This window comes from Chiloscyllium plagiosum, unplaced genomic scaffold (assembly GCF_037043375.1).
Source record: "Chiloscyllium plagiosum isolate Xiang-an unplaced genomic scaffold, Cpla_swu_hap1 HiC_scaffold_8, whole genome shotgun sequence".
Taxonomy (NCBI): Eukaryota; Metazoa; Chordata; class Chondrichthyes; order Orectolobiformes; family Hemiscylliidae; genus Chiloscyllium; species Chiloscyllium plagiosum.
The window spans coordinates 94,305,654-94,449,832 of NW_028270146.1; the positions used below are offsets into that span (position 1 = coordinate 94,305,654).

General features: G+C 41.8%; 1 protein-coding gene across 4 annotated transcripts; it reads left to right on the forward strand.

The window, feature by feature from the left end:
- Positions 1-7,431: 7,431 nt before the first annotated feature.
- On the forward strand, positions 7,432-116,761 carry mgaa (MAX dimerization protein MGA a). Of its 4 annotated transcripts, none has more exons than XM_043698206.2 (25): positions 7,432-8,191; positions 16,124-17,324; positions 25,866-27,018; positions 36,685-36,751; positions 38,223-38,330; positions 38,834-38,989; positions 40,368-40,487; positions 41,397-41,941; positions 44,267-44,585; positions 45,781-46,016; positions 49,201-49,332; positions 51,163-51,250; positions 61,771-62,405; positions 62,654-62,909; positions 63,729-64,304; positions 67,762-68,064; positions 71,084-72,333; positions 76,738-76,853; positions 79,744-79,807; positions 80,121-80,306; positions 85,383-85,494; positions 85,808-86,104; positions 98,225-98,407; positions 109,316-109,522; positions 114,492-116,761. In XM_043698206.2, the coding sequence occupies exons 2-25, from the start codon at positions 16,198-16,200 to the stop codon at positions 115,799-115,801; spliced, it is 9,546 nt and encodes a 3,181-aa protein (XP_043554141.2). In that variant the 5' UTR covers positions 7,432-8,191; positions 16,124-16,197; the 3' UTR covers positions 115,802-116,761. The 4 variants fall into 4 exon arrangements, with proteins under 4 accessions (XP_043554141.2, XP_043554143.2, XP_043554144.2 ...); XM_043698208.2 differs by having other exon boundaries at positions 45,784-46,016; XM_043698207.2 differs by lacking the exon at positions 7,432-8,191 and adding an exon at positions 11,000-11,801.
- Positions 116,762-144,179: the final 27,418 nt, after the last annotated feature.

A 144,179-nucleotide genomic window follows, 5' to 3' on the forward strand; every position in this document is an offset into this window, starting at 1 on the left:
TGAGATTCTCCAACAATTTTTGTTTTTGGTTGTTATTTATATGGCTCATCAGTTATTTGTCTGGTCAATGATGATCGCATCAGGATGTCAATAATGGTGCTGTCATTGAATGCCAAAGGAAGGTGATTAGAGTCTTTTGTTAGAGATGGTCATTCTCCAGAATTTGCATACTGTAAATGTTACTTGCTCCTTGCTGCAAGTAGACATGGATTGTCTCAGTATCTGAGGAGTTGCAAATGGAACTATACGGCAACCGATCAGAATACATATGGATTATGCACAGATGGCAGCAGTTGGAATAGCAGCGCTGAGTCCAAGGTCCTGGCCTGGGACTCTTCTGCTTGCTTTCTTTCATTTCTTTCTTTTTCCTTTTGCTCTTTTCGTTTGCTTTCCATTTTTGTTCTCTTTGGAGGCCTTCTTGGCATCTTTGGCACGGCGAAAGTGGGCCCAGCCTCCTGATAATAGCAGAGCGGTGGCAGGAGTCGAATCCTTAGGGAGAGGGAGCCCTCGGAGGGCTCACGACAGCAGTGATTATGGGCGCAGCAACAAGAGATGGTGCCAGAGCATGGCGACTGTACTCAAGGCGGATGGCGATGGCAAGGCGGCCTCTGCAGTTGGTGGAAAAAGCAGCACCTGCGGTCTGCATCAGTCAGCTGTGGCAATGCAGTCGGGCCCGAATCGGTACTCCTGCAAGATTGACTGGAGTGGTGGTTGCTTCGGCGGTACAGCAGGTCCGGTGTGCCTGGTGGCACGGCAGTGGTGGCCCCAAAGCAGGTCTCCTGAAATAGGGAAAGCATGTGAAAGAGAAGGAGATTGAGCCTTTGTAGGAAGTGTGATCCCAGCATTGCTCAGCATTTCAGAAAGACTGCAATGGTTAAACTTTTATCTTTATTTCTTAATTTTTCCACTTAATTCTAGGAAGATCTATAATATTTAACTTTTAACTTTATTTCTTCAATTTTTTACACGGTACTAAGAATGACTTGCAATGTTTAACTTTTAACTTTGTTCTTTGTTTATTTTTACCTCATTCTTAAGATTTTGTACCCAGGTAGTTGTACCTAAGATGTGCCATGTGTGGTGACAATGTACACTTTTCACTGTACTCCTGTACTTTTGTACTTGAGTACACATGACAATAAACTCTAAATCTAAAATAATCTAAAATCTGCGCATGGAACAAACATTCTCACTACTGAACCTATGAGAGAAGGAATGTCATTGATGGAGTAGTTGAAGCTGCCCTGATTCCAGCAGTGATATCCTAGGAAGGGGTAGACTGGCCTCTAAAATCCACAACCATCTTTCTTTGGACAAAAGAAAATGGATGGAGGCACAATTGTGAGATGAATGTGATTCGCCAGCAATGGTAGAAGAAGCAAACAGCAAAATAGCTGTGATAAGTTTAAAAATAGAGACACACGTTTCTGTAATGCAATAGCTGATTCCAAGTGAAAGAGATCTATTAAGCTGTGAGTAATAGCAACTTTAAAAAAAAAATTATCCTCAGGATATGAGCATCATTGGTAAACCAACATTTATTATCCAATCACTTGGGTTGCCCTTGAGAAAGTGGTTGTGAGGCTTCTTCTTGATAATCTGTAGGTCTCGTGGTGAATGTACACACACAGTTCTGTTGGGCAGGAGGCTCCAAGTCAGATCTCCAGGAGTCATCTGATTGGTGGCATATGTTGCTTCAACTTTTGCCTCCCAAAAAGACATCCCTTCCCCGTTTTCCAGGATATGCTTAACTACATGGGTGCACCCTTCTGATTCACAACACACAGGTTACTCCTGGATTCTAACTCCATTCGAGCCATCATGCACGAACACTTAAGGTTTGCATTGCCACTGAATGAGCTGTTTCCCTCAACATCATCTGGCATAAACTTAGTGTCAAGCAATTGTCCTCTGAAGCTGATTCCAGCTGTCAGTTCAACAATATAGGTGTGGCTACCTGTGTCCAAGCGATAGATGATTCTGCAGGGATCATGGTCCCAGACATTCTTTATCCTATTCTGACCCTGATTTTCCAATTCCGAAGGAATATGCTTGCACTGATTGGAAATTCAATCCTGTCAGCTTTGCAATTGTTCAATGTTTTTCTGCTAAGTCCTCTTGGATACCAACCTAAATGTCTGGCTTAGCCATCCACCAGCAATCCCTATCAGAAGGTGTGGTGAGCCCAAGGAAATGGCCCACAAGAAGGACTGGGCCTCATCCAAAGAAAGGATCGTATGGAGAATAGCCTGTGGGTGAGTGTGGAGTCTTATAAGCATAAAACAGTTCCAGAGGATTTTCGGGCTGCTTTCATTTACTAGCAGGAGGCAAGGTATAGTTGAATAATTTACATTGTTCTTTACCCACTGGATGAAAGGTGGTGATGTGACTCTTGGCTATGGCAAAGACCTTGCAAAGCTCCTGTAGAATTTTGCTGTTCACGTTATGCCCCAGTCACTGTGAATCTTACATCAAACATTGAAACAGACATATCAACCACATACTCTGGCTATATTACAGGCCTACTGGTCATGTGTGAACTTGTTGGAGTTTTCTTTGAGTATGAGAACACGTGCAGTCCTATCAACTGGGACGAAGGACCACAAACTCTATTGAAACACTTTTAGAGATTTCTTGAGACCAGGGATGGCATGCTAGGCAAATTTGCTTCCCTGTTTTGACAAAAGTACAACTCTCACAATTGCGATGGTAGTTATCAATAGCCATCTCGAATCAATAATGCTTCTCACTGATCAAGGCAGTCATCTTTTCAGTTACCTGGTGTCCTGCTTGATCACAAACTTGACAATTCAGATGAGTTGCTTCACCTCCCCTCCCCATAACAATGTCCCAGCTGACAGAGGACTCCATCCTCCTTGATTCTCTTCCAGCATCTCACACTGTTGTCAAGTTTTGATGCATCCATTAGCTCGAGCTTGGTTGGTGGATGTAGGGCCTTCTAGGAATGGCAGTCTGCTGGTGTCTGTGTTTATCAGCTGAAGCTGCCTGAGGTCTTCATTTGAGATAGATAGCAAAGGTGAGACAACACCTGGTTCTACCTGTCTGGACCTAGTTTGGATCTAACTTATAGGTGCATTGAAGTGTCCAGCATTCTGTACCTTAGTCGAAGTATCCAGCATTCTCCTTCACCATCAGCAGCTGTTGCCAGAGGTTCCATCACACTTGAAGTAACTTATAGAATAGAATAGAATTTAATCATATGCTCTGAGTTTTTAAGAACATATGAAATAACAACAATGCCACCATTGAATGCTCCACCATTCAATAATATTTACATTAGCTCCATGTTCCTGTCCTAATCTACTGTCCTTAGACTCTCTTCATGTTGACTGTTAGTTTCAGTCTTGAACATATTCAATAACTGAGCATGAGCATCCAGAGCCTCTGTGGTAGAGAACTCCAAAGATTCACAACCATGAGTAAAGAAAGCATTCTCTTCAAACCCCTAAATAGTCAATCCCTCATCCAGAGCTTTTAATTCTTGATTCTTCAGCTGAGGGAAAGAGCTTTGTGTCAATTGAGAGACCCTCAAGGTACTCTGCAATGAGAAAACCTCTCCCGCTCCTAAACTTCCAAGAATCAAGGCACAGTCTACTGCTACTACTCCTCACAGGACAACTCTTTCATCACAGGATGATGCTAAAATATTGCTGAGAGGCACTTTTGACATGAATCCTTGACCTCATCGCCCTTGTCAAGGAGGAGGAAGAGAGCATGCTGAAGGATCTCAGAAATGCAATAATTGTGACCATTTTAAAGAAAGGAGACCGGTCCAACTGTGGAGATTACAAAGGGATCTCTCTACTGTTTGCCATAAGAAAGGTAATTGTACAAATCCTCCTCAACTGCCTCCTCCCAGTGGCTGAAAAGGTTTTTCCCGAGTCTCAATGCAGCTTCCACTGATCAGAAGGCACAATGGAAATTGATTTTCTGTACGTGACAAATATAATAGTGCAGTGAACAACACCATACTCTGTACCGGTCTTCATTGATCTCACAAAGGCCTTCAGCTATGTCAATGGTGAGGGATTGTGGGATATCCTCCTCAAATGCAGCCACCTGCAGAAATTTGTCAGTGTTCTCCGTCTGTTTCAGATTGACATGCAAGCTATAATCCTCATACATGGATCTACCACAGATTTAATACAGGGTCAAGCAGGGCAGCATCATCACACCAATGCTGTTCCCCACCTTCCTTGCCGCAACACTTCACCCTATCTCTATGAAGCTCCCAGTCAGAGTGGGGCTAACCTACAGGATGCATGAGAAATTGTTCAACCTTCAACACCTGCATGCCAGAACCAAGACACTCCAATCTCTGTCATTGAGTTATAGTATGCAGATCACACTTATGTGTGTGTACATTAGAAGCCGGTCTACAAACCATCATTGACACATTCACCAAGGCATTTGAGAGACCAGACCTCAGAGTAAACATTCAGAAAACAAAGGTTCTCTACCAGCCCACTCTCGCCACATAATAGAGCCTCTAAACATCAAAACTCATGGTGAGCCTACAGACAATGTGGATTATTTCCAATATCTCAGAGCCTCTCCTTGATGTGAGCAGATATTGACCATAAAATCTAACATTAGCTCTAATGCACCAGTGCAGCTTTTGGATGCTTGAAGAACAGAGTGTTCAAAATTTGAGACCTCAAACCCAGCACCAAGTTCGTGGTCAACAGAGCAGCTATAGACCCCACCCTCATGTATGCAGCAAAAACATAGACCATGTTCAGCCTGACATTATGACCAGTTCTGCCTTTGTAAAATCCTGCAAATCCATTGGCAGGATAGTGAACCAAAGTGAGTATCCTCTCCCTGCAGTCCTCACTTTCTCCTAAACTTATTAGTCAACTAACTGTGTTTATAACTATTTATCAGAACCAATCTAGCACTTATGTCTCTAGGAATTCTTGGCATTTTAGCAAGTAAAGGAGTTTAAGAGGGCAAGACTATAGCAGGTGAAGGTGTAGCCAAAGATGAAGACCCTGGGGTGGGGGAGTCCACAGCTACAGGACATAAGTTTAGGGTGAGAGGGAAAAGATTTAAAAGGGACCTAAGGGGCAACTTTTTCACACAGAGGGTGGTGGAGGCTGGGACAATTACAACATTTAAAAGGCATTTGGATGGGTACGTGAATAGGAAGGGTTTAGAGGGATATGGGCCAAGTGTTGGCAATGGAACTAGATTAATTTAGGATATGTGGTCTGCATGGACAAGTTGGACTGAAGGGTTGGTTTCCGTGCTGTATATCTCAATGTCTCTATGACTCAGACCTATATCCCCAGTATCAAGACACTGCTGCAACAGGCAAGCCACATTATCTGCATATTATCTGCATGTCCAGACACAAGACTCATTAAATAAGCACCATACTCCAAGCTCCACAATGGCAAGTGATTACTAGGATGGCAGAGAAAATGATATAAGAACACCCTGAAAGACTCTCTGAACAAATACAACATGCTCACCAATGTGTGGAATCACTTACCCTACAACAGTCAAACTGGAGAAGGAACATTACTTTTGAGTGTCACTCAGTGAAGCGAGGGGAGGGCAATTGCAAACAGCAGAGAGCCAGCAGAATGCTAGATGCTCCCCATCCACCTATTCCTCAAACAGTACCTGCCCCATTCGTCTGCAGCTCCAGGATTGGATTATTCAGCCATTGTAGAATCCACCTCAGAGTGGAAGCAACTCATCCTCAACCCTATGGGACTGCAAAAGAACTACTACTATGCCTCACATAACAACCCTGTTATCACATCATGGTAGTAGTGTAAGGCACTATATTGGTCCTGAGATACGAAAACCAAAATGGTACATGGTACTGCAGGTATGGTCATACCAAAGCCTATAAGGTTGCATCTAAGCTTTCTTACTCGTACATGCCAACCTCTTTTCAATAAAACTAAACGTTACAAACATTTGCTTTCCTAATATAGTCTTCATTTAGAATATAAGTTTCAAAAGTATAACTTACTCAATGATGTTTGTGTACGTTTTGAGATCTATAATTACCAACGGATTCCTTAAAATCAATTATATCACCATGGGTGAAGATTGAGTATTTCATCGCCATAACTAAAAACGATTACTTTTGTGCTAATTATTGAATGGAATATAGACCCGATAGGCCTCTTTCGTTCATTTTCACTATAACTGTCAAGTGCTAAAAAGACATGGCTCCTCAGAATGCAAACGTAAGTTTGTGCCGTGGAAATATCTTCACGAAAGGATAAATAACTTCAGGTGAACAAAATCACTTCGTTTATTTACACACGGGTATCTCAGAAGGAAACATTCACAGTACAGTTACATGACGCCTTTGACGGCCCCCGACACGTCCCAAAGTGCCGCGCAGAATAGGGATCTCAAAGGAATGAGCTGAAAATGTGTTGCTGGAAAAGCGCAGCAGGTTAGGCAGCATCCAAGGAGCAGGAGAATCGACGTTTCGGGCATAAGCCCTTCTTTATCTCAAAGGAATGGTCAACTTTATTATTTCAGAGCATAAGAAAATAGTTTGGCAGACGAACATATCCAACTAAATGCATGAAGATGACTTGAGTGTAACTACTGGGTGGAGTATGCCTTTGCTGCGTGGTGAACAAGCAGCATGAAGCACTGCGATAAGATTGTGACAACGCTGCAACGAATGTCCCAGCGCAAGTGATGGCGGAGGCATTGCGTGCTTCCCGCTCTGGAGCAAAACCCTCGACCCTCCCCTGGTCTATCTGATGGGCAGCTCTTCACGGAGGGAAGGTCAAACAGCTTGCTTCCTCCATGACTGTTGTGCCCCGTAACCTTGCAGCGCTAATCTGTTGCAGGAAGGTCTCACGACCTTCAGGACTGTTACACATCCACACCTTCCCCACCTCCCGCGGGGAAGTACACATGCGCACAAGACCACCGTCGCTGGACACCCCCTCCATCTTCGAAGCTCCGAGGTCGATAGAACCCCTTCCGCGCACGCGCCTCATGGGCCGTGACGGTCTCGGATCCCCGTCCCGGACCGCACATGCGTGCCGGCGTGGGTGCTTCGGGGCGTCGTGGGGAAGGGGAAAGAGCGGCGCAGGCGCAGGCCGGCAGTTGCCCCACCTGCCCGGCCCACCGCGCACGCGCAGTGCTGCCGGGAGCGTCAGTGCGCACGCATGTTTCGAGCCGTTAGGTCACACGCAGGGCTAAGTGTTGGAGCGGAAGAAACAGAGTCACTCGGGTCGTGCCAAAGGGACAAAACCGATTGAAAAGCGGGGAGAAATGAGTTGGAGGAGGGGTAGGGGAGACAGATGAGAAAATATAACACAGATTGAGGGAGGTGGTTGCGATTCCCCCCCCCCCCCGGCGCTCCTCCAACCAAACCCACACACTTGGGTTTCGCTCTCGGTGCGGTGTCGTGTGAGAAGGAGGGGCGGTGGGGGCGCGAGCTGACGGTGGGCGTGCCCAGGTTGCTTGTTTTTCACGCGCTCAGCTCCTCCCACCCGACTCCTCCACCTTCCCGAGGTGCAACGGTCGACGGGCGGGTGGCCGCAACGAGAGGAAAAACAAGGGAGGCCCGGAGCACGTGACAGCGGGCCAGAAGCTGGTGGTGGTGGTGGCGGAGGCGGCAGCAGGACGAAGGCCAGGAGTGGGGGCGCTTTGGGGTGAGGGGAGCAGGACAGAGCCAGGGAGACGAGTAAGGCAAGCGTGTGATTAGAAAAAAGGGGGGCGGAGGAGGGGTGCATGTGAGTGGCTTGGGGTGCTGAAAAAGGAGGAAGCTGGACGTCAGGGAGGAGCTGCAGAAATTAGCACCTCAGTGTCGGCTGCGCGTCTGGAAAAAGGCAGGCCCAGCATGCGGGAAATCCTGCCCCCCTCCTCCCATGAGCAGAGTTTTGTTTTGTTGGGCAATTGAGCGGGCAGGGTGATTAGGCGGCATCGAAGGGCTGTCTTATCCCAGCCTTCAGCACCCACTCTGAAAGCACAGGCTGCAGCAGTCAGGTTTTCGGGTGTAAACATCGAAGCTCGGCGAACACAGCGGAGGCAGTGAAGTGCCATCGGCGGGAGAGAATTTCCTTTTCCGTAGTTGTCCCGCCCGGTACTTCCAGGATCTTTACCCGGGGGCCACGTTGCCGGAGCTAGGCACGCAGGACGCAGAGCTGAGCACCGGCATCTGTTTCACACGAGATGGGTAAGAAGGTCTGTCTTTTAAACCGTAGCAACGCCCTACTTTGCACCCCCCCCCCTCCCCGGAAGGTTTAAGAACGTGTTCAGCCTTCCTGTGTCAACATCGCCCGGGAGGAGGGGACCGGACTGCTTGTTTTTCCACTGATTATTTCACCTGGAGAGAAGCGTCGGACAATAAAACCCAATTTTTGTTGTTGTTGATACCTCCTGTACGCTTATGCTTGTTCGGGCATGGCGGGAGTTTACATTTCCTGCCTATTTGTTTTGTTTTGTTTTTTGTTAAAGCAGCACGGTTTATACCTGTAAATCGAGAGGCCCACGGGGAGAGCCTATGCATCGCGGGGTTGAAATGCTTTGGGGACGAGCTGGGTTTAAAAGTGTGAAGCTCTCAATCTGAGTTGAGGCTGTTCCCTGGGAATAATGGGAACAGCAACATCTTTCAGTCTCGACACGTGTGGAAAGGAACCACCCAGACCTGGCCTCGGACTCTCAATACCCAAGGGTTAGCCTAGTTGGGAGAAACATTTACTCCCCTCACCCCAAATTCCCAACGTTTATAGTCCCAATCAGGTTGCTGTTGGCGGCGGATTTGGTTTGTTTGTTTACGTTGGGGGCGGATTTCTGTTGCGATTGACGAAACTCCGCTTCCCCGCATACAGGGAAGGGGGTTGAGGACAACATTCCCGAATTATCATGAGTCAGTGTTGTACTCCTTTCAGGAAAAGGGATGGGGCTCCCCCAATAGCCACGAGGAGGTCCGGCCACTGACCCAAGGTTGGGGGCAGGACCTAGACTCTAATGCCCATCGTTGTGGAAGAGGTGTCACACGGACTGTTGGTCCCCAGAACTGGCTTCTGGTCCACATGGGTTTGGGGTGTTCGATGTTTTGGTATTTGATCCCTATGGTTTGAGGTATAGAATGTCCTGGCTGTATTGGGATATAAGATGTTCTGGTTTATGAACCATTGGTTTTGAGATAGGATGTTCTGACCTCTTAATGCCCAAGGTTTGGGATGGTATATGTTCTGGTCTCTGATCCAGTGGGAGTTGTAATGTAGGATTTTCTGCTTTTGAAATAGTTGATACATTGGTTTTAATTTTTCAAAACTGAAAAGATTCAGGGAAGGTTCCTTTAGATTGGAAAATAGCTAATGTAACTCCTTTTGTGAAAAAGGGAGGGAGGCAGAAAGGAAGCTACAGGCCAGTTAGCTTACCAACTGTCATAACCCAAATGTCAGAAACTATTATTAATGACGTTATAACGGGCCCTTAAAGTTCCGGGCAATCAAGCGGGGCCAACATGATCTTGTCAAAGGGAAATTATACTTAACTAATTTATTGAAGTTTTTTAATGAAGTAACTTGTGCTATAGATAAAGGGGACCAGTGGATGTACAGTATTTGAATTTCCAGAATGCATTTGATATGTTGCCACATCAGAGGTTATGATGGAAAATGAAAGTTTTGGTGTAATAGGTAACATATTTGGCAAGGATAGAAGATTGGCTTGCTAACAGTAAGCAGAGTGAAATTTTTTTTTCTCAAGTGGTGTGCTGCAGAGTTTGGTGTTAGGGCATCAACTACTTACACTTTATTTGATTTGGATGAAAGATTCAAAAGTTTGTTGATGGCACAGTTATGTAAGAAAATGAGTTGTAAGGAGGATATAAGGAGCCTACAAAGGGATACATATAGATTAAGGGGGTTAGTTAACTGAATACTGGTGGGTGATACATGGTTTAATTCCTTCAGTTGTTCAGGTTACCATGGTTTCTCCTTCCCAACCTCTCCCCTCATCTAAGGCTTGGTGACGCTCAGGTTAAACCATCATTGATTGTCTGTGTAGTTACAGAGCAACCCTATGGCCTGGTAGGACTGTGGTGACTTTGTTTTAGTTTAAGCGATTGGGCAAAGATCCGGCAAATGGAGTATTATGTGGGAATGTGTGAAATTGTCAGTTTAGCAGAAAGAATAAAAAAGGAAGCATATTATCAAAATGCTGAGAGGTTTCAGAGCTCTGAGATGCAGAGAGATCTGGGTGTCGTAGTGTATAAATCACAAGCAGGTTAGTATGCAGGAGTAACAAGTAATCAGGAAAGCTTGTTATGGTTTGTTGTAAAGGGAATTTAAATAAGAGTAAGGTTATGCTTTAGTTAAACATGATGAGCATTATGTAGCATTGGTGAGAGATTGCACCTGGACTACTGCATTCAATACTTGTACTTATGGAAGGATGTTCATGAATTGGAAGCAGTTCTGAGAAGGTAAACTCGACTACCACTTGAAATTAGTGGATTGCCTTATGAGGTAAGGCTAGACAGAGCAGACCTTTATACTGTTGAATTTAAAAGAATCAGAGGTAACTCAATTGAAACATATAACATCCTGAGGGGACTTCACCAGGTGGATGTTGAAAGCATGTTTCCTCTTTTGGGAGAATCTACATCTAGGGGGTCATAGTTTAAAACTAAGGGGCACTCATTGAAAATAGAGTTGAGGAAACATTTTTTTTCTGAGGGTTTAAAGTCTTTGGAATTCCCTTCCTCAAAAGTGAATGCAGAATCTTTAAATATTTTTAAGGCTGAAATAGATTCTTGATTATCAAGGTGTGGGAAAGATTGTTGGGGATATGCAGGAATGTAGAGTTAATGTTAGAATTAGATCAATCATGATTGTTGAATGGAGGGGCAAGCTCAAAGGGCTGAGTGGCCTACTCTTATTGCTTGTTGGTATATTCATGATTCACAGGATTTTGCCGTTCTGGCCTCTGATTCTCCCCCCATCCCACGCCACTCTCGCATGTTTTGAGCATGTCAGATGATCTGGTATCTGATCCCCGGGTTTTGGGGTGTGGAATGTTCTGGTCTTTGATCCACGGGATTTGGGGGTGTGAGATGTTCAGGTCTTTGATCCCCAGGGTTTCGTAATGTGGGATGCGCTGGTCTTTAATCCCCAGGATTTCGGGTTGTGGGATGTTCCCTGAACTCCAGGGTTTTAGGTGTGGAATGTTCTGGCCTCTGATCCCGGGATTTTGAGTTGTTGAATGTTCTGGTCTCTGATTCCGCCCTGTTGCTTCACTTTCTGAGCGACAGACAATGCCACTAAGTCCGGGGCTGCTCGGTTTCCTCCCCCCTACCCGCTGTCCTCGGAAGGGATCCGTGGAGTACGTTCGGGCTATCAAAGGTCCAAAGATCGGAGGCGTATCGAAAACTCCGATTTGGGGGCCGAGATGAATGGAGAAGGCGCCAAATCAGATCGGGGAGCTCGATTGAAGCGGTCTGAGGCGGCAACAACTCCCCTTCACGTGGTAGGGAGGAAACGGGGATATCTGGGTTGGTGATTTGTATGTGTCCCGGCAAAGTACCCGCCGTCGACCCAGTCAGTCTTTTCGGTAACCGCCTGGTTCAGCCCGATATTGGGCCCTTCAGGATCCGACCGAAACCTGCCTGTGCCAGACAGGATAAATCGAGCGCAACATGATGTCTGCCGATTTCAGACCCTGCTGAAGCAGCCTACTCGTTAAGGATAATGTCCCCTCCATGCGTTTCCTGTGGTCCGCATAGGGTAATCAGACTCTGAATCAGGACTCATTGGTTTTGCACCGTCAATAATCAGGTACATTTAAATTGTATTTACACCGATTGGACGCAAGCAGGATTAAATATATTACAGAGACTGAATTGTACATTGGTTAATTTTGAGATTTGGAGACACAGGATTGGGCTAAGCTGTGAGCTTCTATATAACAGTAGATTTTTAAAAAAAGTAAGCATTTGAAGGAACCACAGCATCAAAATCAAGAACAACCTGCCAGTGGAGGAACAACATTTGAGACCTGATCTTTTAAAGTTTATCAATTTACTTTGTAACTTTTATTACGTTGCCCCAATATTTTGAGATAAAACAAATACTTTATGACTTGCTTGTAGCAGATAAGTAAACTTTGGTTGTAGGGTTTTTTAAAATATAATATCACAAAATTCAAACTTCCTTGTGTTTAAAACAATGCTTAATAGTTTAGAAAGTGAACAAGAATCTGATTAATTTTATTATCATACATGTTTTATGTTCTGTTACTAAGCATCCTTGCAATACTCACTGTGCATAAATATTAAAATTGAATGTAAATTCATAGCTTAAATGGAGACTAACCTTTTTAACAACAACTTAGTATTTGTGCAGCAGCACCTTTTAATGTTTAAATGTTCTGAGGTGCTGCATTGGATGTTTATCAGACAAAAAGAAACAAATCAATCCATAGAAGGAGAGAAAATCATGGGTGTTTAAATTCTTAAAATAGAACAAAACAATGACGAATGCTGGTGATATAAAATACGCAAAAACAGAAATTATTGGAGAAACTCAGCAAGTCTGGCAGCATCTGGAGAATAAAAAAAGTCTGAAGGAGAGTCACTGGACCTGAAACATTAACTGATTTCTCTCAATAGATGCTGTCAGACCTGTTGAGGTTTTCTGGCAATTTCTGCTTTTGTTTCTGATGGTTCACTGGTCTCCCTACAGTGTGAAAACAGGCCCTTCAGCTCAACTAGTCCACACCGACCCTCCGAAGAGGAACCCACCCAGACCCATTTCCTTGTGACTAGTTGACCTAACGCTATGGGGCAATTTAGCATGGCCAATTCACCTGACCTGCACATCTTTGGACTGTGGGAGGAAACTGGAGTACCTGGAGGAAACCCACGCAGACACGAGGAGAATGTGCAAACTCCACACAGACAGTCACCCGAGGCTGGAATCGAACCTGGTGCTGTGAGGGCAGCAGTGCTAACCACTGTGCCGCCCATTTATTTGGAAGAAACTATATATGCTGTCATTGTATGATTTAAGTTTACAATAAATAACCAGCAAGATACTGCAAGAATTTATTTTATCTTTAATTTGTATATTATTGAAAACATTTAGGAATGAGTTGCACATTGGGGGTGGAATTAGATGTTTTTTAAGTAGAATAACAGGTGCCTCGGAGAAATTTGCTAGAATCTGAGAGGTTTGAATAGTTTCTGAACATATTTGGATGATTATGAATGAAAAACAGATGTCTAATTGAGATAGTTATACAAAATATAGATTATGGGGTTAGGTGTGACATTCAAACAATTTATAATTTTACTGCAAAGTTGATGATCTTGGGCCACTTAAATTTTACTGTATTTGTAGCTGTTTTGCAATGATCGTTATTGTGCATTTTATTGGTGTGTGTACTGTTAACATGCCAAGGCTACAATTTGTAACTTTCTGGTACCTGTGTTGTGTATATTTGAGTTAATATTTCAGATGAAACGTTTGGAAAGTGGGTAGAGAATTGCGTAACTTTTGTGATACTTATAAAGTTTGACTGATGTGGTTGAAATTCTTCATATACCTGTATTGATTTGTTTTCAGCAAGTTTTATCACTTTGAAACATTGAATCAGGTGATATTCATTGAGTATCAAACATAATCTCTGTGTAGCTATGTTTTAATGGTCATTGAGGTTAGGCTTTGGTACATGCCATTAGGCCAGTGTGCACATTTGAGAGTCTTTGTTTTGTTATCAGCCTGAGTTCAGGTGCTGCAAGTGCTGCACCACTAATTGCTAGCAACCTGAAATGTGAATGGAGAATCTAATTTGGCTCCGGGTTAGAAAGTAATAAACACAATTTTGACTAATATCTTTTCAGGTACTGGCGAATAGTGTACGCTCTTAAAGTAAGCCATATTGAGAGTTGACTTACCGAGAGAAATAAATTACACCATTTTGATGGACTTGGCAATCACTTTGTTCTGGAGTAACTTACCGGTGCAGCAGCACCTGTAGAAAGAAACTGAGTTAATTTTTTGAGTAAATTATGACTACTTTGGAACAGAAGAGAAAATGGAAAAGTGATATGGTTTATACTGTAGAAAAAGATGGAGAGGCACAAGCAGAATAGAAGTGAAAATTGGAGGATGAGCAAGATTGGCGAGCATAAATGTCACAAAAGGAGTGATAGTGGGTGCGGCAATAAAACAGGTCAGAGGTTAATGAAGTTTTTGCACTGTCTAGAGAATCCAGAAGGCTATAAACTGCCTAAGTTGAAAATGGTACTGTGACTCAGCTTTTATTGGGCTCTACTGCATTCGACCTAGGTCAGAAATTACAACACAAAAGCAAGATGGTGACTGAAAATGGAAGGTGACCAGAGGTTGGGGTCATGCTTGAAAATTGAATGGGTGTTTTGTGAAGCAGTCATCTAATCAATGTTTGGTCTCCACAATGTAGAGGAAACCATATTGTGAGCAATGAATACAGTGTCTTCACCTGGAAGGACTCTTTGAGGCTTTGGACAGTGAAGAGGGAGGAAGTAAAAGAGCATGTAGTACACCTCCTGCGATTGTATGGAAAGGTTGTGACAGGGGGATGAAGTGTTGGGATGAAGAGAAGAGAACCATGTTGTCATGAAGAGAATGGTCCTTTCAGATTGTTGACAGGAGGGAGGAAGTTGCTTTTAATGGTGACTTCATATTAATCATGGTGGAAATGACAGAAGATGATCCCTTAGATATGGAGACTGAATGAAAATTGAGATCAAGTCGAGAAGGGGTGAGGGCAAACATGCTGTAAACAGTTCAGGCACAGTGGAAGGCCTTATCATTCTCAGTAGGGGGAATCCTTTGTTCAGGAAAAAAAACATATGATAGAAGCACAAATGTGGAATGTAGTATAATTGCAGCAGATGCAATAGTGCGCGGAGTGGAGTTCTTTCGGGAAGCCAGGTGTGCAGAGGTGTAGCAAGGTAGCTGTGGATGTCAATGGGTTTGAAATGAATACAAGTGAACAGTTTATGCTTGGCACCAAGGAAGGGAAGAGTCTAAGATGAACTAAGTGAAGGCAATAGAAGAGTGGAAATTAGAAGCAGAATTGATTTTTTTTTTTACCAGTTCCGGCTAAGAGCAGGAAGTGGCACCAATTCAGTCTTTGACTTACTGGAGAAGAGAGTTGTGGAAGGGGACCCAAGTAGGATTGTGACAAAGAATGTTCTACAAACACCACAAAAAAGTGGGCTTATTTCAGGGGGCTCACCAATGTATCCAAGGCCATGCTTTTATTTGGAGAAAGTGAGATAAATTAAAGGAGACATTGTTTATGAGAACAGGCTCAGCTAGGCAGAGTGGTGGATCTGCACAGATCAGGTCTCCATACCAGGAAGAATCAGAGCCCTCAAACCACTCTACATTCCTATCAAACTAGGGATAGGAATGTAGAGTGATTGGATTTTCACTGAAGAGGAGATGGTTAGGACCAGAAAACTATTGGAAACATGATGTAGGGTATCAGAAGAATCTCAAATATATGTGGGAAGAAACTGGACAAGGAAAAACAGTCTAGTTCAGAAGAAGTAAATCCAGTGGGGCAGGAGCAGGAAGAAATGATAAGTCTGCCAAGAATTCCTAGTTTCTGAAATCTTTCCAAGTTATTCCCTAGTACAGGCCTTTCAGACTTGCTGATGTTCAACATTTGCTTGTTAACTTCTATCTGACTTTTCAGTGCAATGGGCTTGTATCTGTTTATTTCTGTTTTGCCACACATTGCTTGTCATGGTTCAAAGAGCACACTGGGGAATTTTAAATATTGTGCATCTGACAGCCTGCTTTATGGATCCGATAGACAACAGGAACCCTAATTGGGGATGATCCAGATCAGAAAAATGGATTCAACCAAAGAACGTGCAGGGAACATACAACGACATAACTTTTCACATCTTTCTTGGAAACTTTCTTGATCTTAGTATCAAGATTCACTGTATGGCAACTGATGCATGTTAACTTGAACTGAAAGTTTGAGTTCTTTGGAAACATGGGATTCTGAACGGCCGCCAATGGAAACGGAGAAGTTAGGAATGATTCCTGATGGAATTTTATTTGACACTATAAATATTTTTGTTTGTATCTTACAGGGTAGTAGATGGGCCTCTCTTGACGACAGGTTTGGATATCTGTTTTTCTCTCTCTCTCTCTTGTTCTATCTCGGATGAGCTTTGAACTCCAAAACAATATGGAGAAACAGCAATTAGTACATACAAAACAGGAGACCAACACCACCTCAAACTCAGGCACTCCTGCTGCATACTTTGTCATTCTCAAGCAGGCACCTGGCAGTGGCGGCACTGAGCGTAGTATGTTGGTGGCTAAACAAGAACTTGGGGGTGTCCTAGAGAAAAGAAACAAATTGGGACCAGGGAATGTTCAACACCCATTCGAGTGCCGCTCTGGAAATGTCTGTGTCACGTTGGAGAACCAGGAGATGTGGAGTCAGTTTTACAAACGTGGCACAGAGATGATCTTAACAAAGCATGGCCGGCGCATGTTTCCAAATTGTAAATTCTGCATCTCGGGGCTTGATTCTTCACGGAAGTACATCCTAGTGATGGATATTGCTCCTGTTGACAACCATCGCTACAAGTGGAATGGGCGCTGGTGGGAAGTAAATGGCAAAGCGGAACCACATGTGCTTGGCAGAGTGTACATTCATCCAAATTCACCTTCCAGTGGGAGCTACTGGATGAGGCAGCCCATCTCCTTTTACAAATTGAAACTTACCAACAATACTCTAGACCAGGAAGGTCATATAATCCTACATTCCATGCATCGGTACCTGCCACGCTTGCATGTTATCCCTACTGACAAACCCACTGATGTAATTCCTCTCAATGGCCCAAATGTACTCACCTTCACTTTCCCACAGACCGAGTTTGTGGCCGTGACTGCCTATCAGAACTTAAAGATCACACAACTGAAGATTGACTTCAATCCATTTGCAAAGGGCTTTCGGGATGATGGGCTGAACAGTAGGCCCATGCGGGAATTGAGATACCGAAGCAATGAGTCAACAGATGGCGGTTGCAGTGATGATTCTGCTTCTTCCCGAAGTGCAGTATTGGACTCCAGTAAACACATCAAAATTAAAAGTGAGGAGCAATCTGAAATGCATTCCAGGCACATGAAAATGCAAGGTGACATTTGTGCATCTCCAGCTACAAGTTTTGATGAAGAATTGTATAACACTGATGAAGAGGAAGGGTGCCTCGAAGCCGAGATACCAGAAACCAGTGAAATTGATTCAAGAATGGGCATGAGGCAGAAGAGATCAACTGAAAGGTAAGCAAAGGCTTTGAAAGAACAACAAATCAGATTTTTATTTTAACATTAACTTGTTCAAAGCTGTCTATCTCATGACAGCACCATGTCCCCTATCATTTGATACAGGCACCAAAAAAACTGACTTTTTTTAAAGGAAATTCTTATTGTCCTGATGTTTAAGTAGCTGCTTAATGTCTGTAATATTCAGATAATTTGCTTTTTCTTTGCTTCAGCGTAATTTGTACTTATCAACATGAAAAAACTCCCTTAGTCTATCTCTCTGCCAAACAAGTCCATGAGAATAACAAATAGGTTAAAGGTGCATTAACACTGTCCCAAACCAAACACAAAGTACTAAAAACAAAACCAAGAACTTTGAATGCTGGAAATCAGAAACACGAACCGAAATTGCCGGAGAAACTCAACAGGTCTGGCAGCATCTATGGAGAGTCCAGTGACCCTTCTACAGAAACTATTTCTGTTTTTATTTCTAACCTCAAAGTACCTCCATTATAATAGTGTGACAGTTCCAGTTTCAGTCTGGGTTTTGTGGCTTTATAAATCATTATTCTAAATTATTTTAATCTGCGTATATTCCTGTTCTGAACTAGATTTTGGAGTTCTCAACTTGTTTTGCTAGGCCCATTACAAGGCAGAAGATATGGTTCTCCATGACATCACGAGATTTCAGCATGAGAAAGGATAGTGTGTCAGTCCATTGGGCTATTAAGTCGTCTTACACCCATTATATTTCTCGGCACTATCGTGAAGGTTAGCTGGCAATGTTTAACAAAAGGATAAACCATTTAATAGAGTGCAAGACCAATATGTGGCAGATTTGAAAAAGGCAGTATTGCTTGGTGTGTGAGATGTTAGTCACTGTAATTGATAGCAGATGTAGCCCATTTCAAAGTTAGTGTGTTTGTTTTCGGGACGGTTATCTGTTAAACTGTAACCATCTATATTAACTTTAGTTTCACTGTATTTGGTGTATTGTGCTGAGCAGTTGTTAGTCTGAGGTGGTCTTACCACTGTTGAATTTGTTGCTTATTAGTAGCTAGAAATAGCACAAGGCATCACTGTCTTGAAAGAAATTGAATAAAGTCGAACAGAGTGGCTCATAAGCAGTGTGGTTTGTCTGTCAACTCCTGTATATTTTGTTATAACCTGTGGCCCTGCCTCATCAGGATGTTTAGTTGAATACTGTTATCCCAATTCATGAAGGGTGCCTAGAAAGTTTTGTCTTAAACCTTTTGACAAGCAACACCAGTGGAATTTGAATCCTGTGTTAAGCAAGCTTATCTTAGATATGTTTGACCGAGTAATTTTCCTTCAACCTAGATTGCCTTCACTTGAGACAGTGGCACTTAATTTCAGTTTTCAAGACTAGTGAATTCTAGGCCTTTGAAATTGGCTCATCATCTCTTGATTGGCAGGTGAATAAGATCACATGTCATGTCTGAAGTTTTGCCTGACAGTTTTTCAACTTTTCATAGGGTGTACTGCATCTACATTTGGATACAACAGCGGTAGAATAAAAACTATTTCAGAAAGGAAATAATTGTTTATTGCAATAAACAATTTTTATGTATTCTAACTAAAGAGACTAGCAAACAGTACAATAGAATGTAAAACTAAATATATTACCTGCCATTGATATTTGGTGACCACTTTACATATGTAGTACTCTTTGTAGGTTCACATTATTCTATTCTGGAAAGTTAGTTGTTGAAGGATAGTACTGGAGCCAACCTTTACACAGTCTTGCATTTATTTACAAAGTGAAACATTACAAGCGTGAACCTTCTAACAGCACTAATCCATAATTTCAGTATAAGTATTTGAAACAAAATAACTAATTGTGAAACTCCAGTTAATGTCCTCTACCTTCGTGTAATTAAATGCATGCGATTTTAAAGATTTGTAGCTCAGGTTGAGGTTCAGGTTCTAAGTTTGCTCGCTGAACTGGCAGGTTTGTTTTCAGATGTTTCGTCATCATGCTAGTTAACATTCTCAGTTTGGTGAAGCGCTAGTGTTCTGTCCTGCTTTCTATTTGTGTGCCTTTGGTCTCTTAAGGTGGGTGATATCATTTCCGGTTCTTTTTTTCTCAGGTTGGTAAATGAGGTCCAAATTGATTTGTTTTTATCAATGGAGTTCCAGTTTGAAAGCTAGGCCTCTAGGAGTTCCCGTGCGTGTCTCTGTTTAGCTGTCCTAGGATTGATGTGTTGTCTCTGTCGAAGTGGTGTCCTTCTTCATCTGTACGTAAGGATACTGTCAGAGTGGGTGATGTCTTTTGATGGCCAGTTGGTGTTCATGTAGCCTGTGAACGCCAACTAGCCACCAAATGACATGACCCACTATCATTAGTATTGTTACAAAGAAGGACAACGCATCCATCCTAGGACAGGCTAAACAGAAGCACGCACTGGAATTCCTAGAAGCCTAGCTTTCAAACTGGAACTCCATCAATAAACACACCGATTTGGATCCCATTTACCAACCTCTGAGAAAAAGAACCAGAAATTATATCACCCATCTTAAGAGACACAAATAGAAAGTGGGACACAACACCAGCACATCACTGGAGGCTTACTGATGGTGTCACCTAGCATGGTGGTGAAATGTCTGAAAACAAACCTGCCAGCTCAGTAAGCAAACTTAAAACCAGAATTAAACACATTTATACACTTTTAAGAAATGTGTGGCAGATTCTCAACATTACTGTGGGAATACTTGAAATAATTTGTATACTTTTGCTGAGCACTTTGTTTTCAAATGAATAGGATAATGCAATACGTGCTTGGTAACTCTGGTGCTCCAAGTTAATTCTTGCAGGCCAGGGAATCAATTTGTTCAATGTTCTGTTGCTATTTCAGTACATCACAGTATTAACTTGATTTGTCTATGGTCCTTCAAGTCTTCTGGAAACAATCTAGTTTTGCTCAAGAAAGTTGTACCACTGGTGATTTCAGCTTTTCTTCAAAATACTTCATGTCCCTTTTTATTTAGCTTACCTTCTGCCTTCACAATGCATACTCCTCATGGTCATCTCTTGATTGTGTAATCTCTGGAGATTCTGCCTCATCCAAGAACTCTGTCGTCATTGAAACCATATCTAATCACTACGTGATTTCTCATAGTGTTCATATTGTCTTACCTTACTTAAATATATCTAAAATCATGTTCCTCCCTGAAATAAAATATGGCTGTTGTGTTGGCACTGTTCAAAAGTCAAAATTCTTCTCTTCAGAAATTTAACCCAATTCGATATCTATCTGCCACTTCAAGAACTCCCATGCTTCAGCTTTGAGTGTTTTTTTCCCTCTGAATGGGAGATGGGAGACTGAATTATTACAGTTCTTTTTTATGTGCCCTTAAATCAAAAGTCTGTCGATTGGAACAGTCCTCTCTTTATTCACTTAAGGATCTAATTTACTGAATCAAGACTGTGCATCAGATCTTGCAGGCAGTGGTAAAGGCATGGCAGTCAATACTGTCCTTAAAGAATACTGTTTACAAAGGTTTCAAGGGATCAAGAGTGTTGTTGATTTGCCCATATTCCAATTTGAATTTCAATTTGACGTTAAAATAAGGGAATAATAGTTTCTGGGAATAGTGCAGTATCATCAAGTAAGTTGAGCAGCCAATCAAATTGAAAAATTCATAAAGCAAATGAGAAACTATGTATCAATTGGATTTCTTAATTTTACAGAGAAGAAAATAAGATTGGACATTAAGATGTGAAAAATCAAACTTTAAAAATTTATGAAAACTCCTGTTCAAATAGTGGTGTTCTATTTTTAAACTTTTAATTTGGGAAGGATAGAAAAGGTATTCATAAATTATGACTGGAGTATGTGTTTAAAGATGTAGCTCCATCCCATTCACCAATGATTAGTATTTTCAATGGTTTCTTCAAGAATGGTGTGAAAGGTCCTTGTCAAATCAGTGAATCTGTCTTGATTGTATTTGCAAAGACTACTCACAGGATGCAATGGCTTGGCAGAATCCATGTGCATGTGTAGACGCTGGAGGTTGTCTATTTTAGATAGTTTATTGCAGTTATGAACAAACACTGGGCCTATCACTTGCTTTCTTTGTCCTCCACTTTTTTGTGCTACTTAGGGTAATTCAGGAAAGGTTTTTTAGGTATTTCTTGACCCCTCTCTGAACTTCTGATTGTTTACTGTTTTAATTTTCTGACTTGCTCTCAAACTAACTTCTCTGACTTCAAACGTGTGTAATACAGGTATTTCTTCTATAACGCGATGGTTGTGTTCTGTGCAACCCCACATTATTGACAAATTGGGCTTTAGAAACTGTGCATAAAGTGTTGGTGATGCAATCGAGTTACAGCCAACACATGTTTTAAAAGTTAACACTTTAGAAACTGTATCCCCAATTCGTCAATCATGTTACAACAAATTTGCGTTAATGAAATGTGCGTTATAGCAAAATGACCAGTATTCCAATGAAGTTCAGCATAAGCTTGTGGAACAGCATTTCAGTTAGGCAGTTTATAGCCTTCTAGGCTTAACATTTTCAGACTTTAAAATCTCTCCATTTTCTTTCAATTTTCATTAGAGATTTAAATTTTACTCATTTTTCACTTTTATTTTGGTTTCAGATCGTTGTTATTCTGTATTGATATCTCCTTTCAGTGCACGTTTTGTCTCTTTACTTGTCTCACCTTCACCACTTCTGATGAAGTACCACCAGCTCTTGTAAGTTCCTCACCTGTGTCCCCTAATCTATCCAGCGTTTTCTGTCTTTATTTCAGATTTTCAGCATCCACAGTAATATGCTTTTGTCTAGCTTTCTGTTCTTACTGGCCTCCTTATGACTACGTTTCTCTGATTCCCACAGTCCTTCATCCTCCATTCACCCCACCCAACCCCCATTTGTACTTCAGCCATCAAAGGATCAGGACTATATTTTCAACTTCCACCCCTCCTCTTGCTTATCTCTCACCTTGGTACTACCTAATTGTTCTTTTGAACCTTATTCCACAATCTGTAGCTTTAGAGTAATTTTTCTGAGTTCCAAAGAGCTATGAGTTTGTTTTTTGTGCTGACACAACACTACTTCAGATTGCTCTTCACTTGCCTCACCATTAACAGATTGTCTCTAAGTTGTAAGAACATAAGCTGTGAGGGTGACAATGGTTACAGGGATTAGACAGGGTAGATCAGTGAGCAACAAGATAGCAGATGAAATATAATATGTAGATATGCAAAAGTATTCCTTTTGGTAGTAAGCATGTAAAAGCAGAATATTTTTGTTTAAAAAGTCTGAAACTTGGGAAAAGTTGATATTCACAAGGATGAACTTGTACAAGGTACACAGAAGGTTACCATGTAGATAATACAAGCAGCTGGGAAACATATGGCATAACATTGTTTGTTGTAATGAGGTTTCAGTGCAGAATTAAGATTTTGCTACAATAGTGTCAAACTTTGAGGCCCACACCTAGAGATTTGTGCATGGTTTTAGACTCCAGATGTATTTGCGTCAGAGGCAGTCCAGCAAAAGTTTGCCATATTGGAATCACATGCTGGAGATCACAGCGGGTCAGACAGCATCCGTGGGGAGAGAGAAAGCTAACCTTTCGTAAGAGCGCTCGAAATGTTAGCTTGCTGTCTCTCCAATAATGCTGTCTGACCCACTGTGATCTCCAGCATTTGTTTTCAGTACAGATTCCAGCATCTGCTGTAATTTGCTCATAAAATTGTTTTCCTTATTGGTTCTGGGATGAAAAAAATTGTCCTAAATTGAGAAGCTGAGTATTGGGTATATGTTTAGTGGAGTTTAAAATAATTTAAGTTGATTTCATTGAAACATAGAACAGTCTGAAGAGTCATGACACTAAGGGTATACTCGAAAAGGTTTCTCCCCAGGTAGGGGAGTCTAGATTGTGAGAATACGATCTTAGGATAAGAGGATGATCAGTTAGGATTCTGATGAGAAATTTCTTTGCTTAAACTTGCAATCTTCCACCACTGGGACTATCATTCCACTTTAATTTTAACCCATTGCTTTATTAATTGACCAGGATTTAAGTGTTTCAACATCAAACTCACTCACTTTCTCAGTCCCTGAACGGGAGTTGTGTGCTCTAGAATTCAAACTAATTGGCATATCAAAGGCAAAGAGACCATAAGATGTAGGAGTAGATGTAGGCCATTCAGAACATAGAACTGTACAACACAATACAGACTCTTCGGCCCTCGATGTTGTGCCAACCTTTTATCCTAACCTACAAACCTACATGCCCTTCATTTTACTATCATCCTTGTGACTATCCAAGAGTCGCTTAAATGTCATTAATGTATCTGACTCTACTACCATGGTTGGCAGTGCATTCCATACACCCAACACTGTGTAAAGAACCAACCTTTGACATTTCCTCTAAACCTTCCTCAAATCACCTTTAAAATTATCAATTCGTGATAGCCACTTCTGATCTGGGAAAAATTCTCTGGCTATCCACCCTGTCTATGCTTCACATCATCTTGTACACCCCTATTGAGTCATCTCTTATCTTTCTTTGCTGCAATGAGAAAATCCCTAGCGCTCTCAACCTTTCTTCATAAGGCATGCCCTCCAGTCCAGACAGCGTCCTGGTAAATCTCCTGTGCAGCCTCTCTTAAAGCTTCCATGTCCTTCCTATAATGAGGTGACCAGAATTGAACACAATATTCCAAGTGTGCTCTAACCAGGGCTCTGCAGCATAACTTCATGGATGTTAAACTCAAATCCCCCCCCCCCCCTAATGAAAGCCCACACACCATATGCTACTTTAACAGCCACTTGAAGCTGCTGTGACATTTTTTGAGATCATGGCTGATCTGATAATCCTCAACTCCACTTTTCTGGTTTTTTTTCCCTTGCTCTTTGATTTCCTTCATGATTAACAATCTATCACAGCTTTGAATGTACATAATTATCCAGTGTCCAGAGCCCTCTGTTGTTAAAAATTCCATAGATTCGCCACCCTCCGAAAAACATCCTCCTTGTCTTTGTCTTAAATGGGCCATCTCTTAATCTAGGACCTTCTGGTCCTAGACTCCCCCACAAGTGGGGAGTAACTTTTCTGCATCTACCCTCTCAAGTCCCTTGAGAGTCTTTTATGATTAAAGTATCTTCTCATTCATCTAAACTTCACTGAGTGCAGGCCCAATCTACTCAACCTTTCTTCATAAGACAGTCCCTCCATACGCAAGATCAACCAAATGAATCTAATGTAGTATATCTTTCATTTGATAAGTGGACCAAAAATAAACGGTATTCCAACTGTGGTCTGACTAGTGCCTTGTGTAGTTTTAGCAGGACCACCATATTTTTATATTCCCTTCTTTTTGAAATAAAAGCCAACAATTTCATTTACCTTACTTGCTGAACATGTGTGCTAACTCCCCTCCCCAGAAAGCCTTTGTAGGCTGCATTCTCCCCCATCCCACCTTATTATGTAATGGCATTACAAATATGCCGTACTGCATAGGACCTTTGTACCAGGAAGCGCCAGTGAAGAGAATGGGAGCCTGGTTCATTTTGGGAACAGGCTTGGTACATTGCACTAGAATGCTAACTGGAGATGGAACATAAGCCTGGCTGAAGACTTATTTTTGTGGCAGTGCAGGCTAAACTGCGAAGCTGAAAGAACCAAATGAAGAATTGAAAAGCTAACAGGTTTGTAGAAAATAGTGGGAGATGGGTTGAAGTAAAGAACAATTCTGGGTAGGATGACGGAGAATATGACGATGAGGAATGTCTGGGGCAGGGATGCGTAAGGAAAGATTGAAAAGCAAGAAGTGTTCGAGGGAAAGGTCAATCTTGTGCAGAAGACAAGTAGGGCAAGGCCAGGCAAGTAAAACTGAACAAGATCTAATATGACTGCAGCTTCTGAGAGGCTAAATAGGAGAAATTGAGGATGAGGGAAATGACAGTAACAATTCTTAAAGAGAGGTAACAATCAGCGTCCACATATTGCTTGTGAAAATAGTGTGAAAAGGAAGGTAGTGAATAGACTAAGTTGGAGACACCACTGGGTTACTTTAGCTCCATGGCCATTTAGTGACCAAATCTTGAAAATATATTGTGACATGCAATTCTCTGCAGATAATTCCAATAATAATCATTGTACCTTTTAAGTAACAAGCTGCACTTGCCAGGTATCTACTCTTACTTGTGTTTTGAAAATTTGCTCTATCTAGTTTCTCAGGGAAGGAGAAGACAATTGGAAATCGCTTGTAAATAAGGTGAGTTAGGCTTTAATGAGATGCTAATGTGTGGAAACAAGGTAGTTGCCGTTCAGTGGTGAAATTCTGAAATTGCCATTTAGAGTTGAGGGGAAAACTGGAAAATTGTTTCTCTATTGTTGAGAATCTGATTTTTTTTTTCATTCTTACTGTATTTTCCCACCTCTCCCATCATTATTCATATCACTCCAGAATAATTCCACTCTTACTATCATGTTATACATTGATATGTGTCAGAATTTTGAGGATATTCTATATTTGATATGAATTTAACTTGCTTTATATTTTCTTTATTCTCCAGCATCTTAAAACAGCTCCCTAATGTGTATTCTACTCATTCATTCGGTATTGCACCATCTGAAGATCAGGAAGAATCTTTCAATATCATTATCAAAGAAGAGCCACCAGAAGATGAGTACTACCATGCAGCAAACAGAGAGAATCTTGATAGTGCTGGGCTGAAATGTAAGAAAGAGGAGGAGAATTATTTAGATTCTTCCAACCAGAGCACTCCAGCTTCAGGGCAACCGCTTGATGGGGCTAAATGTGATTTAGTGAATAAAACTGTCGATAAAAATGGTGCCAGTGAAGTGGATGCAAATACTGGGGCTGTGAAACGGCCATTGAATAGCTCTGAAGGGGTAGCTAAAGCCAAGATGCTGCGAATGGAAAGTGGCAAAATGCCCGTTGTTTGCTTGGAGCCATGCACCATTACAAAGAGTACTATAAAAATATCTGACCTGCCACAAAAATTGCTATCTCCTCGTCGGAGAATCAGGGTACCTTTGACTCCTCGTGCTCTCCTCCCTCTAAGTTCAGCAGCAAAACCTTCTCATTCATCCAGTTCGGCTGAAAAATCTAAGCCAGAAAGTGTGGACTCATTGCCAGAGGGCATCAAATACAAAGGGAATGACTCTGATTCTGTGTCTGGAAGGACTAAAAAGAAAAGGAGTACTTCTGCAATGTCACATCGCTCAGTTGCATCTCATACAACACCATCCCAAAAGGCTTCTAGTGAAAATTCCGAATTTTGCAACATCAAACACAATGAAAAGACTACAAATTGTGAGATTTGGAGCCCTGCAGGTAATGTGGATAATTGTATTGAGGATTCACCTATTTGTTCAAAGTCATCACGTTTATCGACTAAGGCCTTCAGTTCAGGTATCTGGAGACCTCCAGACGGCACAGCTGAGAGTATTAAAGAAATGCCTGTACTACACTCCAGCTCCAAGTCTCAGTGTGTATCAAAACAACAACATCTCTCAGTCAGAGCTAATAGACGGAGTCGATCAAAAAGGTTGCAACAGTCTGCAAAAGGTGACCATCCTGACTCTGCAGCAGCTGTTTCCCTGGATTCCTCTGAACCCTTGGAACAGGAAGAAGTGTTCTGTGATGTCAGTCCAGACCTGGATGACGTAGAGGGGGTTACCTTCGTGTCATACGCATCTCAGGTAAGGGTGTTATCTGTAAATTAGGCATGTATTTCATTAAATAACTTATTCTCGTGGTTAAAATGTTTCATTCCTAGGTATATTGACAAAACAGCTAATAAGTGGACCTTTCAGTATATTTTATGAATACTTAAATGTTCACAGTTTACAGTTATTCAAAACTGGTCTCCCTCCTATTGGAAGTATGTTGTGGAACTTGAAAGGGTTCAGAAACGATTTACAAGGATGTGCCAGGGTTGGAGCATTTGAGTTATAAGGAGAGGCTGAATAGGCTGGAACCGTTTTCCCTGGAGCATTGGAGGCTCAGAGATGACCTTATAGGCATTTATGAAACCATGAGGGGCATGGACAGGTGAATAGACAAGGTCTTTTCCCTTAGGTGGGGAATGCAGAACAAGAGGGCATAGGATTAGAATGAAGGGGGATAAATTTTCAAAGGGACCTAAGTGGCCATTTTTTCTCTCACAGGGTAATGTGTGTATGGAATGAGCTGCCAGAGGAAGTGGTGAAGACTGGTACAATTACAACATTTAAAAAGCATCTGAATGAGTATATGAATAGGAGGGGTTGAGAGGGAAATGAGCCAATTGCTGGCAAATGGGACTAGCTTCGGTTAGGATATCTGGTCAGCATGGAGGAGTTGGACTGAAGGGTCAGTTTCCATGCTGTACAACTCTGACTCTGACTATAATGATTACCTTTGGAACACTATAGTTTGGGGCTTTTTAGTCATTGTTATCAGAAAGGCTGATCATTAAATGTGTACTGAGAGGGTATGGTGTTTATTCAAATTAACTACACCTAATTAAGGGTGAAATTGATCAATCCAGCAGTGTGACAGATTCATATCAAACTAGAAAACTATTTATACAAAGTTTGCAAAGAAAACTAGGGCGGGCAGTGCATGTTGTGACTGTACAGGAGATTGATTAGGTCACTTTTCGAACACTGTTCAATTCTGATCTCCCTGTTCTCGGAACGATTTGAAAAACCTGAAAGGGTTCAGAAAAGATTTACAAGGATGTTGCCAGGGTTGGAGGGTTTGAGCTGCACGGAAAACCTGAAATGGCTGGGGCTATTTTCCCTGGAGTGTCGGAGGCTGAGGGATAACTTTTTCTGGAGGTTTATAAAATCATGAGGAGCATGGGTAGGATGAGAGACAAAGTCTTTTATCCCCAGGATAGGGGAGTCCAAAACTAAAGGGCATAGGTTTAAGGTGAGAGGGGAAAGATTTCAGAAATCTGAGGGGCACCATTTTCACAGAGGGTAATGCATGTATGGAATGAGCTGCCAGAGGAGGTGGTGGAGGCTGGTACATTTTAGAGTCATAGAGGTGTACAGCACAGAAACAGACCCTTCAGTCCAACTCGTCAATGCCGACCAGAAATCCGAACCTAATCTAGTCTCATTTGCCAGCACTTGGCCCATATCCCTCTCAATCCTTCCGATTCATATATTCATTTACATGTCCAATAAATGCTGTTATTGAATCATCCTCCGCTACTTCCTCTGCCAGCTCATTTCATACACGCACCACCCTCTGTGTGAAAAAGTTGCCCCTTGGGTCCCTTTTATGTCTTTCCCCTCTCACCTTGTCTATTTATCCTATCCATGCCCTTCATGATTTTATAAACCTCTATAAAGTCACTCCTCAGCCTCTGACGCTCCAGGGAAAACAGCCCCAGCCTATTCAGCCTCTCCAGAGAAAGTGAGGACTGCATATGCTGGAGATCAGAGCTGAAAATGTGTTGCTGGAAAAGTGCAGCAGGTCAGGCAGCATCCAAGGAACAGGAGAATCGACGTTTCGGGCATAAGCCTATGCCCGAAACGTCGATTCTCCTGCACCTTGAATGCTGCCTGACCTGCTGTGCTTTTCCAGCAACACATTTTCAGCTCTGATCTCCAGCATCTGCAGTCTTCACTTTCTCCTGGACCATTAAGCTGCCAGTCCTGTCAATTCCTGAGCCACGTTTCTGTAATTGCTATGATATCCCATTCACTTGTTCCTAACAATGCCCTGAGTTCATCTGGCTTCTCTGTTGCAGTAATTTAACAGTCTTACCTTTGTTCTCTACTTTGCCCTGCCCTGACTGTTTGACTTACTCCCTTTCCCAACTGTACCAGTCTCCGATTGATCATTTTCCTCAGAATTTCCCTGGATCCCACCTTACTAGTTTAAATCCTCCCGAGCGGCTCTAGCAAATCTCCCTGCTAATTCAGGTGCAATCCATCCTTCTTGTACAGGTCATTTCTACCCCAGAAGAGATTTCAATAATCCAAAAGTGTGAACCCTTCTCTCCTGCACCAGTCCTCAGCCACTGCATTCATCTGTTCTATCCTCCTGTTCCTACCCTCACTAGCATGTAGCACTGGGTGTAATCTAGATATTACTACCCTCAAGGGCCTCCATTTTAAATTCCTGCCTAACTTTCTGTATTCTCCCTTTTTCCTTCCTATGTTGTTGGTTCCAATGTGTATAATGACTTGTTTCTGGTTCCTATCCCTTTGAGAACATTCTGCACCCTCTCTCAGACATCCTTGATCCTGGCACCACGGAGGCAACACACCATTCTGATTTCTTGTTGCTGGCTGCAGAAACGTGTGTCTGTGCCTCTGACTAGACAGTCTCCTATTACAATCGATTCTCTTGGAACCTGACTTATCCCTCATTGCATTAGAGCCTGTCACGGTACCAGAAGCTTGGCTGTTCATCCTACATTCCCCTGAGAGTCCATCACCCCCTACCTTTTCCAAAACAGCATACTTGTTTGAAATGGGGGTAGTCACAGAAGACTCCTGCACTGCCTGCTTACCCCTCCTACCTTGCCTGGCGTTAACCCATCTACCTGACTGTATGTACGGCTTTTCTCCCTCCCTATAACTGCCATCAATCACACCCCCTTAGCTCTTGTAAATTCCTCATTGCCTCTAACTGTCGCTCCAACCAATCCATGCGATCCGATAGAAGTGGCAAATTACACTGCAGGCATAATCAACAGTAACATGGAAACACTCCCTAAACTCCCACATCCGACAGGAAGAGCATATCACTCTACCAAACGTCATCTTTTGCTCCTTCACAATCTACAGACCCAGAAAATATCACTGTCCTTTTGACCTAAAAGTGCTCCAGGCTCAGTTAGTACTTATGGTTTATATTTTTTTAAAAATTAATCAGTAAGAGGGGATTTTGTAAAACATATAATCAAGAAAGAACCCACTCTGTTCACTACTGCAGACTTGCAGCGAGGTTACATGTTAAAACTATACACTTATCTGCTCCTGTGCTGTGAGTTGCCCCACACAGGTTCCTCCAAGGTCAGCTGTGAATTTTGCTGTTTATTAATTTTTCCTAGATGCACTCTGATCTCCAGAGATACATGTACTCAAACAGCAAAGGCAGTAACTGTGCAAATTCACTGCTGTGTCCGTTAGCAGTGTCTGTTTCTTTCTCTCCCTCCTGACCATGAGCTTGATACCTTTGTCTGTCTTTTCTCGTTTTAAAAGTGCTGTTGTTTTGACCTTTTTCCCCAAAGTTCCAGAAGAACGCAACAGCATATAAAACAGTAATTACTGCTCCTGGAATTTGAGGAAATCACCTCCAACACCTAAAATACCTCAAAGGAGCAGCTCTTCCAGCCACAATTTTTCCCATCCTCCATCTTTGATTACCCAAAATCCTCCATCTCCTTACAACTTTGTTTCTCAATTTCCTGCTGACTATTAGGGTGTCTATAATACAATCCCAGTAATGTGATCATCCCATTCTTATTTCTCAGTACCATCCAAATAACTTCCCTGGATGTATTTCCAAGTATATCCCCCCCCCCCACCCAACCCCAATTATAGCAATAGTGCAAACCCTTATCAACATCTCCGTCGCTGTCATCTCAGCCAGCCTCACAACTATCGGCTCCCACTGTCATCTAGTCCAGCCTCTCAACTCTCCCTTTCATACAAAATCATCTGGATGGGTACATGAATAGGAAGGTTTTAACGGGGTGTGGATCAAATACTGGCAAATGGGGCTAGATTAATGTTGGGGATATCTGGTTGACATGAATGAGTTGAACCAAAGGTCTGTTTCTGCACTGTACATCTCTTATATTGATTTGGTATGAGTCCATATTTCACTTGGATCAATTTAACACCTTGTAATCCACAATATGGTTGTTCCGTTTTATTGTTTCTAACAGATTACTACACACAAACCTATCTTAAATTGAGCTGAATGCATTTGAAGATAAGTTTTTAGATAAATATCAATGAGATAGCTCACTAATATTCCAAATTCTTCTTAAGCTCTAGATTTCAACTGTTTCCTTCCGTTCTCATACTATTATTTTTGGGTTCCTTTTGGTGCTGTTATGTTTAACTTTCTCATGTTCCAATCTGAACATGAAGTTAGGCCGCTGAGGCCTGATCATCTCAGTAAGATTGTGGCTGATCTGATTGCTCCACAGTCCTTTCCACAGATATTTGTCAAGACATCTTAATCTAATTATCTCTCGTTTCTTATCCCTTTCAAATTTGAGGGTGACCGAAGAAAACTTCATCTTTAGAGTCATAGAGATGTACAGCATGGAAACAGACCCTTTGGTCTAACCTGTCCATGCCGACCAGATATCCCAACCCAATCTAGTCCTACCTGCCAGCACCCGGCCATATCCCTCCAAACCCTTCCTATTCATATACCCATCCAAATGCCTTTTAAATGTTGCAATTGTACCAGCCTCCACCACATCCTCTGGCAGCTCATTCCATACACGTACCACCCTCTGCGTGAAAAAGTTGCCCCTTAGGTCTCTCTTATATCTTTCCCCTCTCACCCGAAACCTATGCCCTCTAGTTCTGGACTCCCTGTCCCCAGGGAAATGACTTTGCCTATTTATCCTATCCATGCTCCTCTATAAGGTCACCCCTCAGCCTCTGACGCTCCAGGCAAAACAGCCTGTTCAGCTTCTCCCTGTAGCTCAGATCCTGCAACCCTGGCAACATCCTTGTAAATCTTTTCTGAACCCCTTCAAGTTTCACAACATCTCTCCGATAGGAAGAAGACCAGAATTGCACACAATATTCCAACAGTGGCCTAACCCATGTCCTGTACAGCCGTAACATGACCTCCCAACTCCTGTATTCAATACTCTGACCAATAAAGGAAAGTATACCAAGTGCCTTCTTCACTATCCTATCTACCTGCGACTCCACTTTCAAGGAGCTATGAACCTGCACTCCAAGGTCCCTTTGTTCAGGACCTTGCCATTAAGTGTATAAGTCATGCTAAGATTTGCTTTCCCAAAATGCAGCACCTCGCATTTATCTGAATTAAACTCCATCTGCCACTTCTCAGCCCATTGGCCCATCTGGTCAAGATCCTGTTGTAATCTGAGGTAACCCTCTTTGCTGACCACGACACCTCCAATTTTGGTGTCATCTGCAAACTTACTAACTGTACCTCTAATGCTCGCATACAAATCATTTATGTAAATGACAAAAAGTAGAGGGCCCAGCATCGATTCTTGTGGCACTCCACTGGTCACAGGCCTCCAGTCTGAAAAACAACCCTCCACCACCACCCTCTGTCTTCTACCTTTTGAGCCAGTTCTGTATCCAAATGGCTAGTTCTCCCTGTATTCCATGAGATCTAACATTGCTAATCAATCTCTCATGGGGAACCTTGTCGAACGCCTTACTGAAGTCCTTATAGATCACATCTACTGCTCTGCCCTCATCAATCTTCTTTGTTACTTCATCAAAAAACTCAATCAAGTTTGAGAGACATGATTGCTCACGCACAAAGCTATGTTGACTATCCCTAATCAGTCCTTGCCTTTCCAAATACATGTACATCCTGTCACTCAGGATTCCCTCCAACAACTTGCCCACCACTGAGGTCAGGCTCACTGGTCTATAGTTCCCTGGCTTGTCCTTACCACCCTTCTTAAACAGTGGCACCATGTTTGCCAACCTCCAGTCTTCCGGCATCTCACCTGTGACTATCAATGATACAAATATCTCAGCAAGAGGCCCAGCAATCACTTCTCTCGCTTCCCACAGAATTCTGGGGTACACCTGATCAGGTCCTGGGGATTTATTCACCTTTAACCATTTCAAGACATCTAGCACTTCCTCCTCTGTAATCTGGACATTTTGCAAGATGTCGCCAACTATTTCCCTACAGTCTATATACGGATTAGATCATAATCATTAGCCATTATTATTGCCAGTCCAGCAGTCGCAACCTTTCAGTCTTTAACATGAGTTCTTAATACAGTTGGCAGTGTTTTAAAAATTCCTCCTGAGGATAGTGTCTCTAAGAGCTTAATATGTAGTTCTTTATAAAACTTTTATTCATCTAACCCTTTCAAATTCAATATAGGATTGATCAGGCTGGTTCCGTAAACTCCAGAATCTTTGCCTAGATGTCTCTGCTAATTTCTCTGAAGTAAATTTAATTGTCTTCACTGAGAAACCACTTCTGACAGTGAAGCATGTTTTTTTGTGCTATATGGTCAAATTATTCACATAAGCATTGCCCAGTCTTTTCCTACATTATCTACTTCAATACCTGCCGTCTTCTGTTCAACTGTTCTATTTTAACGTAATATTCACGCAACTTTGCTTTGTCTTTCTCTTGCACTTTTAATTCTAGTATTCTCAATTGATTAGTTTACATCAGATTAGATTACTTACAGTGTGAAAACAGGCCCTTCAGCCCAACAAGTCCACACCGACCCTCCAAAGAGCAACCCACCCAGACCCATTCCCCTACGTTTACTTCTTCACCTAACACTGCGGGCATTTAGCAAGGCCAGTTCACCTAACCTGCACATCTTTGGACTGTGGGAGGAAATCCACGCAGACACTGGGAGAATGTGCAGGCTCCACACAGTTGCCTGAGGCAGGAATTGAACCCAGGTCTCTGGCGCTGTGAGGCAGCAGTGCTTGCCACCGTGCCACCCCTGTTCTCTTCTTTCCATCTCCCGTTCCTTATTTTTTCCTGCCATCTATAGTTTCTTCTTTCCTCCTTTGGGCTTTCTGCGATAGCCTAGTGGTATTATCTCTGGATTGTTAACACAGCAAAGCCAGGTAATATTCTGGGGAGACGGGTTCGATTCCCACCACACCACGACAATGATAGTATGTGAATGCAATAAATGCCTAGAATTAAAAAGACGTTGTCTGAAAAACCCATCTGTTTGTGGGCGGCATGGTGGCACAGTGGTTAGCCCTGTTGCCTCACTGCGCCAGAGACCCGGGTTCAATTCCCGCCTGAGGCGACTGACTGTGTGGAGTTTGCACATTCTCCCTGTGTCTGCGGGGTTTCCTCCGGGTGCTCCGGTTTCCTCCCACAATCCAAAAAAAAATGTCCAGGTTAGGCGAATTGGCCATGCTAAATTGCCCGTAGTGTTAGGTGAAGAGGTAAATGTAGGGGAATGGGTCTGGGTGGGTTATGCTTCGGCGGGTCGGTGTGGACTTGTTGTGCCGAAGGGCCTGTTTCCACACTGTAAGTAATCTAATCTCATGCTCAAACTGCTTCAGCTGTAACTGAATGCCACTTGTTTCTGACAACTTACTAACCGAAGTACTTCACCTCTTTTGTTTTTCCTCTAAAACCAAGTAACATACTAGTACCTCAATTATCTCTACATTTTAGCTCTGTCAAGCAGGGCTACCTCTAGTTTGTCCGCCAGTCAACCAAGCTTGGTTTTGAAATTTCCTTTAAGACTGCCAGCAAAAATCCTTTGCTTTTTCCAGTGTCATACCTTCAATATTATATAGATCCTGGTGCTTTCTTTCATCTGTATTACTGAGCAATACTACACCCAAATCTTCATTGCTTCTGCTTCCAATCCAATCTCAGGTGCTTCCACTGGTTGGTAAAAAGACACAAGAGGCAGGTTTCCTTACAAAAAAGTCTCTGACTCGTCAGTTAAAAATCACACCTTATAGCAACTATTGCAGGAAAGATACTTCATTTTTCAGGTTTACAGTGAATTTTGATTGCAGAGAACAGAGACTGCTCCTGAGCTGGGAAAGGACTGAACATTGTTCACTCTCTCTCCTTCTCTGTATCGTGTTCACAACTCCAAGCTGTTCAGTTACTTGAGAACCAATCCCGCTCTGACTGCCAATTGTCTGCAACTCCATTTTAATTACTATGTTGTTCAAACATTTGTTTCTGATACTTGTCATGGATGTCAGGTTACTTGCTTTCAAAACTGCTGCCGCTTTATAAAACGCTAATTTTTAAAACTCATCCTCCAGTTTTTAAAAACACAAAATAAAAAGATATGTTCCTTGCAAAAGATAGCAACCATACCTTTACTTCCTTTTTCCGGTCATTTATATAAATTTTGAAAAGTTAAGGGTCCAGCACTGATCATTGTGGCATACCCTCCCATTACATTTTTCCACCTGTCCAAAACCCATTTCTGCCTGTTATATTTCCTGCTAGCTAACCAATTTTCTATTTTGGTGTGAGACCTCTGCGACAGTGACAGAAAGCTGTCTGGAAGTGTAAACAATGCACCCAGCATCTTAGTGTGTATGCTGTTCACGTTCTCCTATATGTCATCTCTAATCCTGACCCGAAAGAGGTACTTACCTGAGTCCTGTTCAGCAAAACCCATTGATGTGCTCGTCGCAACAATTACTTGGCTGCTAACTGAACCCTTGGTTAGCCAGGAGTGGATGAGATGGGGAGTACTGCTAGCGGCTTTTGGCCCCACAGTTTAATCCGGTAAACGAGTGCTAACTTTCCATGGTGCCTACTTCCACCTCGGTCAGTGCAGGCAGTCCATGCATTGTGACCCCCTTACCCAAGAAAGTAGTGTGCATCAGTTTGTAGGCTAGTCAGTTTTATTGATAATGTTTGAGGGATAAATGTTGATCACATCACCAAAGAGAAATGGCTTGCTGTTACTCGGATGCTCAGTCAAGATTAGAGTGGTGCTGGAAAAGCACAGCAGGTCAGGCAGCATCTGAAGAGCAGGAAAATCGACGTTAAGGGGGGAGCCCTTCATCAGCAACTATTTCTTCACATTTTGTTTAGTATTGCAGAGGTTCCTTCTGACTTCTGAGATGAAAAGATCCTATAGGAGAATAGGAAATGTTTTGTGGCCAGTGTTTACAATTCAAGCAACATAACATTTTCAAAAAATCTTAACTAATCATTATAATTTATTTTTGTTGGAATTTGCTACGTATAAATTGGCTGTTGTGTTTCTGACATTGCAGCAATGATTATACTTAAGTACTTCAGTTGTAAAGCACTTTTGGACTTTGTGAGTTTGTGAAAGAGTGTATAAATGCTTTTTAAAACAAAAGAATTTTGTCTTTCCCTTTTTCACTTTGTTTCTCAAAACCTGGACCATTATAATGCCAATTTGTATAGAAGGTAGGTTGAATAGCTGTGGGAACTGAGTGATGATTTAGTAGGAGGAAATAAGGGAACTTGACTGTGGGGCATTGGCTTCAGACATTGGCATTCAGAGCTCAAACAAACTATTGGATTAGGATTATGTAAGGAGTGGTTCACTTCTGTTCATTTTGCATAAAATCCACATTTTTGAATTTCTTGACTTTTTAAACAAGACTAAAATAGTTATGTTTGTGTTTACTTCTGAATTGTTTGTTATTCTCTCATTTAAATATTTTTTTCAGGATGCCTTGCAGTCCCACCTGGTTGAGCAGGTACCAGAGAACTCGAGTGATCTCATCCATCAGACAGGTATGAACCATAAAAATTCTCCATTTTGTTGTGTGCAGAGCAATGATGCTGGTAGCCAGATTAACCTGAGTTAATTAACCTGGAGTTCAATAAGTTTCTCTGTATGCTATTTATTCAAGTTTTATTTTACTAGAACCTTGCTGTTGCTTCTGATGAGAGCTACGTTACAGTTCTAAATTCAGTAATAGAAATGAGCAAAATCGACAAGAAAGTTTCCAACTAACTGAATGCATGTTCTAGAAGAAAACAAACTAAAATTACTGGAGAAACTGAGCTGGTCTGGCGGCACTGTGTATAGCATGCAAAGTCAATGTTTCAGGTGTCAAGTCCCTTCATCAGAACGAGTAGCAGCTAATAAAAGATGGTATGTAAGCTAAACACAGGGCCTAGGTGCAAAGGAGTACATGACAGTGAAGATGGAGCCCAGAGAAAGGAACAGGCAAACAAAGAGTTGGGTACTGGTATGCCAGGGATGAAGAAAAGCTGACAATGGAGACCATAAGTGGGTGAGAATGGGTTGGCTAACACTGACTGACTGACAATGAAAGTAATGATGGTAGACAAGAAGAAAGATTAGAATAGAAATTGAATTGGAGAGAGGAGCAGAACTTCAAGGTAGGCATACCTGGAAGAGATGTGACAGTGAGTTAAACACTAAAATAAAGGCAAGAGCTGTAGATGCTGGAAATCTGAAACAAAAACAGAAATTGCTGGAGAAACATTGACTCTGCTTTATTTGAATTTATCCATCAATTTCTGCTTTTGTTTCAATGTTCTAGGAGACAGCACACAATTTGTGATATTGCGAAAGCTGTTTTTTTCACTACAATTAATAAAGGCTTTCAGTGCCCTATACATGGCAATAGTATATGGTATAATTCTTTCCTCAAAGATAGATAAATGGGAGCAAAATGACAACATGGGATAGGAATGGCCATTTAGTTCAGTAGCCAGATTTGTTCTTATGATCGCATAATCATAGTTTTTACCCCGTCATGAATATTCTGTGAAAATGCATTGTGAACTTCTGTTGAACTACGTGTTGCAATGGTAAATGAAACCGGTCTGTAAAATACATGTCTAACTTTTGGATTCTGCGTGAAACATCAGACTAATTTGGCTTCTTTATAAAACACTTTCATGGTTGAATTCACACAGCATTTAATTATGTAACTATATTTGTCTCTATAATCTTTACAAACCAATTGTTCAAATAGCTCTCTTTGTAAGCATGGTATCTAGTAGGATGTTGATATTCCAGTTTAGTCAAATTTTGCATATTAACTTGGAGTATGGGGAGATGCCTTCATATGTGAAGTTTTGTTGAGTACTCTGTTTGGCAGTGTGTGGGTTGATTGACTTTAATGGGGAAGTCAAATTTGAGATTTAAGTCCAATCTATTTTGATTCCTTTTCCTGTTTGTACTCGCTATGCTTTTTTGAAAATGTGATGTTACTTTTCATTCTTGCAGTTCCCCAAGAAAGTGCTGAGGAGAAAATTGAAAGACTGGAAGAGAAGCTAATTGAAGACTTAACTCATTTTGACTCCAGAGTCATTATGCACCCATCACTTAAAACAGGTGACTGAGATTGATATAACAAAGCATGAAAGCCAATCTGCTTATCAGAGATTGTAAAGTAGATGTTTAGAAGTGATTTGAGATGTATCTAGTCGGCTTGATTTCCAGTATGATTTGATCAATTTCATAGAACATAGAAGAATACAGCGCAGTACAGGCCCTTCGGCCCTCGATGTTGCGCCAATCCAAGCCCACCTAACCTACACTAGCCCACTATCCTCCATATGCCTATCCAATGCCTGCTTAAATACCCATAATGAGGGAGAGTCCACCACTGCTACTGGCAGGGCATTCCATGAACTCACGACTCGCTGAGTAAAGAACCTACCCCTAACATCTGTCCTATACCTAACCCCCTTAATTTAAAGCTATGCCCCCTTGTAATAGCTGAAATCATGTGATCATTTATATGTTGCACCTTTTAAATTCTATGAAAAACAAACTGTTTTGGTTTGTTTTGTAAGGCTTTAGGTCTGATTTAAATGAATGTGTTCTTCCTATAGGTGGTGTTAAACCAAGTTCCCTGATGTCAAAAGTCAGCCTAAACTTGAAGCATTTGGGAATTGTATTACTTCCTCCACCAGCAGGATTTGTTAAACCTGGATGCAGAGATGCCTTAGAATGCTCACCCTCCACACAAACTGACCAGAGACCTCCAGGTGAGCAAGCAGCCAATTTAGTGAAGCATGACCGGTCCTGTACTAAATAAAAATGTTTGATACCATTCATTGATTGGGCCCACATTCTGTTCTTCCCTCATCCGTATCAGTATTGACTTTTAGTCATTGGGATTGGACTGAACTGTTTCTGTCAGTGTCTATGAAGATTTGAATTAATTTTTTCTAAAGATTTTAATTTAAAATTCAGAGACAAGACTGAATTCAAACTCAGTTTAAATATTGAAGCACTGATTAGTCGACCAGACCATTTTTAAAAATTGATGTTAGAACTTCGAATGTAATTAACCACTTAATATTTGTTCAAGCTTAATAATTAAGTGGATTTCAGTTTTGTGACAAAGCAAATAATGGTATTTGTGAGATATGAATAAAATTAGTAATATGTCTCCATTTAAATCAAATGGCTTTATTTTTCAATGAAAGCTCTGCAACTAAATTGGAAAGGAGCTATGCTAGTATTGACTTTTCCTGATAACTGAAATCGTTCTGCTCACAACACATCTTGACTCTTATTACATGTTGAGGATGTATCAAACTGAGACCATAAAATTTGGAGGGCTGTACTTAAAGGGTGAAGCTCATGTTGGGTATTTGAGTCACACTGTTAGATGTTTAAGGCCTGCTTACCTGTTCTGTATAGATATATAAATCTAACCACAACTATGCTTAATATTTTTCATAATAGAAATCTTAAACACTATAATTCCCTATTTTTGTTCTGGTTAAGTTTCTTCTTTTTCCAAAAACAATTTATCATTGGCCTCCATCCCTACCTGTCAGTTTGGGCATGCCATTCCAGAGTGCAGTGTGTGATGTTATAAAAGCTGTGTTTTCTAACATGTAATAAAGCCTGTCAGTACCCTACATGTGGCAACAATGTAAGATGTGACTCGTTTTTCAAAGATGCAAAAATTGGAACAGAAGGACAACATGAGATAAGAACGGCTATTTAATATAACAAGTTGTGGGATAGCTGTTCACCCTCAGTCCATTCGAGCAGTTTGGTGTTTGAGAGTTGATTCAGCCTTAGATTAACCTTTTGTATCTTCACCCTGTTCAGAACTTTTTTTTAAAAGAAAAGGCACAACGGTATACATTATTCTTCCCTTTTCCACTTTTGTAAGCAGAATGTATTTTTCTGGAAGATACTGTTTTTTTCAGACTAACTGTAAATCAGGATTCTTAAAGTAACCAGAAATGTGATCAGAAATGAGGCTTGATTAACCTTTACTTCTCTTTACTTTCAATTTAAATTTGTACAGTAACAATAGCCACTAATTTTAGATGAGAATTTTTGTTTTGTGCAGTTACTGACGTCTCCTTTTAACATGTGTTTTTCTTAATAAACATTCAACAGAAGAAGAAATTCCATTTATTTCCAGAACAGGAAAAACAAATGATTTTACAAAACTGAAGGGTTGGAAACAAAAACTTGCACAGCAGACTGGGGCATCTGTTTCCAAACAGACTGAAGCAAGTAAGTTCTTCAAATTGGTGCGCTCTTGTGACTGAAAACGTTCATGGGGCTAATTTTCAACTGGCACCCAACTGGATTGATTGCCACCTGATTATTTTTTCTCTTTTCACTCTGTTGAAATTAGTTTACCAAAAATTAACACATGTTTGTGAGGGGCAAACAATTTGTTTGAAGTACATTTTACATCCAGACAACAAAATTGAAAGCCATCCCAACGTCATTCTTCCAACCCCACTTCAAAGAACAGAAGCTGCTGCTATCACCTGACCTCCCCAATTCCCATCCCATCATGAATTAGCTAAATTTCTCCCATGCTTAATAGCCTGCACTATTTTTTCTATTCTGCAACCTGTCAACCCAGTTGCTTTTATCCTTACCTAGATGTTTAGTCATTGCAGTACTTGACCAGGCCATCTGTTACTCTTCTACAGTGAGCTGCTTGTTCTTTGGGATCTGGTGACTCCATCAAATGAGTTGCAATATAAGGGGGGGCCTCAAGCCTTCACCTGTCAGGTGCTGGGATAGATCCAGGTAGCAAATGTATTTCATTATATGGACATTAACAGTTGGATTTGATATCAAGGAAGAAATTCAATATTTAACCTGGTCTTTTTCTTTTAGCAGATCATGTCAATACATCTCTTGAGCAAAGTGCCTGCAGCTATGTGACAGCAAGTTATGCTGCTTATTGTTTTTTAATTCATTTAAATTTTGCTATGCAAAAGTCAAAGCTAGCTTTCCCAAAGCAACTCAATTCAGATTGTGGCCGGAGGTATATTACAGAATTGCATACCAGCCATCAGGCTTGTGGGGAGAAGGGGGAACTATGCTGCTTCCATCAATGAAAATTTCTTTGAGCTCAAAAACAGTAATAAGTGAACTGATTCTTTGTTTTGGTGTTTGTTCCAGCTTCCAATTTGGAAAACACTGTGAAAAATCGTTCTGCCTTCTTAAGTGATAAACTGGATGAATACCTGGAAAATGAAGAGAAAATCATCAAACAGCGAGCTGATCTATGCATAAACAAAGTATCAAAAGTTGTTTATCAGATGCCCACCAAAAGTTCCAGTTATGTCCGAACATTGGATAGTGTACTAAAACACCGGGCGTCTGAAGCCACCCCTGGACAGTCTCACTCATCTAGTCAAGCTGTGGTTTCCTCACAGCCCACTTCAGTTAACTCTGTTTCCAAAGCCTGCGAACGGAGTGGAAAAGTAATCCGATCTAACGCAGCCAGCAAAGAGCAGAAGTCTTCAAGCAGTACAAAATCAACTCCAAAAACAGCCAGCCCACCTACTAAAGCATGTTCTACACGCATGAAACCTCTGGGGCTGTCCAAAAAGCAGAAGAAGTTGATGGATCTGGAGAATAGTGCCCTTTGGGATGGGAAGTCAAGGACTTACATTACTGAAGAACGAGCAGAGGCATCTCTCTTAACTCTACTCACTGCACAGGTACCAGCTCTGTTTTATATTAAAGGAAAGAAACTGGTGAAATATGTTGACAAGGGACTAAAAGAATTCAAAACTTGCTGAGATTGACCTTTTTTAATTAGAAATTGCAGTGTACCTATAATGAATGCTGATAAAGTTGAGTGCAGTTGGAACAAAAGCAGACAATATCTTAATTCACTTTCAAGTGCTAACAAGTTAAAAGTGTGATTTTGTTGAAACAAACCATCTTCTACTACGCCTTATCAGTATCTTGATTATAGATTGTTAATAATGTTTGTACTTATTTTCACAGTAGTTCAACCTGAACATAACAAAGCTTAGACCTCCTGAGCAAGGTGCAATTATGTTGCCTTTGAAAGGTTACTGTTTCCCACAGGGTACTTGCAAGTATGTACTTGCAAGTTTCACAGCCTTGTTAAGTTCAGTACTGTAATTCCTTCAAACTCCAGTTCCTCTGAAGGCATCATCAAGAAGAACATTTACTTATTAAATTTTAATTTTCTGTCTTTCTCAACATCCAAACCTTAATTTTTTTGCTGATTTTGGATAGCCTGGGAACTTGCTTAAGATTTGTGGCAGGTCCTAATTCCAGGGTTCATGGATTCCTATTCTCGGGGTTTCTGACTTGGTGGGCAGCACGGTGGCACAGTGGTTAGCACTGCTGCCTCACAGTGCCAGAGACCCGGGTTCAAATCCCGCCTCAGGCGACTGACTGTCTGGAGTTTGCACATTCTCCCCGTGTCTGCGTGGGTTTCCTCCGGGTGCTCCGGTTTCCTCCCACAGTCCAAAAATGTGCAGGTCAGGTGAATTGGCCATGCTAAATTGCCCGTAGTGTTAGGTAAGGGGTAAATGTAGGGGAATGGGTCTGGGTGGGTTGCGCTTCGGCGGGTCGGTGTGGACCTGTTGGGCCGAAGAGCCTGTTTCCACACTGTAAAGTAATCTAATCTAATCTAATCTAATCTAATCTAATCTTAAAAAAAAAGTCCCTTTTAAGTGCAGGCTGATTTCCTGCCAACCTGCATAGCTGCATTGTGGGGTTAGTGTCCTTAGCCTCCTCAGTTCTCTTGGAGTTGGGCCAACCTTTGATGGTTGATGGCATTTCACAGATGTCATGAACCAGTCTGTTTGAAGGAGTCTTTTTAAAAGTGCATTCAAAAGATGTTCCTCGTGCCCCTGTGTCCACTGGATGCCTGGGCTGTTCACCAAGTTTCATTATACGTTGGCTCAGAGCCCAAAGTCTTTGAAAAAGATGAACCCCAAGTTAAACCGTTTCTCTTCTGTCAATTGCACTGTTTATTTACTCCAGATAAAGGTTTGAAGCACTTGAAGGTTTTCCATTGATACTTCATACTGTCTGGATGATTGAGCATTTTATTGGCATGCAGCAAAAGAAGATCTTTTAATGAAAGTCAAAAATTTTGACTTCAGTAGTTCATTACTGTGGGTTCATCATTGTGATATAATGTATTGTGGGTTAGTAGACATGGATGTTCCATAGCAATGCATGAGAGACTATGGGGAAGTAGATGGAGGGGCTTAGGTTCATGTGGGGAATTAGAGGTTGTTGGGGTAGGCATCAGCTGGCATGGATAAGGCATGGGAAATGTATGAGGTCCAGAATTCCACAGCTCTGAAGCAAGCTATTTACATTATCCATTGCAACACCTAACAGGCCCTGTAAGTGCCTACAACCTTTTACCCAGATTAGCTGACTAGCCTGCTATTTGCCTCCCCTTGCCCAAGTAATAAAAAGTTAATCTCTGGAACCATTTCCTTCTGAAGCAGGTGTGCAATGCTGGGTATTTCCTTACACTCACTACGTACTTCAAAGGTGAAAATCCAAACCCAGCGTCTTGTAGTTTTCTGCTTTCTGGTCATGTTATGCTTTCCAATTAATAATCTTCCAAGTTACATCTGCACAAGCCAGTCTGTTATATTTCAATTGCCACTGCTATTGATTTTCTTTTCTCCACTGACCAACTAACTGTTGAGGTGAACATTGTAGAAAGTGGATGCCACTTAATATATTTTAATTGAAAGTCAGGTTGGGAACTTGAACACGCTGTTTGAAGGGTATGGGGATTGTGGGCCCAGCACGAGGAGCAGTGAAGCAGAAGACAGCACTAGTATTTTCTTTTGCTGAACTAATATTTCAAGGCAGACAAAACATGGAACTCTTAAACAGGTTGCTTTCCTCTCTGTAAGGAGTTTGGCAACATTCTTCTATGTTTGATTTTATACTTGTCTAAATTAAGGTGAACGGTGTAAGATGTATGACTAACACAGTTGAGCATAAAAATGCATATTTCTCTCATCATCTTTTAGGGGAAGCTTCAAACTAGAAAACACAGAGTGATACCTAAGCGGGCACCAATGTGTAAGAATGAGTTCTGCCGCTTAGGCTGTATCTGTTCTAGCCTGTCACAGATGAAAGAACCGCCCACACATTGCCGCAAGCCAGAATGCATGTTCAATTGTAAGTGTCCAAAACGTGAGATGTTGGTGCTGAAGACTTTTGGGAGACGCAGGAGGCAGCTGAGCAAGGCTCTGCGGGAAGATCTGATATTCTACGATGCACTAGCAGATGATGATGAATGGAAACCAAGAACCAGAAAGAGGAAAAAGAAAAAAATAGTTGAATATGGTTAGTGCTTTCTGTAGTGATTTAGGATGAAGTTTGATAACTTTATAGAAGTTAAAAGACTGGTTTACAAACTGCATTCCGTTTGGTGGAAAAGTGACTAAATTTCTAAATTAACATAGTTCATGGAGCAGGACGTCTTAGAAATGTGCACAGTGTAGACGACCAACCTCATGAAGAACAGAAGGATCATAATTTGTTGAAGGAACTCCTGGGCCAGATTTAACCCTTAGTCCAGATTTGAGTGTTGGATTCAATTTCTGTCCTGGCAGAGGTCAGGTTATACTCACCATCAGTCATCTATCTCTAATAATAGTCTAGCACAGTCGTCCTCTGGGACTGTGGTAACTGCTATGTACTGCTGATCTAGTTCCTCACATCAGTGAGGTACTGAAATGTACATTGCTGGAAGTGCATTCTTTTCAGATGTTAAACTGATATCTCATCTTCCCTTTTCTAATGATGGAGGTGAACGTTAAAGATTTCCTGACATAATTTGAGGAACAGCAGAGAGTTCCTCCAGTACCCTGTGAGTGCCTCCATGCCTGGCAGAGATTGAGATTGTTATAGATGTTCTTCCTTTCTACTTTTTCCTTACATTAATTGTATTGGGTGGTATCCTGGCTCACGTTTTCTAAACACTGACAAAACTTGTTAGTTAACTGCTTCTGGGCAAAACAAATGTTAGTCATAGCACTATAATGTGCATTATAAATAATAGCATTACTTTTGATTTCAACTGTGATAAGATAATTTGTTAAATAGTAGTTATTTCAGTTAGAGTTTTACGCACAAGATGCTAAATCAGCCTTTGAAGTTGATAGTGTTTAAATTACATAATAGGTTTGTCTGCGCGAATGGAAGGAAATATAATGAAACAATTACCTCAAAGACAAATATATTATACTTAATAAATAAAAAGATATCAAGTTTTTTTAAATGCAAAAATCTGCAAATATTTTAGGGTTTGGGATGGATACAACAGGGGAATTGAGACAAACACAAAATAGCAGACTAAGATCATAGAATCTATGTATTCTTTTGTAATGTTGGTGTGATGTCAGTCTGCTGGTGTATTGAAGGTATAATTTTTAAAAGACATTATAATTCCTGTAGCATCAAAATCTCTATCAGTACCTCAACCAGTAAGGGAGAAATGGGAGAAATACTGTCTTTAATTTTTGTTTTCTTTTCCAAGCAGCAATTCCCGAACCAGAGAAACCTGTGCGACCATATCCTCTATGGATTCGGCAGGAGGGCGAGGTGGATCCTGAGCCAGTCTACACTGCACCTCACCCAAAATCCTTTCATAGCAGCAAATTCCTTCCATCACCCCAACCACCATCTCCACTAAGTCCAGATGGACATGACTCTCCTAAAGCTGATGTTAGTTCGGTGTTGTCGAGTCCTGCTAGTTCACCGAAGCCCTCTGAGGTGAGCAGATGAAATTCATGTAAGGTCCTCCAGAAATGTGCGTTCAGAAGTATCATTATTGTTTGGTAATATGTTGTGTTCTTAAAAAATTTCAGCATTCATTCATATTGTGCTTTTCTCAGAATTTTTGCATGCCCCTTTTGTGAACAGGATACACCACAAAGGCATGTAGTTTAGTTTTCACTATTATTTGTGAATGCTGGGCCAGTTCAGTTCTCAATGTGAATAATACAAATGTGTGGTCAGTATCAGGGACAAATACCCACCCTATAGAGTTTCTAAATTATGAATTCGCCATAGGGCAAAAGGAGGAGAGGGAATAAACACCACTATCACAAGAGGAAAAAGTGCAAGGGAAACTACTGGGCTTATGACTGAGTTGCCTGGACCTGGTTTTAATTTATCCTAGGATATTAAAAGACGTAGCTACAGAGGTAGTGAATACAATGGTCGTAATTCCACAAAAATCCTTAAATTCTGGAAAAATCTCGGATTGGAAAGGTGCCAGTGTAATACCTTTTTTATTTTAAAAAGGAAGGAGACAAAAGCAGGTAATTATAAGCCTGTTAGCATAATGTCTGTTGTTGGGAAAATGTTAGTGCCCGTTGTAAAGAATGTAATTGTACAGCATTTAGAAATTAAAAATTAAGCAAACAGCGTCAGCAGCCTTATAAAGAGGAATCAGTCCTAACACATTTATTAGAATTCTTTAAGGAGGTAATGAGCAAGATAGATAATGGGGATGGAATGGATGTAATGTATTTGTACATTCAGAAGGCATTTAGTTAGGTACCACACTTTAGTAAGAGCCCATGGTATTGGAGGTATTGTATTAGCATGAAAAGAGGGTTGGCTAACTAACAGACAGACAGACAGAATTGGGATGAAGGGAACATTTTCAGCATGGCAACCTAATGCTAATGGATACATGTAGGAATCGGTGCTTGGGCTCCAATTATTACAGTACATGTTAATGCCTTGGATGAACGCAGTGTTCTAAAGGCAAGTGTTATGTATGACAACCTTAGGTGAGTAGGCAAATGGTGAGGATGATGCAAGGAGTCTGCAGTGGGATAGACAGGTTAAGCTAGTGGGCAGATCTTTGCAGATGGGCGACAATGTGAGAAAATATGAGGATGTGCACTTTAGCTAGTGAAACATTGATCTCTTTTGTTATCTAAATTGCCGAAGGCTGTGGATCCTACAGAACAGGAACTTAGGAGTCTTTGGGCATAAATCTCAAGCTATCTGCCATTTTCAGTAGGGAAGTCAAAGTGTGAAAATAGAGGGAGTATAAAAGTGGAGGGGAGGGGTTCTCTAAAGCTATACAAGGCTGGGATACTGTAAACAGTTTTGGGCTCCTTTTCTTAAGGAACGATGCAATGACATTGGAGGCAGTCTAGTGAAGGTTCACCAGGCTGAAACTGTGTATGAAAGGTCTTGTGGGGAGAGATTGAGTAGGTTTGGCCTTTTCTCGCTGGAATTTAGAAGAATGAGAGGCAATTTCATTTAAACATACAAGATTCTTAGGGAACAGGTAAGGTTAGATACGGAAAGATTGTCCTCCCTTGTGGGCTGGTCTAGGACCAGAGGGCATAATCTTGATTGTCAGCTCACCAATTTAAGGCAGAGATGATGAGAAATTTATTCCCTGAGGGTTGTGAATTTGTGAAATTCTTTGCAGAGAGCTGTAGAAGTTCGGTTGTTAAATATATTCAAGATTAAGCAATACAGATTTTGATTCAGTAAGCTTCAGTTCCTATGTCTTATGGTCTTAGTTCAGATACTTTTCAGAATTTGGAGCCAAAGGTAGACCTGTTGGCCCCCTGGATAATCATAACGCCTTGTGTGTAGGTAGATAGACACAATTCAGGAGGCTGATGTCCTTTTGCTAGGCATAGAATTTTGTTTTTGTTGTCTTAACATTTTTCGCATCCACTTGATTGTTTGAGGATAGAAACAGATTTGGGAAAGATTTAGTTAACACAAACACAATATTCCACTGCAAACTGAACTAAACATGGTGGTTCCTTTAAATGTGAAGAGAGGAATCTTTTCTCAGTTGCGGTGAAGCTGCAGTCACATTTGGACTCTCACCTTCAGTCGTGGTTGATTATGTAGTTGTTGAGAAATGGCTATCATTTGATGCAGTTAATAACTCTCTTTCTTTCCAACCTGTATCCACAGCTGACACAAAATGAATTTTTAAAAATCTGGCTAGTTTTCTAGGATTTGGTTCTCCAGTGATATTGCACATCTTTTCTTTTTAAAGACAAAACATTCTAATCACATTCAAGTTTCATTTTTTTAGTGCTTCTCTACATTTAGTTATACCTGCCACCTTGTCTGTCCAATTTCCAATGATATTGGCGATGTGTTTCAAATGTTATCATTTTACCTTTCTTATCTACTGCAATAATTAGCTTTGTATAATCTAACAATATAGCTATTATATTGACTCTGACTACAATTATAAAAGAAGATGCAAAATGGTTCTCTATATGACCCTACTGGTTACCTTCTCCTAGGCTGATGACTGTCCTATAGAGCAAGCCTGTCAACTCTATTTGCAAACAATTACATACCCATAATAAAATGTTTCCATGAATTAAAGCTTGCTTATTTTCAGTACATGCTTTTTCATTGGATCATTGTTGAAGGCCTTTCTGAAATCCAAGTGTAGTAAATACACAAATGTATTCTGTTGCAAAGATGAGCAGAAAATCAGATTGAATAGACCTCCAATTCATTTAACCTGTAAATCATATTGGCTAGCCAATTAGATGGTTCAGTGGGTTCTTTCTGCAAACACTCTTGTTTGGTGAGTGAGATGGTTTACATTGGCTCAACTCAGCTCTGAGAGCCTCTTCATTGTTGAAGCAATCTTTCCTAACCTGTTGTTTATTCCTTTGAAGGTCAAAACAGTATTTCTGTTCAAAGGTAAAAACTGCAAAATTATTCCAGGAATATGTTGAATAATAAACAATTGAATTTCATTTTGTAATTCTATGTAGAATCTGTCTGACATAAAGATAGTCTTCCAGTTAATCAGAGATATGTACATGTTATTTTAAAGCTTTGCAATACTCTAATATTAACATAGGCGAAACAATTATTTTGCTATTGTCTAGGTAAGCTTTCTTTTAATTGTCTGCTTTTTAAATTATTTTTATGCTTACTTAAGGCTGATGAGAAAGGCCCAGTGTATTGGTATTTTGAAAGTATGATGACCTGTGCACGTGTTTGTGTCTTCGAACGCAAAAAAGTTGAAAGATCAATAATCTGCACCTGCAATTCAGAGCACAGTTGTGGACAGGTAAACTTGAACTTTTGCACTAGCATCAATTAGGTATTTTTAAATGCACATGAAGTAATGACCAGAGAGTTGAAGAGCTGACACTTTACTTCCTATTGTGTGTACAAGTCGCACTCCAGGGAATTGAGTGTACAACTTAGGTTGATGCTCACATGTACAACTGAGTACCTTCAGATGAGACGTAAAAACAAGCATTGTCCAATGGATGTAAATTGCACTTTGCTAAGATAACCAGCAGAGTGCAACCTGAGTCCTGGTTAATATTTATCCCTCAAGTAGCATTGTAAGAACTGATTATTTGGTCATTGACATCACTTTTTGTTGGGTTTGATTTTGGAAAACTGACTGTCTGGATTCCTACCATGTCAAAATGGCTATATGTCAGTTCACTTAATTGATTTGTGATGTACCTTTGGATGTCGGAGACTGACAGGCCCTATATCAATTGGAAAACTCCTCATTCTTGGTATAGACGAGGAAATCTTAGTGATGCTGGGGAATGCCTTGTATTTGGATCAAGTACAAGTGAGAGAGAGTGATGTTGGAATGTTTAACCTTCACAAACCTGTAAGGTTGTTACAACAGCGGTCTGTTTTCTGCCCTTCAATGGATAGAAATAATGTTGCAATGATGTCTGATTTCATCTTTTTAACAAAAACTTATCAGTTAATTTTGTTTTTGTCACATTAATTGAGTCGATCTATTTTATGTCTGCTTCGAGACTTTTTGGTTCCTGGGTGGTCCAAATGGAGAAGCAACCCAGTGACAACGAGCGCAAGCAGTGGTGGCTGGTTTCCACTTTACTTCCCCTGTACATGTTGGCTTATAGGCTACTCTTCCTAATGCTTGGATACCTTAGATTGGCTGCTGTGGTGAGTGTAAAGTGATGGCAACACGCTATGTGACCGTGGCAATGCTCACCTCTTATTGCTGCTGATCTCTGTTTAAGTCAGCAAAAAACATGTGCCAGGGCATGCATTGATAAATAGGACAGATGAAAAGAGCTGTAGGCTGTTTGCCTTGGATCAGGCATTTCCTTTTTCTTGCTAACCACCTAGGGAAGAGACAAATTAGCATCCAAGTCCCTTTCTAAATTACAAATGTGTTCTCATTTGTTTCACCTCCGAGTCCATCTGAAGTTCTCAAAATTGGAAGAAAGACAGTTCGAGAAATGTATGGAACGAGAGTGCAAGATTTGTATGAATGGTTTGCAAAGAGAATAGAAGACATAAATAAGACATGGGAGTGAACAGATGAGTGTTTGCACAAGGTTGAAGGAAAGCTAAAGCAAGGGAGACTTTAGAACATACACAGAAAAAATAATTTGAACTGGGTAAAGCTCAGAGACCAAAGAGATGAAAAGAAGATAAGCCATGCATATTTGGCTCTTTTATAACCTCCGAAAATCCTAAAGTACTTTACAGCCAACAAAGTATATTTGAACTATAGGCACTGATGTAGGAAACAAGAGAACAAATTTGATCGTAACAAACTTCCACAAATGATCGTGGTAATGAAAATAGCAGTATGCTTTTTGGGTATTGGTTAAGTGACGTCTATCGGCTAGAATGCAAGAAGAGGTCTCCTGCTTGAAATAGTACCTTGAGACTCTTGCATCTACCTGAGAGATTTACTGTCTGATCCAAAACATGTCACCTCCAAGTGCAGCACTTCCTCAGTGCTGTAAAAGTATCAAGTCAGATTTTGTGCTCACGTCCTTGGAGTGCAATTTGAACCTACAATTTCTTGAAGATTAGTATTGAGCTACAGCTGCTACCATGTCAGAATTACTTGTGCTAAATTTTCAAGCTGCACCTTTTGTGTTTCTAGGAAAACAATCTATACAGTAAGATTAATAACAAAGAAACATTTGAAGCATGCAAGTTGAAGCACTGCAGTGATTCCAGCTCCAGAGAGGGTAAGGACCATTTTGTGTATATTCTGGAACTGACATGCATATAGTGTAGTAAATCCCAGCAAGTAGAAATGAGATAACTTATTAAAGAATGTTGTAAGAATATGTTCAGGAAAATAGGTTTTTGTAGTCTTTTGCCCACCACAATTGCAAAATTTGAAGTGTCAAATATCTGAGCCTATGTGTAGTAAAATACCTACACTTAGAGGATCAACTAGTGTTTCTCCTTACTGCAGTATTGCAGCCAAGAGTGCACAGACAGCTCCAGGTGGTATTTAGATTAGATTACTTACAGTGTGGAAACAGGCCCTTCGGCCCAACAAGTCCACACCGCCCCGCCGAAGCGCAACCCACCCATACCCCTACCCCTACCCCTACATTTACCCCTTACCTAACACTACGGGCAATTTAGCATGGCCAATTCACCTGCACATCTTTTGGATTGTGGGAGGAAACCGGAGCACCCGGAGGAAACCCACGCAGACACTGGGAGAATGTGCAAACTCCACACAGTCAGTCGCCTGAGGCGGGAATTGAACCCGGGTCTCTGGCGCTGTGAGGCAGCAGTGCTAACCACTGTGCCACCGTGCCGCCCATATGGTGTTGAACCATATAAATGTACTGTAGCATACCCTATGGTTTTTTAAATTCTATTTCATATACTAGATAACCCTGTGTTTACTACTGCTCGAGTTGATAAGTTTTGGGAAGACCTGAGGCTGAAGGAAGATGCACACTTAGATTAATGAAAGTTTATGAAGGAGTCTAAAAACAGGATGAGGATTTTTAAACTTGAACATTGGGGGAGCCAGGAGTTTAATGAAGATCACTGATTACTGGAATGGGTCTTAACATTGAATGAAATGCACGCAGCCAACTTTGGAAAAGTTGGGTTTTATGAAGAGTCACAGGCTACCAAATGAAGTGTTGAAATGGTTAAATCTGAAAGTAATGAAGCAATGTAGGAAGATAAAGAGAAAACAGTAGGAACCAAAGAAGTTGATGCTGCATAGCTGGAATTGTACACTCTTGAGTGGTTATCATTTTTGAAGCTCAGCTCAGAGTTGAACAGGTTGCCATGGTTACTGTTTACCCAATCTATCTGTATTGGAGTGGAGTCAGTACTGTGGGAAACCACATTACATTTAGGACTTAAACAGGCCTTGAAAGTTGAGCTGGGCACTCATCGCAAGTGAGACATTCAAAAGATTGTTGTGGGGGGGTGGATTTTTCCCACGTAAAGTTGATGATGCCTAGATTTATGCCTGTAGATGCTGTTAGCAATAAGTGACTTGTACATGAGGATGTCATGGACCCATCATGAGAAAGCTGATTCCACTTTTGTGTCTGACAGCATCCCAGTGAATTTTATTAAGAACCCTTTGTGCCGGAGGGATTGTATTAGCATGGATAGAGAACTGGCTAACTAATAGATGATAGTGTTGGTATAAGGGCATTTTCAGATGCCAACTTGTGACAGGGATCAGTGTTGGGAATGCATTTATTTACAATATATATTAAAAGCTTGGGAATTCAGAAGATTAACTAGACTAATGCTGGATATGGAGGAACTATCTTATGAGGAGAGGTTGAGTAGGTTGGGCCTGCATACATTGGAATTTAGAAGAAAGGACAACTTTATTGAAACATACAAGATTCTTGTGTTTGACAAGGCAGATGCGGAAGTAATTGTTTCCTCCTTGAGTATAATCTAGTGGCTATAATCTCAGTACAAAATCGCCAATTTAGAATAGATGATGAGCAGTTTGTGTACTCAAAGAGGAGCAAATTTGGAGGATTCTCTAGTAGAGTTTCAGCCACTAAGTATATTCAAGGCTGAGAGATGAAATTTTAATCAGTAAGGGCATCTACAGTAATGGAGAAAAGGCAAGAAAACATAGCTGAGGATTATCAGATCAGCCATGAGCTAATTGATTGCGAGAACAGACTCCATGGGCTGAGTGCCCTACTTCTGCTCCTGTTTTTTACAGTCTTATAGAAGCACTTTCGAACGTTTTAAAATGTTGAAAGTGGCATATGCATGCAAGCTGTTGTACTAATAAAGGAAACTCCATTTTATGCCTCCTGAGGGAAAGATGGTTCAATATACCACTGGTTACCAGATACGCATTGGATATTCCTGTGACTTTTCAGTGTCAACTTTATGAAGTAGATTAGATTACATTACATTACAGTGTGGAAACAGGCCCTTCGGCCCAACAAGTCCACACCGACCCGCCGAAGCAAACCCACCCATACCCCTACATTTACCCCTTACCTAACACTACGGGCAATTTAGTACGCTCAATTCACCTGACCCTGCACATCTTTGGACTGTGGGAGGAAACCGGAGCACCCGGAGGAAACCCACGCAGACAAGGGGAGAACGTGCAAACTCCACACAGTCAGTCGCCTGAGGCGGGAATTGAACCCGGGCCTCTGGCGCTGTGAGGCAGCAGTGCTAACCACTGTGCCACCGTGCCGCCCAAGTAGCTAACATGAAATGGACATCCACTTAATGGCGACCAGGATAGGATCACTTTAAGCTCATGTCTGGACGTTTGCACTCTGGTTTGGAGTGCAAAGTTGGTACATTCCCCAAATCTGTAAACCTAACCACAAAGTAGCTGGGAGATCAGATTTTTGTTACAAGGTGGCTGCATTTTCTGAGAAGGTCAGCCTTGGAGCACCAGCACCGTATTGAAATTATTTCAAATTATTTAAAACAAAATTTTGTCCCTATACATTCTGCATGCCATTTATGCTAATTCACGCTCTCCCATCTAACTCCTCATACCCTCCATGCCAATATGTGTGTCTCAGCCCATCATCATGCACCCTCCTATTGCCATGAAAATGTTTCTTTGCAGAGGAAATATACTTATTCTGAAGTGCCCGCTTTAACTGGGGAAAGCCTTCGCTTCCTTATTGATCTATCCCCTAGCATGCTATCCTAATTTAGTTCAGCTAGCTTGATTTTCATTATTTAAGTTTAAAGTACTAGTCTTAGACCCACTTTTATCCTGTCATATTGCACAACACCAAATTTAGTAGAACCTGCTGTCTGGTTGGTTTCAGATTATACAATTCTAAGAAGCTGTCTCAATAGCATTCCGTGACCACCTCATCAAAGTATATTGACAATCTGATTTTTCAGTTCATGTAATGATTAAATCATCCATGATTAGTGTTGTCCCTTGATCATAATCATCAATATTTCTTTTTACACACTTCATCCTACGTTGTGGTTACTGTATAGAGTCCAAGGAGCATCCCTACCAGTGACTTCTTTCCTCTACTGTTATTCATCTCCACCCAAACTGATTCTACATTTTGTTCTCCTAAACCAAGCCTTGCCCTTCAACTTTATTTAGTTTCCTATTAAATTTGAATGTCTCCTATTCTTCAACATTCAGGACCCAATCCTCCTCATCCTACATCCATATCTCCATAATTATCAATCATATTTATTTACTTCAGACAATCAATTTGCGCACTTGGTTAGAAATACTACATATCCTTAGATATAAAGCCTCTAAGTTTAACCTTTTTGTTTTGTTTGTAGCCTAGTCTTGAATTTTGGTGTAGTCTTAGGATTTTCCTTTGTGTTCTTCCCTGCAATTCATTAATCTTCATTTCCCAAATTATTATTTTTTGCTCCTGCCTTTACATTTCCAATTCATTGCATTGACCCAAGCTTGATCCCTCACTCCTGTTTAATTTAAAACCCTCTTTGCTTCCTTAGTTCTTTTGCTAAAACACTGAACCCAGATAAGTTCGAGTGCAATCCGTTCCAATGGTGCAGCCCCCATTTTCCCTGCTGTCAGTGCCCGTAAACTGGAACATGCTTCTCCCACAGCTGTGTTTTGAGCCATGTATTTATTTCGCCAATCTTACATACCTTTTTGCTAATTGGTATCAGGCTGACTTGAGATTCTACTGTTCAGCTTGGTGTGTGCATCCTCATACTGTTCAAGTAGAGCCTCTTGTTCTGTCTATGTCATTGGTACCTAATGAACCATGACAACTTAACTCCACTCCCCACACTTAAAGTCCTACTCTGCCTGAACACTGGCCTTTTGTCTGTACAGAACTGTCAATATGCCCTGCAGTATGCCATCTCAGACTGTTACTACATTTCCTTTATGCTCTCCCCACTTGAATAGATTTGTGTACCACCATGCCATGGTCAGTTATATCATCTAATCTCCTATGGAAACAAACATGTAAACACTTGGAACTGTCAATCCAGTACAGATGATGTTAGGTTGTAAAATCAGTATTGCAACAGAAGTCCTGGGATGGTAGTCTTTGAATCTTAGTCTCAGAGTGAAATAGAAATCACTGGTTTAATTTTGAACCATACAACTTTTGACAAATGATTAATCTTGTATCAGCTTTGACAGTTCCAATGAGTCTTAATAGTTCTTGGTCAGCTTTGGCAGTTCCACTGAATTTATTTACATTTTATGCACAAACATGATCACTTTTACCAATCTCAGAGGGTACCTGGCCTCTCCCAAAGGTGTCTTGAAACCATATCCAAAAGAGTCCTGTAACACTCTAGCAAATCCACAAGCTTCAGGCATACTGAGACGAGATCTAAACTGCTCACTTCAAAATTCAAATATCTAACTCAGCAAACTTTGGGAGGAGTGAAATAAAAACAAAGTATTACTTTAAAAAAACTCAGCAAATGTAGTAACATCTGTGGAGAGAGAAACAACATTCTGCGTCCAATATTACTCAGAGTTCTAAAGAAGAGTCATACTGGTGTCTCAAACTTATCTCTTTGTTTCTCAACCTGCTGAGTTTCTCTAGCACTTTCTGTTTGTACTTTTTATTATTTGTGTGCAGAGAAAATTCTGGTTTTCTAATTTGTCTATTAGTCTTTACCAAATTCTAACCTCTGCATTGTTTTCTAGCCCCTTTTCTAACTCCGATTTAAAGCAGGCTGCTCCCAATTATATAGGTAAAAACAATGACTGCAGATGCTGGAAACCAGATTCTGGATTAGTGGTGCTGGAAGAGCACAGCAGTTCAGGCAGCATCCAAGGAGCAGTAAAATCGATGTTTTGGGCAAAAGCCCTTCATCAGGAATAATTTTCTTTTAAACTTCTGTGTAGAGTTCTGTTGATAATTTGGCGCAGTGCCACCAAAGTATGCATTGCCACCGATATCATACTTCTGTTGAAAGCACTAAACGATGGCCTTGTTCCAGCAATTAATATGGGGGTTATAAATACGAAGGAACAGCTTGAAGTGATTAGCAATGCTTGAAATTATATTGTTTCTGAAACATAAGTTCTGTAAGCATTAATTTTTCCTTCAGCCTTTGTTTTATCTGCTCTATGTTAAAATGGAAATGTTTTTTGAAAAGTTCATTCTTGCGATATGACATTGTGATAAGATGAGTTATTGTCCATTCCAAAATACAATGAGAATAAGGTGGTTTGTTTTATTTCTGAGCTGTTCCTGCCAAGTTAAGACAACTGGTGTCCTTGGTCTTTGGTGAATTTATGACAATAGGTTTGTGGTTACTTTCATTGATACTAAAATTTTGGGTGGGACTGAATTAAAAATGTAGGCTGTTATTGAATTCGAACTCATGAAAACTTGATAATATTCTACTACTACTCCATCCTGTAATAATTAGGGTATTTTTGTAAAAAAAATTTAAAGTGGTAAACCTACAACATTATTTATCTACATTTTCATGTCTCTTTTTGTGCACAAATGATGTAGGATGCTTCATTGGCCTATTCAGACTATGTTCCTATACACCGATTTTCAGGGCTCACAAAGCCAGTCAGTGACAAAGAAGCAGAAACTACTGGCTCAAGATGGTCTTAGATAACACTGCTTGCGGGCCAAGAGGAGCCTCTTCCTGCTCCTTCTAGGAGTGTTTGCTTTCCTACTTCTGATTTATGATCACTGCCATGCCTCCTTTAACTTGACAAGATCGCTCAGATCCTGACTTCCTTTTTGCCCAAAACTCTGGCCTGTAAACCATTTTTCACTGACCATCCTTTATGTCCTAGCTGTGGCAACTCCATTACGTTGACTTTCTTGCTCGACAGCTGTGATAGCCATCCTGTTAGTTTGGCCAATTGACAGGCAGAAACTGCAAAAGACCTGCATTCAGGTCTCACCTTTTTACCATGTTCCCAGCTTTCATATATTTTCTGGCTGTTTTCACCCTTACCAAAGCATCTTGCATTCATATCACTCCTTTAACCTAGCATAACATCCTAAGACGTTTTACAAAAGTGACTACCAATCAATATTTTGCATCAAGCCACATAGAGAAATTAAGAGTAGCTGGCCAAAGACTTGATCAAATAGTTAAGTTTTAAGGAATGCCTTGAAGGAAAGACGCTTTGAGATCTTTGGAGCTGGATAACTGAAGTGAACACTGGCATTGGTAAACCTATGAAAAACAAGTGTGGTTAGGAAGCCAGTTTTTTTTTCATGAGTTGTGTGCATTGCTGAAAGACCAACATTTATTGCCCATCTCTCATAGTCCTTGAAAAGATGGCGGTGAGTCATATTTTTCATCAATGTATGAATTATTAATACACCACGAGTTAGGCCAGTAGTACTTGAACCAGGAGCCATTTATTACACACCTTTTATAGCTACACAATCAGACCTAGACTGACCCACAGCTCCTGTTTCAGGTCACCTGGATCACTCTATTAATGGAGCAGCAAGCACACCCAAGTACATACATAACATCGTACCCACTTTATTCAAAAATTTTCATTGATATACATAAATACAGCAATTGTAAATATTATAAACCTATTGTAGCCAACATATGTACATAGTGTGGAATATTTACAAAAACATAGGAAGCATTGTGAGCTCCACACCCCCCACCACAATCCCAAGCATTGCTTTCATAGCCTACATTGAAATGATTAATCTCTTAGATGGATGGTGGTTTTTAGATGCGTCTAATCTAAGGAGCCTTTCTGGTGTAGTCTACCACACTTCTAAAAGCTCCTACTGTTCAGCAGATGTTTTCCTCTGTGATTGGCTGCTATTATCCTTTGAATCATCTGTTTCGTCTCTAAATTTGGCCAACCCTGTCTTGGAGACATATGACTTGGTTGACACCGCAGGTTCCATCTGGCCCATGTCTCCTCTAGACCAGCTCATCCCTGGTCTGCACCTTATACAGCGGCAGTCCTGCTTGAACTACCCCTGTTGCTGGAATCATTTCTCCCTAGACATATTATTTCTGACCAAGATTGTCTCTTTTTCTTTTGTGGAATATCCCTTCTAGCCACCTGTCCCTCTTGATTACGCTGTACCATCTGTCTGGTCTCTTTTGGCCATAGCAAGTCACACACAGTTCGTGGCTGATATTTGAATATGAAAGATATCAGCAAGCACTTGGTCGAATGTGACATTATGATATATGCTGAGGAAACTTGTTGATTCACTGACCTATCAAACACTCCCTTTGGGAGACTTTCAAAAGTTGCTTCAAGGTCTGTACAAGTCTCTCCATCTGGTCATTTATCGCTGGGTGATGTAGAGCGGATCTTGTCTGTCTGACTCCATGATATTTCAGGTACCCTCCAAACTCTTTTGCGAGAAACTGTGGACCTTTGTCACTCATAATTTGTTCAGGGATCCTAAGCATGGCAAATATTTCATCCAGTCGGTCTACCGTTACTTCTGCTGATACCGGCTTCATGACCACCACCTCGGGCCACTTGGAGTGGTCATCCACATTTGTCCCTCTGCTGCTCCTGTGAAATCACAATTTTCTGCTGCCTTGATAGTTGAGAACATTCCCTTGCGTGAGGGGATGATAACAGCAGCACCTTCCTTACTAATGAGCAGAATTCACATGATACCGCATTCTCCTCAATCTGGGAGTCCACGCTCAGCCACCAAAAATAGCTTCTTGCTATTTCTTCTGCACCACACCAGGGTGCCCTTGGTGCACTTGTTCCAGCATGTTTTCTTCTTTAATGGGGAAGGAATGACAACACTCGCGTCATTCTGGGGAAGGATTCCAAACACGTACCTTGTCTTCCTGTGATAACTACATAATGTTCAGTCCCAGTTGGACACCTCTGTATCCCTCAGTAGTGGCAGCCCTGACGAGTCATTTCATCGCTGTGCTTCTCTCTGTATTGGTGTCTGATTTCATATGTGTAGACTCACAGAGCCAGTACCCATCTCTTTGCTGCTACCATTGACCATATCCTTATATGCAAGCCAAAAATGAAGGTTAGCGGCCTGTAGCGATCAACAGCACGAAGTGCCTGACGTAAAGTTGTTAGGAGAACTACTTAACACTGAAACGATGCCCAGTTTTTATTTTTAACTTTTTGTCACCTGTTCTCGACTTGGGCATAGTTCTCCTCCCACTTTATTAATAACCTTGATGAGAATCCAATGGGCTTCTCCTCCATTTGGTGAGATGTGTGACAGTACAGTGCCAGCTCCATAAGGCAAGATGTCACATGCTAACAGTAATGGTAACCTTGGGTTGAAGTGAGTTAACACTTTTGACCTTTTTAAGGCTTGCTTCACCTCATGGTAAACCTCCTTGCATGGCAAATTCCATTTTCACAGCTGTCCTTTCCTGAGCAACTTATGCAAGCATTTTAGTATAGTTGTCAGATGCAAGTCAAGCTTAGTAATAATTTACTAAGTCCCAAGACTGATCTCAGTTGAGGCACATTCTCTGATCTAGGGGCCTTCATGCTAACCTCCATCTTGGGCAACTTATGTAGTCCTTCAGTGTTGATTTGATGCCCAAGTACTCAATTAAATCCCTAAAAGAGATCACTTATTTCTCTCCTTTTTACTTGTAGACCATACTTCTGCAACTTTTTAAGGGTTTCATTGAGGTTTCTCAAATGCTCCTATGGACTCCAGACAACCCACTTAAAATTTGGCCTATGGCATTCTGGAGTAGAGGTAGTGCTGACTTGACAACGAAATAGAGACACCTTTAGCAGAAAAGTCCCTGAGAGTCTGTATTGTTAGCAACAACTGAGACCTCTTCATGGACCTGCAACAGATCCATTTTAGAGAATTTCTTTCCTCCCACCAGTCCGCGGAATAGATCTTTCATGAATGAGAGTGGATGTTGTTCCATGGCCTTAAAAGTCACCACAAATCCTCGCTGCATCATCTGCTTTTAAAACTGGAATACTTGGAGCAGCTCATTCGCTAGTGGTTACTGGTTCCAATGTTTCCAGATTCATCAGCTGTTTCAGTTCTGCCTCAACTTCAGATAGCTTTTTTAAAAATTTCTGACCAGCCTGTCCTCTCACAAAACAAGAACAAAATAGTCCTTTGATTCTTTGAAACATTGCAACTTAAGGTAGTACACACTTTGGAAGCTGGCTTCAAGACCAGGTCTTCTAGTCTGTGGTCTGTAGTTCTTGGGTATAATTGATCATTGTTGAACAATGGCCACCTTTGTTCAGTGAATACTTAAGTATTGTGTACTCTGTCATTCTTGCACACCAGAGTAAAATTTCAAAATTTGCTGATGATGCCTAACTTGGGAGTTGTGGCAAACATTGATGATGACATAAATTGACTGCACCAGGACATGGCTATTCCAATGGGCACTCAAGTGGCATATGGAACTTAATTCAGAAAAGTGTGAGGTTTAAGTTTGTGCAAGAGAGATATTTAGCCTAATTATTGACTTAATGAATAGCACAGAGACTGGGATGTTCCTTGAAGTGGCAGGAAATATTGAAAGAGTAGTTAGTAAAACATTTAGGATCTTGGGCTTTTATCTTTATAGATTGTGTGCTAAAGCAGATAGGTTGTGCTGATTTTCTATTAAGTTTTAGTTGGGCCCGAACTAAAATATTGCATCCAGCCTGGTCCCCCATACTTCATTAAAATGTGAGGGGACACATTTAGACACTGCAGAGGGGACTTAACAGAATGGTGCTAAGGATGAGGACATTTCAGCAATAAAGGATGGATTTTAACCACAAGGTGAGGTGACAGAGACTGGTTGTGGAAGTGAAGACTATTAATGATTTCTAAAGGAAATTGAATGGGTATTTGAGTGAAATACATTTAGTGAGATGGAAATACAGTAGTGGAATTAGACTAACTAGATTGCGCAGAATTGCTGAGTTGACTTGTCTGCTGTACTGCTTTTAGATTTTCAATCTTCTCGTTTAACTTGGACAGTTCTATTTGAATTTCTTTCCTATGTCAAGAAATTTAATCTGACTGCAACCACTCTCTGGGAAAGAATTAAGGAATAATCTCAGAATAAGATGTTTTAAAGTATCGGGGAGAGTTGTTTGCTTACAGACATCTAATAGTTTATTGATGGTTTCTGGTTGTTAAAATGTATCTGAGTAGTGAAGATGTTTTTAAGAGTGAGGAGACCTTAACAATTGTGATCTGAATTATATCACCAAAAGTTAACCTTTATAGAGATTGTGTTATGTGCATGACCTGAGCATATCATTCAAAACTCTTTTTAAAAAATCAATCATTTTGTTTGGCTTATCTAGTGTTGGACTTTGAGAAATTGGAAGATTCTGAGAGCGATTCAATGTCACCAAATCCTTCTGAGATGTGCAAATCAAAGAAGACCCAGGATATGGACTTGGATGCGCAATGTGATAGTCCTCAGAAAGAGCCTGCAGAATGTCCATCAGCAGAGCAACAGACAGTGGAGTCTAAAAATGCACCTAAGCTGATTGAGATAATTTCAAATTGTAATTGGGAAGCAGAGCGTGCAAATATCCTTAAAGTGATTGCATGCCACACCGTCAATAAAGGGACTTCGGAGAAAATATATACTGGGAACTTTCTTGTTGAGATCATGTCAAATTGTGAAAACAACCAAGTCCTTTCACCTGAAGGTGTACCGATTTATAGCTCCTTAGTGAAGATTACTCAGCCAGGAATCAGGGAGAGAGAAGGAAAAATGTCAGTTCACACGATGTCCATTCAGAAGGTCTCCCAATCCTCTGGGCGCAAGCTGCCTGAAACACGACCAATTGCACCAAAAGAAACATCTAACAGTCACATTACAGGGAAAAGTCAGCTAACCAGCTTTCATTTAAGCTCGCAAGTGGCTAATAAGGGAAAGCCAGTATATGATGCTGATTTGCCTGCTTCCAATAAGACCGGCTTGATCCAGGTATGTAGAAGGAGGGGAGAGGAAGGTGATGTAGTTCACATACAGCTTAAAGCTGTAATATCTCATTTGTAAATGAAATGAAGTACTATTAATTCATATAAAACAAATGTAAACCAAGTTAAATATTAATTTCCATAAAATATTTTTGAATTTTAAAATTATTTCTGTTGACAGACTTTCCTATCACTGATAGACCGTTTTGGGACTGTTGAACATTTCTCTATTTTGTCTTTATTTCTTTTGATTAGGTCAGTGGAAATGAAAATAGTGAGACAAAGTTGACACTAGGTCAGGTTGGAGCACTGCATTCAGTTAATAAGGTGATTGCTAACCTTAAAAGAACATTGAAGTCCACTGAATTATTTGAGAAACCTTTCTCAGAAACAACTATCTTTTCAAACACAACTCAACCTGCCTCAAAGCAACCAATTTCTTGCACCATATCCATTGACCGCAAAGAATCTCAAAATACCATTGATGCTACTTCTGGTAATAAAGCCACAGGTAAGGATGATTCCTGAAAAAATTACAGATCAACAAACCATGGATTAATAGTTAATTAGAAGTAGTGAAAAATGCAGGGATCTAACTGACATGGAACAGAACGTGATGGCCATGTATTAGATAATTGTAATTTAACTCAAGTTAGAAAAAATTTAAAGGTTGAATCTCTTTTTCAAGTAATGTTATGCTACACATTCTTTAGGTTCCCTGGGCCAGATAGTGTATGGGCTGTAACGGGGCATTCCTCCATGATATCATTGAAGGACACTGCACTTTAAAGTAACTCCTGGCATTGTCTTCCCCCAGGGGATTAGCAAAACTCAGCACCACCAGGAACAGTGCTGCGCAAAAATAGAGGTTTATACTACATTGTATGGAGTAGTAAAACTAGTGGACATGAGATGATTAAATTGTGTTGAGATAGTTGACTTTTGTTATGGTGTTTTCTGTTGTCTGGTTTAGGAGGGGAGTTGGTCTTTTAATGCTTCAATGTTTACAGAAGGAGCACAGTAGTGAATAGTAAGATGGAACGTCTAAGGGTGCCATAATGTCAGAACTACAGTTGAAAGCCACATTTCTCAAGGTCAATTAGAAATGGGTAATAAGTGGTGGTTTAGCCATTCTTCTTTATCAGCCAGTTCCTAGCCAATCTGACCAGCTGCTGGACAGGATAGCTAGGAGCAGGAGGGTTAGCATAATAATAATTGAAATAAGAATGCAATTTACCATGCTCCTGACAGCTTTCTGTGCTATTCATTATAACCAGGTATCAATTTTTTTTGTTTTTACTTATTCTGCACCTTCCTTTCTTGTTTTCAGGCAGTCATGCAATACCTGATAGCTACACTCGCCTTGTAATAAAGAAAGATGGAGGTCTGCAAAAGTCGAATTCCTGCTTCAGTTCATTGCAGCCAGTGCTTGGCAGACAGCAGGGTGGCACTCCATTGTCCACATTACCAGCAGTCAGCATTACTACACCAACTGGTACTTCTCTAATATCAACATTAATGGTTATGGCAGCTGCCCCAAACACACTCCCTGTTATAGCTGGTCAATCACAAAGCAATGACTTGTCTGTTTCAGTAACCACTGGTAACTGCTCCCCAAAGAACTCACAGACCACAGGTGCTATAGGGCCACCATCTTCTGCACTACTGGCAATAAAGAGACTTTCAGAGCAGAGAGATGTATCTACAAGTGAAATTGAAACTCCTGCGAAAAGTACAGCAACAACTCTAGTTGCAGTGATCTCAGCAAGTGCTTCAGGAGTCAGGACAATGTTATCTCCAGTGATCTCGCCCAGCTCCTCTACCATGACCACTGTTGCTCTAACCAATACTGTGAATACAAAAACAACCATAATGTCAGTATCCGCAACACCAAATAATACCACAGGTATGCTTCACTTTTATTTATATAGCTGTACAATTGGCATTTGAGTTAGATTTCTGTTTGTTTCATTGTAAGATTCAAGATCACTGATGAACAGGGCACTTAGAGAAAAGAGGAAATCTTAACACCTTAGTCTGTTGAGGGCCGAAAAAGTTCAAAATAGTGAAAAGCCTTAACCTGGCCTGCCACAATTCTATCTACTTTTGATTTGATGTAACATGGAGGCTGGCAAGTAATCTAATCTTGGGAGGCAGACTGGTGACTGTAACATGTTAACGTACCCGGAGCTCCAGATTTTAGCAACACTTTGGACTTCAACAGCTGTCAATTGGGTTTCCTAGGTCTTGGGAAATCTGGCAACTGAAGAGATGAGAAAACTGCCATTTCAAGCAGCTAAGTGCTTTTCCAGGATTCTGTACTGAAATTTTTTCCTATCAAATCTTTCAAAACAGATCTGAATCTGTTTGATTGTCATTACACACCCGCATCTCAAAACATCCTTATTCAGCCTGAGATGGTTGCTGGATGGAACTCAGCAAGACCATCACCATATCTGGATTTTCCCAGTTGCTGCATTCTGTAAATGTTGGAGTAAAAATGCCCATTTGAAATCCTTAATCCATATCCCTGTTATGTTATGCATTCCTTGTGTTGCTGCTGTTCTCCTCTCACCTACCCGCCCCCTATTTTAATCTTGCCTGCACGCTGCAATGAGATTAGAGCTGTAGACATTCTTAAAGCTTGAGTCTTGGTTTTAGCCAGTTTATGTCTCAAAAGCAATTTATTCAAATAAAAGTAAAGTACTGCAGATGCTGAAGATCTGAAATAAAAACAAAGTGCTGGAGAAACTCAGGTGTGACAACATCTGTGGAACAAGAAAAAGTTCACCTTTTAAGTCTAGTATGACTTCTAAAGAGTTCTTGAATTCAATGTTAACTCTTTCTCCACAGATGCTGCCAGATCTGAATTTCTCCCAACTTTTGCTGAATTTATTCGAGAATGCTTAAACGTTCTGTGAACCTAATACTTTACATAATGTGGCAACACTCAAAATATTTAGTGTTGCCGATGGATTGAGTGCCTATGTCCAAAACGTAGTGTGTTCCCAAAGTAAACTATTCAAGGAAAATTTTAAAAGTATAATTTAGTTATAGGAACACACATCAAAACCATTCAGTGGTCAGTCTCAACTTCTGCTTTGCCAATTACTAATAATTCTAACTTCTTGATGAGAAAGCATAAAGGAAAGCCTGTTAACTTTTAGTCTCTACTTCAGGGGAAACTTTCCCTGATATCAAACTCCAGGTTTTTTTTGTCATTTAATTACATGATATAGAATTTGCTGGATGGCCCAGCATTTCTGGTGCCGATCACCCTTGTGAAGTTGATGGTGAGTTTCTTCCTTGAACTGCAGTTTTGATCTCGTTATTTCAGAAAGGATATTATTGCCTTGGAGGAAGTGCAATGAAAAATTATACCTGGGATGGGGTGGGAGAGACCTATGAATAGAGATTGGGCAAACTGGACCTGTATTCTCTAGAGTTTTAAAGAATGAGCGGTGAACAGTACTCCCAAGATTTCGGGTCATTCTTGGTCCAGTACCTCATAGTGCCACCAACCAGCATTCTGTTCAGCATTAAGGACAGCACGGTGGTTCAGTGGTTAGCACTGCTACCTCACAGCACCAGGGACCCAGCTTCAATTCCAGCCTCTGGCAACTGACTGTGTGGAGTTTGCATGTTGTCCCCATGTCTGCATGGGTTTCCTCCTACAATCCAAAGATGTGCAGGTCAGGTGAATTGGCCATGTTAAATTGCCCATAGTGTTGTTGGGCCAAAGAACTAGGGAATCTAATCTAATCTAATTGAGACTTACAGAATACTTAAAGGGATAAACAGTAGATGCAGGTGAGATGTATACCTTGATTGGGACGTCTAGAACCAAGAGAAAAAATTTAATAGAAGGGGATTGCATTTAGTACTGAGGTAACGGCAGCAAATGTTTGAAGTTCTCTATCCGAGAAGACTGTGGAAGTTCAGCTTTTGAGCGTATTTAAATTGGAGGTTGATAAATTTCTGATGGTCAGTGGTGTAAAGGGTTATGGGGCAAGTGTGATAAGAAGCATTGAAGTTTTGGTCAGCTGTGTTTGTATTAAATGGTGGGAAAGGCTCCAACAGGCTGGTTTATTTCTGTTCCTAACTGATGCAAGTGGCAGGTGCACATACACTACTGTTTAAAGAGGGAGTTCCAAGATTCTGACCTAGCATCTTGCTATTCCTTCACATATAATTCCACATCAAAATGATGTGTGACTTAGGGAACTTGCAGGTGATGGTGCTTCCTTGTATCTGCTGCCCTTGTCAGAGGTTTTGAAGGAGCTGTGTTGAATTGCTGCAGTGCATCTTGTAGATGTTACACACTAATGTCACTATATTGTACTGAATAGCGTGAATGTTGAAGATGGTAGATGGGATGCCAATCAACTAGGTTGCTGTATCCTTTGTTGCTTTGAGTACTTTTGGAGCTATAGCCATCCAGGAAAGTGGAGAGAATTTTGCTCATGCTCCAGAGTTGTATCTTGTAGTTGGTGGACAGATTTTGGGGGTTAGAAGGTGAGTTACTCACTTCAATATTCCTGGCCTCTGACCTGCTTTTGTCTGATTAGGATATTGACTCCAAGTGGATTCAATAATGGTAAGATCTTTGAATGTCAAGGGAAACTGTTAGATTCCTCCTTGTTGGAGATGACCTGGCACTTTGTAATGCAGGTATTTTGTCACTTGCCACTTCTAGATGAAGCCAAAATGTATCTGGGTCCTGGTGCATCAGGATAAAGATTGCTTCAGTATCTGAGGATGTGTGACTAGTACTGAACACTTTGTGATCATCAGTGAATGTCCCCACTTCTGCCTTTATGGTGGAAGAAAGGCCATTATTGAAGCAGTTGAAACTGAGGAGCTCCTGCAGTAATGTCTGAGGCTGAAATAATAATCTCCTATAGTTATCCTCCATTGCTAGCTCCACTTTCCACCCACTGGATTGGGCCCAAGATGATTTGGTTCTTCAATATTTTTAAGTTCCTCCTAGTAATTATAGCCTCAAAAATCTCAATTTAGTCCAAGAAAGTCTGCCACCTATAAAGATATATAAAGGTTGTATACTTTCAGTGACTCTGAATATTAGTTCAGGATTTATTTCACTAAGTGCACCATTATCTCTGTAACTTTGCTTTTCCCTTACTTTCCTATCATCTTGACAATTTCCTTTCCTACCCTGAAGAGCTTGCCTGTGTGTTGCCACTATTCGACAAATGCTGACCAACTCTTTGGTACCTCACTGCAGAGCTGACTCTTCCACTTGTGCATTATTTAAGACATGTCTTTACATCAGCATTTCTATAATTGTAACTAAATAGATTTGAGTGAATCAAACTAACTAATGTGGTGTTTTGTTATGTCAGGGATACCTAGACAGCCTGAAGCTGCCAATTCAGTTACATCTGATTCTTCTAAAGCTGTGAAAACCAATGGACCACGGTTGCTTTTGATCCCAGCACAGTCTGGAACATCTTCTATCCGGCCTGTCCAGAATCTGCAACTCTCACCTGGGCAGAAATTGATACTACAGCCCCTAAAATGTCCAGATGGGAACCTCTTCCGACATCCAAATGGCCAGATCATTCAACTTGTGCCTTTAACAAATGTTGGTTCTGGGGCTCGTCCAAATCTCCACCAGATGGTCACACTTAACCTACGGAATCCAGGTGAATTCAGTCTTCAAGTCTTAGTACGGACTTGTTAAATTCACTTTTCATTCAAAAAGATATCCTTATTTTGAAATAAGCCCACAGCTTGCTTAATGCAAGACAAAAGAACTGCTGCAAAGGATTCTGTCAGAGATCTTGCCTTAGTGTGTCTCTTAACAAAGTGATTTCTTTGGCAACCATTGGTGATGATCTTGACACCTGTTGTTGATGAAATGTTAGAGGGCACATTGTAAAATAAGTATGAAGTCACAGAATAACTTTGCTTTAGGGGGAGAAGACCATGCTTGGCAAGTGAACTGTGGAGTTCTTCAAACTCCATGGATATTGTTTGAGATTTTGCCAAGAAATTTGTTACAGTGCCACGTGAACCTAGTTCTCATTGTAGAAAAGCATATAACTGTTGAACGGTTAAAGAGTTGGTTTCACAACTGGTTGTATCAAAGGAGCTGCTTTGGAATGGTGTTTAACTACGTAAGGAGTATTTCAAAGATTGATGCTGGGACCTTTTTTGGATGTGGGGATAGAAATGAAAGTGCCACCAATGTATCAAGAAGAATTGTAAATTGAAGGGATGGAAACATATCCATTTCAGGTTAGGAAGTTGAGAAATGATAAAATCTATTGTTCCTTTCTAAATTTAAGCTAATGCCTGATAATGTAGACTGTCTTCTCCACATGCCACATCCCTCCCCAAAACATTTTTCTTCCACCACCCGCTAGAGGGAATTGTCTATCTACAACAGCCCTAAACATTCCTTTAATCATAGTAAATAACGGAATTAGGTCACCCTTTACTTTTCTGTATGTTCAATTTTTTTTGTCATTAAATGTTTTAACTCCTACACCTTTTCCCATTAAAAATAGGCCATTTGTCTCATCCGTGTGAAACTTGAAAGGGTTCAGAAAAGATTTAGAAGAATGTGCTAGAGTTGGAGAGTTTAAGCTAAAGGGAGAGGCTGGGGCTATTTTCCCTGGACTGTCTGAGGCTGAGCGGTGAGCTTATAATGGTCTATTAAATCATGAGGGGCATGGATGTGTTGAATAGCCAAGGTCTTTTTCTTGGGGTAGGGGAGTCCAAAACTAGACTGCATAGGTTTAAGGGAAGGGAAATTTTTAAAAGGCACCTGAGGGGCAATTATTTCACGCAGAGGGTGGTGTGTGTAAGGAATGAGCTGCCTGAGGAAGTGGTGGCGGTTGGTACAATTACAACATGTAAAAGATATCCGGATAGGTACATGAATAGGAAGGCCATAGAGGGATATGGGCCAAATGCCGGCAAATGGGATGAGATTAACTTGGGATATCTGGTAGGCATAGACGAGTTAGACCAAAGGATCTGTTTCCATGCTGTACATCTATATGTCAATAGGAATAACTCGGATTTCACCAGTTTCCTCATTTCCCCTCCCCCCAGCCTGTCTCAGTCAAATCCATCAAATTCAGCACCGCCTTCCTAACCTGCAATCTTCTTCCCGACCTCTCCGCCCCCACCCCAGTCTGACCTATCACCCTCACCTTGACCTCTTTCCACCTATCACATTTCCGACGCCCCTCCCCCAAGTCCCTCCTCCCTATCTTTTATCTTAGCCTGCTGGACCAACTTTCCTCATTCCTGAAGAAGGGCTAATGCCCGAAACGTCGATTCTCCTGTTCCCTAGATGCTGCCTGACCTGCTGCGCTTTTCCAGCAACACATTTCCATCTATATGTCAATAAGCCAGCCTTGCTGTTCAAGCTAATTGTGACTCATCACCTAACTTTTATTGCCATTTTGCCCCAATATTTCCATATCCCCTGACATTATTCTCCAGAAATCCATTTATTTTTCTTGAACAGATTCCATGATTGAGCTATGAGGAGCAGAGAATTCCAAAGATTCACCATCCTCTGAGGAAAGTAATTCCTCCTGAAATATTCTGAGATTGTATCCCTCTGTTCTGGACTCACCAGCCAGAGGAAGTGTGTTTCAATGCAATTGTTTCTCATTCTTCAACTCTAGATCCAGTTTTCTCAATCACTCCACTTGAGATGCTCCCACCATCCACCTGGAACTAGAAATGGTGTTGAAACATCATTGGTTTACACATGAATGTTGGGTGTAATGCTGATCCTTCATAGAGCACTGTTTTATCCTAATTGGATCAATGTGAAGGAAAGTAATCCTTCTAATACATAGGAATTGTATGAGATTTCAGTAGTAGATTTTGTATTCCGTTTTTAAACTGAATTAGCCAGATGGACATAAGTAATCTTATTGGTATCGTATGTCTGTTCTGTAGAGAATTGTCTTTTGTTTCGAAGTAAAAAAACATCTCAAAATGGTAGGAAAATACTCTGACTGCCATGAGTGACATAAATCAGATAAGTCTTCATTCCTACTTTTTGCTTATTTATCATATAAATGAGACTTTCATGCTAAATGTTGCTACATTTGAGTGTTCCAATGAATGATTGCTGAATCATCAAAAGTGATTATTCTTTCAAAAAAGAGTACAGCTTAATTTCGGTTCTAGAAAAAAAATCTGAGCACAACGACGAAAACATTGCAATGGTGCAAATAGAAACTTCATGGGATTTTAATTGTTAGACTTTTATGATTACCTCTAAAGAAGTAGATATGGGGAAACAAAGATTTGATTCGCACAAAAATAGAAATTGCTGGAGAAACTCAACAGGTTCTGGCAGAATCTGTGGAAAGAAAACAATTAATGTTTTGAGTCCAGTAACCGTTCTTCAGAAGGTTGGTCACTGGACTCGAAACTGTTTTCTCTGCACAGATGCTGCCAGATCTGTTGAGTTTCTCCAGCAATTTCTTTTTTGTGTTTCAGATCTGCAGCATCCTCAGTTCTTTGCAATGAAACAAAGATTTGATAGTGAACTTAGAGTGACAGCACTACAAGAAGGAATGTGTAGTACACCCCGACAAGTAATAATATATAATTAGATTCGTGTAAACTTTTACTTCCAGCGTGGAAATCTTGAAATTCTTTAGTTAATGATTTCTTTTCACACTTCAGGTTCCACAGGAGGAATCCGCTTCCCTACACCTACAAAAACTTCTGCAGCACCTCCCAGTAGTAACGTTCCACCTCGTATTGTTCAACAAGGGATAATACCACAAAGAGGAAGGCCACGTATTATTCCTTTTACAAAAGCCATTCCTGTTGCATTAAAGGTGTCCTCTGTTGCTACGCCTGTTAACCCTGTGGGCATGGCTGTTCCCATTGTAACCACACCACAGACAAAGTTTATAACTGTTAATGCAGCCAGTAATCCTGTTGATACGACTAGTAATCCTGTCTGTGCGGGCAATCTGGTTCCCTTACAGCCAATGGGATTTGCTTTGCTACAGTTACCACCAGGGCAGAAACTTTTACCAAACACCATCATAACCACTGGGGGGCCACTGAGGTTTGTGAGTCCTCAACCTGGTGTGCCTTTGACTGAAAAAACAGACAGTGAGAAAAACAGTAAAGGAGAGGAATCTGAGAACGTTTCCAACCAGGATAGCAATAGCACCTCAGAAGAACAGTTGACTGAAGCTGGCCTTGAAGATATTCATGTTGCAGGCTCTGAGCTTGTTGAAACAACGGTGACTGAAAATTCTCCTGGAGAGGACCATATATGTGCAGACTCTTTACCAGAAGCTAAACTGGGAGACCAGTCTGAAGCAGCACATTCCTCCCCTTCCTTAAGTGAGGTGGATGATGAAGTGGAAGCTAATTCTTTGGACCAGAAAGCTGGGCTAGAAAAGTCCACCCCTGCAGAGTTGGCTGACCATTCGTACACCAGTGAAATGCACAATATGAAAGAAAATGAGAATGGAAGTTCTTTTGTAGAGCTGGCTGACCATTTGTACACCAGTGAAATGCACATTGTGAAAGAAAGTGAGAATGTAAGTTCTTTGCAGGAGAATGCTCTGGGACCTGGCAAAGAATTGGTTGCTGAACAAGATGCCTCAGAATCTAACACTCTAACAATTGGAAATAAACCAGATAATCCATGCAGTACAAAAGAGCAAAATGACCTGCAACATGAGAGAATGCAGATGAAGACAAAAAGCTGTAGTAGAACAAATGCTTCTGATACTTCCTTTAAGTGTGAAGAAGATATCCAAAATGATTCAGAAAGTGAGGAATTTATGGACCTTGATTCAGATATGCAGTATACAAACAACCTGGAATCAGATAAGGATACGGACTCTCCGAGTGACATGGAGGATGGTGAGATTCCAAGTGATATAGAGGAGATCGATATTGAGAAAATGGTGAGTGCTTACTTTAGTCGGTAACACAATAGCTGGCTTCACATTATCTCACTATTTATATTTTACTATTGGAGTAATGTTGTTATTGTTCCCATTAGTTGATGGGTTGTGGTAGCTCATTTTTAATGTTGAAATTTGGATTCTATAGACATAAAGCGTGAATCTATTAAGGAACATTTGGGTAACAACTGACTATTTCCAGTTGTGCTCACAAACTGAGAATCGTCTTTCCTCCAAGTAGGCATCCAGATTATTTGAGGATGCCAAACCATAACCATAATTTAGCGTTAGGTAGGTCAAGAAGGCACGCCTCAATTCTAGCTCAATTGCAATGAATTTCTGCTGTACCTTTTGTAGAATATACAGACTGAGGGTCAGGGTATCAGTTGTTTGGGTGTGGTTGTTTATAAATGTGGTGCAAATCAAGTAAGCTGCTTTGTCCTGGATGCTGGCAAGCTTTGTGTTGGTGCTACATTTATCCAGGCACATGGGGAGTATTCCATCATTCCATTCCGGAGTTGTGCCAGAAGGTGAGTTACTGTTACACGATTCCCAGCCTGTAATATTTTCTTGTAGCCATAGGATTTGTATGACCAGTCTAATTCAATTTTTACCCAGTGGAAGCTCCCATGATGATGGTAGTGGAGCTGCAGCAATGGTAATGCCATTGACTGACTGTCAAGAGGTTAGATTTTCTGTTGTGCGGGGTGGTCATTGCCTGGCATTCGGTGCAAGTGTTATCTCTCTCCAGCCTGGATATTGTTTAGGTCTTCCCACAAAGGAACATAGTCTGCTGTAGTATTCAAGGAGTCCTAAATGGTGCTGAACATTTGTGCAGCATTCCCACTTCTGACCTTAGAGGGAAGATCATTGAAGCAACTGAGCTTTTGTCCTTGGATGCTACGTTGAGTAACTCCCATAGTGATGTCCTGGGACTGAGATTACTGACAAGCAACAACAACATTTGTGCTAGGTTTGACTCCATTTGGTAGAGTTTTCCCCAGTTCCCACTTGCGTTAGTGCTGCTTGGATGGAAAATGCATGAAGGAGTATAAATCCTTAATTACCTGTATAATCAAAAACGCTTTCATTTGACTCCCGTGTAAAAGGGAAACATCTGTATTGCTGTATGTTCTCCATGGGTTTACTGTTACTCAGTAGCCTGTGACATGATGCATCTTTGGTTCTTCAGTCACACTGGTACTACATATAGTAAAGCTAGCAAGGTGAGGCTTCTCATGCAAAATTTAATTCTTTAGTTGCACAGTCACCAAGAAATCATTTAATAATAGGGATCCAATTCAAAAACATGTTCTCATTGATTGAGGATACATTCTTGGGTACCAGCTCTTTGAAAGATGTTTGTCATCAATAATAAAAGGAAAATACTTTGGATACAGATTAAAGAAATATTTGAATTGTTGAAAGCGTTCAGAAAAGATTTACAAGGATGTTGCCAGGATTGGAGGGTTTGAGCTATAGGGAGAGTCTGAATCGGTTGGGGTATTTTCCCTGGAGTGTTGTAGGCTGAGGGGTGACCTTTATAGAGGTTTATGAAATCATGAGGGGCATGGATAGGGTAAATAGGTAAGGTCTTTTCCCCTAGGTTGAGGTGTCCAAAAGAAGAGGGTGTAGGTTTAGGGTGAGAATGAGCTGCCAGAGGAAGTAGTGGAGGCTGGTACGATTACAACATTTGAAAGGCATCTGGATGCCTAAATGAATGGGAAGCGTTTAGAGGGATATGGCCAAGTGCTGGCAAATGAGACTAGGTTAATCTAAGATATCTGGTCGGCACAGACTAGTTGGATCAAAAGGTCTGTTTCCGTGCTGTACGTCTCTATGACTTGGCAGGTCTGCTAGTAATGTAATTAATTGTTCATTGGCATTGAGAAATTATATCAGCATTGAAGCAAATCATTACAAAGCCTGATAAAAGAAATGAAACTGGACAGACCACCTGGCAGCCAAAGCACTGGAAACTGAATTGACACTCTCTTACTTGCACCACACACTCTAAACTCACACTAAGCAATAGCCTGACAGTCCTTTCACAGAATCATTCTTCACAGGCAATGCTCTGAATACCATTATCACTATCTCTGGGTATGCCTTTTTACATCAGTGGATGGACCCACCACAGGTGGTGCACAGTGATATACAATTGGGAGAGAGTTGGTATGGGAGCCCTCAATGTTGGCTGTAGACCCCATGAAGTCTCCTGGTTTCAGACTAAACATGGGGAAGGAAACTTTCAACTAATGACCATTTACACTCAGTCTAAACTGATTTAGTTCTCCTTCATGTTGAACACTGCTTGGAGGATGGACCTAGAGTGGTAATAGCATAGAATGTACTCTGGCTGTGGGATTTCATTGTCTGCTGTCAAAATTGGCTTGGTAACACCATTATTGATCTGAGTTGGCTGAATCCTTAAGGCTATACCTGCGAGATTAAGTCTGTGGCATATAGTGATGGAACTAGTGAAGGGAGGGGGAAAATCTGTTGACCTCCTTCTCTACTTGTAGTACATGCATCTCTCCTTGTCTGTATCAGCAGGAATGGACACCACACAGTCCTTGTGGAGACAATGTCTCATCTTGCCATTAAGAACATCCTTCATAAAGAATTGTAGTATTACTGCTTCGTTAAACTAGACAGCGTGAGCAGCGCTACCAACTCAGAGTTGGACATCCATGAGGCATTATAGGCCATCAGCAGCAAAAGAATGTTATTCAATCACAATTTGCCACCTCACTCCACCATTACCATCAAGCCAGGGGATCAACCCTAGTTTAATGAATAGTGGAGGAGGACATGCAAGGAGCAGCTCCAGTCATAGTGAAAAATGAGATGTCACCCTAATGAAGCTATAGCACGGGACTACTTGCATGTTAAGCAACTTAAATTGAATAAATAACAAGCATAAGCTAAACAGAGCGAGCTATAAGTATTCCCACAACCAGCAGCTTGTATCTAAGCTCTGCATGTAGCCATTTGTGGCATTAGGATACTGTACTGCTAGCAAAGCTGAAGTTGATGGGAGTCGGGGCGCGGGTGGAGATCAGGGGAGTTTGAATCTGTTTCATACTAGCATAAATTTATAAGTGTTGTGGTTATGGCAGTTGATCATCTTAGCCATAGGACATCATTGCTGGTGTTAGTCAGAGTAGTGTCCTTGGCCCAACCATCTCCATGTAAAGCCAGAGATGATATTGTGCAGTTATCAGCAAACATTGAGATGTCACAATTGGTGTTGAACCGATACTGAAATAGTTCCTGTCAAAAGCAGCAAGATACAGGCAACATACAGGCTTGGGCTGATGTGTGGCAACAATGTTACTTGCAACTTGAATGCCAGGCAATGACCATCTCCCAACAAGAAAGAATCCAGCCTTCATGCCCTGGCATTACTTAATCAATAATGAATTCCAGCGTTATCATCATCCTGGGGTTCTCATTGACCAGAAACTGAAATTGCTCGGCCAGATAAATAATGTGGTAATAACGGCATTTCAGGGACTGGATATTCTGTGATGAGTAACTTACTTCCTGATTCCTCAAATCCTGTCTCTCTCCTACAAGGCACAAGTCAGGAGTATACTGGAATGCTATCCCCTAGCCTGAATGTTACTTGCCTCCAACAACACCTAAGGGTTTTGACACTTAGAACAAAGCTATCTGCTTGATTGGGCATCTAAAATTTTCAATACACTTTCTATCATTATTGCCTATGGATAGTTTGTACCTTCAAAGAGGTGCACTGCAACAACTCTCTGAAGCTCAGTACACAAGCCTGAAATCTCTCATCTATAAGGAGAAAATTGGATATGCAGGAGCACCACCACTTACGAATTCCATCCAAGTCACTCACCATTCTGACTTGGAACTATAACTCCGCTCCTTCAATGTCCCTGGGTCAAAATCCTGAAAATTCCTCCTTTGCAACACCATGAGTTCTGCCTACATCATATGGAATGCAATACTTCAATGAGGTAACTTGCCATCACCTTCTCAAAAGCAGTGAGAGATGAGCAATAAATGTTGGCATAGCCTGCAATACCCATTTCCCATGATTTGTAAATTTGAACTAGTTATATCATGTAGGTCTTTGATAATGACGTGGAACAGATTGACCTCTTAAATTTGATTTATTAAAATTTTTAATAAAATTCAGGATTCTTGTGTTATTGTGGTAGTTATAGCTTGATTTGTTAATTCCTTGAAGAACTGGCTTGAATTTGAACTTGCAAAAATTTTTATTTTGTTGTGTAATGTAGTTACTTTGAATTTCAGTTTTGTCCTCCTTTCGTCATATCAAATACAGGTTGGGGATATTCTATTGTGAGAGTGGTTAGAATTTTTCCTACTGTTTATAGTCTAACTTTTTGAAAACCTCATTTGCAGTTTGACTCAACCTCCAGTGAAGAGGCTGTGGATATTGAGACAGTGGACGAACTCTCTGAGAAAATCAACATTGCACGTCTTATTGCTTCTGCTTCCCACCATCGTACCAAAGCCAAGTATGAAAGTGTGTTTTTAATTGAAAAGGCATTGAATGCTGGCTTGCATTTTTGTGCAACTGTACCTTTCATTTGATATTGCATGACTTACTTGTGCGTAAATAGTACTTAAGGAACATAAAAATTATGAGCAGTTCCATTTTTTTTCCATAAGGTCTTGGCTGATCTATTTGTGTTTGAAATGTAACATTCTTATCAACCGGATAACCTTTGATTCCCTCACACAAGAACTTAGCCACCCGTGTCTTCAAAATATTAAATGACCCCACCTCTACTGCCTTTTTAGACTGTGTTCTAAAGTCATACTACACTCAGAAAACCATTTTTCTCATTATTCAAAATGGAAGATCTCTTAACTAGAGGACACAATTTTAAAATTGTGCCCTCTAGTTCTGAACTTGACAGTAAGAGTAAACATCCTTTCCATGTCCATCATGTCAATTTAGGATCCTATGTACTTCAGTCATGTTACCCCTCACACTTCTAGAGTGGAATTGAGCCTAGCCTGTCCAATCTCCTCTTAGAGGATCCAAGTCATTCTAGGTACAGAACCAGTAAACCACCTTAGACCTACTTCTGACATATCATCTCCTTCCTTCAAGTAAGGAGATGAAAGCTGCACATAATATTTCTGATGTGGTTTCATTAATGCCTTTTATAACAAACTCAGATTTGGTAGCATCTGTCTGGGGCGGGGGAGGAATGAAATTACCATTTCAAGCCCAAAACAATTCTAAGTTGCAGTGGCTGAAGAAACATCACCTCATTTTTTGATTAAGGCACTTCACTACTATCAGGGCTCAACATTGAGTTCAACCACTTCAGAATGTGGAAATTCTCCATTTTGTTGCACAGACACTGATGAAGAGAGACAGACACGCAGTCTTATTAACTTGGCTTGCTTTCAGCAGAGTTAATCTATGTTCTGCTGTTAGCACCAACCATTCATGCACAGCTATTCTTCAATTGTATCCCTACTGCCATTTCCCTTTTGTTTTGGGTACCCTCACCATCTCTTCCACTGTTCATCCAACCGCTTTTGTTAACTGTGTAAGAATCTTCATTTACCAACTGTTTTTTTCAGTTCCCAAGAAGACCTATATTTAACTTGAAAAATTTACACACACTTTCTGTCCATAGATACTACCAGATCTGAGCTTTTTCTAGCATTTTCTATCCTTACCATTATGTCCCATTCATCTCAATAAAGGTTACCATCTTATTTGCTTCGCAGTTACATGCTTTACCTGTGTACAAACTTTTTGTGACTCATGCACTATAATCACAGGATTCCTACAGTGTGGAAACAGGCCATTTGCCCCAACAAGTGCACACTGACCCTCCAAAAAGTAATCCACCCAGACCCATTCCCCTTCTCTATTATCCTACATTTACCCCTGGCTAATGCACTTAACCTACACTATGGGCAATTTAGCATGGCCAATTAACCTAACCTGCACATGTTTGGATTGTGGGAGGAAACAGGAATACCTGGAGGAAACCCATGCAGACATGGGTTGTCTGAGGCTGGAATCAAACCCTGGTCCCTAGCACTGAGAGGCAGCAGTGCTAACCACTTGAACCACCGTGCCATCCCACTACAACATCTAATTCTCTCTACACTTCAGATTTTGCTTGTTGTTATCTGTTCAATTAACAATCTGCTTCACTTTTCTGCTAAAATGAACATCTTCATATTTTGCTATACTAAAATCCATTTGGCAGATTTTTGCCTGCTACAGTGTTCTCTGTGACCTCCCTTATGTCATCTTCACAACATTCTTTGTGCTTATCATTCTACTATGCCTTCACTACCCTCATCTAAAGCATTGATGTAAATGGTAAATAGCTGAGGTGTCTGAACACAGCATCTGGAGGACCTACATGCGAGCACTCATACACGCACACCTGTTGGTTATGATTTGGCTTGTCCCAATCTTCAAGAGTTGCATTGCACCATCATCTCTGCAACAAAGGTTTCTGGTTAAATTCTATAGGTGGATGAATACAAGTAGCATGAGAGAAGTATGGCGAGCCATTGACTTAATTCTGATGGCGATGAAAATTATTGAACTTTATTGTACAATGCAGGCATATTCCAGCTATAGTTCCTACAGGATCAGTGGTTTTACCAGAATGTTGGAGAAACTTGGGTCCAGCAGCATCTATGGAGGACGAATCAGAGTTAACTTTTGAACTGGTTATGACTCTTTAGAACAGCATCTTTTCCTTAGCATTATGAAAAGATGTGGAAGCAGTGGATGAGATTTTCTACACTTTGAAAAGAATACAAATCTGAGGACAAAACAACTTGTACTGCCCTTGCAGACCTATACAAAGTGTGCAGGGGCTTTGGACCAAATTACTTATCTGTCTGTTCAGGCAAGGTACGGGGTAGGAAAAGGTGTGGCAACCAGTAAGCCCTAATGATAACACCCTAAACATCCAAGCAGCTTTGTCTTATGCTTATATTTCATATTCATTTAGCTCTGTTACTATTTTGCTGTCCTGAAAGTTTGTAAAAGCCTTTTTCCAGGCCTTGGTTTAATGGATCCTAAATTATCAGCATGAACAAATAATGGAAACAGCCTGATGTGTGCAAATTATGTGAAATTAGAATTAAGTATCATTTAGGTATGTTTCATACATATGTACTCTGAATAATTGGAGAAGTTGAGCATTGCTTGTGCAATTAACTTAACACCCTTCTAAATTTTCACACATTAAGGTTTTGTCTTCTTTTGTGTTGAAGTTGATCGATCAGTCTCGTCATTGGCAAAATTTGTTAGTGAGAAAATATCAAGATCTCTTGTCAGGAGAAAGTATCAAGATTTATTTTCTACCTCCACATGAGTGGTGTAAAATAATCTTTGTTTTATCTTGTTTCCAGATGTCACTTCCATAATCCGTACCTTATTAAAAAAGCCCCAGAGGAGGAACCCAAACCCAAAGAGGTAAGCAATAATGTAGAGAATATTAGTGTGGGGGAAGGTTCAGAGTCCAAAAAGTTTAATTAATCTTTGAGGGAGACCGTGATTGTACATGAAAAGCTGGGTAGGAGGCCTACTAAATCTGGAATAGCAATTGGTTTCTTTTAGCAGTGTGGGTTTACATACTTTAGTTAGACTCATGGAAATATTTATTGGAAAGTCTGCAGTTGTAAAAGGTTAACCTTCAGAGGTTTTGTAGATTCTGTTTCATTGAATAGCAAGTGACTTCAGAAATGTACTTAATGGAAATATTCTGTACTGTATTTTTCCCCTCTAGAAACCTAACCCATTTCTCAGTAAAGAAATAAAAGCTCAACTGGATGCTCTGGTGGTATATCGGACTGCACATACAGTAAATGAGAGGCGGAGGCGCTTTGTGATGAGAAACCTCTTTGAAAAATTGAAGAGAACCCTGGGGCTGCGCAAGGAACAGAGAGCCTCAAAGTATTACATTCTCAAACAGGTTTGTAAAATGCTTTGCATTTAACTATATTTAAATAGCAAAGTTTACTGCTGTGTTTTGTTATCATTCAAGCACGGAATCTGGGTAATCCAAGATGGAGGACAGGAAAAAGAATTGTGCTGTAAGAGCTGCTTCTTTATTTTTGAGATCGTTTCAGTGTTGGAGCTGATTTCCTTGAATTCCATGAGCAGTAATTACTGTTTTATAAGCTGTTGTATTGCTTTGGAAGTTTGTGGGGGAAAAGAGATCTAAACAATGGCACTTTGAAAAGTAGGAAGAGAGACAAAGGCAGAGACCACATGGTCAGTGAGCGAGAGAGAGAAACCTACACTGCTGTCTGGCACAACAGTGAATCTGCACAGCTACTGCCTTTGCTGTTGAGTTCAGGTATTTCTGGACATCGGAGTGAATCTACAAAAAAATCAACAAATAGCGAAATTCACAGCTGACCATAGAGGAACCTGTGTGGGAGAACTCACAGCAGAGGAACAGATAAGTGCATGATTTTTAAGTGTAACCTTGTTGTCTTTTTTTTAAATAGTGAATAGACTGGATTCTTTTTGGTTATATGCTTTGTTGAGATCTGTGTCTTGATTATAGTTTAATCTGGAGCAGTGTTTTTTAGAGCAATAAGACTGTGCTATTTTCTGGGTATGTAGATTGTTAAAGTGTAAAGGTAGCCTTTAGTAGAATGATGTGTTCTTCCTGTCAGATGTGGGAGATTAGGGAGAATTTCTGTGTTAATAGTTATTATGGCTGCGGTAGGTGTGTTTGATTTGTGAATCCTATCGGATCGCATGGATCAGTTGTAGTGGCAGTTAGAGGCGATGAGGAAATTGCAGGAGCTAGGGACTGTGATGCATGACTGTTGTAGGAAGGGAGAACAACCGGAGATACATTCGGGTAGATGGGTTACCACCAGGAAAGGTAGGAGAAGTAGGCAGGTAATGCTGGAGTCTCCTGTGGCTATTCCCATCTCAAACAAGTATGCTGTTTTGGAAAAAGTAGGGGGCGATTGACTCTCTGGGGAATGTAGCACGAACAGCCAAGACTAGCTCTAATGTAATGAGGGGTACGTCAGGTTGCAAGCCATCAATTGTGATAGGGGACTATCTAGTCAGAGACACAGATGTTTCTGTGGCCGACAGCAAGTAATGAAAATTGTCTTTTGCTTCCATGATGCCAGGATCTCAAGGCTATCTCAGAGTGCAGAATGTTCTCCAAAGGGGAGTGGGACTAGCAGCAGGTTGTTGTACACATTGGAAGTAATGACATTGGAAGGAAAAAGGATGATATTTCTGAAGGGAGAATATAGGAAGTTAGGGAGGAATTTAAAAAGGAGATCCTTGAGAGCAGTAATATCTGGAATACTCCTGGTGCTACGAGCTAGTGAGGATAGGAGAATACAGCAGATGAATGTGTGGCTGAGGAACTGGTGCAAGGGGAAAGGGTTCATGTTTTTGGATCATTGGAATCAGTTCTGGGGTAAAAATGACCTGTATAAAAAGGACGGATTGTACCTGAATTGGAAGGGGACTAGTATAGTGGCAGGAAGATTTGCGAGAGCTGCTTAGGATTTAAACTAGTAAGGTTAGAGGGGTGGGAGATGTTGAGGAAAGAGATCAGTCTGAGACTGGTACATTTGGGAAAAGGAAAACGTCAAACAGTCAGGGCAGACAGGAACAAAGCAGAGAGCGAGGTAGGATCGATAGATTAAGCTGCATTTATTTCAATGCAGGAGGCCTAACCGGGAAGGCAGATGAATGCAGGGCGTGGTTGGGAACATGGGATTGGAATATCATATCAGTTACAGAGATGTGGCTCAGGGATAGATAGGACTGGCAGCTCAGTGTTCCATGAAACAAATGTTATAGGAAGGTTAGAAAGAGGGGCAACAGAGGAGTGGGAATGGTGTTTTTATTAAGGGATAACATTATGGCTGTACTGAGGATATTCTTGGGAATACATCCAGAGAAATTATTTGGGTGGAACTGAGAAATAAGAAAGGATGATCAACTTATTGGGATTGTACTATAGGACTAAGGCTGGTAGGTATAGAGGAATTCTGGATGATTTAAAAAAATTGAGGTTTTGGTTAACAAGAAGAAGAAAGCATGTGTCAAGTATAGACAGCAGAGATTGAGTGAATCCTTAGAAGGCAGTGGGAGTATACTTAAGAGGGAAATCAGGAGGGCAAAAAGGGAACATGAGATAGCTTTGGCAAATAGGGTTAAGATGTATTCAATGGGATTTTATAAATATATTAAGGACAAAAGGGTAACTAGGGAGAGAATAGGACCCTTCAAAGATCAGCAAGGCAGTCTGTGTGGAACCGCATGAGATGGGAGAGATTCTAAAGAAGTATTTTGTATGATTGTTTGCTGTGTAGAAGATATAGAACAAATAAATAGTGACATCTTGAAAAATGACCATATTACAGAGAAGAAGGTGCTGAATGTCTTAAAGTACATAAACATGGATAAATCCCCAGGATCTGATCAGGTCTACACGACAACTCTGTGATTGGGCCCCTTGCTGAGATATTTGTATCATTCATAGTCGCAGGAGAGGTGCCAGAAGACTGGAGGTTGGCTAACGTGGCGCTACTATTTCAGAGAGGTGTTAAGGAAAAGGCAGGGATCTGTAGACTGGTGAGCCTGACATCAGTGGTGGGCAAGTCATTGGAGGGAATCCTGAGGGATAGGATTTAAATGCATTTGGAAAGGCAAGGACTGATCAGGGCTAGTCAGCATGGCTTTGTGCATGGGAAAACGTGTAACGAACTTGATTGAGTTTTTAGAAGAAGTAACAAGGAGGATTGACAAGGACAGAGCAGTAAATGTGATCTATATGGACTTCAGCAAGGCGTTCGACAAGGTTCCTCATGGGAGGTTGGTTAGCAAGGTCAGATCTCATGGAATACAGGGAGAACTAGCCATTTGGATACTGAACTGGCTTGAAGATGGAAGATAGAGGGTGGTGGTGGAGGGTTGCTTTTCAGACTGGAAGCCTGTGACCAATGGTGTATTATTTATTTGGATGTGAACACGAGTTTGCAGATGACACTAAAATTGGAGGTGTAGTGGACAACGAAGAAGGTTACCTCCAGAATACAATGGCATCTTGATCAAGATGGGCCAATAAGCCACGGAGTGGCAGATGGAGTCTAATTTAGATAAACGTGAGGCGCTGCATTTTGGAAAGGTAAATCTGAGCAGGACTTGTACACTTTCTGGAAAGGTTCTGGGGAGTCTTGCTGAACAAAGGGACCTTGGAGTACAGGTTCATTGTTCCTTGAAAGTGGAGTCTCCGATTAATAGGACAGTAAAGAAAGTTTTTATGCTTTTCTTTATTGGTCACAGCATTGAGTAAAGGAGTTGGGAGGTCATGTTGCGGCTGTACAGGACATTGGTTAGGCCACTTCCTATAGGCAGGATATTGTGAAACTTGAAAGGGTTCAGAAAAATTTACAAGGATTTTGCCAGGGTTGGAGGGCTTGAGCTATAGGGAGAGGTTGAATAGGCTGAGGCTGTTTTCCTTGGAGTGTTGTGAGCTGAGGGGTGCCCTTTTAGAGTTTATAAAATGATGGCAGCCTGAATAAGACAAATTAACAAAGTCTTTTACCCTGGGTTGGCGAGTCTAGAACTAGAAGGTATAGCTTTTGGGCGAGAGGGAAAAGATATAAAAGAGACCTACGGGGCAACATTTTCACGCAGAGGGTGGTATGTGTATGGAATGAACTGCCAGAGGGAAGTTGTGGAGGCTGGTACAATTGCAACATTTAAAAGGCATTTGGATGGGTATATGAATAGGAAGGATTTGGAGGGATGTGGGCCAGGTAGTGGCAGGTGGGACTAGATTGGATTGGGATATCTGGTCGGTATGGATGTGTTGGACCGAAGGGTCTGTTTCCGTGCTGTAATCTGTATGACTTAATATCCCTAACAATTCTTCCTCTTCCACCTTTTATACAAACTTATTGATCTGTTTGTATTAGTTACTGTTCTCTTTATTTTAGTGCGCTTCGGACTGAACTATAGTCTGAGTCCTTGGTCCCCCCCAAAGCAAGGAGGGTGTTGGTGTAGTCATGGTAGTGGTTGTGGAGGGGTGGGTGGGGGCATAACCCAGTAAGTCCTAGTAATCTCATTGAGTAACTTTGGAATATCCATTAGATTTCAAGTTGCCTTTTCCAGAAGCCTAGTCATTGGCCCGATTCATATTTTGAAATTGTGTGGTAGAAAACAATATTTTGATACACTCTGGCCTTTGACCCTTTGGGTTGGGTTTCAATAAAATTTAGACATTTTTGTGTATTCTGTGTAATGTATTTATGAATAGAGTTCTATATCATGCTAACTTCAATGGGAGAGCAACATCAGAGATGTGGTGCTTGGTCTGGGATTAAATAATTTTACCTGAAGTGCTAATATAACTCAATGGTGACTTAATCATAAAATCCAATTTATCCCCCTGACTCATGCTGACTTCCATTGTCTAGCAGTGAGAAAGGAAACTATTGACTTGCCTCTGCATGAGCAACCCAGCACCCACATATAGCCAGGAGGAGTCCTTGAAGACTTGCCCACTCCTTCTGTAAGGTCTATCTGTTGAGCAGTTGATTTTTTGGAGATTTGGAGGAGGAGAACTATGATAGGCTGTTTTTGTTAGGTGTGACTTAATTGAGACATGTAAAATAATCAAAGGGTTAGATAGGTTGGATAGTGAGAGCCTTTTTCCTCCGATGGTGATGGCTAACAAGAGGGGACATAGCTTTAAATTGAGGGGTGGTAGATATAGGATAGATGTCAAAGTAGTTGCTTTACTCAGAGAATAGTAGGGGTGTGGTAGGCACTGCCTGCAACATTAGTAGGCTTGCCAATTTTAAGGGCATGTAAATGGTCATTGGATAGGCATATTGACGAGAATGAAATAGTGTAGGTTAGATGGGCTTCGGGTTGGTTCAACAGTTCAGAGCAACATTGAGGGCCGAAGGGCCTGTACTGTGCTGAAATGTTCTATGTTCTTTAATGCAATAGATAAAATATTTTCTGATCACTCGATTCTGTCCTGTCTCAGGCATTTTCCGAAATCCAGAATCTCCAGGATCATGCTGATCGTCTGTCAGCTGAGAGAAGCATCCAGACTCGTAAAAGGGATTTACTCATCCGAAAGGTGTCTCTCTTGACTGGTAAGAACTGACATATAATTCAGATCAAATTGCATGGCTTATTTAGCTGCAGCATTAAGCCTGGCAGTGAACATAATAACTTTTGTCAACAATAGGAAGTATATATAATGATGCAAATTAACTCTAAAAGTACTTACAAAGTGACAGTTTGCTTACAAGGCGAGAAACACAGTTTTGGATCTAATAGCATTCATGATTACAATTAAATGTAATTCAGTTGAAAAAAACACCCTGGCTTAAGGAATGAGGGGAGAAAGAGAGCCTTCTGAAGATGCTGGAAAATATTAATTTTAATTATTTTCCCTATTTTTAGGGAAGACTGAGGAGGTCATTTTGAAGAAACTGGAGTACATCTGTGCCAAACAGAGAGCATTAGATGTTCAGAAGAAAAATATTGTGCAACAAGAAGCTGATGCTGAAAAGCAGCCCTGCAGCAGTTGGAAAAGAATACCTACTTCATCTGAAACTATGGACATTCTCCAGAAGGTGGCAATGAATTTGCAGACCCAGAAACCACCTAACGTCACTATGCTAACAAGCAAGAAGGACCCGGCATCAGAGTCTGCGAAACCCCGTATTCTCACTAGAAAATGGTCATCAACAGCTCCCCGTGTGTAACTTCTTTGCCTTCTACATAACAGCATGACAATATTGCACCAATGGGCAAGAATAGTGGGATTTAAAGGAGTTGGCAGGTTTTGGTCTGGAGCTGGGAAAAAACCATCTTTTCTCTTTTAGGGAAGATGTGCTATATCATGTGCCACTTAACTGGGCAGAGATATGTTTTTCTGCAAGATCAAAGATCTTGGGAGCAGAAGCCCTGCCTGATGAGGACAGCTGACCAGTCAGAATCCAGCAGCTTCATTGAATAGCATCCACCTCAGGCCTAAATTGTCGCTGGATCTCAGGCAAAATATAAACATTCAAATTAGAAACAGTAGTAGGCCACTCAGCCCGTTAAGCATGCTCTGCCATTGAGCAAGGTTGTGGCTGATCCCTTAATCCATAATCTTGTTCAACCGTGATAAATTTTCATCTCCCTACTTATCAAGGATCTATCTACCTCTGCCTTTAAAATATTCAGACTTTGATTATCATCCACATATTTATCCAATGACCATTTTAAATGCCCTTAAAGTTGGTGAGTCAACTACTGTTGCAAGCAGGGCATTCCACAGCCTTACTACTCTGAGTAAAGAACCTACATTCTGCACATTCTCCCAGTGTCTGCGTGGGTTTCCTCCGGGTGCTCCAGTTTCCTCCCATAGTCCAAAGCTGTGCTGGTCAGGTGAATTGGCTATGCTAAGTTGCCCATGGTGTTAGGTGAAGGGGTAAATGTATGGGTGGGTTGCGCTTTGGCAGGTCAGTGTGGACTTGTTGGGCCAAAGGGCCTGTTTCCATACTAAGTAAGTCATCTACCTCTGACATGTGTCCTATATCTATTACCCCTCAGTTTAAAGCTATATCATCTCGTGCTAGCCATCACCATCCGACGAAAAAGGCTCTCACTGTCCGCCCTATCTAACCCTCTGATTACCTTAAATGTCTCAGTTAAGTCACCCCTCAAACTTGTTCTCTCTAATCTAAACCACCTCAAATACCTCAGCCTTTCTACATAAGACCTTCCCTCCATACCAGGCAACATTCTGCTAAATCTCCTCTAAGCCCTTTCCAACGGTTCCACGTCCTTCCTTTAACGCAGCGACCAGAACTGTACGTAACAGTTCAAATGCAGCCGCACCAGAGTTTTGTACAGCTGCAACATGACCTCATGACTCCAAAACTCTACCAATAAAAGCTAACATACCGTACGCCGCCTTAACAACCCTATCAACCCGCGTGACAACTTGCAGGGATCAATGCACATGGACACAGAGATCTGTCTGCTCATCCACACTACCAGAAATCTTACCATTAGCCCAGTACTCTGTATTCCTGTTACTCCTTCCAACGTGAATCATCTCGCACCTTTCTGCATTAAACTCCATTTGGCACCTCTCGGCCCAGCGCTGCAGCTTATCTATGTCCCTCTGTAACCTGCAACATCCTTCCATAGTCCACAACTCCACTGACTTTAGTATCATCCGCAAATTTACTAACCCACCCTTCTGTGCCCTCATCCAGGTCATTTATATAAATGACAAACAGCACCGGCCCTAAAACAGATCCTTGCGGTACACCACTAGTAACTGAAATCCACAGGTCGGCGCAACATCGAGGGCCGAAGAGCCTGTACTGCGCTGCATTGTTCTATGTTCTATGATTCCATGTCTTTTGAGGATGATAATTCCAAATACCTACCAGGCTCCCTGTTAAGAAAACTTTTCTCATCTTTATCGTAAATGCATGATATCTTACTTTCAGTACTAGAATTTCCAACATTAGAAATCATCCTTTCCATATGCAAACCTTGGGATATTATGTTTCAACTAATCTTCTAAACTGTAAGAAGCCAGTCCAACCTTTCTTTATAATACATTGTAGCCATTCAGATCTAGGAAACATTCACTTAATGGCTTCCAACACCTTTACACCCTTCCTTAAATAAGGAGACCAGTGCTCCACATAGTATGTGCAATGGGTGAGTTGAACCCTTTATTTTCTCTTAGACTCGACCATACCGTGGTTCTTTGTTTAAACATTTATTCCATGTATATATGGGAGATGTTCATAGCCAAAAATGTCAGAGAGCTCAAATCTTTATTGTTTTAATGCAAAGAATCATCCCTCTTGATTGTACTAATGACATTCTTAATTATTTGAGCCACCTCTTCACCTTTTTACCTAGCTTCCTTTCCTTTCTAAATGTCCTGTAACCTTCAATATTTAGATCCCAATCTATATCATGCAGCAACCATGTCTTTGTCTATCAGACCATGGCGCAAATAGAAATGTGTTATCAATTTATCTGTTTTGATTTAAATACTACATGCATTCAGTTACAGAGCCTTCAGTTTTGTCCTTTATTATTTTCTTAAGCTCTTTAGATTTGTACTGTCATGATTTATCATTTGCCCCAAATATCTTTATCTCTTGCTTTGTCCCTATTCAGATTTTACAGCATTTCTCCAAATTTGATCCCTTGCCCCACTATTTAGTTTGAAAGCCCCCTTTTCCATAAGACATAGGAGCAGACATTAGACCATTCAGCCCATTGAGTCTGCTCCGACACTCAATCATGGCTGATAAATTTCTCAACCCCATTTTTCACTTTCTCCCCATAACCCTTGATAATCAATAACCTAGCTATCTGCGCCTTAAATATACTGAATGACCTGGCCTCCACAGCCTTCTGTGGCAATGAATTCCATAGATTCACCACTCTGGCTGAAGAAGTTTCTCCTTATGTCCGTTCTAAAACTTTCCTCTAAGGCTGTGCTCTCAGGTCTTAGTCTTTCCTACCAATGGAAACAACTGTCCATGCTATTCAGTATTCTGTAAGTTTCAATTAGATTCCTTCTAATCTCCATTGAGTATAGACCCAGAGTTCTCAAACTTTCCTCATATGTTGAGCTTTTCTTTCCTGGGACCATTTTTGTGAACCTTCTGAGCATGCTCCTGAACCAGTATATCCTTCCTAAGATATGGGGCCAAAAACTGTGCTAAATATTCTAAATGTGATTTGACCAGAGTCTTACAGAGCCTCAGAAGTACATCCCTGCTTTCATATTCACATCCTCTCAAAATAAATGCTATCATTGCATTTACCTCCTAACTACTGACTCACCCTCCAACTTTATCTCGAGAGAATCCTGGACTAGAACTCCCAAGTCTCTTTGCACTTCAGACATCTCAATTTTCTCCCCATTTCGAAAACAGTCCATTCCTGTATTCTTCCTACCAAAGTGCGTGACTTCACACTTTCTCACGTACTCTATCTGCCACTTCTTGCCCACTCTCCTAATGTGTCAAACTTTCTGCAGCCTCCCCGCCACCTCAGTATCTATCTTTGTATTGTCTGCAAACCTAGCCAGAATGCCCTCCGTTCCTTCATCTAGATCATTAATGTATAAAATGAAAAGTTGTGGTCCCAATGCTCAGCGTTGCGGAACACGACTTGTCATCAGCTGCCGTCCTGAGAAGGAGAAAGTGAGGACTGCAGATGCTGGAGATCAGAGCTTAAAAATGTGTTGCTGGAAAAGCGCAGCAGGTCAGGCAGCATCAAAGGAGCAGGAGAATTGACGTTTCGGGCATAAGCCCTTCTTCAGAAACGACCCTTTTATCCCCACACTCTGCTTTCTGCCAGACAGCCAAGCTTCTATCCATGCTAGCACCTTGCCTTGAACACCATGTGTCTTTATCTTACTCAGTAATCTCCTGTGCAGAATCTTGTCAGAAGCCTTCTTGAAGTCCAGGTAGATAACATCCATTGGCTGTCCTTGGTCTAACCTGCTCATTACTTTCTCAAAGAATTCTAGCAGGTTTGTCAGGCATGACTTCCCCTTGATGAAACCATACTGAATTTGCCCTATTATACTATACAATTCTAAGTATTCAGAAATTTTATCCTTCGCAATGGATTCCAGGACCTTGCCCATAACTGACGTGAGGCTAACTGGTCAGTAATTTTTCATCTTTTGCCGTACTCCCTTTTTAAATGGAGATCTCACGTGAGTGATTTTCCAGCCATCTGGGACTCTCTGATTCTAGCGATTCCTAAACGATCACCACTAATGCCTCCACTAGCTCTTCAGTTATCTCCCTTAGAACTCTAGGGTGTAGCCCATCTGATCCAGGTGATTTACCAACCTTCAAGCCATTCAGTTTTTCCTTGCACTTTCTCCTTACTCTGCTCTGCCCCCCATACTCTCTTGAATTTTTGGCATATTACTCATGTCTTCCATCATGAAGATTGACACAGTAATTATTCAATTCCTCAGCCATTTCCTTGTTCCCCACTACTATCTCTCCAGCGTCATTTTCCAGCACCCCAATGTCCACTTTTGCCCTTTATATGTCTAAAGAAACTCTTACAGTCTTCCTTTATATTATTGACTAGCTTAATCTTCTCCCTCCTTATTTCTCTTTTTTTTGATGCCCTCTGTTGGTCTTTGTAAGCTTCCCAATCCTCTGGTTTCCCACCTGCCCTTCAGCACATTACATGTTTTAATTTTGCTTTTATGCGATCCCTACTTCCCTAGGTAGCCATGGTTGCCTAGTCATCCTCCCTGTACCATGCTGCTTTATCTTGGGATAAATCTCAGCTATGTCTCCTGAATTATTTCCAGAAATTCCTACCATTGCTGTTCCACTCTCTTTCCTGCTCAGCTCAGAGTCCATTCTACCTAGCTCCTCCCTCATACCTCTAGTTGCCTTTATTCAGCTGTAATACTGTTGCTTCAGATTCTGTCTTCTCCTTTTCATATTGCAGAGTAGATTCAATCATATTATGATCACTGTTTCCTTAAGGGTTCCTTTACCTTAAGCTCCCTTATTAACTCTGCCTCTTTGCACAACACTAAATCTAGTATTGCCTGTACTGTAATGTGCTCCACCACAAGCTGCTTCGAAAAGGTATCTCGTATACATTCCACAAATTCCTTTTCTTGCGAACCACTACCAACCTGGCTTTCTCAGTCCACCTGCCTATTGAAATCCCCCATGATCCCCCCTTGCCTTTCCTACACATCTTTTCTGTCTTCTGGTGTATCTTGCACCCCAGCTCCTGACTACTGTTTGGAGGCCTGTACATAACTCCAACTGTGGGTTTTTTTTAATCTTTGCAGTTCCTCAATTCTACCTGCATTGATTCTATACCATCTGCCCCTACTTCGTTTCTTAGTATTGATTTGATTTAATTTCTTTAATTCCTTACTAATAAGGCAACCCCACTCCCTCTGCCCACCTGTCTTATCTTTTCGATAAAATGTATATTCTTGGATTTTCAGCTCCCAATCCGGGTCGCCTTGCAGCCACGTCTCCGTGATGCCCACCATGTCATACCTGCCAATTTCGATCTGTGCCACAAGCTCATTTACCTTATTCCTTATGCTGTGTGCATTCAGATATAACACCTTCAGTCTTGTATTAACTGAGCCTCTTCTCATTGTCATTCGTCTGTCCATTGTGCTTGAAGTTTGAGAGTATTTGCAAATACTCTGTCCTATTTGTGTCTATGCTGGAGAATTTAATAACCTCTCCAGAGTTCCTACTCTTACTCCCAATAAATGACCCCCACCATTTAGTTTAAACCCCTGCCCACAGCCCTAGGTATGCAATTCGCTATGACTCTGGTCCCAGCGCGATTCAGCTGAAGACCATCCCATCGGAACAGGTCCGTTTTTCCCTTGTACTGGTGCCAATGTCCCATGAATTCAAGCCCATTTCTCCCACACCAAACTTTGAGCCATGCATTTACCTGCTTAATCTTATTGACCCTGTGCAAATTAACTCATGGCTCAGGTAGTAACCAGAGGTTATTATTTATTTGGTTCTGGTTTTAATTTAGCTCCTAGCTGTTCCTATTCCCTTAGCAATACCTTTGCCCTAGTTTTACCTATGTTGTTGGTACCTGCATGGACCATGACCACTGGATTCTTACTCTCCCACTCAAAGTTCCTCTGCAGCCCAGAAGTTAGGCCATTTGGCCCATTGAGTCTGCTCCACCATTCAATCATGGATGATAGGTTTGTCAATCCCATTTTCCCACTTTCTCCCCATAACCTTTGATTCCCTTGGCAATCAAGAACTTATCTATCTTTGTTTTAAATATAATCAATGACCTGGCCTCCACTGCCTTGCATTGAATTTCACAGACTCGCCACTCTCTGGTTAAAGAAGTTTCTCCTTATCTCTGTTCTAAAAGATCTTCCCTTTTACTCTAAGGCTATGCCATCAGGTCCTTATCTCTCCTCCCAGTGGAAACATCTTCCCAGTGTCCACTCTCCAGATTGTTCAATATTCTCTAAGTTTAATTCAGATTCCCACCCCCCACATCCTTAAACTCCATCGAGTAAGGTACCAGAGTCTGCAAATATTCCTCATATGTTAAGCCTTTTGTTCCTGGGTTCATTTTCATGAAACTCCTATGGACCTGCTCCAGGGCCAGTACATCCTTTGAGGTATTGGGTCCAAAATTGCTCACAGTACTCTAAATGTGGTTTGTCCAGAGCTTTATAAAGCCTCAGAAGTACATCCCTGCTTTTATATTGTAGTCTTCTCGAGATGAATGACAACATTGTATTTGACTTCCTAACTACCAACTCTGCTTGAAAGTTTACCAAGAGAAACCTGTACTAGGACTCCCAATTCCATTTGCTCTTCAGACTTCTGAAATTTATCACCAGTTGGAAAATAGTCCATGCCCCTCTCCTTCCAACCAAAGTAGATGGCCTCACACTTTCCCACATTGTACTCCATCTGCCAGTTCTTTGCTCACTCTCTTAACCTGTTTAAGTCTCTCTGCAGCCTCCCTCTCTCCTCAATACTACCTACCCTTCCACCTTTTTATTATCTGCGAGCTTAGCCAAAATCTTTCACTTCCTTCATCCAGATCATTAATGTTTAAAGTGAAAGTGGTCCCAACACTGACCCTTGTGGAACATCACTGGTTTCATCCTGAGTAGGACCCTTTTATCCCCACTCTCTGTCTTCTGCCAATCTTCTATCCATGATAGTTGCTGGCCTGTAATACCATAGACCCTTATCTTACTCAACAGCTTCCTATGTGATACCTTATCAAATGCCTTCTGGAAGCCCATATAGATAACATGGCTCTCAATGGTCTAACCTGCTTGTTATCTCCTCAAAGAATCTTAACAGATTTGTCAGGCATGACCTCCCCTTGATGAAACCATGCTGACTTTGCCCTATTTTACCATGCATTTCCAAGTATTCAGATATTTCATCCTTTACAACGGACTCCAAAATCTTACCAGCATCTGAGGTCAGGCTAATTGGCCTATACTTTCCTGTCTTTTTCCCTACTCCCACCTTAAAGGGTGGGTTACATTAGCGATTTTCCAATCTTCTAGGGCCCTCCCTAACTCCAGTGATTCCCGAAAGATCACTACCAAAGCCTCCTCTATCTCTTCAGTTATGTCCTTCTGAACTCTGGTGTGTAGCCCTTCTAGTCCAGATGACTTACCCACTTCCAAAACTTACAGCTTTTCTAGCACTTTCTCCTTGGTGATGGCCACCATATTCATCTCTGCTCTTCCACACCCCCACCACCACTCACCCCCCACACTCTGTTGACATTTTAGGATATTACTCGTGTCTTCCACAGTGAAGACTGACATAAAGTACTTATTCAGTTCCTCAGCCATCAATTTCCAGGGACCCAATGTCCACTCTTTCCCCCTCTTTTTGCTCTTGATATAGCGAAAAAAATTCTTGCAATCTCTTTTAATATTATTGGCTCGCTTTCCCTCCTATTTAGTCATCTCCCTCTGTATTTCTTTCTTCGTTGTCCTCTGATCTTTGAAGGCTTCCCACTGCCCTTTTCCACATCATATGCTTTCTCTTTTGCTTTTATGCTGTCCCTGACTTCCCAGGTCAGCCATAGTTGTTTCATCCTCGCTTTCATATGCTTCTTTCCTCGGGATGAGTTTTTGTTTTGTTTCTCAGAAACTCCTGCTATTGTTGTTCCACTGTCTTTCCTGCTAGGCTCCTCTCCCAGTCAATTCTACCCAGCTCCTCTGTCATGCCTCTGTAGTTGCTTTTATTCAACTGTAATCCTGTTACACCTGAATCCACCTTCTCCCTCTTAAATTGCTGAGTAAATTCTATCATATTATGGTCACTGTCTCCTAAGGGTTGCTTGGCCTTAAGCTCCCTTATCAAATCTGCCTCGTTGCACACTAAATCCAGAATTGCCTGTTCTGTAGTGGGCTGCACCACAAGCTGCTCCAAAAAGCCATCTGAGACATTCCACAAATTCCTTTTCTTGTGATCCACTGATTTTCCCAGTTCACCTGCATGTTGAAATCCCCCATGATCATTGTAACCTTACCTTTGTTACTCGCCCTTTGTATCTCTTGGTGTACCTTGTGTTTCCAATCCTGACTACTGCTTAGAGGCCTGTAGGTAACTCCCATTGGTTTTTTTTCCACCAATTGGGCTCCTCAACACTACTCACGCAGATTCTACATCATCTGACCCTACTTAGTTTATTGCTACTGATTTAATTTCATTTCTTACTAACAAGGTAACCCCACCCCTCCGCCTGGCCTTTTTCAGTAGGATAAGTATATCCTTGGATATTTAGCTCCCACTCCTGGTCCCCTTTCAGCCACATCTCTGCCCACTGCATCGTACCTGCCAATTTCAATCTATGCCACAAGCTCATTTATCTTATTTTGTTTACTGAGCAAATTCGGATACAGCACCTTCAGTCCTGTATTGATCATCCCTCTTCTCATTGTAATTTGTTTATCCAGTGTGTTTGCAGTTTGGTTCTTAACCCTTTCCAAACACTGTCCTAATTTGTATGCTGGAGAATTTAATGACCTCTCCTGAGTTCTCCTTTCTTTTCATTTTTCATATTTCATATTTTTCCATTCCCTTGGCTGTTAACCTGTAGCTGCTTGGATTTTTACCCTTTCCTTCCCCCCCCCCCCCCCCCCTCAACTTCCTAGTTTAAAGTCTTGTTGACCACCCACTTACCTTTCTCGCTGGTCCCAGCCCTGTTCAGGTGGACACCATCCCAACTGTACAGATCTTTCTTGTTTCAGTACTCGTGCCAGTGACTCATGAAAAGGAACCCCTCTTTCCCACTCAACTCTTTTAGCCATATGTTTACTTCCCTTATTCTCACATCCTTATGACAGTTTGCACGTGGTTTGGTCAGTAATCCAGAGATTATAACCTTTGACATGTTCTTTAATTTTTAGTTCTTGATAATCCCTAAACAGGTCCTCTTACCTAATATTGTCTATGTTGTTTGTATCGACAAGGATCACGACTAGATCCTCTCACTTCCTCTCCAATATCCTTTCAAGCCAGTCCTGGACAACATAATATTCTGGATCAGTGGTGCTGGAAGAGCACAGCAATTCAGGCAGCATCCGACGAGCAGCAAAATCAACGTTTTGGGCAAAAGCCCTTCATCAGGAATAAAGGCAGAGAGCCTGAAGCGTGGAGAGATAAGCTAGAGGAGGGTGGGGGTAGGGAGAAAGTAGCATAGAGTACAATAGCTGAGTGGGGGAGGAGATGAAGGTGATAGGTCAGGGAAGAGAGGGTGGAGTGGATAGGTGGAAAAGGAGCTAAGGGACAAGTCCGGACAGGTCAAGGGGACAGTGCGGGCTGGAAGTTTGAAACTAGGATGAGGTGGGGGAAGGGGAAATGAGGAAGCTGTTGAAGTCCATATTGATGCCCTGGGGTTGAAGTGTTCCGAGGCGGAAGATGAGGCGTTCTTCCTCCAGGCGTCTGGTGGTGAGGGAGCGGCGGTGAAGGAGGCCCAGGACCTCCATGTCCTTGGCAGAGTGGGAGGGGGAGTTGAAATGTTTGGCCACGGGGCGGTTTGGTTGATTGGTGCGGGTGTCTCGGAGATGTTCCCTAAAGCGCTCTGTTAGGAGGCGCCCAGTCTCCCAAATGTAGAGGAGACCGCATTGGGAGCAACGGATACAATAAATGATATTAGTGGATGCGCAGGTAAAACTTTGATGGATGTGGAAGGCTCCTTTAGGGCCTTGGATAGAGGTGAGGGAGGAGGTGTGGGCACAGGTTTTACAGTTCCTGCGGTGGCAGGGGAAAGTGGGAGGATGGGTCGTAGGGGGGCGTGGACCTGACCAGGTCAGGGAGGGAACGGTCTTTGCGGAAGGCGGAAAGGGGTGGAGAGGGAAATATATCCCTGGTGTTGGGGTCTTTTTGGAGGTGGCGGAAATGTCGGCGGATGATTTGGTTTATGCGGAGGTTTGTAGGGTGGAAGGTGAGCACCGGGGGCGTTCTGTCCTTGTTACGGTTGGAGGGGTGGGGTCTGAGGACGGAGGTGCGGGATGTGGACGAGATGCGTTGGAGGGCATCTTTAACCACGTGGGAAGGGAAATTGCGGTCTCTAAAAAAGGAGGCCATCTGGTGTGTTCTATGGTGGAACTGGTCCTCCTGGGAGCAGATACGGCGGAGGCGGAGGAATTGGGAATACAGGATGGCATTTTTGCAAGAGATAGGGTGGGAAGAGGTGTAATCCAAGTAGCTGTGGGAGTCGGTGGGTTTGTAAAAAATGACAACATAATATGTGGATTCTCTATCCTGCTTACAAAGGATATTATCTATTCCTCTAATTATAGAATCCCCTACAATTACCACTTGTTTTCTGTATTGTGTCCCTCCTACTACCCTTTTTTACTCTCCCATTTGGATGAGCTCCTGGATCATGCCGTGGTCAGCTATCTCACCCATCCTGCAGCCCTCACTCTCATCCAGACAATTAAAACAAAACCCCAAGCATGTTTGGCATTTGCAATGTCTGAAGAGTTCAGTGCTGTCCCTGAATCCCCTTCCCTGCCTCAAAATGCAGTCACACTCTCTCTCGATTAGTGACCAAATCAGAAGACCCGATCCTAAAGGATGTGACTGCCAAGTTATCCAAGTTATTTTCTTCCCTCTGGATGTGTTATATTGCATTTAGAATGGTTTCCCATGGTCACACTATCAGCCAAAGCTGCTGAAGTTGTAAAAACTTTATGCAAACATGTTTGCCCCGGATCTCTCAAGAACCATGGAGCTCACATCTGCTGCAGCCATGTCACATCATTTGCAAATGTGGTTCTGTGGTTCAGTTAACTGCCTTGATAATTTATTCAACTCTTGTTTCATGCTTTTATCATCCCTAGCACAGGTTCCTGTACTGTTTTAAATCTTGGGAAGATAATATACCTTAACTACTATAACAGTTGTCTTCTTCGCTTGCAATAAAGTTAGAATTAATTTTTGGAGGATGAGTTGAAAATGAACACCTCCTTCTCTTCCTCCCTGAACTCACTTACTCATCAAACTTTCAGCATTCTGTCCCAAGTTGCACTCTGGTGCAAGGTCACAGAGAATAATGAGGACTGCTGTGGGTGAGGGGTGTAGTCAGCAAGGGCATGGTTGTGGCTGTCAACAGACATTCCTCGTCCCCCAACTGTTTCCTTGTCGTGATCCATATATTGTGGGCTTCCATCAGCCCACTGCTGGGTTATATCACTTGTGGTGAAATGAATCCTTTTCAGGGATGTTCATTGGCAACCATTCCTCAGGTTTCCTTCCACTGATTTAATTCGGCTAGAGGCAGGAATGTACTAAGATCCCAGTCTGCCAACTTTCCACCTAAATGCCCCCCACTGCCAAACATGCTATGGGGAGGGCATCAAATTCTGCTGCTATTGGAAGAAAGGCCAATAGTAATAGCATAAGGCTTTTGTCTCCACAACCTGCAAGTCAGCAAGATCACAGTGTGTTTGAGAAAGGAGTAGAGAAAAATTAATGATATCAAAAAAGTAAATTAGATTTGGAACCAAGAAACGAGAGTGGGTTGCTTTCCAAACAACAATATTTTACATGGATCTTATCCCACCAACGTGCACGAGAAGCTTTAAAAATCTCAATAAATTTTAACTTTTTTATTGTATGCTTCTAAAGAAATATGGCCTCCGTCATCTTGATTGCTTCTCAAATTTTTGTGATATTTTCCCAAATATTGGGTCAAGATGAGGATTTTATCCTGGATCTTATCCAGGACTACAAGTAAGGTTATATTCACTGTTGGTAATGCAGCATTCATTTAGGACTGTTTCTCTTCTTTTGCCAGATTCTCCAGTCTCTTCTGTCCCCTTGACTCCTGGGAGTTTGCTAATGATGCCACAGGGTCAGGTGCTGACTTTAAAAGGCCCACTTGTTTCTGGTGAAAGCCCTGTCTTCACTACTGAAGGACTTCTACATGGAAACCAGTTGATACCCAAGTGTGATGACACAGCAGGGGCAAGGTTTGCAGGTAATACTTTTGAATGTTGGACTGGATCTTGCATTCATTCTATTATTACAAAATAATAGTGTTACAATAGAAAAGACTTGCCTGAGGACTGGACAATAATGTGGTTCAGTGTTTTCATCTTTAGGATCTAATTGATAATCCAACCAGTGTATGAATTAAACATTTCTCTCGCATATTAATTAGTGCAAGAACTGACTGACTGAAAGAATTGTGTACACAAATGCTGATCTAACTTCAGTCACAGAGGTAGGCATTTGAAAATGGAATTGTCAGACAATTGCACTGTGTTTTTGGAAGAAAGGAAAACTCTCAATTTGGAAGTAGTTAACTTGGTGTTAGGTGCTTAAGCTGAAAACGTATTCCATTCCAAGCATTGACATGCTTCAAATAACACTGAATTTATTTTTAGTTCATAAACATTATAAATGGAGGCAGAGGGCACAAAATCAAGTGGTTGTCCTTTAACTGAATGAAGTGAATATGGTGCTTATTCACAGTAGTGTTGTCTTATCACTCCTCTGACTGTTGATTTGCATTCACTCAATTTCCATACCTTAAATTAAAATTCTTATACTCTGTCAAATCTCTCCATGTCTATGCCTTTCTCTAATCTTGCAATCCTAAATTGTTCTGTTATTGTGGCAACTCCCTGTTCTTTTTAAGCAGCTCTTGTAACTCCACTCCTTTGACCAAAATCTGATCACCTGTTCTAATATATCTGAACATGATTTGTTGTGAAACACCAGGTTAACTCCGTTAAAAGGTCTTGGGCCTTTCTACTGCATTAAAGGTACTATGTAAATATATGTAGTTCTTTGGAATTAACACAGACTACCTTAACCCCAGGATTGTGTATATGTGAGGGGAGGGCAGTTCATACTTCAGAACTTGGCTATGTTCTACACTGCCCTGTTATACTGGCACTTTTAGTTGGATTCCCACCAAAATTACTTTATGAAAAGTCATAGAGATGTACACCATGGAAACAGACACTCCAGTCCAGCCCGTCCATGCCGACCAGATATCCCAACCCAATCTAGTCCCACCTGCCAGCACCCGGCCCATATCCCTCCAAACCCTCCTTATTCATATGTCCATTCAAATGCCTTTTAATTGTTGCAATTGTACCAGCCTCCACCACTTCCTCATGCAGCTCATTCCATACACTTACCACCCTCTGTGTGAAAACGTTGCCCCCTTAGGCCCCTTTTATATCTTTCCCCTCTCACCCTAAACTTATGCCCTCTAGTTATAATCTCAGCAAGAGGCCCAGCAATCACTTCTCTAGTTTCCCACAGAGTTCTAGGGTACACCTGATCAGGTCCTGGGGATTTATCCACCTTTATGCATTTCAAGACATCCGGCACTTCCTCCTCTGTAATATGGACATTTTGCAAGGTGTCACCATCTATTTCGCTACTTTCTATATGCTTCATATCCTTTCCTACAGTAAATACTGATGCAAAGTGCTCGTTTAGTATCTGCCCCATCTCCTGCGGCTCCACGCAAAAGCCACCTTGCTGATCTTTGAGGGGCCCTATTCTTTCCCTAGTTAACCCTTTGGTCCTTGATGTATTTGTAAAAACCCTTTGGATTCTCCTTAATTCTCTTTGCTAAAACTATCTCATGTCCCCTTTTTGCCCTCCTGATTTCCCTCTTAAGTATACTCCTACTTCCTTTATACTCTTCTAAGGATACACTTAATCTATCCTGTCTATACCTTACATATGCTTCCTTCTTTTTCTTAACCAAACCCTCAATTTCTTTAGTCATCCAGCATTCCCTACACCTACCAGCCTTCTCTTTCACCCTGACAGGAATATACTTTCTCTGGATTCTTGCTATCTCATTTCTGAAGGCTTCCCATTTTCCAGCCGTCCCTTTACCTGCGAACATTTGCCTCCAATCAGCTTTTGAAAGTTCTTGGCTAATACCGTCAAAATAGGCCTTTCTCCAATTTAGAACTTCAACTTTTAGATCTGGTCTATCCTTTTCCATCACTATTTTAAATCTAATAGAATTATTGTCGCTGGCCCCAAAGTGCTCCCCCACTGACACCTCAGTCACCTGCCCTGCCTTGTTTCCCAAGAGTAGGTCAAGTTTTGCACCTTCTCTAGTCGGTACATCCACATACTGAATCAGAAAATTTTCTTGTACACACTTAATGAATTCCTCTCCATCTAAACCCTTAACACTATGGCAGTCCCAGTCTATGTTTGGAAAGTTAAAATCCCCTACCATAATCACCCTATTATTCTTACAGATAGCTGAGATCTCTTTACAAGTTTGTTTCTCAATTTCCCTCTGACCTAGAATTTTGGAATTAATTTTAATTTTTTATTGTTCACTTATGAAATATAGCCTAAATAATCTTGATTTCTTCTCAAATGCATTATGGATTAATTGGTTTGGATGTCAGAACGTGTCTCAAAAAGATATTGTAGTGGTCCATGAGAAAGGGGCAGAAAGCAGAAGCAACATGAATTGGAGACATTTTCAGTGCAGCCAGGCACAATGCATTCCAACTTATTAAAGTGTTGCCTCCATGTTAAGGCTCTAAAGTTCAACTTTTACTCCATAACCATCAATGCTACACAGAGGCAGGTAAACAGATATTTGGCATGACGTGCCAATTGCCATGCAGCGAAAGCCAATAGTCTAGCTGTCTACTTGCTGGAATCGTACAGAATTGGCAGATTGTGACATCAATCAGCATCTAGTGCAAATTTGGCATATGATCATCTATTTTGGGAAAATCCTATTAATGCCCTGCAAACTATCTTGCTGCTGGCCAAGCAGTCAATGATTTGATATGACCATCCAGGTCACTGTAGCTCTTAATTTTGAAGCCAGTCGATCTTTCTAAGCTGGAGACAGTAACACCTCTTTAAAAATTTCTGATTTGTCATGCATCACTGTATCTGGAATATCACCAAGGGACTGTATGCAAAAGGAATGGAATTCATTGTCTTCTTTCAAGGTGGAAAGAAGCTGGAGGAGGGGGATTGTGGTTTTGCCAAGGTAGTGGATTCCCCAGTGTTAAATGGAGCCATGAACAAGATGCGTATGGTTCTATGGTTGCCGCGTTTTAATATGACGATATACTGGAGCCAAAGGGGGTTCAAAACCTTGAAAGTGTAGTTCATGTATAATCTCACAGACCACCATGTTGTTGAATTGCTGCTGTCTCAGTAGCAGTCTTGATGTTTTTGTCTTAAGTCATTCAGCTGGTACCTCATTCTTCAAGCCACCATGCCAAAATGGAGGGGTAGCTGTGTGGCGACAGGGCTGCCTGCTCCACGTACATCTGTGAGACCACTTGCAATCCCATCACAGTGGACAGTAATACTAAAAGGAGAGCCATGGTCCAACTGGGAACTTCATGAATCAGACCTTTTGGCTCTGGCTTGTATGGATGAATCCCTCCAGTTCCTCCCAGAACTTGTCATCATTCATGGTAGTCTGCCCCATCCTCCACAACCTAAGGATCACAGGGTGCAGCCCTTGAAGCTTTCAGTGACCATCTCAGGAAGAGACACTGGAAAACACCATTGCATGGGCCAACTATGAGCATCTCATCATTGTGTCTGGCTGCACTGAAAATGTCTCCAATTCATGTTGCTTCTGCTTTCTGCCCATTTCTCATGGACTACTACAATAACCGTTTGACACACATTCTGACATCCAAACCAATTTAATCCATAATGCATTAAACAACGCACTCCTATGTATTACGTGTAAGGCAAACATTAAATGATCTTTGCCTGTCCTGGTGCTCCTCTGCGTTGCTACCTCAGTGGCTAAGACATGGTTTCTTACATGCACTCAGAGCCAACAAGAGCCTTGTAGGATGCCCTTGAGCAGCTTGGCTTTGAGACTGTTAATTCAGAATGAACTGCCTTGGTATGGGAGACAGCAGTCTGAGTTGATGGGCAACAAGTACACTGATGGAAAGGAAATGGTGGCTACATTGATCCTGTCTGAGGATAGTATGCTTCTGCATTCTGGAAGGGCTACCAGACGTCTGACTGTTCAGCAATCGTAGTAATCAGAGTTCATATTGTTCAACTACGTTAAGACCTTGAAAGCCCCTTTGACCAGAGGTGATCGCATTCATGATGGCAGCATTAAAAATAGAAATACTGGAAAAATTCAGCAAGTGTAGCAGCACAGCATCTGTGGACAGTGAGAGAAGCAAAGTTAACATTTCAAGTCTGATATGACTCTGCAGAACAAAGATCACATTTGGGTGTGATAATGGGGAAAATTTAATGGAAAGCAAGAAATACATGGTCACCACTTACAGCTTGTGCTTCATACCAGATTGTGAAATGAGGATGAACTGTAATTTGAAAAGAAGAATAGGCAGGACTACCTTCATCATGGTTTGTTTCAGCAGTACATTTGTTTACAGTGATCGTAGGAACCGTTCTGTTATTAACCAAATGCACAGTCTCCTTATGCAGTGTGAGAGTATGCAGCCATGGCTCTGCGTTGCTAGCCTTTTGCAGTTATGCGCCAATTGCCCTATCAGAGAGAAGGAAGTGTCAGTGAATATGTTCCAGTGTATTCAGGTGAAGAGCCTCATTACTGAGTAGTTGGCAATATGTAGAAACTGTGATGCAAGGGTGAGGTGGAGCACCTGCAGGTTAAACATAAGTCCTGATTGCTAGACATTGATGATGAGATCTGTTCATTAAGGAGTGTGGCTGTGATTGGTAGGAAGGTGAGGAGGAAGGTAATGGCCGTGTCACCAAATTAGTGAACCGGAGACCCAGGCTAATGTTCTGAGGTCCCACCACAACAGATAATGGGAATTTGAAGAGACTTAATAAATGGCAATCATGAAACATTGTGGATCTAGTTCACCCTCCATATAATTCCAGACTTCCTGCAAAGTGGTTGACTTCGAACTGCACTCTGATATAGCCTGGTTAGCCTCAGTTGTATTAAATGCTGCAAAGTCTAAAGAATGAAATGAAATTGGATGGACCATCCAGTATCGACCTATGCATTGGACAGAGCTGGGTTTGCCATTGTCCTACTAACTAACATCTGAGGTCTTGTGCCAAAATTTACAGAACTTTCCCACTGATCAGTCCATCATTAGCCTGACTTAGTGATGTTCACTGCATGATAACCTTTACACAAACTTCCAGATACCACTGTCCCCAATATGACTTGCCCTACCAGACCTGAAAAAGGTACAGAGGAGTATCGAATATCCGAAGGACACGGACGGGGAGTATTTCGATCGGTTAATTGAAAGCTGGATAACATAGTTTAGTCGAGCATCGGGACCTTGTGATCCTGTCGGATAATCCAGTATTTGGATAATTGAATGCCAGATAATCGCGTTTTCTGTATATGGTTGGAAGGGAATTTTCTGGGAATCTCAAGATTGACTCTGGGCACAGCAAAATCTCATGGCATTAAGTCAGACTTTGGCAAGGAAACCTCCTGTTGACAACCCCCAACACCAAGTGGCTGATGGATCAGGAGTCCCCCTTGTTGGACACCAGTTGGAAGAAGCACAGAGATTGGCAATGTCCTATCCACTACCAAGGCACAGCTGTTAGTCTGGATCTACAGCAGTTGGCATAGGAACCAGCAAGAGGAGAAAAATCTACTTGACCTCTGCTTCACTAATCTACCTATCATAGATGCACTTGTCCATTGCAGTACTGGTAGGAGTGACAATAGCATAGTCCTTTTTATGGAGATAAAATCCAATCTTCACATTTTAAGGGTTACCTCATCTTCTGAGAGATTTAGAACACATTTAACAATTCTCAACTGGGCATCCATAATATGCAGTGGGCGACTAACAGTAGGCGAATTCACTAATATTCTTTAGGAAAAGAAGTATGCCGTCCTCACTTCGCCTGGCTGACCTGCGACTCCAGATCCATAACACTGCGGTTAATTGTCTACTGCCCTCTGAAATGGCTTCACAAGCCACTCAGCTGTATCAGTTGCTACAAAGTGTTGTCAAAGAAATGAAAGCCAACAGATCACCTAGTATTGACCTAGGCACTGGAAACTGCAATAAAAAAACAATTTGTTGACCCTGCAAAGTCATCCTCATTTAGATCTGGAGGTTAGTACCAAAATTGAGAGGTCAGAATAGTCGAACAACAGCCTAATATTGTCTGTAAGATATGATTCCATAAGTATGACTATGTCCTAGGCATGACCATCCCTGGATATGTCCTGTCCCACCGACAGGGCAGAGCAGGTAAAGATGGCAGAACAATGGTTTACAATTGGGAGGGAGTTGCCCTGGGAGTATTGAACGTTGACTTCACATCTAGTGGCTTCAGGTTAAACATGGACAAGGAAACTTCCTGATTACCTCGTACAGTCCTCCCTTGGCTGATGGATCAGTACTCCATGTTGAACAGCACTTGGAGGAAGCCCTAAGGATGGGAGATTTCAATGTCCACTATCAAGAGTAGTTTGGCAATAGCCCTACTGATTTGAGATGGTTGGGTCCTAAAGCACATAGCTGATACACTAGGTTTGTGGCAGGTAGTGAGAGAACCAAAAAGAGGGACTTGACCTCATCCTTAGCAATCTGGTTGCAAATGCATCTTCCACGTCAGTAACGGTAAGAGTGGCCACTGTTTAGTCCTTGTGGAGATGAAGTCCTACTTTCACATTGAAAATACCCTCCATCATGTTGTGTGACATGATCATTCTAAATAGGACAGACTCTGAACAGATCTACTAACTCAGGACTGGGCATCCATGGGTGCTGTGGGTCATCAACAGCAGCAGAATCATATTCCCAACAAAATCTGCAAATTCATTGCCATGCATATTCCCCACTCAATCCTGATTCATTGAAAAGTGCAGGAGTATGTCTGGAGCAGCACCATGCAAATCTAAAAATGAGTAATCAACAGGGTGCAGCTACTAAACAGGACTATTTGTGTGCCAACTTAGCTCTGTTAAGATTAGATCAGATTCCCTGCAGTGTGGAAACAGGCCCTTCAGACCAACCAGTCCACACCGACCCTCTGAAGAGTAACCCACCCAGACCCATTTCCCTCTGACTAATGCGCCTAACACTATGGGCAATTTAGCATGGCCAATTCACTCGACCTGCATATCTTTGGATTGTGGGAGGAAACCAGAGCACCTGGAGGAAACCCACGCAGACACTGGGAGAATGTGCAAACTCCACACACAGTCACCTGAGGCTGGAGTTGAACCTGGGACCCTGGCGGTGTGAGGCAGCAGTGCTAACCACTGAACCACTGTGCTGCCCAGAACTTCCACAACTGAGGGATTAGATCGGAGTTCTTCAGTCCTGCCACATACAGTTGTGATGGATGTGGATAACTGACTGGAGGAGAGGGCTCCACAGTATCCCTGGAAATCAGTGAAAAAGATAGGACTAAAGCATTTGCAGCCATCTTCAGCCAGAACTGCCAACTGGATTATCCATTTCTTCTTCCTCCTCTGGTAGTCCCCAGTACTACCAGTCTTCAGCTAATTCAATTCACTTCACATAATATCAAGAAATGGTAGGAGACACTGGGTACCGCAAAGGCTATGGGCCTTGACAGCATTCTGGAAATAGTACTGAAGATTTGTGTTCCAGAACTTGACACTCCTCTAGCCACGCTCGTTCAATACAGATAATTGCTCAGTTGGGAGAGTTTTAGACTGTAGATCTAAAGGTCTCAGGTTCAAACCTGGATTTCAGCAAAAAAGTGTTTCCTGACTGCGGGGTAGGAGCACAGTGGCTCAGTGGTTAGCAGTGCTGTCTCACAGTGCCAGGGACCTGAGTTTGATTCCAGCCTCTGGTAACTGTGTGGAGTTTGCACATTCTCCCTATGTCTGCGTGGATTTTCTCCGGGTGCTCAGGTTTCCTCCTATAATCCAAAGATGTGCAGGTTTGGTGCATTAGTCAAGGGTAAATGTAGAGTAATAAGATAGGGCAATGAGCCTGAGTGGGTTACTCTTTGGAGGGTTGGTGTGGATTTGTTGGGCCAAATAGCCTGTATCCACACTGTAGAGATACAACACTGGCATGTTGTCTATCTGACAATGTGAAACGTTGCCCAGATATGTCCTCTACACAAAAATCGGGACAAATCCTGACTTACCAGTTCACTCTTGATCATCAGGTATCACCAATAATGCTACTCAACAGCATCTGCTCAACAATAAATTGCCCAATGATACTCAGTTTGGTTATGCCAGACCATTCAACCCCTGACCTCATTACAGCCTTGGTTCAAACGTGAACAAAAGAGCTGAATTTCAGAGGCGCAATGCGAGTGACAGTCCTTGACATCAAAGTTGTGTTTGATCAAGTGTGGTATCAAGGAGCCCTTGCAAAACTGGAATCAGGGGGCAACTCTCTGCTGGTTGGAGTCAACATAAGAGCATCTAACCATTGCCATTTGTCAAAACAGTGGCATTACCAGCACTGAAACTCCAAATATCAATACACTGGAGGTTACCCTTGACTTGAAACTGAACTGGACTTGCTACAGAAACACAGTGGCTACAAGAGTAGGTTAGAGGCTCGGAATCTTGCAGCAAGTAACTCACCTGACTCCCCAATGCCTATCCACCATTTACAAGACACAAGCCAGGTGCATGATAGAATACTCCCCTCTTGGCTAGATGGGTGCAGCTCCAAAAATATCCAAGAAGCTTAACAACAACCAGGACAAATCAGCCCATCCACATTGGCACTGCATTCACAAGCATCCACCCCATTTACCACTGATGCTCTATTGCTGCAGTGTGTACTCTTTCCAAGATGTACTGCAGAAATTCACCAAAAATCGTTAGACAGCATCTTCCAAATCAAATACCATTTCTACATGTGGGAACGCTACCACCTGCAGGTTCCCCTCCAAGCCACCCACCATTCTGACTTGGAAATAGATCACTGTCACTGGGTTATGTCATGGCCTAGCATTTCCTCCACCCCACCATTGCCGTCAAGACAGGGAACAATCTGGGCTCAATGAAGAGTGCAGGAGGACAAGCCAGAACAGAGAATTCCTACCTAAAATGAGATATTTATCTGGGGCAGCTACAGCACAGGATTACTTCCATGCTACTTCTGTTTGGCATGCCATTGAGCTAAGCAATTCATTACTAAAAGGATTGGTACAAAGGTCTTGGTTCTGCTTAAGGGCAATCAGCGATAGGCAATAAATGCTGCCCAGGTCTGATGGATGAATAAACAAAGGTACAGTCTCTTCCAGCCATAAATAATGGTGACGAACAAAAAGCTCACTGGAGCTGGAGGGGATAAGTTAAATTTGCATCAAAACTGCCAGGTTGTAATTATCTCCAAGAGAACCTAACCATCTGCCCCTGATGTTCAGTGGCATTACCATTGTTAAATTCCCTACTAGCAAAGAGTTTGTCTTCACTAGAAACTGAACTCTGTGAACCAAATCAATGTTGTGCTATAAGAGCAAGTCAAGGACTAGGAATTCTGTGGCAAGCCGCTGGCCTCCTCTTTCCCCAGTGGTGGTTCACCATTTACAAGGCACAAGTTAGGAGCCCCGTGGAGTACTCCAACCCACCTGACTGAATGCAGCTCCAACAACACTCAGGAAGCTTGACACCATCCAGATAAAGAAGTCTACTTGATTAGCACCACATTCAGCACATTAACCATTATTCACCCCTTCCCATGCATTTGACTTATACTATTAGAAGGGTTGGGGCAGCAGGTATATGAGAACGCCATTGTGTGTAAGATCCCCTTCAGGCTGCTCACTGCCCTGACTTGGAATTTTACCGCTGTTCATTCACATCAGTGTCAAAATGCTGGAACTCCTTTTCATACTAACATTGAGTGTAACTGTGCCCTAAGACTGCAGTGGTTTAAGAAGGCAACACACCCCTGGCACAGTTTTCAAGAATAATTACAAATGACCCCCACAACCCATGAATAAATTTGACAAACGCCGTCACTCACCTTGATCACTCGTAAGCTCATTTAATATTTTCCCCCAGCAATATAATCAGCTACTTTGTGCCAAATTCCTGATATTGACCTCTCTGACAAACTGCTTCCTTTTGTTTCAAAGCACTTGGAAAAACCTCCTAGCCCACCTGTGGAAAATCAATGCTGTTGTCCTTACGTGTACAACTTTAAGGTTCCTGCAGTAATTTGGAGAATCTAGGGAATACTTTTTCTGTATCATTTTCTCAGATATGACCTTTGGCTATTTATTCATTGGATGCAGATGTTACTCATTACCTGCTGCCCCAACCCTTCTAATAGTAGAAGGCCTCATTTGTCATCAACCCATTAACAAAGATGGTGGTGAGCAGCTGCCTTGAAGTGTTGCAGTCCATGGGAGGTTAAGAATAACCGCAGTGCTTCCAAGAAGGGAGTTCTCGGTTTTTCAACACAGCGGTAGTATTGGAATGGCGTTAAGACTGCAAAGCCGGATGGTTTATGGCTTGGAGGGGAATTGGAATATTGTGGTGTTTTCATTCATGTGCTGCCCTTGCCAGTCTTGCTCACTATCTCCTAGACACGTTGTTCCTCCTGCATGTAGAACAGCCCTATCCTTTCAGTATTGCAGATTGACTTTAATAAGTTCGAGCCTAGCAGAAACCTAGGCACACTACTGAGTCATCATGAAGTTTACTTCCTACCTGTGTCTCAAATTCATGCAGTTTCCTGATGCTTGGTGGGTGTTTAATCTATTTTCATTGCTCCTTGTTAATAAACATCCAACTAGTACTTCTGAAGTATTTGGGGTGAATCTTCTATATCCGTGGTGCATCATTGGCCCAAATATGTGATGGTACTACATTAATTACTTTGACATTAAATATGAACTCGCAATGTTTTTGCCTTTGTTACTTAATCTTGAGCTGTAAATGAGCTTTTCCTTCTCTCTGTCTCTCCAGGCATTGCTTTAGTTACTATCCAAGTGCAGGGCTTGCCGGTTCCATTTCAGGTAAACAATGCTACTGTTGAGGGGTCTCACAGTTCCGCAGGGAAAACATCTGCACTCTTGAGAACCAGACCTCCTGGGACTGAAGTGGTAGGTTCTGGTGCAGCTGATGTCATGCAAGGGAAAGAACCCAAGTCTGAAGCTTCAGCAGATTCACTTGGTAAGAAATATTTCATGTACTTTGTTGTATGTTTTCTACAGAATGTTTTAGAATGCCACTGTGTAACCTTGTAATCGTTTCAGGATTGCATTTTACTCCTCGCTGTCCTTCAAAAGGAGAACAGAAATGTGACCTGTTGAAAGTACTAAACTCCAGACCGCTGTGTGTCAGGGAGTGTATTGCCCAACATTTCTGGGGAATTAAAAAGCAGTTTAAAAGTCTTACTGGGGGACTCGGCAGTAACAGATTCTGACAAACACTGCTGTACACCCCCACCAGTTTCTTCAGCACAGAAATGACATCTGAAGATACATTGTTTATATGGATTATGAGAGATCCTAACCCCTCTCCATCAATCATTTGAATCAGAATTGAGTTTGACTTGGTACTTTGGATTTCAGTTAAGTTTTATAAATAATCATCCTAACATTTAAAATCAGTTTTGCTAATAATTTAAGGTCAGCATGATTAGGGTTAGATCAGTGCATGACAGATGTTTGACTGACATAAGAAATAGCAGTAAGTCATTCAGTATCTTGAGCCCACTCTACTATTCAGTGAGCTCATGGCTGGTCTGAATGTAGGCTAGCTCCCATACCTGCCTGCTCCATGAACCTCTGACTCTTGTCAATCCAAACAATCTGTTTAGCTCAGCCTTGAATATATTCAATGACCCACATGCCACTTTTCACCTGAGGAAGAGAATTCCACACACGAATGACCCTCTGGAAAAAAGAAATTCATCCTTGACTTTTAAACTGCGAGACTCCTGAATTTGAAACTGTGCCCCCTTGTTTTAGATTCCACCTACCCTATCAAGTCCTCTCAGAAGCTAATTCTACTAAACTCCAAAAAATATAGACCCAGCTGAAGCTTTCCTCATAAAAGAAATTCCTCATTTCAGAAATCATCATCCAAATAACTTCTCTTGAACTGTTTCTAATGCAAGTATGTCCCTCCTTTAAATAAGGTGACTAAAACTGTACATAGTGCTCAAAGTTGTGGTCTCACCGACGCCCTGTACAGTTTTTTTGCATTTTATATTTCATCATTGTTGCCGTAAAAGCCAATATTCCATTTGTCTTCCTGATTACTTGCTGTACATGCTAACTTTTTGTACAAGGTGGGCAAAGTTCCTGTACACACTTTTCAAGTAATTCTTGGTTTGAGATGTTATTGGATAGGCTAACATTCTTTTGCCTGTGATTAACTGCCCTGGCGAAGGTAGTAGTGAGCTATTGTCTTAAACCTCTGCCAGTTTTGGAGTGTAGGTACACCCACAGAGCTGATAAGAAAGGAGATCCAGGAGTTTGAACCAGCAACAGTGAAAGAATGACAATATGGTTCTAGGTCATGATGCACAGTTTGGAGGGAAATTTGCAGATAGTGGTGTTCCCATGCATTTACTGTCCTTGTCCTCCTAGGTAGTGGAGGTTTTTAAAAATCATTTTGTGGGATGTGGGTGTCACTGGCTGGATGATCATTTATTACCCATCCCCACTTGCCCTTGAGAAGTTGGTGGTGAGCTAGCTTCCCTGCTGTGGGTGGGCCCACAATGCCATTAGCAGGGGGGAGTTCCAGCAACAGTGAAGGAACATTGATCTATAGGATGGTGAATGACTTAGAGGGGAACTTGAAGGGGTTGTGTTCCCATATATCTGCTGCGCTTGTCCTTCTAGATGAAAGTGGTAATCGGTTTGGAAGGTGCTCTCTGAGGGTCTTTGGTGAATTTCTGCAGTGCGTCTTGTAGATAGCAACAGTGTGTACTGAGCGTTGAAGATGGAGGGAGTGGATGCATGTGAATGTGCCAGTCAAACGGGCTGCTTTGTCTTTGATGGTGTCAAGCTTCTTGAGTGTTGTTGGTTACAAGTTTGGATAATCCTGTTGAGGAATCTTTGCTAATTAACTGCAATGCATCTTTTAAATTGTTCATATTCCTCTTATGTATCATTGGTAGAGAGAGTGCATATTGGTGGATGCACTGCCAGGCAAATGGAGAGGCATTCCTGGTTTGTGCAATATAATGGCTTGAGGAAGCAAGAGGTGAGTTACTGTAGAATTTCAAGCTTCTGAGTGACTGACTGGTGTTTTAACCACAGGACTTATTTGGCATGTCTGGTTCATTTTCTGGTTAGTGGCACCACAGAATGAAGTAGAGGTTTCAGGGATGGTGATCCGACTGAGTATCGAGAGGTGATGGTTAAATTCTCACATTGGAAATGTATATTGCCTGACACTTGTATGATACAAATGGTGCTTATGACTTTCAGCTCAAGTCTGGATGGTATTCTGATCTTGCTGCATGTGGGCATGGATGCTACAGTATCTGAGGAGGTGTCAATGGTGCTGAACATTGTGTAATTATGAGTGAACACCAGCACTCCTAACATTATGATGGAGGGAAGGTTATTGAGGAAGCAGCTGACGTGGTTTGGCCTTGGACATCACCCTAAGAAACCCTTGGAGTGATGTCCTGGAGCTGAAAGATTGACCTCCACAACCTCCAGCATTTCCTTTGTGACAGGTATTACTCCTTTAATAATTGGAGAGCTTTCGCCTGATTCTCACTGATTTTGCTCAAGTTTCTGGATGCCACACTTGGTCAAATGCAGCCTTGATGTTAAGATCAGTCAGTCACCTCTGGAGTTCAGCTCTGATGTCCATGTTTGGGCAAAGATTGTAGTGAGATCAGGAACTGTGAGACCTTGACAGAACTCAAACTGAGTGAACAGGTTATTGCTTTGTAATGGTTTCTTGATAGCCCTGTTGACAACAAGTTTTCTCATTTTGTTGATGGTGGGGAATATCTTGTTAAGGCAATAATTGACACGGGTGGAGTTGTCCTGCCTTCCTGCACCAGGGCACTTTTCCACATTGTCACATAAAGGCCAAGGTTGTAACTCTCTTGGAACAGGTTGGCTCAGAGCATGGTAGTTTTGGTGTACAAATCTTCAGCACTGTTTCCAGGGTGCACACTCTTTGCAATATACTGTGCCTTCAGCCATTTGACATTGTATGGAGTGAAACAAATTGGTTGACAATTAGATTGGCATCTGTGATGCAGGGGATTTCTGGAAGAGGCTGAGATTAATGACCTGCTATCTACTCCTGGCTGAAGACTTGCAAATGCTTACCTTTATCTTTTATGTTGATATGTTGGGCTCCTCCATTGTTAAAAATTGGGATGTGGCTCCTCCATTGTTAAAAATTGGGATATTCGTGGAGCCATCTCCTCAAGTGAGTTGTCTAATTATCCACCACTGTTCACGACTAGATGTTGCAGGATTGCAGAGCTTGAATCTGATCCATTGGTTGTGAAATCACATAGTCCTGTCTAAAGTCTGCTGCTTCCGCAGTTTGGTGCGCGCATAGTCCTGTTGTAGCTTCATCAAGTTTGGGTATACCAAAAAAATGGAGTACATTGTTGCTCTTAGTATCCCCTCCTACGTTCTTCTTTGAACCAGGGTTGATTTCCTAGCTTGAAAATCATAGTGAAGTAGGAGATATGCTGGGTCATAAGAGCGCAGATTGTGGTTGAGTACAGTTCTGCTGTTGATGGCCCATAATGTCTCTTGGATGCGTAGTTTTGATTTGCTAGATCAGCTTGAAATTGATTTCATTTAGCAAGATGGTTCTAACACGGGTGGTTCTAACTGTGAAGGTCAACCTGGTCTCCGCCAGGATTGTGCAAAGGTCAATCTTAACAGCACTGCCATGAATGGACACGACTGCACACTTGGATTTGTGGGACGAAGTCGAGTAGTTGTTTTCCAATGGTTCATTCACCAATTGCTGAAGACCCAGTGTATCAGCTATGTCCTTTAGGCTGTGGTCAGCTTACTAAACATTGACTATACTTGAGCTACTCATGGTGATTGACATTAAAGGTCCCCACCCAGAGAATACAGTATTCTGTGCCCTTATCCTCCGAGAGCACACTATTCAACATGCTGGAGAACTGATGATTGCAAAATCACTGCAGAGGACCATCACCAGCTGGAGATTTACTTGTCCATGTTTGACTCCTGCCATGAGACATCATGGTATCCAGAGTTAATATTGTGGACTGCTAGACCCACTGATTTCTGACTGAATACCATTCCACTCTGACACCTGATAAGTCTGTCCTGATAACAACATAAGAAATAGAAGCAGGAGTAGGGAATTTGGCCCCTCCGGCCTGCTATGGGTTGAATTGCCCCAGGCCTCAACTTCTGTTTTCATGCCAGCTCTTCAAAGCTCTTTCAAAAATTTATAGATTGTAAATGGTTGAGGCCGAGCACTTATCCATAATATCCCATTAGTTACACTTTGTCATCCTACAAAAGCCCAATTTTTCCTGACTGTTCCATATTGGTTAGTACACCATCCATGTTAAATAGCACCCCACAAGTAGATGCTTTTTATTTGGAACCTTTTCAAATGCCATTTGGAAATCCAAATACAATGACCTACTGGTTCTCTTTATCCACTTTACTTGTAATACCCTAAAGAACTCCCAGGAAACCTATCAAACGTGACTGGCCTTTTGCAAAACATCCCTGGTTGATAATATTATTATTATTCTTATTTGTCATCATTTGAGGCAATTGGTTACTGTTGTAATGCTTTAGACTTTGGTGGTTTGATTGCAATGAAGTGATAATACTGGGCAGGTAATTATTCTTGCAATTGTTCATATATTCCTTCTGTTATTATTCACTAAGATACTGAATAATGGCCAAAAACTTCACTGGAATGTGAATAGGAAGGTGACTTATTGTGGTTGATGTTGCATACTTCACAGTAAATATTTAAAGGACAATGGTAGTTAGTAAAATATGTTCCTTTCCTATTCTGTGACTGACAACGTTGAAAGGTTGGAATTACTAGAAAAGGTTTTGTTAGTGTAATTAAAGTACGCAAAAATGCGGCATGCACAGCATCAGTAAATTCAATGATGTGTTCATTCTTTTCTATCTTATTGCAGGTGATAAAAATTCCTCCTTTCTGATGCCAAGAATAGTGAATGTGACCTCTCTGGCAACTGGAGAATCTCCATCATTGAATGTGCAAGGGATGAATGATTCTTTCGCAGAAGTGGATCCTCAAGCTCTTGACTTCAGCATGAAAGGGAGGAAACAAGGAGAACAAGTTTCCAGAGACAGTAAAAGAACATCTGACCTAAGTAACAGCTCAAACATTACTGGAGAGTTCACTGTACTTGGTGAAAGTGAGGTCATGCCATTTCTTATTGTATCACCAGAGGCTTCAAAGTCCGAACATCAACAGCAAGCACAGCAGATTGCAGCTTCTCACGTAGTGGGTTCTGACAAAATCAATGGATCACCAAAGGCATTGGATCTGTCTTGTTTCCCTGATAAAGCTTCAGTGTCTTCCACAGAAAAGGCCTGGACTAGAGAGGAAACATCAACTGGGTCAGCACCAACAACTGAAATAATACTTGAAGACAAATTGGAGTTTCAGCTGATGAGCAGTCGGGTGCAGACATGCAACACTGGCAAAACTATTGGACTGAGTGACAGGGATGCAGAACTGTCATCATTGTTAAAAGCCAATGGCACAACATCTAGTGAGATGGTGGATACTGATGGCTATGAGCCATTCACTTCACTTTTAAATGAGCTTGCATATTTAAACCAGCAGTTCTCTGATGATGAGGAAAATCCAAATGCGTCTTCAATATCTGATCACCAGGCATTGGGCTTTATTGAGAATGGAAATCGAGGAGACGATATTGATGAATTTTCATTGATCCATGGACCAATAAGATTGGTGGACATTGGTGCTAATGAAGTCACTGAACTGAAACAGACGTCAGAGAGGGAAAGTGGTGGCTCAAGTAGCCCCCTGGTATTGCAGTTGGAGGGAGAGGAATTGAATGTTGAGCAGTTGCTTAGCAGCGAGATACCAGTGGGTTCCCAAAATGAGTTGGACGATGGCACACTGGATTTCGAAAGCGATCATGCTTGTGGGGTAAACAGTTCAGTAAATGTTTCCCCTCCTCCACTTGTACATATGAAGGCAGCCTCACCTTCATCAAACACAGAGGTTCCAAGCAGTTTAGACTTGCTTTGGAGACCAATGCCTAAATTGGCACCCCTTGGCTTAATTAGGGTACCTGGAAAGGTTGAATCAGTAACACTGACAGATCATTCTTCAGATAATAACAGGCCTATGCCCGCACTAGCACGGATCTCATCTCCGCAACACATTAGCACAGAGAGTCCGTGCAGTGTTTCGGGAGAACACTTCAACAATTCCTCTGTGAAAGAGTGATCAAACTGCTACTTCAAAATTACTCTCTGCTTGGCCAACTTTTGAGGATTCTCTTCTGAAAGCAAGTACACTTTCGGATCATCTCTCCAATGATTTTAAATATGAAATTGAAATAATTATTCTGAATGGAATTAAACTTTGGAGATTTGTGGCGATTGTGCTAGGATTGCTATTAAAATAACCAATGAAGTGTATTAATAATCTGGTATTTCACCAGATAATGAATCTAATGTATAGTTTCATCTACAAATCACCATGAATATTGTGGTGATCCCAGAACTGATTGCTGAAATTGAGTATTTTGCCATTTGGTTTTATGGTGTAGAATCTTCGATTTAAAATCATTTTCTGGACTTTTTGTACAGTTTCTTAACTTGTCACCTTAAGCATAAAGATGCTGAGCATAACTTCCTGGGTGGGTAATAAACATCTTTTGTATGTAGCTTGTATAGTATAGAGATTGAGCTTTGCTAGAGCAATCATTCATCTGGAGTACAAACTGACTTTGTTTCGGTGGTTTCGTAAATCTATTTTTCTGAATAGCTGAGGGAGTGTTGGTGCATTTCACATGCACCAGACCTTCCTTTTAGATTTCCTAGTATTTGAATGGAATCTATTGTGTTGATACAAATGAAAATTAATTGATTATGTTGAGTGCTAAAAGGTTGACAGACGAAATCTGATTTTTGATGTATCTTGAATAATGTGTAAATACTGTGCTACATATTTTTTAAAAAAATTGTGAAATAGAAATTTCTTAAGTTTTTTTGGTTTTCTTTTGGCAAGATCCCACTATTTTTTTAGAAAAGACACTAACAAATCTGAATGGTATCTCTTGTGTATGTGGTTTAAAGGCATGTCTAACCTTGCAATTAAACTAGTTAAACCAGGTACTATATTTACCTTTGACAGACATTGTATGCATTGTAATGTTATGTATTGAAGATTGCAATGAAGGGAGTCACTTTCTTGTGTTTCATTTGGATGTTGTTTGGGACTGGAAGACTGTACTTATCGAATTGACTCTGAAATGGAATCAGATTACTGAAGAATTTCATTCATTTTCTTGAATGTAGAGACTAAATGGTAGTCCCACTTCATTCTTTCTCCATCACCTGCTAAGATTCAATTACCAGACCTTTTCATTGATCAATAACAGCAGGTTCAGTTCTGTTCTATGCTGAATGTGAAGCCTCACAAGATATACATTTTCTCATACTAACATTTATATGGGGAGAAAAAGTCTACCTTTTGAAAGTTTCGTGCAAGTTATGTACTTTTTCATCACATACTTCTCCTTTTGCAGAATTCTCATCTAATGCTTTCTATCTATGTTTAACGTCTTTGAAACAGCAGAATAAGATTTATGGGCTATAGTCACTAGGTGGCTCTGTGGAATAAGTTTCATATGTTTCCCACTTCAGATCATCATCCATATAACAAGATGCACTGTAGCAGCTCAGAGGCTCCTTCGATGTATCACCCAAACGGAACACCGAAACCATCTTCTGTGGTTGTTATTACTCCAATCAGGAGAGAGTTTCCCCCATTTCCTAGTTTTGTTCAGTCTCCTTGATGCCAAGCTGTCAAATGTGACTTTGCTGTCAAGGTCAATGGCTCTCATCTCACCCCCGAAATTAATTCTTTTGTCCATATTTGAAGCAAGATTATAATGACAGCAGGAGCTGAATGCTCCTAGCAGAAACCAAACTGAATGATAATGAGTAGGTTATTGCTGAGCAAATGCTGCTTGATAACACCATTGATAAACACTTCTATCACTTTACTGATGAACAAGAGTAGACTGATGAGGCAGTTATTCAATGGGTTGAATTTGTACTGATTTTTGTGTGTAGGACGTATCTGGGCAATTTTCTATGTTGTTGGGGTTGGTGCAAATTATAGACATATGGCACATGAAATGCACATTTTATGTCCGTGTTAGACTTGTATTTTGATTTTTTAGTTTTTTTTGTTTCTTAATTTTAGTGAGGAAATACTGTTTAGCTATAACTATAAACCTCTCAGGATTGGATGACATTCTCACTTTTCTCTCCCAAATCAGAATGACAAAACAGAAATTGTGTATCTTTGCTTGATGCTCTCTCTTTCCATTTGCTGTATAGATAATAGGAATGTACTGCAGGCACAGTAGAGAATGGCAGAAAAGGATAAGGGCATACTGGGAAGCAGGTTTTAGGGAGATGTTCCTGGTATGGGAACGCGATAGAGCCTGATAGTGTGGAAATTGATTGTGAGCCATATAGCAAAGATGACCATCTACAGAGAATAGCAGCAATAGGCAGTAAGAAGGAGGCAGTGGCATGGCATGGAGGAGGGAGTAGTGAGTGATAGTGCCTTTTGAGCCAATATCAGTCAGGTCAGAAGGGAACTTTGGACTAAATCAAGATGGAATAAGAGAAGCATCAAGATGGAATAAGAGAAGCACAAAGATCGGAAGAGGAAAGAAAGAAACTGAAATGAAAAGTTGGCACAACAAATGAGGATACAGTGGAGGCTAATAGAATGTACACAAACACGTAATAAATGTTATGCAAGTGCTACTAATCATATATTGAAGCCTTGTATCTTTTCCGCATACATTGTTTAGTCTTTCTATCTACATATGCAACTGAAGCCATGTTGCTTTCATTGTGTGTTTTATTGATTGGTTGCAAGTTAGCCGCCAGTAAATCCAAACCGAAGCAAGCAGTACACCCAGCAAAGCAAGAAAACGTAGTTCAGAAAACTACCAAGGATTGACGAAACTTAGAATCAGCCAACATAAGACCATAGATCACAAGCTATAGAAGCAGAATTAGGCTATTTGATTCAATGGGTCTACTCTGCAACTTGATCATAGAACATGGAATCCCTACAGTACAGAAGAGGCCATTTGGCCTTTCAAATCTGCACTGACTGTCCAAACAGCAACCCACCCTACTCCCTATAACCCTGCACTAGTCACAGTTAATCCACCCAGCCAGCGCATCCTTTAACAAAACTTAAATAGACAAATTAATTCATGCTTATCAACCTCAAAATGGAATGGCATGGTGGCTCTGTAGTTAGCACTGATGCTTCACAGTGCCAGGGACCTGGGTTAGATTCCTCTGGTAACCAGGCAGAAGTGGGTACTGCAGATGCTGGAGATGAGTGAAGATTAGAGTGGTGCTGGAAAAGCACAACAGGTCAGGCAGCATCCAAGGAGCAGGAAAATCGACGTTTCGGGCAAAAGCCCTCATGAAGGCTTTTGCCCGAACCATCGATTTTCCTTCTCAGATGCTGTCTGACCTGCTGTGCTTTTCCAGCACCACTCTAATCTTGACTTTCTCTGGTAACTGTCTATTTGAAGTTTGCACGTTTTCCCTGTGTCTGAAGTTTCTTCTGGGTGCTCTGTTTCCTTCCCCAGTCCAAAGATGTGTAGGTTAACTGAATTAGCCATAAATGTCCCTTGTGTCGACTGAATAGCAGACTAGGTGGGTTAGCCATGAGAAATGCTGGATTCCAGGGGCAGGTCTGGGTGGGATGCACTTCAGAGTGATTCTATGATTCTACATGCAAGTTCCTTCATCAACTGGGTTGTGAAACTGACTCAGTCTAGAAGACAAGGTTAGGTACTCCACTAAACAAATCTGTTGCACCAGAATTGTGCTGCCCAGCGAGTGTAGAGCAATCAAGCTTCATTTTCAGGAAATGATCACTGAGGTCAGAAAATTGCTGAGTTGTAAAAACAGGACTGTCTGCTAATTAATCAGCAGGTGTGATGAATGTGCAGTAATGAGAGTAACCTTATTGTTTTAATTTTTCCTGTGTGAATTTATTCTCACTCTTAAATCCAATTTCAAAGTGTAGTGGCAGTGACACGCGATGGCAGTTACATCTGCCTGAATGAATGATATCTCAACACAAACAATTTTGTATTTAGCCATAAACGTTTTGCAGCCCAAAGATAATTTGATTCATTATGCAAGATTCATGCAAAAGTAGTTCCACTGGCCTTCTCTGTCCCGCTAGCCTCGCTCATCGTCTACTTTAATTGCTTATTCTCTACTCTAAGATATACAGTACAATAGACTCTACATAACTACCACCTAAAATCTAGTATTACTTAGAAAGAAATTTCTCCTAAATTCTCATCGCTGTTCGCGACATTTTCAGTTGTTGACCCCTTTGATATTGTAGCATCAACTGGAGGATAATCTTTCCATTCCGTGTGAAGTTTCTAGAACGTTTCGGACAGATCTGTTGGGGCATTTAATGAAAATGGATTCTTTTTCTTTCCTGGATTGTGAAACAAACGCAGCTTTCCCTATCCTAAACCAACTTCATCTTTGGCTTGAAAGGTGTAGCATCCTTCCATAAGAGTCGAATCTGCGGATTCCATCAGTAGTGATTGCAGTTGTTGTTTTGAAAGCACAAACAGTATGACATTAACCTGAGAGGGCAGTTCTGTATGAAAAATGTAATTGAATATTGTACCAGATACTATCAATATCAAAAAAAAAGGTGTAGGGGAATATGACAGCTTATGGTATTTAGGCTTGGAACTCCTTACACTTACTGCCTGCACCATAAATCTAGTTACATCCTTTGACACATGCTCAGCTTTTGCAGTGGATATAATTAACTTAGATTTTCAAAGAATGTATTAGTTCCTGTTCTTTGGTTTTGAAAAATCATGATTATGGTCGATTGTGTGCTGACTAAAATGGTATATGAACTTCATTGTCAGCGCATGAGGGTCATTTGCCCCAGAGACTAGTGATTTAAATGGAACAGCACTTTCCTTCAGCAGCTATTCACAACAGGCAGTGTACTGACTGGACTCACTAAATCCAGAACACAGGCTAAGGTTTAATTCTGCAGCACCTATGTGTGCTCCCCCGCCTCCTACTAATGACTAGGCCTGCCAGATTGAGCTGGCCAGTAAGATTATGTTCGCAATGTGATTCAGTTACATTTGCTATAAGTTACTTATTGGTACGCAGCGACTCATTCTGTACAGGTAAAAGAAACATGCATGCATTGTGCCTTTTTGAATTAAACAGGTGTAGAGGAACAATAGTTCCTTGATGCACCTTAACCAATTAATTTTAATTTGCTATTCCATCAACATCCTTTTCTCGAGCAATATAAGTCGTTGCTCCCTTACAAATGTATTCTTGCATCTATTCTGATGAGTACTTGAGAAAAAACTTCGACAACGTTGTCTTTTCCCCCCAGCAATACTCAAGTTCTGTACTCCCAAGTGACCAGATGCTGCATTTGATAAAACATTTTCCGTTGTTCAAAAACTGTCCTCAACCTGCTTTTGTTTCTTTTCCTTGCTGTTTGCTCTGGTATGACTGGAAAGTGGACACCTTGCTTTACCTCTTTAATACCCTGTGTATTTATGCTCATCTGCTCTTCAACCTGAAACATTAACTGTCATTTTCTCCCATTGATTAACTTCAGCATTTTCTGTTTTTATTTCCTGCACGTGTAGTGTTTTGCTTATGTGCCTGCATTCGCTCTGTTGTCAGCTCATTTAGCTGATATCCAGTCCCAGATAGCTGCAGTCTGAGTCTCTGCCGCAAGCACATGAGGGCCTAGAGGTATTGTCACTGGGCTTGTACTCCGGGGAGCCTGGTCTAACATTACCTGATCCCCATTGGGTTCACAATGAATTGTTCTAGGAAAATGACCTAAATACTCTGAATTCTGCCTTGGGTTTCCTCTGCCATTCGGACTCTTCCAATGTACGTGAAGATTAAAGTCAGTCATGATTAGTATACTGAGTTTGTTTATATGCTCTCAATCATCTGCTTTATTCTTTATCCTATCATGTTAGGCGGCTGAGGCTTGTTTCTGTAGTGTAGTAGTCATCACGTTGGTCTAACACGCGAAAGGTCCCCAGTTCGAAACTGCTTTGTTCGTGGGCGGCACGGTGGTTAGCACTGTTGCCTCACAGCGCCAGAGACCCGGGTTCAATTCCCGCCTCAGGCGACTGTGTGGAGTTTGCACGTTCTCCCCGTGTCTGCGTGGGTTTGCTCCGGTTTCCTCCCACAGTCTAAAGATGTGCAGGTCAGGTGAATTAGCCATTCTAAATTGCCAGTAGTGTTAGGTATAGGGGTAAATGTAGGGGTATGGGTGGGTTGCGCTTCGGCGGGTCGGTGTGGACTTGTTGGGCCGAAGGGCCTGTTTCCACACTGTAATGTAATCTAATCTAATCTAATGTAGTTACTGGCACTTAGCCTTATCACAGTCCTTGTGGGGGCAAAGTGTATTTTCCCCTCCAGGTGATGCTATCACTACTTGCCGTAGACCCAGTCTAGCAGCTGTCTCCTTTAGGAAATGATGTCCATCAAAATGTTTGCAGTTGGAATGTAAGGTGGGAAAATATGAGGTTATGCACTTTGGAAAGAACAGAAGGTGAATGTTAGCTAAATGGAGAAAGACTGCAGAAAACGAAAGAACAGACTGAGCTGGGAGTCCTCATCCATGAATCACAAAGCTAGTATCCAAGGTCCTCAGGCAGTTGGGAAGGGAAATGGAATGTTGGCCTTTATTTCAAAAGGCATGTAGTACAAAAATAGGGCAGATTTGCTAAAAATGGTCAGACCGCAGCTGAAAAACAATAGTTCTAGTCCCCTTATCCAAGGGACGATTCCACAAACAGCAGATCATAACTAAACTTTGCAGTCCTGCCACATCCAGTCATGAATGGTGGTGTCAGAAAGTGTGGTGCTGGAAAGCACAGCTGGTCAAGCAGCATCCGTGGAGCAGGAGAGTCAATGTTTCAAGCATAAGCTCTTCATCAGGGGAGGGCACTGAGAGATAAATTAGAGGAGGCTGGGAATGTAATAGGTTGTGGAAGGTGGGGGGTGATGGTGATAGGGTGGTGTGGATAGGTGAGAAAGAAGATGGACAGGTTGCATAGTTCAAGAGTGTGGTGCTGACTTGGGGGGTTCGGTCTGATATCCAGCATTTGCATTCCTCACTTTCTCCTAAATGAATGGTGGTGGATAATCAAACATTTCACTGGAGGAGGTGGCTCCACAAACATTCCTATCATCAAAAATGAAAGAGCCCAGCTTACCGGTGCAAAGTTCAGCCTGAAGCATTCACGGCAATCTTCAAGTGGTGAGTGGATGATTCATCTTGGTGTCCTCCGGACGTCTCTAGTATCACATGCCAGTATTCAGCCAATTTGATTCACTCCATGTGATATCAAGAAATGGTTGAAGGCATTGGATAATGCAAAAGTTATGAGCCCTGACAATATTCCAGCACTAATACTTGGCTTCAGAAATTGCTACACCCAAACTGTTTTAGTACAGCTACAGCACTGGCATCTATGACTAGAAAATTGCCCAAGTATGTCTTGTGTATTCTAAAGGGAGAAAGTGAGGACTGCAGATGCTGGAGATCAGAGCTGAAAATGTGTTGCTGGAAAAGTGCAGCAGGTCAGGCAGCATCCAAGGAACAGGAGAATCGACGTTTCGGGCATAAGCCTCAGTATCACAAATGTCATGCACTGACTATCTCCAACAAATGAGCATCTAACTATCACCTTTTGACATTCAATGGCATTACGATTACTAAAACATCAAATATCAATATCCTTGACTTGGAACTGAACTAGACTTGCCACATAAACATCGTGGCTACAAGAGTATTTCAGAGGCTAGGAATCCTGCAGCAAGTAACTTGCTTTCTGACTCATAAAACCTGTCTGCTATCTGCAAAGCACAAGTCATAAGCCATTCCTGAGGAAGGGCTTATGCCCGAAATGTCGATTCTCCTGTTCCTTGGATGCTGCCTGACCTGCTGCGCTTTTCCAGCAACACATTTTCAGCTTGTGTATCCTAAGTCAACTATCGATTGACAGGTGATGGAAAGTGTCATCAACAGTGCTATCAAGCAGCATCTGCTCAACAATAACCTGCTCAATGATGCACAGTTTAGGTTTTGCCAAGGCCACTTAGCTCCTGATCTCATTACGGCATTGGTTCAAACATGGTCAAAAGAGCTGATTCCAGAGGGGAGGTGAGAGTGATAGCTCTTGACATCAAGGCCATATTCGACAGTGTGTGGCATCAAGGGGCCTGAGCAATAATGGAAGCAGGGGGCAAACTCTCTATTGGTTGGACATCGGGATTTGGTCATGATAGTTTGAGATTAGTCTCCTCATTCCCAGGACATCACTGCAGGAGTTCCTCAACGTTATGTTCTTCACCCAACCATCTTCATCAGCTTTATTAATGACCTTCCATCAATTATGCCACAAGTGGGGATGTTCACCAATGATTTCATAATGTTCAGCACCATTCATGACTTCTCAGAAAATTACACAGCCAGACCTGGACAATATCAGGTTTGAGCTGATAAGTAGAAAGTATCACAAATGTCATGCACTGACTATCTCCAACAAATGAGTATCTAACTATCACCTTTTGACATTCAATGGCATTACCATTACTAAAACCTCAAATATCAATATCCTTTACTTGGAACTGAACTGGACTTGCCACATAAACATAGTGGCGACAAGAGTAGGTCAGAGGCTAGGAATCCTGCAGCAAGTAACTTGCTTTCTGACTCATAAAACCCGTCTGCTATCTGCAAAGCACAAGTCAGGAGTGTGATGGAGTGCTCCTCACTTGCCTGAATGGGTATAGGTCCAACAACAAGAATAAGCTTGTCACATTCCAGGACAAAGCAGCCCACTTAATGGAAGCCGCATCCATAAATATCCATTCCCTCCATCACCAATGTTCAGTAGCAGCAGAGTATACCATCTACAAGATGCACTGCAGAATTCCCCAAGGCTCCTTAAACAGTACTTTATAACCATGACTGCTGCAATTTAGAAAGACAAGGGCAGCAGATACATGGGAATGCCATCACTAAGTTCCTCTCCAAGTCTCTAACCACTCTTGACTTGGAAATATATCACTGATCCTTTACTTTTGCTGGGTCAAAATCCTAGAATTACCTGCCTAATGGTAATCTGGATCCAGCTACAGCGTATGGACTGTGGCGTCATAGAGTCAAAATCATACAAAATGGAAACAGACACTTTGGTCGAACTTGTCCATGCTCACCAGATTTCTCCAACTAAAATAGTCCCATTTTCCTGTGTTTGGCCCATATCTATATAAACCTTTCCTACTCATATACCTGTTGAAATATCTTTTAAGTGTTGTAACTATACCTGCATCCACCATTTCCCCTGGAAGTTCATTTCACATACGTATCATCCCTGTGTGGGAATTGGTGGTTCAAGAAAGCAGCTCCCCACCATGTCCTCAAGGTCTGAGTAATAAATGCCGAGCCAAACCAACGATGCCCACACTCTGAGTGAATTGAAGAAAATACAGCTCCTTAACCACTGATTTTATTCCCCCCTCATGTCACTGTCTCAGACAGTTGGCATCTTCCTATTTCACTCCCAAGTTGAACTTCTGCTTTTATATCCACTCCATCACACAGGCAACCTATTTCCACTACTATAACATGGTCACTCTTGCCCCTTTGACTGTCCTTATTTCGTACTTCTGTTACCTCTTGACTGCCTTGATGTCATCTGAACAGGCTTCTCACCTCCCATAAATTTCAGCTCATCTAAAACACTGCTCCATGCCTTGCAATTGTGAACAAGTTCTGCTTCCCTTCCTGATCTACACTGGCTCTCAGTCCACCCCTACCTCCAGTTTATAATTTTTCATTGTGTTTACATGCTTGAATGGCATTATCAATCATTAATTCTAAATTTCACTAAGCAAACAATGTGTAATTTCAACTTTGACCTCATGCAATTCCTCCACACGTTTTATCCCAGCGCTGAAGGCTGTTTTCATCCCAATGATCTCTGACATTTCTTCCCTAAGTCTTGATCTTTCTTTCCTCTTATAAAGATAGGTATGAAAAGCCTACCACTTAACCTAATGTTTAGTCACCACTTTTTTGTTTGCAGCTTTATGAATTATTTTTTGTCCAATTATCCTTCTGTGTTATGGAATGAGTTGTGTGGCAGAGTGGTTATGTTTCTGCACTGGTAATCCAGAAGTATTTATTGACCTAGGGTCTTGAGCTAATATAGCATAGCAGTCACGGAATTTAATTAAGCAAATTGAATTAAGAATTTTAATCAAGTAATGCTGAAACAAAAAGTTAATCAGTAACAGTGCCCATGAAACTAACAGATTGTCATTAAAAAAAACTGATTTATTAATATCGTTAAGGGAAGGAAACCTGACTTCCTATCTGCTTTGGCCTAAATTGACTCTTGAACCACAGCAATGTGTTGGATTCTTAACTGTCATTTCAAATCACCTAAAATGACACCCTATTGTGCCAAAACACCAAAACCAGGAATCAGCCTGGGGATTTTGCAGCTTTACCTGAGGCATTGGACTCTGACAGGACACAGCATCACACCTTTACAGGGTATGCCTAAATTGGATAGATTCAGGGCAAATCTAGTCACTCAACACTGTGCATCTTTATGGACCAAATGGCTTCATAATTGTGTTCCATCAGTCTCTGTAACCTCATAGGTTGGAGTTCGTCTCACACTAGAACAGTCATCAAATCAGGTAATCGTTCAACAAGCAATTTGAAGACCTATGCCAATTTGAAGCTACAACACAGCACTGCATCCATGCTAAAAGTGGCAGGAAGATGCTGTACACAATGCTAAATAGCCCACAGCCAAAGGATCAGTTCATTTGAGAGCTGCAGCCTAGAGAGATGAATGATAGTGGACAATTCAACAATCAACCAGAGGAGGAGGCCCATGTAAGCCTGCCCATCCCAAATGAGGGTAAAGTCCAGTATGAGGGCACGGCAGAAAAGGCTACAACAGAAGCAATCAATTTCAAGCAAGTGCAGATGGAGCAATTCATCTCTGCCTCCTTCTGAAAGGCCCACTATGGCAGATGCTATTTCAGATGGCTGAACCCACTGGTATCACAAAGGCAGCTGGTGCCACACTGAAATTGACCATGACAACCCTCTTGAAAACACTAGCCGCATCTCTAGCCAAACTGTTCCAGCAACTCTGGTGTCTAACTGACAAAATTGTCTGGCTATATCCTGGAAAAAGCAAGACATATCCAATCCGGTAAATTACTGCCCCATCAGCATACTCGTACTCGTCAGAAAAGTACTGAAGAACATCATATCTGTTCTGTTAATAATATGGTCATCTGTTCTGATAACAATTTTGTTATCAAGCAGCTCCTACTCATCACCAGCTTACCAAGTGATGCCTGGTTTGGGTTCCACCAGATCCATTTTGCTCTTGATCTCAGTTTTCATCTGAACACCAACAAGAAAGCAGAAATCTGGAGACGAGAAGAGAATGATTGTTTGTCCTAGATATCTGGCATCATTTACTTGAGTATGGAATTGGAGATTTTAGTGAGACTGAATCAGGGAGCAAGCTTCCACTGGTTGAGGCTACAAAGGTGGAAAGATGGTTTAGGTTGTTGGAGATCGATCACCTTAGTTTGAGGACATCTCTGCAGGAGTTCCTCAGGGTTGCGTTCTGGGCGTGACTATCTTCGGCTAGTTCATCAATAACTTCCCCTTCGTCATAGGGTCAAAAGCAGGGATGTTTACTGATGATTGCACAGTATTCAGTTCCATTCACAAGTCATCAGAAATAACTTCCACTAATCTGGGTAAGTGCAATTCTAACACTTACAAGCTTGACACCGTATGGGGCTAACCAGCTTTCATGGTTGACACCCCACCCATCTTCTGCTTGCCATGAGTTCAAGATGATCACTGATCATTACCTATCTGAGAGCAATAATAGATGGACAACAAGTGCTGGCCTTGCCGGTGATGCCTTCATTCCATGAACGAATGTTCAAATGTAAATGCATGTCAGTTTGTCTAAGACCAGGCCATTAGACCATTCAGCCCCTCAAATCTGATCTACCAGTTGATTAAATCATGACAGATCCATACCCCAAATTCACTTGCTATATTCTGAACCATGCCCTTGATAATCTTACTTAAAGAAAACCTGCTGATCTTGGTCTTGAAATATTGAATTGCATTCACAGCCATTTGGAGGAGAGAGTTTCAAATGTGGGTAAAGTTCCCCTGAGACCCCTCCTAAATAGCCCAGCTCTCACTTTAAGATTGGGCCCACACCCATATGATTCTGGGTTTCCCCACTCGATGAAATCTCTTCTGTATCTACACTTATCAAATTTGTTTATTATTCAGGATGATTATCTCTATTTTCTAACACAAAGCACACAACATATGCCCCCCCCCCCCCGTCCTCATACTACAAGCCTATATGTCGTTTTGATTAGTTTACACTGTATTCTCTCCAAGTCTGACATAGATAATGCACTTCTGAAACATAACTTGTGTTGCAAAGTAAATGCTAAAAACAAAAGGCTGCAGTCCTCTGCCTGTGCACCAAGGGGTTAATTTAACATGCAAATGCTTGATGTTTTATTAAAGTTAAATACAAGTAGTTTGACAACGTGATGGTTACGTTCTTGTGTAACCCTGCATTAGTGAAAAATTGCGCTTTAGAAATAGCGCTTAAAGTACTATCGATGTAATTGCATCACAGCCAACACACATTTTAAACGTTTGTGCTTTAGAAGCAGTGTCCCCAATTTGTCAATTGTGTTACAGTGAACTCACATTAATGAAATAAGTGTTTATGACAGAATGACCCAAATGACATATCATCATGTCAACATCAAGATTGCATTAAAGGCGGTTGTTAAAAATACACATATTTACATCCAGTTGAACTCAACCCTCTAGATGGCTCCTTTCTTCATCCTTTGACTTATGGGCAATTATTTCACCCTATTTGTAGTGTTTCAAGTTGTGCTATTTCATTGCCTCCTTCAGTCTATGATAAGTTAGAATATCAGTCGTATCAAAATGTTTTACAGCTCGCTAAAAGTTTGTTGTAGAAAGCATTGCTGTTTGGATTAGTAAGGTAAAACAAAAAGAGAACACAGTCTCCAGTTAGTGTGATAAAGCAAATCTAAATGTAAATAGTGTGTGATCTGGCCCAGAAATAGGCTGTGCACATCCTTGGTTTCCAGACATATTTCCAACCACTCTTACAATTTTTTTAAAGTGTAAAATGGAATATAAACTGGTTTCCTTTCTATTTCTCTATTTCCATTCTGAACATAACCTTCCCTTTATCTCAAGAGGATTGGAATTCAAAAAGCCAACTTTCTATTAGCCTTTCTTTCTGATTGAAAAGACTATGAGATGTCTCAGTGCACTTTAAAGAATAAAATACTTCTGAAGTATAGGCATTGTTATAATATAGATAATTACAGGAGGTGATGGGCCTATGGCAAGATCTTTTTGCAGTGAAGTCTACAAGGTGTATATCAACTAGAAGATCTGAAATTCTTCTCCATCTATACATACAGAGCAGAGTGCCCAAAGGTATAGACCTCAGGAGCATCAATTATATACTGTCACAGAAGCCTGGCTGTTGACCTTATTTTATCCATGCAAATAAATGAGTTTCTGGTCTTTTGCATATCTTGATGGTTTTCTGGAGATATTGCTGTGATTGAATTCTGATTGGTTTAAGAATCATTTTTAGAGTGCACCAGGCCATTCACCCAGTGCCAACATACTTGTCAGAGCCCACACAGAATTGTTGCAAAGTGTGGGTAACCAGTATACTGTATCTCCTTCAACCTAGAATCCTATTACTTTTCCTTTGGAATTAACTTTGATTGACGTTCAACCTACTTCATGCCAGAGTTCAATCTCCAACAAAATCTTACACAGTGTTGTAGTGAGGAGATGCAACAGAAAATGAGACTACCTGACCCATCGCTTGTGTAGAAGTGTAGAACCAGCTAGATTAGAGTGGGGCTGGAAAAGCACAGCAGGTCAGGCAACATCCAAGGAGCAGGAAAATCGACGTTTCGGGCATGGTTTCCAGCACCTGCAGTCCTTGTTTTTACCTTGTAGAACTATCTAATTAGTCCCCAAACTCTTTCCTCATAGCTCTGTGATGTTTTTCCTTCAGTTTCCTTTTGACTTTTACTGTTGAGTCTGCTTCCACAACTCTTTAACTCCTCCATGTCAACATGTGTATATCAATCAACAAGTCAGTCAGATAGAAGAAATTGGAGACATACTACAAGGTATGCAACAGGGTATAGGAATTTACCAATCAGCTGCAGATGCAGACATCTTGGTTTCACGCCTGTGTTCGATAACATCATGACTGATTACTTCATTTTCTTGCCTTCCCCTCAATAATCTTTCATCCCTTTGCTTATTAAGAATCTATCCACTTCTACTTTCAAAATATTCAAAGTCTCTGAGCCCATCGCTTTGTAAGAAAGAATCCCAAAGACTCACCAAAGTCTGACTCACCAATTTCTCCTCGTCTCTCTCTTAAATGTCAGTAATTTACCATCCTCACCTGACCTGACCTACACCTGACTCTAGACCCACAGCAATGCGGCTCTCTGAAATAGCCACTCTGTTGTATCAATTGCTACAAAGTCTCAAATAAATGAAACCGGATGGACCACATGACATCAACTTAAACATCGGAAAAGACAATGGCAGAAACAGCCCTGTTGGTCCTGCAAAGTCCTCCTTACAATATCTGGGGGCATGTAGCAAAATTGGGAGAGCTGACTCTTAGACTAGTCAAGCAACAAGCTGACATTGTCTTTACTGTATGACTCCATGAGAATGACTATGCATAGATTCCATCATCACCATACCTGGATATATCCTGTCTCAATAGCAGGGCATGCTCAGCAGAGGTGGCGGTACAATGATGTACAGTGGGAGGATGTTGCCCTGGGAGTCCTCAGCATTTGAGTCTGGACCCCATGAAATCTTATGGCTTTAGGCTAAACATAGGCAAGGAAATCACCTGATTACGATGTACCATCCTCCCTTGGCTGCTGAATCAGTACTGAGACTGTGTTGGTGGAAAAGCACTGCAGATCAGGCAGCATCCGAGGAGCAGGAAAATTGACGTTTCAGGCATAAGCCCTTCATCAGGAATCAGTCAATGTCAAACACCCACAAAGCACGAGCCAGGAGTGTGATAGAAAGTTCCCTATTTGTCTGGATGGGTTTAGCTCCAACTACACTAAAGAGATTTGACACTACACAGGACAAAGCGACCCAACTTGACTGTCACCACATCAACAAACACCGAGTCATTCCACCACCGATGCTCAGTAGCAGCAGTGTGTACCATCTACAAGATGGACTGCAGAAACTCACCAAAGATCCTCAGACACCACCTTCCAAATCCATGACCACTTTCATCTAGGAGGACAAGGGCAGCAGATAAATGGGAACACCACCATCTGCAGTTTCCTCTCTAAGCCATCCTCACTGTCATTGGATCAAAATCCTGGAATGCCCAGTAGGCCTACCTACAGCACATGGACTGCAGTAGTTCAAGAAAGTAGCTCACCACCATGTTCTCAAGGGCAACTAGGGACAGGCAATAAATGCTGACCCACCCAGTGACACCCATGTCCCACAAGTGAATAAAAAAAATGGAGTGACTTTTTTTTAAAATAGGGGCCCTTTGTTCTAGATTCTCACACAAAAGGAATCATTCTCTCCACACAGCCAACTGTGAAACTGTCTCCTCAGCCACTTACACACCAGACATCTGGCCTGAACTCCCTCCCCTACATATCTGCAAACCCAAGTGGATCACTGGTCTAGAATTGAATTCAAATTCCATCATCTGCTATAGCAGGATTTGAACCCAGAGAATTTCCTGGATTGCTGGTCCAGTGATGATAACTTTAAGCCATTGCCTCTCCCTTTCCGTCTCCCAAAGAATAGGCAAAACCTAAACAAAACATGATTAACTTATTGGCACTGTTCCAATTTTAAAATAAAACCAGTGTTTTGCTATGTGTGTACTGTTTGATCACTTGCGCTCATGGGTGAGCTTCACAAAATTCAGAGAATAAGCCACAAGTTTCACTTGGACTCTGCCCTGGGTGCGCCCAGTTTTCCACATGTGTCTAATGTATTGAATAGCGTCGTAGGAGCACTTCCCCAGTCATGTGCACTGCTCCCTCTGTCAATGGAGTATTGTGATCAAACCAGGTGGGGGATCTTGAAAATACATTGTTATGGTTCCCACGACAGTTTTATACTTTCTGCATTTCCACTCACTCGTTTAAGACTGTGCTGAATACATAGAGAAAGCTAGTGTGTGCCTATGAAGGTACGCTTAACAGCCCCAGTTTAAAGCAGAGGGTGAGTTGGTGAAACATCAAAAGCTAATTTAGTCATTAGATATTCAGGTCAAGAGGGTTCAGGACCTGCTGCAAGGAAATGGGGGAGAGATTTTGATTGAAGACACTTGGTTCAGTGCCTTGAGGAAGCAGGTACTGTGGAGGCTTGCCTGACACTGCAGCCATGCCCTCAATGATTTAATCAAATGACAGTTTAAAAGAGAAACCCAAGTGTCTCGATCTTAAGGGGGCCAGGCAGAGGATATAGCTGGAGAGCAGCTGACCCCAGAATCCCTTCGCCTTCCCGCCATACAACTGTTTCCAAGGGACGCGGGGTTTGAAGGAAGGTGACAGGGAAACACACACGCAACACGACTCATGCCTTGGTGAGCAATACTGGCCAGTAGGTACATCAGCCCTTCCCTTTTGAGCATTTCTACCTTTGAAGGCTGAACGTTATCAAACCTTTGAGAGGGGAATTTGATTTCTGTGTCTCGCTGAGTGATTGTTGTCCTTCAGCCAAATGTGTGCACTGCAAGGTATCACAAATAGAATCATAGGGTCAAACAGAATGGAGACAGACCCTTTGGTCCAACTCATCCACGGTGATCGGGTTTCCTAAAACTGAAGTGGTCCCATTTGCCTGCATTTGGCACGTATCCCTCGAAACCTTGTCCAAATGGCTTTTAAATGTTACAATTGTACTTGCCTCTACCACTTTCTCTGGCAGTTCATTCTCTGATCATTTCCCATTGCTCAGTCTAGTGGCGTCTCTCGGTGAGATTGCCAAATTATCGGCACTGATGTGGAAAATGGGCCTGTAGCCAGCCCTGTTACCCTGGCCAACTTGAAATGGTTTAAGGCGAAGTCAATCAATTTCTTGTCAGTTTTCTGAATGAGAAGAGTTTGGGTCTGACTTAAACTTTGCTCATGTGGATGGCTTTTAAGGGAAGTTAAAAATCTTGCCCTTGCATTCCATTGGCCCCAATATAAATTTGATCCCAATTCCCAAAACCCATTGAACACCATACAAATGCAGCAATCACCCAATGCTCAATCAAAAAGAAATGATTAATTAGAAAGTTTGTCCTATCGAGAATATACTTTGTTTAGAGCAGCGGGTTAATGGAGCAGTAGACATTTGCAATCTTATTACATTCAACTGAATAAAGTTAAGAAAATGTAGAGCTTGCATTTAAATAGCCTCTAAGGTTATTCCAAAACACTTTACAACTAAGAAAATATTGCTGAACTGTTGTCACTATTGGGGAACATAGCAGCCGACACGCGCACAACAAGAGAGAAAGTGAGGACTGCAAATGCTGGAGAATCAGAGTCGAAAAGTGTGGTGCTGGAAAAAGCACAGTAGGTCAGGCAGCATCTGAGGAGCAGGAGAGTTGACATTTCGTGCATAAGCCCTTCATCAGGAATGTCAAGACCCCACAAGTAGGAATTTGATTGTGATCAGATAATCCTTTTTCAGTTGGAGTGCAGGTTCATAGCTCCTTGAAAGTGGAGTCGCAGGTAGATAGGTTAGTAAAGAAGGTGTTTGGTATGCTTTCCTTTATTGGTCAGAGTATTGAGTACAGGAGTTGAGAGGTCATGTTGCGGCTGTACAGGACATTGGATAAGCCACTGTTGGAATATTGTGTGCAATTCTGGTCTCCTTCCTATCGGAAAGTTGATGTGAAACTTGAAAGGGTTCAGAAAAGATTTACAAGGATGTTGCCAGGATTGGAGGATCTGAGCTATAGGGAGATGCTGAACAGGTTGGGGCTGTTTTCCCTGGAGCGTCGGAGGCTGAGGGGTGACCTTATAGAGGTTTACAAAATTATGAGGGGCATGAATAGGATAAATAGACAAAGTCTTTTCCCTGAGGTCAGGGAGTCCAGAACTAGAGGGCATAGGTTTAGGGTGAGAGGGGAAAGATATAAAAGAGACCTAAGGGACAACTTTTTCACACACAGGGTAGTACGTGTATGGAATGAGCTGCCAGAGGATGTGGTGGAGGCTGGTACAATTGCAACATTTAAGAGGCATTTGGATGGGTATATGAATAGGAAGGGTTTGGAGGGATATGGGCCGGGTGCTGGCAGGTGGGACTAATTTGGATTGGGATATCTGGTCGGCATGGATGGGTTGGACCGAAGGGTCTGTTTCCATGCTGTACATCTCTATGACTCTATGATTCTATGTTGGTTGAAAGGTAAACATTGCCCAGGTCACAGGGGAGAAGTCCCCGCACTTCGACCAACTAATATTGTGAGAACAATTATATCCACTATAGTTTAGTGTCTCGTCAGAAAAACAGCAGCGCTGACAGGAAAGCATTCCCTCAATAACACTGAGTTTCCAGTGATGCTGGCGAAGAGGGACATGTTCTTCAAGACACAGGTCTTCCATGCTTATGCTCGAAACATCGATTCTCAGATGATGCCTGACCTGCTGTGCTTTTCTAGCAACACACTCTTGACTCTGATCTCCAGCATCTGCAGTCCTCACTTTCTTCCCTAAATACTGTCAGGGAATCTTACTGTCCAGCTGAACAAAGAGGAGCAGGTACAAGTGGACTCGGTTAAAATGATTCCTAAAAAGGACAGCACCTTTGACAATGCTGCACTGGAGTGTAATATTGAATGTTTGCCCTTAAATCTGAAAACATGACTTCAACATCCAGCTGTTCTGCTGTTACTCCAGACCCCTGGGTGAAGTTCCCCAATTTGGGTGAGGAGGAACAAATTGGTTTCTGAACTTTGAAGGAGTTAACGTTCCATTTTGATGAGTAGACCTAATTAAACTAAATCGAGTGGATAAATTATGTGGAGTTAGTGAGTTGGTGTTTGAGACCTCAGATGCTGTAGTCTTTTTGAGAGTCAATTCAAGCCTAATTAAGGTTGCTATGATCACAGTCCTGAGCTACAGCAACTCATGAAACTAGTTGAATTCTCTGCGGTACTGCTCGAACAGTTGATCAAAACTCCAAAGTATTTCTGACTTTTTTCCACATAACTAGCAATCGTTCACTTTTTATGAAGAAGACTGCCCTGTAAATTCAGTGACTGCCTGGCAAAGTCCTGTGTGAAGCCCAGGGAATTGTTACATCCGTAAAGTAGGAGGGAAACTTCGAACGGGGAGACACAGAACAAGAAGACAAAATGAGGGGTCTGACCAGCCCCTTCTCCACCAAAAGCTGCCTCTTTCAGGCATGTCTGTTATATCCTCCAGAAATTGGCAAACAAAGTTCAAAACTGACCCTAACACCAGGTTCTATGTATGTTACTAGCTGGACGTTCTACATGTGGACTAGAGTGCTGTGGGGGTCACAACGTTGAGAACAGCAATTTAATCACCTCAGCACTGCAGGTAAAACAAAAGAGAACACTCTGTCAATCTGAATGCTGGAATTCCATCACTGTTGACCAGGACAATAGCGTCCACTGTTATCCCAGAATCTCAAAATCTGCTGCTGAACTGCCAATGTCAATGCCACTGCTGCCAACTAATAAGGGCTGTAACATCTTTGTATCTGCTGTTCATCAACAATTCAGAGACGGGCCTGTAATTATTTTAAACTTTAATCTTTTTAGAGTCACCTCTTATTTTTAAACTGTGTGTATGTGTCTGTTGTGTTACCATTTCTTCCTATGTTCAGTAATTAGTGAACATTTTTAAATTTAACTTTTCGATTAAATTGGATGCTCTTAAAACGTGAGTTCCTTCCTTTTTAAAGTTAACCTTGCTGCGACCTACCAAGGAGATGGGTGAATAAAGTTGGGAAACTGATTCGTTCCTCCTCACCCAAATTGGGGAACTTCACCCAGGGGTCCGGTTGTAACAGCAGAACAGCTGGATCTTGGAGGTCAGTGGCTTCTTGCAGGTTCAGGAAGAAGTCATTTGTTTTCTTAAGCACACAGGCTGGAGGCAATAGCAAGAGTCCCAAAGTATGGCAGTACAGATGGAGGCCGTTTGTGCAAATAAGTTATTTGTAATGATTGCAAATAACTTTAAATTTGTACCATGTGGTTAGATTAGATTCCCTACAGTGTGGTAACAGGTCCTTCAACCCAACCAGTCCACACCGACCCTCCAAAGAGTAACCCACCCAGATCCATTTCCCTCTGACTAATTCTCCTAGCACTACAGGCAATTTAGCATGGCCAATTCACCTGGCTGCACATCTTTGGACTGTGGGAGGAAACCCACACAGACACAGGAAGAATGTGCACACTCCACACAGACAGTCGCCCGAGGCTGGAATCGAACCTGGGACCCTGGTGCTGTGATGCAACAGTGCTAACCACTGAGCCACCATGCTGTTCTCAAGCCTTTTACAAGGGGGAACAGTTTTAATCTCCTTATCTACTCCATTCAGACCCTTCATGATTTGAAAACTCCTCTTAGGCTTCTTTTCAAGGAGAGCCTGTCCAATCTATCCTGGTAAACCTCTTCTGCATTCTCTTCACATTCTTCCCATAGTGTGGAGCTCGACACAATACTACAGCTGTGGTCTAACAGTGCTATATAATTTTAGCATGGCCTCCTTGTTCCCATACTCGACAGTATGTATTCTTTTCCTTAGTTATAAAGCTCACTGTTCATTGAAATTGAAAATGGGTGGACAGATCCCCATTCTAATAAAAGGGTTTGCACAAAGGCTGTTTGACAGAAAATACAATGTTTTGTTTCGAATAACCTCTAGGGGACAGCATTCTCCCACAGTTGGCAGTTGCTTCTGTTTGGAACATGTGGGAATGTCCTGAGTTGAAGAGTCGTCTGCTAATGGGCACTTGAAGCAGCAAATGAATAGAAATGTTACATTGGGTTAGATTTCATGAGGATCACGTTGACCCTGTGTAAACGTGGACCTTGTTAAAATTGTAATGGATTTGCCATGGACCATATTTGCTGCCTTGTTCTTGGATTCACTTATGTTACATGCATGATCTATATTAGTGCTGACACTATTGTCAGAAAGACTTCTGTTGTCTTATTACACAGTGGTTGTTGGTGCAATATTGTGCGGGCAAAGATTTATTGAAGGCACCATTAAATTCAATAAACTGGGAAATGGGGAGAACCAGGGTATGTCTGGATGTTATTCAGGTTTTGTTTTTAGTTACAGCCACTTTCCAGTGTAGGCTGATCCTCTTATGGCCCTGTGTTCAGGAGGGCTCCCATATTCTGCTGGATTTAAAGCTTTCAGTGGAACTTGCAGTTGCAAAAAAAATTATGTCAGGCCAAGATGAAACATTTTGAAAGATCCCACTCCTGGCCTGAGACAGTCAATCCTGGATGGTTAAGCGAGGAGAGAGCACCGCAGTCAGAGTTCATTGCTACATCAGTCAACCATCTGAGTTTTGGAGGTTCTGCTTATCTAACCCTCCTGTTTCAGGGTAGGCTTATGGAATTTCAGCTCCACTATTCCCTTGTGACATTCTCCTGTACACACTCTGCAGTGCCATTATAAGTCAGGCAAGTTGAGGAGCTGAACACCTGGCAATGGGGGTAGTTCTGTCGCTTTACAGACTGCAGTGAAATGGACAACATTTTATTCCGTTGTTCCAGAGAATCCACGTGTTTGTAAATGCATCCTGGCCCCTCCATCGCTCTGAGATATCTTTGCCCCTCCAGTTCCTCCTACATGAGCATCCCTGATTATGTTTGCTCCACCTTAGTGACCGCGCCTTTGACATTGTCTCCCTAAACTGCTCTACCATATGACTCAACTACACACGGTGGGAAAAAACAGCCACCATTTTGACTGGGACAACACATCTATCCTGGGACAGGCTAAGCAAAGACATGCCAGAGAATTCCTAGAGGCCTGGCACTCCAACCACAACGCCATAAACAAACACATAGATCTAGATACCATCTATCAACCCCTCAGAAAACGAACAGGAAATGACATCACCACAAACCCCAGGAACCCCATCCAGGAGAAAGATATAAATAGAAAGCAGGAGACAACAGCTTCGCTTCACTTGGAGGTCGCCACTGATGATGTTACCTAGCCAGGTAACGAAACGTCTGGATATCAAACCTACAGCTCAGCGAGCAAACCTACAGCCCGTATGACTCAACTATTGAGTAGCTTGCTGCACATTCTCCCCAAACCCTCTCCCCCTATCCCTTGGCGTGTTTGAGACAGTGTTTCTGCGAAAAGTGTCAAAATGAACAAACCATGACTGGGGTGCATTGGTCTGTCCCCGTACCCTGTCCCTGCCTCCCATGGCCAATGCTGTAGTTGACCACTCAACATGTGGTTGCTTGAGGTCACACGGGGAACTACCTTGCTTCTACAGAATTAGGAAATCAAGACTTTGGCCACAAACCAAGACCAAGTGAGTTTTGATAGACCCACGAGAGCATTTATGGTGCGAGAAACGATTATGGGTGAATGTGTTGTCCTGTGTGGTGACTGATAGTGGTTACGGTGACAGAATAGACTGAGATTTACAGCTCATTTATGCTGAACAGAATTACAAAATGTACTTGCTACTATGTTACGCTGATAACTGACTATATCGCTGGTGAGACACCCAACAGGAGTACTGTGCTCAACTCTGGGCACTGCTTTATATAATGACAGGGCTTTGAGTAGAGGAGAGGGACTACAATGATACCAGGGTGAGGATAACGGTGAAGTATTGGAGATGCTGAGACTGTTCTCCTTGGAGTAAAGGATAAGTGTAAATTGAGTCAAACCACACAAGACAACGCATTCACCCAGAACGTGGGTTTTGATAGAGAGTGCGGAGAAGTATTTCCAATGACAGGAAGTTCAGTGACCAGAGCAAATCTAAGATAATTGGTGAAAGTGATAGATATTGGGTGGAATGGTGGCTCACGGTACTGGTGACCTGGGTTCGATTCTACCCTCGTTCTCTGCATGTCTGAATGAGTTTCTTCCGGGTGCTCCGGTTTCCTCCCACAGTCCAAAGATGTGCAGGTTAGGTGGATTAGCCATGCTAAATTGCCCATAGTGTTCAGGGATGTGCAGGCTGGGTGGGGTTAGTCATGGGGAATGCAGGGTTACAGGGATGGGGTGGGTCTGAGTGGTTTGCTCTTCAGCGTGTCGATATGAACTTAATGGGCCGAATGGCCTGCTTCTACACTGGAGGGATCCTATGATTCTGCCTAGCCATTCTGAAGTCACTCTTTAAGACCTACTTCCTTGACCAAGGTCCTCTTCCACGTGCTAAAATCTCCTCATGTAGTTCAGCATCAAACTTTATTTGGTAACGAACCTGAGAAGCTTTACATCAAGCACCTTGTTACTGATAAGAATTTGTCAGCGTTATAAGTAATGAATGTTTGTCCCGGCTCTTTCCAGTTTGATTTTCTCGGTTTGCCGTGCTTTGTTACTCAGAGGGCAGAAAGTGAAATGATGAAAGTAACCATCATGTCTGACAACTGTACCAGGTGGAGGTGAGACAGATAGCATACACTTCCCTGAGGAACCTCGCTAAATGACTTGGTAAAATAAACTCCATTTCACATTGCTTACAATATATTTTGTGAGATCCAACTTGCGATGTAGACCTCACGAGACCAATTCACAGACCAGCGAATTGGGTTAGAGACCGGTGTTTCCACGTTCACAATTGTTGCTTTTGGCATTCTGGGATCACCCAATGTCGATACACCCTCAACGCTAAGGCCTCAATGCTGGGGATGATCTCGTCATGAACCTTGCAATCAGTTTCTCCAACCCCCCCACCCACCCCCCTCACCTTGTTGGGCAGCACAGTGGCTCAGTGGTTAGCACTGCTGCCTCACAGCGCCAGGGACCCAGGTTTGATTCCAGCTTTGGGTGACTCTCTGTGTGGAATTTGCACATTCTCCCCGTGTCTGGAATGGGAATCCTCAGCTTCAGCACAGACCCCCAGCTTACCCTTCCCCCTCCCCCCCTCCCAATCTCCTTTTACATAGAACCTTAGACCGAGCCCTGAATTGTCCAAGGTTTGGGGAATAGGAATACAGTAAGTCAAGTTCAGGTTGAATGAATCTGATATTTTCCACCCTCTGGTCCCTCTCCTATCCATCTCGAATTGCTTCATTAGGCCGGTGGGGTGGCAGGGGAATGTTTAAACTTGCGGCTATGATCTGTGTTTTATTCAACTCCGGGAGAATCCAGAGTTTGGCGCTGAAGGTGAAGAGTTAGAGTGCTGTGTGGGCAGCTCTGGAATGTACTCATCAAACAAAAAGCACATTTACGACTGGCACACTGAGTTGTTGTAGTTTGAAGCAATGGAGTGTAAGGATGTGAATATCAATGTGGAATGTACTGTGTATCAGTTATGATTATCCTGGAATTTTACACCACACAATGACATAATTCCACCCATTGTGTCTGTGTTGTCTTTTTGAAACCTAGTCAGTCTCACTCCACTCCTCTTTCTCCGCATCTTTGCAATGTTTTCCCCATCAACGTTTTGTCCAGTTTTCCACTAAACCTCCTCGAGCTGCTGTTCCAGATCACACCAACTCACTATATGAATTTTCAAGCAAATATTCCCCTCATCCCCCTCTCCATCTCAATGAATAAAACCTGAGACCCTCATGATTTAATAAACATCTGTAAGGCCGTCCCTTGGCCTCCGACACTCCAAGGAAAATAGCCCCAGTCTATCCAGCCTCTCCCTATAACTCAAACCCTTCAGTCCCAACAGCATCCTTGTAAATCTTTTCTGTACACTCTCATGTTTAACAACATCTTTCCTATGGCAGCGAGACCCGAATTGAATGCAGTATTCAAAAAGGGGCCGAACTAATGGCCTGCAACCATGCCACAATATGAAGTCCCAACTCCTGTGTACTCAACACACTGACCAACGAAGGCAAGCGTGCTAAATACCTGCTCCACCAGCCTGTCTTCCTGTGACTCCACTTTCAAGGAACTATGCACATGCACCCCGAGGTCTCTTTGTTCAGCAACACTCTCCAGCGCCCGACAATTAACTGTGTAATTCATGCCCTAATTTACCGAAATTCAATACCTCACAGTGATGTAAATTAAACTCCATCTGCCACTCCTTGGCCCATCAAGTCAAGGTCCTGTTGTACTCTTCACTGTCCACTATACCTCCAATTTTGGTGTCATCTGCATATTGATTCTGAAGTAACTCCACAGAGTTCAGTATTTCGTCACCAGATCACCCTCTATTTATACATGGAGAGTCCTTGACACTTGATCCAGCTCCCTCAGAGCCAGCTCTCAGAGTGAGCCGAACCTCTGACACTCCTGTTTATGTCTGTCAGCCGGTGCTCCCTGATTGGACCAGGTTAACAGCCCCAATCAGGGAACTCATATTCTATGAAGTTTACCCAGCTGACCTCAATACAATCACTACATTGTCCCCCCTCTCAGTCCAAGGACATAGACTACTTCTGGATGTTTTAGCACTGGGTCAGGTTGCTCCAACTCTGCATCAGGTACAGGTGGGGTGTAACTCACCTTTTGCACCAGGAGCACCTTGGAAGAAATTAATTCTCCTCTTCAGGAGGCAAAGCTGTGTCCTTCCCAGATTCCTAGGTATCTTCAACACTTGAAGGAAAGGGAGAATCCACAGGCTCCGGAACAGTTGGAAAGGCTGTCGAGGAGCCGGGCACGTTTCAACCCTGCGCTGATTGCAAGTTTGCAGCTTTCATACGGTCCACGTACTTGGTCAGGAACATCACAGCTACCCAAACTTTATACATCACTTGACCTGCCTTTGAGTCATTCTCTGAAGTAAACTGTTTCTCTCGCTTAGCGGAGTCGTGTGTCTGTTCCTGATGCCATTTCACCCTCCTGCCCCAGGTCCAGGAAGATCAGATTTAACCTGGTGTGGAGTCTTCTCCTCATTAGCAACTCGTAGTTGCATCAAGGATGGTCCTATAATCAAACAGGAACCGGGACAGTTTGGTATCTAGTGAAGTTGCAGGCTGTTTCTTTAAGCCTGCCTTCAAAGTTTGGACTGCTCTTTCCGCTAGATCATTGGATGATGGTAGGGAGATGTCCTTATCAGTCGAATACCAGTCGACTTTAAGAAATACTGAAATTCCCTGCTGGTAAATGATGGCCCGATATCTGTGACTAACACTTCTGGGAGTCTGTGTATTGCAAAAGATGTGTGCAGTTTTTCTACTATCATCCCCATGTTTGACGAATGAACTCTATGCATGTCCAGCCACCTCGAGTGAGCATCCACAATGACTAAGAACATTGAGCCCATGAAAGGACTGCCATAGTTGACATGTAACTGAATGCAGGGTTTATCTGGCCATTCCGGCAGTAAATTTTGTCCTTATTGGTACTCTGGGCACTGCCCCACCAACGCAGATATGTCTGCACCCAACCCTGGCCACCATCATAGCCCCTCGTCAACATTTTGAATTTGGAAACCTCTGGATGACTCTAGTGAAGTTCAGCCAGGATCTGGCAGTGACCTTTACTTGGGACAATCACTCTCGCTCCCCACAATAAGAAGCCATCCTCTGCTGTGATCTGGTCTCTCCAGGTCCAGTAAGGTTTCAATCCTGGTTGTGACAGCTGTTTGGTTTTCCCCCATCACCACCCGCTGTTTCAGTTTTGTCAAGACTGGATCTTTCTGTGTCCAGAGTCTGACTTTGTCAGCTGTGACTGGATCTGTGTCCAGAAAAAGTAAAATCATTATGGTTTCTTCCAGTGTCAGTACCACCAATGGTGCATCTGCCAGCAGGAGGCAGCTCAATACAACCACATTTGCTACTTGGTCTCTCAGTATTCCAACTTGTAGCTATAGGCACTTAGTATTAGAGCCCACCACTGAGTTCAACCTAAAGCTATAAGCAGCACGACCTTGTCCTTTTTAAGGAGACCTAGCAGGGGTTTGTGGTCCATTATTATTCCAAATTTATGCCTGTAAAGGTATTGGTGGAATTTCCTGAGTCCAAATATGACCGCCAGACCCTTCTTCTGTCTCTGGGCGTATTTACACTCTGCATTAGCCAAAGTCCTGGATGCATTTGCTATCGGGCATTCCTTTCCCCTGAACCACATATGAGCTAATTTTGCCCCCAAGCCACGTGGGGAGGCACCACATGTCAATACCAGATCTCACGTGGGATCAAACACAACCATTTCCAAGGCTGACCATGTTGTAAGAGTTGATGCAAAGGCACCAGGATGGAGGCCAGGTTATGTACGACCATTCCACAATAATTCACCAACCCAAGGAAAGTCCGAAGGTCTAGTACAGATGTGGGAGCAGGGGTACCATTGATCACCCTCATTTTATCTTCCAATGGGTGTAACCTGGTCTTGTCAACTCTGTAGCCCAAGAAGATCACTTGGGGTGCCTGGAATGCACATTTTTCCCTTCTAAGGCATGTGCTCACCTGGAAGAAATATCTAAGGACTATGTCCAAATTCTCTAAGTGCTCCTTATTGGTGTTCCCTATTATTAGCACAGACTCTAGATAAATAGTGACCTGGGGTAGACCTTATAGAATATTCTCCATCGCCTGCTGATGATGCACAGGCTGATGATACCCCCTGTGGCAGTCTGGTATGTTGGTACAAACCTTTGTGGGTTTTGATTATATTATCTAACTGCAATTGCAAGTACACATGGCTCACGTCCAGCTTTGTGCGGACAACTCCCCCCTGCCAGCTTTGTGTATAAATCCCCCATGTGAGGGATTGGGTATTTATCCAGCTACAAAAACTGATTTGCCATTTGTTTAAAATCCCCACAAGGGTGAACCAACTCATTGGGCTTCACAATTGGTATGACCAGGGCTGCCCATTCTGCAGACTGGCCTGGTTTGATGATTCCTTTGCTTTCTGGCCCTTCTGCATCTACTTTTGCCCAGAAAGCAAATGGAACTGGGTGGGCCCTGGAGAATCATGGAATTGCTTCCTGGCTAACATGCAAGGTGGCCTTGGCTCCTTCGATAGTCCCTGGAATTTCCTGAAAAACTTCTGGGTATTGAATTAGGACTTCACTCAGGCAGCCATTTTCTAATCGAAAAATGTGGAGGTGAGTCTCTCTTGACCAATTTCGCCCCATCAAGTTTGGGCCTGAGCCTTTTACTACAATCAGCGAGAACTGAACCAGCTGCTCCTCATACGAGAACTGGAGCTAAAGGTTCCCTGATGTAAGTTCTCG

Excerpts from the sequence above, each read along its gene's own strand:
- mgaa (XM_043698206.2), top strand. The coding sequence starts at position 16,198 with ATGAGCTTTGAACTCCAAAACAATATGGAGAAACAGCAATTAGTACAT. Across the intron at positions 46,017-49,200 it reads GTTCACCGAAGCCCTCTGAG|GCTGATGAGAAAGGCCCAGT; the intron begins GTGAGCAGATGA and ends TGCTTACTTAAG. Across the intron at positions 51,251-61,770 it reads TGATTCCAGCTCCAGAGAGG|TGTTGGACTTTGAGAAATTG; the intron begins GTAAGGACCATT and ends TGGCTTATCTAG.